General features: G+C 44.1%; 3 protein-coding genes and 1 non-coding gene across 10 annotated transcripts; 2 read left to right on the top strand and 2 right to left on the bottom strand.

The window, feature by feature from the left end:
• Positions 1-5,635: 5,635 nt before the first annotated feature.
• On the bottom strand, positions 5,636-53,418 carry SLC37A3 (solute carrier family 37 member 3). Of its 4 annotated transcripts, none has more exons than XM_036328553.1 (15): positions 53,301-53,418; positions 44,472-44,633; positions 42,688-42,793; positions 34,110-34,202; positions 30,505-30,588; positions 27,932-28,077; positions 23,845-23,941; positions 21,425-21,509; positions 20,567-20,745; positions 18,202-18,343; positions 16,308-16,409; positions 15,668-15,715; positions 14,269-14,420; positions 8,897-8,962; positions 5,636-6,969 (listed from the first exon to the last, which is right to left on the bottom strand). In XM_036328553.1, the coding sequence occupies exons 2-15, from the start codon at positions 44,558-44,560 to the stop codon at positions 6,877-6,879; spliced, it is 1,482 nt and encodes a 493-aa protein (XP_036184446.1). In that variant the 5' UTR covers positions 44,561-44,633; positions 53,301-53,418; the 3' UTR covers positions 5,636-6,876. The 4 variants fall into 4 exon arrangements, with proteins under 4 accessions (XP_036184446.1, XP_036184447.1, XP_036184448.1 ...); XM_036328554.1 differs by having other exon boundaries at positions 53,308-53,413; XM_036328555.1 differs by lacking the exon at positions 14,269-14,420.
• A 3,867-nt stretch (positions 53,419-57,285) lies between these two features.
• On the top strand, positions 57,286-73,184 carry RAB19 (RAB19, member RAS oncogene family). Of its 2 annotated transcripts, none has more exons than XM_036328551.1 (4): positions 57,286-57,479; positions 59,594-59,817; positions 63,402-63,585; positions 71,446-73,184. In XM_036328551.1, exons 2-4 carry the CDS (start codon positions 59,617-59,619, stop codon positions 71,712-71,714), a joined length of 654 nt encoding a protein of 217 aa, XP_036184444.1. In that variant the 5' UTR covers positions 57,286-57,479; positions 59,594-59,616; the 3' UTR covers positions 71,715-73,184. The 2 variants fall into 2 exon arrangements, with proteins under 2 accessions (XP_036184444.1, XP_036184445.1); XM_036328552.1 differs by lacking the exon at positions 57,286-57,479 and adding an exon at positions 57,495-58,152.
• LOC118666687 lies at positions 61,220-61,335 on the top strand. Its single transcript, XR_004971035.1, has one exon.
• An 8,440-nt stretch (positions 73,185-81,624) lies between the features above and the next one.
• On the bottom strand, positions 81,625-100,202 carry MKRN1 (makorin ring finger protein 1). 3 transcript variants are annotated; one of them, XM_036328548.1, is made up of 8 exons: positions 99,849-100,202; positions 93,192-93,320; positions 86,971-87,197; positions 86,314-86,540; positions 85,214-85,428; positions 84,355-84,465; positions 83,659-83,797; positions 81,625-83,300 (listed from the first exon to the last, which is right to left on the bottom strand). In XM_036328548.1, the coding sequence occupies exons 1-8, from the start codon at positions 100,022-100,024 to the stop codon at positions 83,085-83,087; spliced, it is 1,440 nt and encodes a 479-aa protein (XP_036184441.1). In that variant the 5' UTR covers positions 100,025-100,202; the 3' UTR covers positions 81,625-83,084. The 3 variants fall into 3 exon arrangements, with proteins under 3 accessions (XP_036184441.1, XP_036184443.1, XP_036184442.1); XM_036328550.1 differs by having other exon boundaries at positions 81,625-83,176; XM_036328549.1 differs by lacking the exon at positions 99,849-100,202 and adding an exon at positions 96,141-96,163.
• Positions 100,203-121,896: the final 21,694 nt, after the last annotated feature.

Genomic DNA, 121,896 nt, shown 5'->3' with positions numbered 1-121,896 from the left:
CTCTCCCTCCCAGCTCCCCCTCCGGGCTCCTCAGGGGTTGTTCTTTATTTTATAAGCCCTTGAACATCTTCATTCCACCAAACAAAGGCAAGTCATGTATGCTATTCATTAGGTACAATTTTTTAATGGAAATCAAGTGCAAAACTTTTTGATTCATGAAACTTCCTAGGGTGAGACTAGGAAAGCAAACAAAACACTAAATAAATCAGCAAATGCACACATGCACCTACAAAACCTAGACCTATGATATCCTGATGTCACTCTTTAGGGCATGATAATAACTATTAAATAAGGTGAAGGCCTTTGAAGTCCTCAGATGAAAGGTTTTACCTAAATACAATTATCCCATTAAAATCCACAACAACATTCCCATCAAACAGGGTGGCCCTTTTATAAGCATTTCACTGATGATGAAGTTATGAGATGACAACTTCCTTGTGATAAAGGGGGTTTAAAATAGTCTCAAGTGATTTTGCTACTTCTTATCTAATTTCTAAAAGGGCAAAGGGAAAAAAATTGTTTCTTTAATCAGCAGGCAACAGCAGGCAGTAAAAAGCTGACTAATGGCATCTTAGAGCCTCATTCAAAGCGAATGAAACATTCATTAGAAGGGAAGGGGAAGAGTGGGACCTTGGTAACGAGGAGCGAGTCCGACTGGGCAAAGGTGGGATCCGCCCTATCCAGGGGCCGGGGAGGAAGGAAGAGATTACACAATGCAATCCTCCTGAGCTTCAGACAGAAGGACCAGGAAAAAGAGGGAAGAAGTGTTTTTTAAAAAGCAAACCTGGAGCAGAAGGCACTGCAGAGACGCTAAGGTGTGGGTGCAGGGTGGCTCTGACGGGCTCTGGGGCACTCGGTCAAGCAGCAGGTGCAGGGCTGGGGGCAGCTGACCTGCAAATCCTCACAGGGTCAGATAGGCCTGATCATCCTCCAGGAAACTGGCCTTCGGAAAAGAGGAGAGGAGTTGCACAGTTGATAGCTTGGAAGTAAACCTAGGATAAGATGAAGTTAAATGAGACGAGGCCACATGGCATAAGGGAAAAAACACTGGCGTTAAATCAAAAGGCCTGGATTGTGACTTAGTCCTTGTTCTGTCACTTGTCAGATTGTGTGACCCTGGGCAGACCACTTAACCTCTCTGAGCCTGTTCTCACATCCAAGGAACAGAACCAGCTGCCCTGCCTACCTTACAAAGATGTGGTGGGATAGAGTAGTGAACGGAATGGCATTTTAAGAGAGGTGTGTGCATATGAAGTATTGCATCCAGTGCTCATGGGAAGACCACACCACTGGTGCTCAGGTACAGAATTCCTTCTCAAGTATTAGACTTGAGATATACGTACATACTTATGTATGTGTGTGAGCATATACTTATATGCTGAAGTTATACTTGTATACATAAAGTTACATAACATACGTATAACATACGTATAACATGTAGCCACATGAGTTACCTATACTAATACACAGGCATATAAAATCATGTAAGTGATTTGTATCATCGCATATATAAACAGCTGTTTTTCTCATTTAATTTGACTTACTCTGGATATAGGCTGAAACAAACTTCGTCACCAAAAACACTCAGGGCATTTCAGGAGAAGCACAGGAAGATGACCCTGAATCTAAAGGTCCAGAGGCCACATGAGGTCAGCCTGCTGCCTGGATGAAACAGCTACAGCGTCCTTGGACATGGAACTGACCCTTGGACGCTCACAACTTAATTGAGGAAATGACAACTTACCCAGAAACAACCCGAGAACAAAATAAGGCAGTAAAATCAGCCAGCCTGCGGCAGGCTGTGAGTTCTACCTGGAACAGCTCTGGACTGTGTGGTGGAAGTAAAGACGGCAGCCTGAACCACGGACAGTGGGATAACCGGGCCATTTGCTGCATCAGGAGGCTGTGTCCTGCGTTATGCAAGGCAAAGGGTCATTTGTAGAGTCAGGGAGTCACAGCCCACTTTGCCCACCCTCTCATTTTCTTTCCACCTTTTCTAGCATGATCAACATTTACTCAGGACCAACCACACGAGGAACTAGGGGCTGGAAAAAAAGAGCAACATGGTCCCTGGGGAATTAGATATAAAAATAGGTAAGACAGAAACAGCTAAGCACCAAAAAAGTAATATCGATACTGCTACCAAAGCAAGGTGAGGCAGTGGAGGCCCACGTGGGAAGGAAAACCTACCGTCTGGATGAAACAGCTAATAAGTGGAGGGCTACTAAGGCTGGCTGGGAAGGTTTCCTGGATTAGATGGGGCTTGGCCAAACCTTGAAGGAAAATTAAGATTCAGAAAGCTGAGCATTAAAAGGGGCATTATAGACAAGAAGTGTGAATTGAGACAAGAAGGTGTGCACCACAATGTGAATATAATTACACTATTCGACCATACACTTACAGCAGTTAAGATGGTAAATTTTATGTGTATTTTACCACAATTAAATTTTTTCAATTTTTTAAATAACAGGTGCTTCCTAAAAAAAAAAAAAAAAAAAAAAAATTTAAAGACAAGAAGATATGCCCAGCTGGTATGGCTCAATGGATTGAGTGTCGTCCCATCGACCAAGAGGTCCCGAGTTCCATTCCCGTTCAGGGCACATGCCCGGGTTACGGGCTCAATTCCCAGTAGGAAGCGTGCAGGAGGCAGCTGATTGATGTGTCTCTCTCATCCATGTTTCTCTCTCTCCCTCTCCCTTCCTCTCTGAAGTCAGTTTTTTTTAAATAAAAATAAAGACAAGATATGAAAACTAGCTGCCATTGGTAGCAAGTAATAAGCTGACCTGTCTGATTTTGTAGCGGGTTTGTGAAGCGGCAATGAGAAATTCAGTAAAGTAGATGGAAACTAGACGGAAAAACCTTATGCCAGGTGGTATTTAACAAGCGCATGCTATACCTCTCTTTAGTGGTTTCTTACTTTTTAGCAGAGCTAATGGCAGATTATGAGAACAGCTCAACAGAAAAGTTGGTGACACCTACTGTAGGAAGGAAACTAGCAGAGGGTGAGTGGAGAAGAGAACCCAGTAAAAGGGAGGAGGTAAGAAAGTTCAATAAATTAAAATGTCATGGAAGTCAAAGGGGGAAAGTCCAGTGTCAAGTACAAGAGCAGGATTAAGATAAGGAAATGTCTAAAAAAGACCTCTAGCCCAGTTACTGTAGCTCAGAGGTTGAGCATTGACCTATGAACCAGAAGGTCATGGGTTCGATTCCAGGTCAGGGCACAAACCCAGGTTGTGGGCTCAGTCCCCAGTGGAGGGTGTGCAGGACGCAGCCAATCAATGATTCTCTCTCATCATTGATGTTTCTATCTCTCTCTCCCACTCCCTTCCTCTCTGAAATCAATATATATATTCTTAAAAAAAAAAAAAAAGATCTCTAGCCCTAACTGGTTTGGCTCAGTAGGTAGAGTGTCGGCCTGGGGACTGAAAGGTCCCAGGTTCGATTCCAGTCAAGGGCATGTACCTTGGTTTCTGGCACATGCCCAGTGGGGGGTGTGCAAGAGGCAGCTGCTTGATGTTTCTCTCTCATTGATGTTTCTAACTCTCTGTCCCTCTCCCTTCCTCTCTGTAAAAATCAATAAAATATTTTTTTTAAAAAAAAAAAAGATCTCTAAATGCTATGACCTTCAGATGCACAGTTTCTGTCAGTCTCTGTGGGATGATGAAATAAGGCGTCAGAAGATAAGGTGTCCAAATTGAAGAGCAAAGAGAAGTACTGTCAGAACATCAGGCAGAAGCCAGGACGCCCTGGGCAAACAGATCTAGTTAGTTACCTAGTTAAGGAGGAAGGTGGTAGTACAGCCAGGAAGGCAGCAGACACCAACTCAAAGGATTTGGTCGTGAAAAGATAAACAGGATGTGAGTCAGAAGAACTAGTAGAGATAAGAGAAGGCTTTATCAGTTATTTATATGGGAGGCAAGGAGGACTTCTGGAGGTTTTACAGGAGAAGGGAAGGAGCAGATGGGAGCATCTTGCATCCTTCATCCCCCACATGGAGGGATGCAGGCATTTCTTGTGTGAATGTTCACTGTGGGGCTCTGGTCCTCCGAGTAGCAGGAAGGAACTGAATAGGCAGGAAGGGGGAGGGGCTTTTCTTCCTTTGAAACTATGTGGAAGGAGAAAATGTACAGCATGAGAAGGCAGGCCAGAGCATTTTACTTCAACCTCGTGAACATCAGAGGGCAAGCTGCCAGCGAAGAATGCATTTCCACTTCTGAATCAGCCTCACTATGGCCTTTTCTTCAGGCAAAAACAGTAAGAAAGTGAAGTTAACTCTTGGGAGTTCTGTAACACTAATCCCTATGTAGATGGTCAGAACTAGAACAGTAACGCAATATATCCGGAGTACAACAGAGAACGTCGTTCAGTGCTGAGCAGTTATTTGTAATTTCATTTCAGGTGCATCTAAGTTTAAACTGGTAAGAAAACAACAGTTGGTGTTGGGATAGAAAGGTGTGACCATACCAGGCAAGGCAGAGGGGACGCTCGGGGGGGGAGAGATGGAAGACCAGCAGGCTGCGGGAGAGAAGGCTTTTTTTGAGGAAGTGAGCAACATTATAAAAGAGGCTGCAGCAAGTGCCATCAGTGGCAACACCAAGCAGCACAGCGAAGTGAATTAGTGGACCACAAGTGCAGTAGAATAGACTTGAAGCCAACTCACCACACTGGGAAAACCATTTTAACACATTGCAACCGTGTAACTACAGAAGGGAGCAGGATTCCACACACAAGTTCCTGCTTCTGGGACAGCTCTGCTGCCGGAAGCCGCCCCGGGTGACGGCAGAACACGACGTGTGCTGCAACGCCAGTGCCCCTGGACTGCCCATCTGACCTCCTGGTCTGCCGGCTCTTCCTCTTCTTGTCTCCATATTTCTCATCCATCTTCTAACCACCTGCCGTGAATTCAGTGAACACCTTCCCCACTCTGTTTTTGGTGGCACTCAAAATGTAGAGGAAAAACCCAAATGACTGCACTGTTCTGATCAGCACACCCTCAGCCAGAGGAATCGTGCACCTGAGGCGGTCAGAGGCCTAGACTGCCACCTGTCTCCACTCTGAATAGCTCTAAAAACTCAAATCTGCCAGTGGGAAAGGTTGCTACTCTCTGAAGTGATTCAAACACACGAATTTTCCATACTCGCTCAAATTCCAGGAAGAGGGTAAAAAATCAGAATGGGGCCGAAACCGGTTTGGCTCAGTGGATAGAGCGTCGGCCTGGGGACTGAAAGGTCCCAGGTTCGGTTCCGGTCAAGGGCATGTACCAGGGTTGTGGGCACATCCCCAGTAGGAGATGTGCAGGAGGCGGCTGATCGATGTTTCTAACTCTCTATCTCTCTCCCTTCCTCTCTGTAAAAAAATCAATAAAATGTATTTTTTTTTAAAAAATCAGAATGGGGTTCATCTAGACAATATTCTTAAATTACAACCAGGCAAACTCATCCAAACACAGCAGCACCTCACACAAGGGGAAGAGCATGGAAATGGCTGGCTCTGCACCTACAGGGGAGAAACTGTACAATCTGCCGACACTGTAGGGCTGGTGTGTGGTCCCCAGGGAACACTCAATAGCAGGAAATCATAAGGCATGAGTCACATCCTAAAACATGGAGCTCAGAGTATAAATTTAAATAACCAGATGGACAGACATTTATTATAAAAGTCAGTTTATTTTCCCTTCCTGTGTTTCATATTTTCCCTTTTTGTCAGTAATGAGCAATTAACTGATTGGAAATCCGCTTGATTAAATAACATTAAGTTCACAAACATACCACATTTCGGAGTATAAAGCAGGAGGCTGAAAAATATTCCCTAACCCAAAGCAAATTAGGCAGGCCTCACAATTGCACATTTCCCCCCTAGTTTGCTTACATAATTTAGAATATTTATCCAGAATGGCCTCGAAATATTGATAATCAGTCTAGAATTCACAGCCCTGAAGACCGACACTCCACAAACCTCTAAAGAATAGATATGTAAACCCCCCCAGGCCCCAGTGGTCCCTTAGTGCGATTCCATGTCACACGCTACCGCTAACTAGGACGAAGTTCGCTCCTTCCTTCCTTTCTCTCTAATTCTAGGCTCCTGCCGAGGCTACTCAAGGCACCCGGCTGGGACAGAGGTCAGTCCTCTGAAAACAGGGCTGAGCAGATTCACTTCCTTGTGGATCCGACAGCAAACCTGGGCTTGAGTACTTGTGGGTGACACGTTGCAATGTTCACAACTGATACACCTTATGGTCCTTGAGGTGACTCCATCCTGCCAGGAGCCAGAGTTAGTTTTGAATGAAGGTGGAGAACAAGTTGACAGCAATTTGGAGCTAGTCTGCTTCTGCATGTAGCATGATTTTTCCCACCATGATTAACAAAGGCATTCTTGGTCCAAGGCAAGCTTATTCTGGATCCAGCTGGAGCACCTTCTCAGGATTTGATGCTTCGAAGATGAGCTACCCCCTGCAAACTCATTTCCAAAGCAAAAGGCAACGAGCCTTTCTATTCACGGAACCCGACTTTGATATAAACCATGCGCGGCTGCTTGTGGTCACTCAGCTTCCCAGGCTGGAGAACAAAGGTCCAAGTCCAATGGAGCCTTTAAGGTTAAAGGGATAAACCTCAACAGGCCCAACGAAGACACTGGCAGATTCACAGGCCATTTGTACGTTCATGAAACAACAATAAAACTCATCAGCGATCATTCCTGTAGTGTAGCAAAATAACCCACCTCGCTCTGGTCGGCATCGCAAGAGGCTGACACTGTTGAAAGAGGCTTGGCCATCTGAGGTTATTTTGGAGCTCTTAAGACAACTCCAAAATGGGACAAATTAAAAGAAATTATAGTCCTAATGTGTCTCCTATTATTCTTGTTCTTCTGGGGCACCAGTCATCCACTCAGTATGCGAGCTTGTCGTCTTTGCATAAGAGAACGCATTTCCCTCACTATTAATGGCGAAATAAATACAATTGTACAACTTGTCTGTGAAGAGAAGAAAAGCATTAAATGTGCGGTAACAATTTAATTAATTCTGTTGGAGCATCATGTTTTGAACATAATGACTTTGAACAATTACATTCATTCTGACTTCATACAAAGATAAATCTAATCTTCAATGAATTAACAAATAACTTTGAAAATTAGTTAATATTAAAAAATACTTAATGTTACATTATAGTGACCAAATAAAAAAACTAAGGTACACAAATTAAATAATTTGTGACAGGTGGAACAGAAAATCAATACTGGGGCTCAGATTTTTTTTTTTTAATATATTTTATTGATTTTTTACAGAGAGGAAGGGAGAGAGATAGAGAGTTAGAAACATCAATGAGAGAGAAGCATCAATCAGCTGCCTTCTGCACATCTCCTACTGGGGATGTGCCCGCAACCCAGGTACATGCCCTTGACCGGAATCGAACCTGGGACCCTTCAGTCCGCAGGCCGACGCTCTATCCACTGAGCCAGACCGGTTTTGGCTGGGGCTCAGATTTTAAAAAGTGTTTCTCGCCTGGCCTGGCCAAGCACCAATCTATGAACCAGGAGGTCACGATTCAATTCCCGGTCAGAGCATATGCCTGGGTTGCAGGTTCAATCCCCAGTATGGGGTGTGCAGGAGGCAACCGATCAATGATTCTCTTTCATCACTGATGTTTCTCTCTCTCTCTCCCTCTCCCTTCCTCTATGAAATCAATAAAAATATTTTAAAAATGTGTTTCTTATTATAGATTCTGGTGTTTTTTTTTCTATTAGAAGTTGTAGTGTGATCACAGCAGCAAGTTCATCAGGAGACACTGCCCTCTACTTAGCATGGGTGTCGGAAGTGGACAGAGTCCCATGCCCCCGTCTCCAGAAGCTAGAAGGCAGCTGGGCGGAAGGAAGCATCCTCTGTGACAGCAGAGAACGTAAGCCTGCAGGCGGCACCAGGGAACTCTGGTGCTGAACTGCCCCACGACTCCCTGGACAAGACGCAGTGTCTGGACTTAGGACGACTGAGGCTGCCTTCAATTAGGAAGCCCTAGATTTAGGGACAAACTGAATGCATCCCCTGGTGGACGAAGCTATCATAGACGCTCTCAAACAGACCTGTCTGGAGCACTGTCTCACCAATAATGGACAGACTCCATCACATGCCTATTCAGCAGAAAGCAGTATTTCAAAAGCACAAGGCCTTACTCTGTATTGGCTGTTTCCCAGACAGGATAAAACTCCAGCCAAGAAGGTCTAAGGCACAACAGGTATTTTCTCAAGAGACTCGGGTTCTTTTTAGAACCTACACGACACAGTGTTAATCACAGCTTCTTTTTTAACCCTATGTGGCTTGGTGCCCGCCCACTGTCATTTCCTTCAGAATTCCCCAATTATATTCAGCAGACACAGAGTACCCTGGAAGAGACCGATTAATGACTGGTGATACTTTAAGTCTCTTGTCATTTTTTCTGGTTTTATAAATGACAATACTCATTAGACTTGGGTCAAGGACAAACTAAGGGCTCTTTCCTTCCTTAAAAAAAGAATGTTTTTTAGACTGACAAAAATCTTATTTTTTACAAAGGGTTTTTATTTTATTTTATTTAAATATATTTTATTGATTTTTTACAGAGAGGAAGGGAGAGAGATAGAGAGTTAGAAACATCGATGAGAGAGATACATCGATCAGCTGCCTCCTGCACACCTCCTACTGGGGTTGTGCCCGCAACCAAGGTACATGCCCTTGACCGGAATTGAACCTGGGACCCTTGAGTCCGCAGGCCGACGCTCTATACACTGAGCCAAACCGGTTACGGCTACAAAGGGTTTTTAAAAGCAATCAGTAATTTTTCTGGTTTAAGAAATGATTTAAGTAAATGCTTTGAAGTAAATCAGTAAGAAAACTTACTAGTTCAAAAAAAGGGGGGCACACACTTACCATGAGAATGAAAAAGTAGAACACCCACATCCATCCAAGGTTGTCCTGGATCAAAGACACTAAATACTAAAACGGAGAAAAAGAAATTATTACGTAATCCTTCATGAATTAATAAAATCAAGTAGCTGTAAGCAGATTAAACATGGCTCTTCTAGAAAATAAGAAGGGAGTTAGATTTGCATAGTGTTTTACAGTTTACAAAGCCCTTTCACATACATGTTCCTATGTGAGCTGTATTAACGGCCTTCACTTTGTAAGCTGGCAGAGTCCCAAACTGCACAACAGAAGACATGAGTTCAGAAGGTTTCTCTCTATTCACTTTGCTATTGAGAGAGGAAGATGAACATCCTCAAGTCACTTCTGTTCTTTCTTCCAATGAAAGGTATCATAATTGGTGCTTTCAAAAATGCTTTGTCTTTTAAGGGTATCACTCACTTTACAATTATGCTGTTTGCTTATAAAATTACTGTATCTTTAACATTTTTCAACATATTCTTTTAATTTACTTTCAATTAATAAAAAGGATCTGATAGCATTTAACCCCTTTACTTTTTTTATTATGGTAAAATATGTAACATAAAATTTGCCATTTTCACCATTTTTTGGAGTACGACTCAGTGGCATCAAATACATTCACAATGTTGCATAACCATCACCACCATCTGTTTCCAAAATTTTTCAGCACCCAAACAGAACCCCTGTACCCATTAAGCAATAACTCCCCATCCTCCCTTTTCCCCAGTCCCTGGTAACCTCTAATGTGCTTTCTGCCTCTGAATTTCCTATTCTGGATATTTCTGGTTAAGTGGAATCACACAGTATTTACCCTTTGTGTCCGGTTTATTTCACTTAGAATACTGTTTTGAAGGTTCAACCATGTTGTACTACGTATCAGAACTTCATTCCTTTTCATGGCTGAGTAATATTCCATGAAGATACTAGAGGCCCGATGCATGAAATTTGTGCAAGGGGCTTGGCCCTTGCAGCCGAGGCTTCATCCAGAAGGTCATCCAGTTGTTCAGCTGTTTGGTCTAATTAGCATATTATGCTTTTATTATTCTAGATACCACATTTTGTTTCTCCAGTCACCTTGAGTTGTTTGGTCAACACTTGAGTTGTTTCCACCTTTTGGCTATTATAAATAGTGCTGCAATGGCTGAAACCAGTTTGGCTCAGTGGATAGAGTGTCGGCCTGCGGACTGAAAGGTCCCCGGTTCGATTCCAGTCGAGGGCATGTACCTGGGTTGCGGGCACATCCCCAGTAGGGGGTGTGCAGGAGGCAGCTGATCGATGTTTCTCTCTCATCGATGTTTCTGACTATCTCTCTCCCTTCCTCTCTGAAAAAAATCAATAAAATATATTTAAAAAAATAAAATAAAATAAAATGTTTAAAAAATAAATAAATAGAAAAAGGAAAATTATTGGAGAACCAAGATGGCGGCATAGGTTAACGCCGGAGTTTGCTGCTTTGAACAACTACTTCAAAAGTGAAACCAAGCCGAAACCGGTTTGGCTCAGTGGATAGAGCGTCGGCCTGCGGACTGAAGGGTCCCAGGTTCGATTCCAGTCGAGGGCATGTACCTGGGTTGCGGGCATATCCCCAGTGGGAGATGTGCAGGAGGCGGCTGATTGATGTTTCTCTCTCATCGATGTTTCTGACTCTCTATCTCTCTCCCTTTCTCTCTGTAAAAAATCAATAAAATATATTTATTAAAAAAAAAAAAAAAAAGTGAAACCAAAAAACGGAAGGGACAGCACCCAGAACCACAGGAACGCCGGCTGAGTGGAAGTCCTACAACTAGGAGGAAAGAGAAACGCATACGGACACTCAGAGGAGGCACAGTGCTGAAGTCAAATTCTGAGGTGCGGAGTGCGAGGAGCGGGCTGGTGGCGGAGGGCGCTGTTGGCGTTTTCAATCGGGAGGGAGTCGCAGACTCTGAGCTCCAGATCCGGGCGAGTCTTTAGGGACCCAGACTCAAACGGGAGAAACGGGACTGTCTGGCTTCGGTCAGAGCGAGTGCAGCTTTCTCTCCGAGCTTTGCAGCGGGTGCTGGGACTCAGAGAGGCAGAGCCCCTGGGGACAGGACTGAGAGCCGCCATAACTGCTCTCTCCGGCCCACCCTGTTGATCCTGTGCGACCTGCCCCGCCCAAGCCCTGCACACAGGCATTTGCCGGATAGCCTCAGGCAAAGGCTAGATTAGCACCTCCCTAGAGGACAGAAGTTCTCTCACTGCTGACACAGCTGATTCTCATAGCCACTTGGCCTGGAGGTCAAACCCTCCCTGGAATTAGCTACAACAATCAAGATTTAACTACAAGACTGCGAACAAAGACCACTAGGGGTTGCACCAAGGAAGCATAACAAAATGCGGAGACAAAGAAACAGGACAAAATTGTCAATGGAAGATATAGAGTTCAGAACCACACTTTTAAGGTCTCTCAAGAACTGTTTAGAAGCCGCCGATAAACTTAATGAGATCTACAAGAAAACTAATGAGACCCTCGATCTTATATTGGGGAACCAACTAGAAATTAAGCATACACGGACTGAAATAACGAATATTATACAGACTCCCGACAGCAGACCAGAGGAGCGCAAGAATCAAGTCAATGATTTGAAATGCGAGGAAGCAAAAAACACCCAACCAGAAAAGCAAAATGAAAAAAGAATCCAAAAATGCGAGGATAGTGTAAGGAGCCTCTGGGACAGCTTCAAGCGTACCAACATCAGAATTATAGGGGTGCCAGAAGATGAGAGAGAGCAAGATATTGAAAACCTATTTGAAGAAATAATGACAGAAAACTTCCCCCACCTGGTGAAAGAAATGGACTTACAGGTCCAAGAAGCGCAGAGAACCCCAAACAAAAGGAATCCAAAGAGGACCACACCAAGACACATCATCATTAAAATGCCAAGAGCAAAAGATAAAGAGAGAATCTTAAAAACAGCAAGAGAAAGAAACTCAGTTACCTACAAGGGAATACCCATACGACTGTCAGCTGATTTCTCAACAGAAACTTTGCAGGCCAGAAGGGAGTGGCAAGAAATATTCAAAGTGATGAATACCAAGAACCTACAACCAAGATTACTTTATCCAGCAAAGCTATCATTCAGAATTGAAGGTCAGATAAAGAGCTTCACAGATAAGGAAAAGCTAAAGGAGTTCATCACCACCAAACCAGGATTATATGAAATGCTGAAAGGTATCCTTTAAGAAGAGGAAGAGGAAGAAAAAGGTAAAGATACAAATTATGAACAACAAATATGCATCTATCAACAAGTGAATCTAAGAATCAAGTGAATAAATAATCTGATGAACAGAATGAACTGTTGATTATAATAGAATCAGGGACATAGAAAGGGAATGGACTGACTATTCCTGGGGGGGAAAGGGGTGTGGGAGATTCGGGAAGAGACTGGACAAAAATTGTGCACCTATGGATGAGGACAGTGGGTGGGGAGTGAGGGCGGAGGGTGGGGCGGGAACTAGGAGGAGGGGAATTATGGGGGGGAAAAAAAGAGGAACAAATGTAATAATCTGAACAATAAAGATTTAATTAAAAAATAAATAAATAAATAAATAAATAAATAAATAAATAAATAGTGCTGCAATGAACGTTGGCATACAAATATCTGAAACCCTGTTTTCAATTCATTGAAATTCCACTCCTAGGGATATATACCTCAGAGTGGAATTGCTGGACCACACGGCAATTCTAATGTTTAACTTACTTTAGAACACCAGTTTTCTATAACAGCTTTAACATTTTACATTTCCACCAGCAATGTATGAAAACTCCAACTTCTCCATGGCTTCATAAATACTTGTTATCTTGTGTGTGTGTGTTTAAATTATACCTATCCTAATTGGTATGAAGTGGTATTACACTCTGGTTTTTATTTATATTTCCCTAATGACTTAGAATGTTGTAGGAAGGAGGGAAAGTGAGTCAGAGCAGCTGCAGATCCCTGGCCACTTCTGGTGGGGACCCATGTAATGAGCACATGTACATGTGTGTTTGGTAGGGTTTACACGTCAGGTGGGGAATAATGAGAAGCATGTGTCTCATGGCCTCCTTGGGGTGCCAAGTTCAGGCTAGAAAGCAGGGGGTAGCAGGCTGGGACTGAAGGATCTATCTGATGAGGTGTGAACTTATTTCCAGAAAGGAAGAATCTAGAAGTAAAAGTGGAAAAAAGGAACTAAAAATGTAGAGGCACCTTCCAGATGGACTGCCGGGGTCCAACCCCAGCAGGTCCAGGGGTTCCCAAAGGCGTAGACGGAGTCGGCGAAGAAGGAATGACACGGAGACAGCGTTCAGTTGATCAGCAGCCTAGCCAGGATCTCTAGCCAGGATCTCCAGCCAAGTTCTGGTCTGGATCTCCAGCGAAGTTCTGGTTAGGATCTCCAGGTTCTCCAGCCAGGTTCTGTAGCCATGTTCCCTCACTAGGTTCTCCAGCCAGGTTCTGTCCAGGTTCTCCAGCCAGGTTCAGTCACCAGGTTCTAGTCAGGTTCTCTTCCCAATTTCTGTAGTCAGGTTCAGTCCAGGATCTTTTGCCATGTTCTCTCGCTAGGTTCTGTCTCTAGGTTCTGAGGCCAGTTTCTGTCCAGGATCTTTTGCCATGTTCTCTCCAGCGAAGTTCTTCTGTCTCCAGAGAATGTTCTGTGTAGGTTCTGTGCCTAGGTTCTGTCTCTCAGTTCTGTGTTCTAAGTTCTGTGTTCTAAGTTCTGTCTGTAGGTTCTGTCTTCCTTGGTTCCGTATTCTAAGTTCTGTCTCTTGCTGTCTTATTACATCTGTATTTATACTAGTTGACTCAATCCTATCAATCTCTATTACAAAGGTTAGGGCGTTTCTTATCTTCATTCCAGGGAGTAAAGATTATGTAGCTTAAGCATCATTGTTCGTAGTTAAAGTGATTAATTACCCACCTGGCACTTAGTTAAGAGGTTTTATTCCCTCCCTAACTTCAGGGGAAAATCCCTATCTGGGGAAACAACCTTTCTCAGAGACCTTGGTTAAAACACATAGTGCCAAGAAGGTGAGCAAACATATTAAGAACAGTATGCCATATATGCCAGGTCCCTTGAAACAGCAAGGATGGACCGGCTCCCAGCAATGGACCTCAGAAAGGACTCAACCCCAGAAAGGGCTTCCAGTACAGCTGGCCCTTAGAGAGGACTCAACCCCAGGCTCCCAGCACAACTGGCCCTTAGAGAGAACCAAACCTCCAGGTTCTCAAGCCCAGGCTCTCAGCACATCACACTACAGCACAAGAGTGCCACCTGCTGTGGCCCAGCGGGCAGTTATAAATTCTTCCACTAGATGAAGGACTACTTAACACTCAATTTCAAGCCCTCTCCCGCTCACTTACCTGGCCCACCGCAGCTCCAATGCTCCCAGTTCCGTCAACAATTCCTGTGACCGTCGCCAAAGCCTCACTGCTGCCTTGGATGAGCTCTTGGCGACCCAAGTCAGCAGAGATAGCAGAGCTAATCATATTAGAAGGTCCGCCAATAAAAAATCCTAGTCATACACAGAGAGGTTCTTATTAAAACACTATTCATAACCCCACTAGGAATCCAGTGAATAAGGCAAACACTTATCCCACAATTTTAGTCACTATGTCGGAGAGAAACAGAAAAAAAAGGGAAAAATAACCAGTAAAAATGAAAACTCTCCCAGGTAGTACCATCTTCAAATTAATTACCATACACTTTTCTGAAATCCCTTCTTGAATTACATGACACACTAGTATATTTTACAGAAACCAAACATATAGAAAATATAGTGAACACATAGTCTTTCTAATCCTGTGAAGTGTGCATTCATTAATAACTAGTTGCACTAGCTTGTCAAGTTATGTCATAGAGGTGGATCACAGAGCATCTGACTACCAAAGTCAACCAAACATAATGAAAAAAGGAGAGAGGCCCTGACCGGTTTGGCTCAGTGGATAGAGCGTCAGCCTGCGGACTGGGGGGTCCCAGGTTCGATTCCGGTCAAGGGCATGTTCCTTGGTTGCGGGCACATCCCAGTGGGGAGTGTGCAGGAGGCAGCTGATCGATGTTTCTCTCTCATCGATGTTTCTAACTCTCTATCCCTCTCCCTTCCTCTCTGTAAAAAATCAATAAAATATATTTAAAAAAAAAAAAAAAAAAAGGAGAGAGAAGAGAAAAAGCTATTTAAACGGTGCAGGTGGTTCTATCTGCACTGCTCCCAGGGAAGCCATCCAAGGACCGTGCAGGAGTTGGCCCGCATGAATCCCTTAACACGCTGCAATCAGTTCCATGAGCCTCGGGTGGCATGAGCAGCTCTCCCTATGCTGAGTACAATCTAAAGTTTAAAAATAAGGAATTTTTCTATAACATAGTGCCTATACACACTCAACTGTTTCATCTGGGGCTGAAGTGAAGAGATACTGACCAATTCCAACACAGGAGGAAAAACTAGCTATACTGGGCTTTTTGAAAGCTGCTGAATTGGTTTCCAAGGTGGCAGCTTCCTAGGCCACTTCCAGAAGTGATGTGAGAAGCTGAGGCAGCGATCAAAACAGTTAGGACACCTCTGTCCAAAGGTGATTCTGTAACTGAAGGACTGAGGAGGTCACGTAACAGCAGAGAAACAGAATCTGCTTTGTCTGTCTTTCCTTTCACCAACTGAATTCTCTGTAATTAAGGTTTTAGTGTAACTCAAACTGAGGGAAACCGTTTCCTTTTTCCCTTTTTGCTTATAGAGGAAATACAACAGTGAAATGGAGCCAGATGCCATACCTGTAACAGCCATCAGAAGTGCATTGATGGACTTGTTGTTTGGAGAACCTGTGAGGAAAGACATGCTGACTTTAGAAGCGCATCATGTGTGCCTCCACGGGACAGTCCACAAAGGCCTGGGTCTCTGTGACCTCGCAGATCACACCCAGACACAACAAAGGGATACAACTCTTTCACGGCCTCTTCCAACTTTTATTTGTAATGTCTGTCTCTTGCTGGTGCTCAAGCTAATGAGACTTCTAAAAGCTACGGAAAGACCCTACTCCAATCTCAGCAGCATCTTAAGGGACATACACCAAACTCACTAATGACCATCTTTCCTCTTTTGAAACCTTTTCCCTTTTATTGTTTTATTGGCTCTAATGCCGTTCCTCTGGAGCCGACCCTCAAACAAAGCATATACCCTCCCAAGCAACCTTTTAAACAAACCAACAAAGCAGAAGAGATGCCAGTTTCCTTCCCGACACAAATAAAACTATGTGATGATACTTCCACCAGGTAGTCACAGGACAATACAAAGGTCTCCAGCATGCCTTTGTAGCTAGCTGGGCTCCAGGATCACCCCCGGGCTGACCACTGACTCAAGGCAAATGCCTTAGTCCTAAGAGATCAGGACATTTAATTGCAAGGGAATACTCACGACTGTATCCAACCAGGGACCCAATTGCCAGAAACAGACTCAGAGCTAAAACGGGTGCTCTCTTCTGTAACACATCAGAGATGAAGCCTTGCAGAGTTCCACCTTTAGGCACAAAGAGTGCATCATAGTCAAAATCATTTGTAATTTAGCTCGGTTACCTGAAACGTGCTCTTCAGGCACCCTCCACCCGCTGTCCAGAGCCTAACACTGGTCTATCCAGAAAGATGGCAGGCTCTCCTACGTTTCCTCCAGAATTTCCCTTCAGGAAGATGACTCACGATGGCTGACGGGGACAGGGCACCACGAATCAGACACCAAAAAAGGAAAAAGGGAAAATCACCAAGGCCACCCACTGCCCCTTGTTTCTCTTCTCTAACCAGCTGTGAAGGTTTTTCGGATTTTTTTTGCTTTTTATTTAAAAGACGATTAAGGACCATGCCTCATAGGCTATTAGTAGCAGCCAATAAATATTCACTACAATTAAATGCAGAAATTATGGCTTAATAATAACTACCAGGTCCTGATGTTTAAAAAGAGGTGACATGTTGCCCTGGCCAGGTGGCTCAGTTGGTTGAAGCATCGTCCCAAAGGTTTGCAGGTTCGATTCCTGATTAGGGCACATACTTATATTGCACATACAGAAGGCAACTAATCAATGTGCTACATCAATGTTTCTCTTTCTCTCCTCTCCCGCCCCCATCTCTCTCTTTTTTCCACCCTTCCACATTCCCTCCCTCTCTCCCTTCCTCCCTCTCTGGGATCAGTAAGTGTATCCTCTGGCGAGGTTTAAAATAAATAAATAAAAATAAAAAGAGGCCCTAACCGGTTTGGCTCAGTGGATAGAGTGTCGGCCTGCGGACTGAAAGGTCCCAGGTTTGATTCCGGTCAAGGGCATGTACCTTGGTTGCAGGTACATCCCGTTTGGGTGTGCAGGAGGCAGCTGATCGATGTTTCTCTCTCATCGATGTTTCTAACTCTCTATACCTCTCCCTTCCTCTCTGTACAAAATCAATAACTATATTTTTTTTAAAAATCAATAAAATATATTAAAAAAATAAAAAGAGGTGATATGAACTCTTCAAGCAACACAGTTGCATTTAAATACAGTCCCATGTTAGTGCTAGGCGCTAGGGGACATCTGGTACATCTTCATCAGATAGTAAGACACAGAAGTATGGTCAGGTCTAAAGGTGGCAACCTCACCTTTGACTCTGGATCTAAGAAGAGGGCAAACAAGTTCAAATACAATGGTAGTATATCACCTAAGGCTACACCAGGTGGTTTCACGGGCTCAGGGTAGTTCAGTCTTACCACAATTCTACATGTAAACATTACAGAAAGGATGTTAAGGCTTTGTCATAGCCATTTAAGTCATACCCACTAAAATGCATTCTGAACGCCTATCTTAAAGTTTCTTACTTCCCTGTTTATACTTCCAGCTATAATTAAAAGTCATTACTAAAATCTGTGTACAAAGCAGCTACAAAATATTCACAAATATCAATCCCTGCTATTATTCTCACCTCCATGATCTTACAATCTATACACTAACTAATGTGCATAGCTAAGAGCTAAGATTTACCAAAAGTGTATGCAAGGGTTACATTAAAAGAGGTCACAGAGGGAAACATCCTAAGACGACAAGAGAACAGATCCATCAACAAAGGTCTGAGCATAAGGGCCCCATAAGTCACAGGCTGCCATAGGCTGGATCTTTTTTTTTTTTTCCCCCCGCCCACCCCTAGGCTGGATCTTTTATACAAACTTTTTTTTAAGAGTTTGGCTGTTTACTGGTAGGACAGTTTAGGGAAAATGGCTGTAGAATAAGTAATAAAACTTGAAATGATGTCAGACTTCATAACTACTATAGAAAAAGATGCATCACAGGCATTACCTATAATCCCTCCGACATCGTACCAAATGGACAGCTTGTCAGCTTCAGCCTCCTTCCACCCAAAGTTGTTGCTCAGGTAAAAGGGCAACCAGAAGAAGAAGGAGTAGTTCACTAACTTCAAGCAGGCATAGGCCAGTGAGTACTGCAAGAAACACATTCAACTATCAGTAAGGAACAAACTGCACAGCAGGGCCACAGTTTCTAATGTCACTAAACAGCAAAACAAAACGGAGAAGTTTGGGACGGATAGCCTTACTGTAAAATTAAACTTTTCTACAAATTCCTATTGGCCTGAGTTTACCTGGTCTCCCTCTTCTCTTTATCCCCATTAACTTCTAGAAAGGCATTTACAACAGGCCTTGGGAATAGAAAACACAGGTGACCATCTCCTAACGCTCCCTTTTTTTCTCCTTTCCGTTCTCTGGTAGAAGCAAACCAGTGTTTTGAACCTGTAAGGCAGGGCACATACTTGTATTTCTTAATTTAGACAAAGATTAAAGGTATTCATGCCACCAACTAGCATTAACCATAGCAAATAAACCCAGTAAACCTCACAGCTTCTATTGCAAGCAGCCAAACTATTTTGGTTCTTCTATTTCCTGCAAAGTTAATATTATGAACCATGGAGAATAACATAACTAAACTATAGTTCCAAGGTCTAAGAAAAGCATCAATATTACAACTACTTTCACATTATAGTTTCCAAAAGCTTTACATTCCCACATCTAGTGGAAAAGCAAAGAATATTTAAAAAAAAAAAAAAGAGTATCTTTAGTGAGTCAAAAAGAAAGGAACATGATTGTCTTGGGCCTTGTGGTTCTACTTTGAGGAATAAAAGGTGCCGCTGCCTTACGATGGCAGTGGCACTAAGACTCCTATATTCAACACATTATTACCAGGAAATCCTGACATTTAGCATCAAAGGAAAAAGGGGGAGGAACAGAGAGACTGACTTCAAAGGGTGTCTGGCTAGTATATTCTTTTCCCTGGAGCTGCCAGTTACTCCCTAGGTATCACTTGTTTAAAACAGCTTCCCTGGCCGGACCACAGCCACCCCCTAGAGAGCCAAGTCCCAGTCATGAGTGCATTCTGTCCAGACAGCCTGTTACAGAGACAAAGGAATTAAGTTAACTAGATTTCCTTTACATCCCTATCCATGTCAGGAAAAAACAGCTTGGGAAATACAAATGAATAGTGAAAAATTCCATATTTAATCACAACAAATTTTTAAGGTCTCAGAAATGAATCTATTACTAACTAGTAATCTGTTTAATAACTAATTAAAAATACTGATCTTTAGCAGAAGAACAGGACTAAAGGAACTTGCATGAACCTTATACATCATCTTTTTAAAAATCGTGGGAACTTAGATTTTAACGTATATTAACAATCCGTTTGCAAACGTCAGTTCTCTTACTGAGCTTGGGGCATAGGCAGAAGGGAATTGATGAGCATGAAATATGACAGCCTGCAGACTCCGTCGAGCTCAGGGGCTACCGCTGAGCAATTAAATAAGAGCCAGTGCGTGTTCACAGTGCCATAGCCCATTCTAGACCCAGGGAGGGGGTGTGCTCCACGGGAAGGGGACTGAGACACAAGCGTGGGCTGAGTGACTTACCCCAGGCCTCACAGACAGTTAGTGGGTAAGCTGGAAACATAACCTAGGCCTCTTAACTTCCACTCCCGTGCTAGAGCGCCCGAAACATCAAGACAGAAAAACTGCAGCAGAAGGGATTTAGTTTAGACGTTAGAAAATTCTCCTGGCTATAAAGGTTGTGGAAACACTGGAATGCATTACCAAGAAATACTGTGGAGTATTCTGCTCTGGGCCTTTTCATAAAAGGGCAAACAAGTGTTTCTTCCTAGAATAAGAATATCAGCAAATAGGGCAGATTTAACGACCCATGCAAAACCCCTCTTGGTTGACACATAATTTTCTAGTACTGTAACAGGACATAAAGTATATATTTAAAAATACCAACTTTGCCTTCTTACTCAAATGCTAGGTCAGGGTCAGCAAGCTAGGGCTCAGGGCCAGATCTGGCATGCCCATTCATTCATTCATTTTGCTCTGGAGTTAGGTCGTTGTAACAGAGACGGTGCAGTCCCCACAAAGCTAAACACGTTACTCTCTGGCTCTTCATAGAAAAGGTTTGCTGACCTCTGCTTAGATGTGAGAAAAAATTTCCAGTGTTGCTAATATAAAAATAAGTTGAGGGGCACTATCCACTATTCCTCTGAAAGTATTTCTAAAATAAAGTATCCAAGAGAATCTAAATACTTAATGATGCTTTGTCCCAGGTAGAGGTCATCTCCAGCTATAATAGCTCACTGGTTGTGGCAAGGAGATTTGAACGATCCTTACCGGTATAACTCCAGGAAGGCAACATGCCTGATAAAAGCTTATTGCCTTGACTTGGGTGATAGTGCTGCCTTCTTGGACTGAATAATTAGGCTCATATTCATCTTCATTTTCAGCACCATTGATTAATGGCTTGTGCGAGTCTTCTTCGACGTTTTCTTCTGCCTCAATACCTGGGAGACCTAAAACCACAGTAACAGCATCATTTACAGAGTGCCTTCTAGGTGCCTGGTGTTGTGCTAAGTGCTTTGCATGTATCATTACTTATGGGGTCAATATTATTTTATTTGCACTTCACAGAAGAAGCAACCAGGTTCACTGGCCAAGTTCAACTAAGGTCAATTAAGGTCAATATCACAACAAACCTGGGATTTTAATTTCACTTTATCTGGCTTCAAAGCAATGTGTTCTCAACTAAATCACTCTAGCTCTCTCATGTACAAAAAGGAGTCAATTACATACTATTAACCTGATGTACCTCTAATAATATTCAAAGGATAGAATCATACATGTATTTGCTTCTGTGGTTTTGCTTGTACAAATTCTGTATTTAACAAGAGATATCACACTAAATTATTTTTATGAAAGAAATCTGTCTCAAGAAGTGAAATTAGAAATACATCTCAATTATAAAACTCACTTGCAAATGAGTTTTCCCTATATCTGTAACAGGTGAGCCTCACTCCCCTCAAACACGTGCAGCTACGGTGGGCTTAGCTGGACCCAAGACACAACAGCAACACTGCTCCTTTAGCCCACTGCAAGGAGCTCACAGTTCTCCTAGGAGAAAAGAGACTAACTGTCCTGGCCTCAGACTTCTCTTCGCCCATAACAGTAACAGAAGCAACAGCTTGTCCTCACCAATTTCTTCAGGTGACACCAGGAGTCCAAAGAAGATGACGACCCCACCAGCAAACTGCACGGCCGCCGTCACCAGGAAGGCGTACTAGAGGGAAGAGGGCAGATGCTCCTTATGTGTTTGGGACACTCATCAGAGACACGTGTGCAAGGTGGGAGGCGGAGGGTGAGAAACGGGGAGGGAAGGATGGGACACTGGGAAGAAAATGAGTGTTGAGTGCTTAGCCTGTGCCAGGCAGGCACTGAGCTATGTTTCACTTGTGTTTTCTCTTAGACTTTCCCAATGACACTCTGAGGCTCAGAGAGGATAATTAAGGTCCCCTGAACACTGAGTGGTATGACTGTGAAATCAGGACTAACTCTAAAAATCTTATTCTTTGCATTGCACGGCCTCCCAAAAGAGACATATCTGCCATTGATGATATTCTACCCAGTTACGGGGGTCAAACAATAAACACAACAATAATATAAGGCAGCATGTAGCTAAATAAATGAGGAAGCCAAATCCTAATAAAAAACCATGTACAAGAATTTAGAAGAAGGAAACCGCTTAAGAGGCTGAAGTAGCTGCACAATGCGTTAAGGAAAAGCTGAAGATCAAAGCAATTGACCATCTTTCTGGGTACAACCGAAGCAAAGGCAGAGGGTGGGAGTGAGATGGAAAGCCATCCTCACAGTCAAGGAAGAGGGCTTCTGCTGAGACGTAACAGGAATATAAAACTGATTTGGGCCTGGCCGGCATGGCTCAGTGGTTGAGCAATGACCTATGAACCAGGAGGTTACAGTTCGATTCGCAGTCAAGGCACACGCCCAGGCTATGGGCTCCATCCCCAGTGTGATCCTCTCTCATCATTGATGTTTCTATCTCTCTCTCCCACTTCCTTTCTCTCTGAAACCAATAAAAAATATTTAAAAAAAAAAGAGCAACTTACCTACTTTTAATTATTTAGGTTTCTGAATAAGCAATACATTTACATGATTTAAGCAACAAAAAGATGTAAAAACTCTCCCCACACCCCTTCTCCCATCCACTCAATCCTCATTTTCCCAGCATATAACCATTATTACTGTATTTTTACTTTCCAGAGATTGCTTTAGAAACATACAAGCCAATACAAATATGTACTCTTGACTTCTTCCTCCATTTTATATATTGAATGGCGTCATTCAATACTCACTGTTTAGCATCCCTGCTTTTTTCACTTAATATACACCATTGAGATAGTTCCCTATCGGTACAGAGAGAGCTTTGCAATCCTATTTCACAGCTGCACAGCATCCCACTGAACAGGTGTATCCCAAGGTAACTATTTCCCTCTTGGCTGACATTCGTTACCAACGTTCTGCTGTGGCACACACTGAAATAAGTGACCTTGTCGCATATCACTGTGCCTCCCGAAGCATTTTCACCTGTGGGGTTCATTCCTGGGGGCGGAGAGCCCCTCCACGGGCAGAACAGCTGCAGTTTTGAGAGACTGTCCCATACTGACCCCGAGAGGAGTTATTCACTTTGCCAACTGCAATGCCGGTTTTTCCACATCCTCATAAACACAACGTATTATCACACTTTTGGGTTTTCACCAATCTAATAAACATTCAGTGCAGTTTCTTTAATTGCATTTCTCTGAGGACTACTACCTCGCTCCATAAAGGGCAAAGAGTTTTAGCCCCATGTGCACTCTCTACCGCCTAGAGGCCCTTAGAGGAGCTTAATGAATATTAATAGAATAAAGTTATAAGGGAAGTGGAATTTCTTTCCATGTGTTTGTAAGGTATTCCTAGTCCCTTTTTACCAACTAGACGTCCAAGTCCTTTACCTTCTTTCCTGTGTTGTTGGTCTTTTTCTCTTTTTTTTTTTTTATTATTATTAGTTAAGGTATTACAAATGTGTGTTGGTCTTTTTCTTATCAATCTGTGGGTGCTTGTTTATATTAGGAAGATCAGCTCTTTATCTCTAACGAGTTGCAAATATCTTTTCCTGATTATATGTCTTTAGACTTGGGTATTCTTCAGGAATAATGTTGCTATATGTTTCCATTTGTCAAGTTTTCTTTATTTTCTTTTTATAATTTTTAAAAATATATTTTTATTGGTTTCAGAGAGGAAGGGAGAGGGAGAAAGGGATAGAAACATCACTGATGAGAGAGAATCATTGATCAACTGCCTCCTGCACACCCCCTACTGGGGATTAAGCCCACAAACTGGGCATGTGCCCTGACCCGGAATCAAACCGTGACCTCCTGGTACATGTGGGTCAACATTCAACCACTGAGCCACTCTGGCTGCGCAAGTTTGTTCACTTTTATCACAAGCCTTGTCTTACCCAGACACAGCTCAATGCGATTTAAATGGCCACAGCATTATTTCCTAAAAAAACCAAAACATTTATGTGCTTGAGAAAATGCTAAGAAAGAAATACCTACCTCATAACCATACTGCAGAACAGAAGAGGCCAGGCACGCTCCCAAAATGTTGCCCACCGAAGCACAGGCACTCCAGAGACCAAAAACAACGCCTCGGCTAAGATGGAGACAGCAGAACACAGAAGACAACAGAATAAGAAGGGATTTGATTCAGGGTTCAAATACAAAATTGCCAAAACAAAAAGGTTCACAACACAGAGAATTAACGTTCTATTTTTAAGATTTAAGTACACCCACATGACAAAACATCACGTCTCTTCCAACTCTATGACTATTATACTAAAGTTTAATTTGGGGCTCATCAAAAGAAACTATTCAGAGAATTTAAAAAGACAAGCCACAGACTAGAAGAGAAAATATTACATATCACATATCTGATAAGATTTGTATCTGACATATAAAGAGCTCTCAAAATTCAATAATATGAGAACAGACAATGCAACAAAATGTTAGAGTATGAATCTTCAATCATCTCAAAATAAAAATTTTTTTTAGAAGGGACAAAAGATTGTAATAGATACTTCACATATAAAAAATATGATGTAAATAGCACATAAAAAGATGCTCAACAGCCCTAGCTGGTTTGGCTCAGTGGATAGAGTGTAGACCTGCGGACTGAAGCGTCCCGGGTTGGATCCCAGTCAAGGGCACATGCCCAGGTTGCAGGCTCAATTTCCAGTAGGGGGCGTGCAGGAGGCAGCCGATCGACAATTCTCTCTCATCACTGATGTTTCCATCTCTCCCTCTCCGGTCCTCTCCTGGTGGATATAGATAAAGATGCTCAACGTCACACATTAGGGAAACGCAAACTAAAGCCACAATGAGGTATCATGATTCAGCTACAGAATAGCTAAAATAAAAAAGACTGAGCAGTGTCTGGCAAAGATATACAAGTGTTGGCAAAGATATACAGGAACTAGAGCACTTTACACTCTGCTGGTAGGAATGTAAAATGGTACAACCACATGGAAGAGACTACCAATTTCTTAAAAAGGTATAAGAATACCTATCATATGATCCCGCCAATCTATTCAAGGTATTTATCCAAAGGAAATGAAAGCATTTGTCCATACAAGAATTTGAAATGAAAGCGTTTGTCCACAGTGGCTTTATTTATGACAGCCAAAAACTGAAAACACCCCAAATGTTCATCAGCACGTAGACAGATCACCAAACTGTGGTACAATGAATTATCATTCAGCTATGAAAAGGAATGGACTATCAATATATGCAACATGAGTGGATCTGAATCTCAAATTATCGTGAGTGGAAGAAGACAAACAAGAAAGAGTACAGCCCTAGCTGGTTTGGCTCAGCATCGGCCTGCGGACTCAAGGGTCCCAGGTTCGATTCCGGTCGAGGGCATGTACCTTGGTTGTGGGCACATCCCCAGTGGGGAGTGTGCAGGAGGCAGCTGATCGATGTTTCTAACTCTTTATCCCTCTCCCTTCCTCTCTGTAAAAATCAATAAAATATATTTTAAAAAATAAATAAAAAGAAAGAGTACATAGTGTGTGACTCCATTTATACACAAGTTTAGACAATCCTAATTAACCTAGAGTGACAGAAAGCAGATCAGTAGTTGCCTGGAGATGGCAGTGGGGGTGTGTGTTGGGAGGAGGACTTGCCAAGGAGCACAAAGAAACTTGTGGGGAGGGGGTGGATTGTCCAATATTTTAACTGTGATGATGGTTTTACGGGTGTATTCTTGCCAAAACTCATCAAATAATACATTTTAAACACATGCAACTTATTGTACAACTCAATAAAGCCATTTTAAAAGATGGATGGGGAGAGGAAGAGTCTGGTGGAAGGGAAACTAGCTTTTACACACGTCTTGGAGAAAAATGAATTAGCTCTGAACATAGCCACTGGCAGTGAGGCTGGTGAAAGAAAAAGGGATTAAAAAGTTAATTTTTGAAAAGTTCACATTTGTATTTTATCTATTTGATACATATTAATAACACACAGTGCTAGATTATCTAACTCCTTAAACATTTTTATTGTCTCATCGAGACAGAAGGAATCTTAGAAATGAACGGGGAAGCCACACTGAAAAATACAGGTTGTTCACAAGTATGAGGCTGCTACCTCCAGCTGTTAATTTCAAGTAAGTTACAGCGAAGGCTCAGTGTTCTCAACTGGGAGAGCCTGTGACAGCTCTGCAAGGACTGAGTGCAGTGATGTACAGGAAAGGCTCCGTGCTGCACACCAATGTGTGTGACTAACTCTGACCCTGACAACCCGAAGGGGCCTGACTCTCCCAAAGTAACAGCTCTGTGGGCAATGGCCTCAATAGATCACTGCATTCCGCTGAGCCCCAACTTTTTTCACTTGGAAACAAATGACTTGAACCAGATGATCTCTATGCTCCTCCCTGGTGCTAAAATGCCCAATCCTCTTAAATATTAAGATCTGTCAAGAGTGTTCTGGAGGAAAGAGTCAGAAGGCCAGACTGAACCTGCTGGCCGAAGACATGCGTTTACAAAAAGCTGGCTGAAAATAACTGACTTTAAGTTGTCATAGTCTTATTAGCACTTTGTGGTTTCTTGTTATGTTTCATAGGAAAAGTCACTGTGTCCCAAGCAGTGCACTGTCAACTTCACTCACTAATGTTACTTGTTTAAAAACAAATGTTCTTACTTTCAAACAGAAACTGTGACAACTTTCTTGAATATTTGTTTCTTTGTAACTGATCCAAAGAAATAAGGAAACGATCAGCCTGCCCAGTCACTGCTATCAAACACTCAGTGTCATCCAATTTATAAAAACTCAGATAAAAATTATCTCAAACTGATACATGTCAAAGTAATTATCTTTAGTTGATAGGATTTCAGGTGGTTTTATCTTTATTTCTCTTTGCTCATTTATATTATCCAGAGTGTCTACAATAAACAAGTAGCATCTGTATAATTTTAAAAAATCGTATATGGAAAAATATTACCTTAAAAGTCTTCATAACAATAAATAGCACATGAGCAGACAGCATCATCCACTCCAAAAGAAAACTAAAGTATGATAGAGGGAACAAGAGCCTCTCAAAATCAATTCTGTTAAACCAGTGATGCTAGCGTAAGAAACAGAATTACTAGCACACTGAAATATCATCAGAGCATTCTCATTAAGTGGTGCTTATTCTGACCACAGACATTTTATAGGTGAACTTTCACAACGTTACAGCCAGCAAGCCTCCCCCATTGTGAAACCAGGGAAGCTGGAAACCGAGAGGCTAGATCAGAGCACGCGCAGATCACTGAGCTGGTGGACAATGTCTGGTGCACAACTGTCCCCGACGTAAAAGTGTAAACAAACAGAAAAGACAGAGCCATCGATAAGATAAATGTGTATCTCACAACACAAATATTTATCTACAAAAATTATAGGAATTCAAATTAATAATATTCCTGAAATTGAGTGTCACATATAATGGCATACAACAAAGCCAAGTCTTTGGGTGTCTGAACTTATCTCCATCCTGTAAATTAAGCGTGGCTCTTCTTCCTGGTGGCCTAGAAGATACTTTAGCGGGTGCCTATCCTCACGCATATCCTTGGCCCACACCACACACACAAACTCAAATACAATCTAATAATTAAAGGTGTAGGGGAAAATGCCCCAGTTTGGCATTCTCCATTGCATCTTATTAGAGCCTTTGCTTACGTGACTTTAGGCAAGTCCCATGGATCTCGTTGGCCTCGGTTTTCTTATATTTAATGGAAGAAGGCTAAAGAAGATCACTAAGTCTCAAAAAAGGGAAAGGAAGGCAAAACCCCCAGGAAGAACCTGATGGGACTGCACCTGAGATAGTTATGCTCTCTCAAGGGAAGATTAAAGAAAAAACGAGACACTCAAAATCTGACTATGGCCAGAGAGTGTTGTGGACGTGATGGGCAGGGGTGGATCATCACTACGGTCGACACTATTTCCAATACACTTTCGCGTGAAACCTCTCCCTGAACGATTCTAACTTTCTAAATGAAGGGAGAACGTGGGTCGTGTTGAAGGGACCGAGTTAACTGACAAGTCTGAATAGTCCGGCATTAAAACCACTTAAAAAGAAAAATTACAGAGGAAGGAGGCGGCATACCCAGCTTTCCCAAACCAGTTGCCCATGACAGCAACCACACAGGGCCACCCAGTGGACTGCAGCAGGCCGTTCACAATCCACAGGCAGCAGTACAGCCCCTTGTTGCAGAAATGCAGCCATTCTGTGACAGTGCCAAAGATAAACACCTTGGGGAAGAGGGGAGAAAGAGGGACATGTAACATCCATGTGGGCACCTGGAGTACACTCAACTGCCAAGCACACTGGTTCTGCGTGAAGAGGCTAAGGAAGGGGACATTCAATGTCTCGACCTACGAGACATGTGGCCGACTCTTGGGATGCTCCTGCTCAAAGCAGCACTGAGTGCGTGAGACAACCGCCAAACCACTGCCAACCAAAGAGGCAAAGAAGGCAAACGGCATAAAACTCATTAGTGATCATCCCTCCAACTGCTGTCTTCAACTCTAAAAAGTCAAGTCCTCATTGTCTGACTTCCTTTTATATGTAGATCACTGTGTTTCAAAAAAGGGAAAGGAAGGCAAAACCCACAGCAGGGTACCTGATGGGAGGGCACAGGAGAGTGGACCTTGAACAACATGGAGGCCAGGGCTGCTGACCCCCAAGCAGTCACAGTCCATGTTTAACTTTTCACTCCCCCAAAACTTAACTTCTAATAGCTTACTGTTGACAGGAAGCCTTACCAATATATTGAACATATTTTGTGTGTTTATGTATTATAGGCTGTATTCTTATAATAAGCTAAAGAAAAGAAAATGGTATTAAGAAAATCATAAGGAGAGCCTGCAGGCGTGGCTTGGTGGTTGAGCATCAATCTATGAACCAGGAGGTCACGGTTCAATTCCTGGTTGGGGCACATGCCCAAGTTGCAGGCTCAATTCCCAGTGTGGGGCGTGCTGGAGGCAGCCGATCAATGATTCTCTCTTATCATTGATGTTTCTATCTCTCTCTTCTTCTCCCTTCCTCTCTGAATATATAAAAATACATAAAAACATATTGGGGGGAAAAAGAAAATCGCAAGGAGAGAAAATACATGTACAGTATCTATTGAAAAAAATTCCCATACAAGTGGACCCACGCAGTTCAAACCCATGTTGTTCAAGGGTCACCTGCGTTTCCGTTTCCACTTCCTCAGGCCTGTGTTTGTGCAAGACTGTCGTGGGGACTGGGAAGCGCCAGCTGTCACTACTAGTGTCACTACTAGTGAATCTGAGTAACCCTTGAGAGGCTCAGTCATTTAGCAGCACTCATGTCTCTTCTGTTCTTCCCAGGCATTTTGCTCAAGTGGACATTTTATTTGCGGTTGAAGTCTCTTTTGGGAATACCTGGCATGGGTACATAGAATACTGTGTAATGCCAGTTACATGGCATTCTGAAATGAGCAAAACTCTAAGGACAGGAAAATGGTCAGTGATGGTCAGAGACTAGGGGAAGGAGGAGAGATGGCAGTTACACACTATACTCGCTGGTCAAACTTCAGGACTATACACTAAAAAGGGTGAGTTTATGTACATACTTCAGTTTTTTTCAAAAAAAAATTGTTTTCATATGTTTTAAAACAGGTTTTGAAATAGTATGTACATATGTGTGGTGAGCAGCTTGTGAATAAATAAAATGGTTCAATCTCTAAAATTTCTAAGGAAAATACATTTTTCCCTGTACACAAATGGCAGACAGTGAAAAACAACAATAAAATAGAGTCTAACTAAACTCCATGCCTTTATTCAATCAACAAAAATTTCTCACCAGACCCTCGTAAGCAAACCAAGGTGACTCACAGGGATCTTGCCCATGTACTGCGCCAGGCACTGTTCCAAATGCCTTACACACAGCAACTCGTCTAACCCTCACTGCGGCCCTAGGCAGAGGGACTCAAGCGAGGAAGCTGAAGCCCACAGAGATCACAGCTAGGAAATGGCAGGGGAGGGACTGAAAACAGGCAGTGCCCTCTCAGGAAGTCTGTGATCTAACCACTGGGCTCCACCCTCCCAGGAAAGCAGGACTGACACAGACCAAGTAGGCTACACCATAGACAACATTCATGCCTTCAAAGGAAGAAATGCAGGCAGGGAGCTCCAAAGAGGAATGGCGACTTCTGGGAGGACAGGGGGGCGGCGGGGGGGGGGGGGGGAGGAGTTAGTAAAGTAAGGCATTATGAAGGAAGTATCACTTAGCCCAGGGACTTGCAGGAGACGCTGAGTGAGACTGGAGAGCTGAACAGAGGGCCATCCGGGCAAGGCAGATCAGCAGGAACAGGAGTGAGGCAGAAAGCAGCCGGACATGTCAGGGCCACGGAAAGCAGTCTGACCAAGCAGAGCAGTGAAGCACCGTGACAGATGTGACGGCAGGCGGCTGGGACCAGGCTCTGGGCAGCACTGAACGGCATGCCATTTATGCACTGACTTTGGTGGATGAGAGTCAAGGAAGGGGCACGACCCAAATCATACTTATAAGACTCCCCAAACTGAAAGGGCAGGCAAGGGATTCAACAACTGAAGATTAATTTATTCTCTTCTTCATACAGAAATAGGGGGACTGCTTGGATCCTAAAAACCTGACAATCATCATCATCATTTTTTAAAAACATTCAAACTTACCACTAATGCAGAAGAGCACATGCCAAAAGATAGAACATATCGTAAATTAAGCCGATCCCCAACAATACCGCTGATGAAAAGGCCCTAAGAAAACAAAGCATTTTATTTTTCAGCCTTGAATTACAACACAACCTGAAAAAAAAGAGGCACTGCAAAGCAAATGAGGCAAGCAATACACTGAGATTACTTCAAATTAAATCTCATTCTCATGCCCAGGCGAGCTGTCTATAACAGTTTCACAAATGTTTCATGAAATGACACGGCTTCTGCACACCCTGGGACATTGCAATTCAGTGCAAAACTTACGTTCTACTTGATCCCATCCCCTAACTGCCTAAAAGGAGAGTGGGAAAAACAAACAAAGATTCTTCCAATAACACAAGCGGACAATTCCATTTCCTTTTCCAGGAGAGAATAACTCCTAACCATCCATAATCTGCCTTCCCAAAGGCATTCCTCTTGCCATTTGCATTCTGAATGAAGATCTGGAGCACAGGTGCTGCCTCTTTAATCTGACCCTTGGGTTTCATGACACCACAAGGCAAGGAGCTAGGGAGGCAGAGGCAATAATTAGCTGATCAGACGTACAAATGTTCTGCCTTCTGCTCTCCTGCCATGGAGTAGCAGAAATTAAAATGCTCAGATCATAGCAGCAAGCAGACTAAAGAGCTTTAGGTTTCTTCCATAAATATGTAAAATGAATAAAAGTCCCTAATAAAAACCTAGATTTTGATACAAGTATTTCTGATAAATTGACAATCTGTATTAGAGAAAATGTAGATGACAAATATCATAATAAATGTTTCTCCCTCATTATGGACAAGCTTTCACTAACTTGAAAGAGGCACCCGCAAACACTGGAGAAGATTCTATGTTCTATAGCTGCCACCTATCCATGGTCTTATGCTACAGAGAATAATGAGGATGAAGAAAATTTCTATTATGTTTCAGATTAGAGAATCAATTTATTCTGTGCTGCTCCAACTGCCTGCACAATACCTGGAAGTTATAGAAGAAAACACAGCTCAATAGAAGAACCACAATCACCAATTTTCCATGGCATTTACCTTTTACCTCTGAAATCTATTTTATCCTATAGACAAGTACTATCACAACCTTATAGACGAGGAAACTGCATATCAAAAAAAGGTTAACCCCAGCCGGGTGGCTCAGTTACTTGGAGCATCATCCCATATACCGAAAGGTTACAAGTTCAATTCCCGGTCAGGATTTGTACAGGAGGTAACCGGTTGATATTTCTCTCTCAAATCGATGTTTCTCTCACTCTCGCTCTCCCCCTTCCCTTCTCTCTTTAAAATCAATAAACAAACATATCCTCAGTGAGGATTTAAAAACAGGTTAAACGCCACTGTGAAGCCAAGTTTAACACAGCTAGTTGATAGTGGTAGAACTGGTTTTTCCACTAGACTCCATTGATTCTTAAAGTACTTCATAAAAGGCCTTAGCCAGTGTGGGTGTGGTTGGGTGTCCTCTTGTGCACTCAGGGTTACTGGTTCCCTGAGAGGATGGTGCACATGCCTGGGGTGGGGGACCTCGATTCCGGTCCAGGATGCAGCTGATCAACAGATGTTTTGCTCTCACATGGATGCTTCTCTCTCTCTCCCTCTCCTTTCCCTCTAAAAATCAATTTTAAAATCTTTAATTAAAAAACACTTCATAAAAGGCTCATAGAGAAGCCTCACTCAGAATGACCATATATGTCCAGGGTGAGGAGCTAGGCTACATGATCTAATTTCTGTTCCAATTTTCTAACTGTCCTCTTTAAAGGTATTCTAATAACTACCCAAATAAACCTTTAGGAATTACTTTGGGACTTTCACCCAGTATTTCACATCACTGGACAATTTCCAAGACAGGAAAAAAGATGCTGGGAGAAAAGGTCAGACTGCTCCCACAGTGCCCAGTGCCAGCTGTTGCCACCCCTGGCCCCACAGCTCTAACTTGGCAGCCACCACTGACATTCCCTACGACCAGACCCTGGCTGCCCAATCCGAGGACGACCTCAGACAGAGTCAGCCCCTGCCACCCTGGGATGGCTCCCAGGACTCCACCCTCTCTCGGTACTCTTGCTCCCCGCAGCTCCATCTCAGCCTCCCTGCCCGTTCCTCATCTTCCCTACCTCACTTCTGGGGTGGGGAACCTTCTTTCTGCCAAGGATATTTACAACATTATTCAGGGGCCATAAATTATCAACTTAAAAATTAGCCTGCTAGCCCTGGTGGGGTTGGCTCAGTGGATAGAGCAACAGCCTGGGGACTGACCGGTCTGGGGTTCGATTCTGGTCAAGGGCACATTGCTCAGGTTGTGGGCTCGATCCCCAGTGTGGGACACGCAGGAGGCAGCCGATCAATGGTTCTCTCTCATCAGTAATGTTTCTATCTCTCTCTCCCTCTGCCTTACTCTCTGAAATCAATAAAAATGTATTTTTTTAAAAATATTGTCAGAATTTTTTTTTTAATTAGCCCACTATATTTGGTCAAACATTTAATTAACTCACCCCTAATGCCTTGGCAAGGCTTATATGGCCCAAGATCTGGACGTTCCCCACCTCTGTTCTAAATGCTGGAAACCCATGGCTCAGTCTTCAAACTTCTTCTCTATCTTCACCAACTCTCTCTCTTTTTTTCTTTTTTATTTTTACAGAGAGGAGGGGAGAGGGATAGAGAGTTAGAAACATCGATGAGAGAGAAGCATCGATCAGCTGCCTCCTGCACACACCCTACTGGGGATGTGCCTGCAACCAAGGTACATGCCCTTGACCAGAATTGAACCTGAGACCTTTCAGTCCGCAGGCCAACGTTCTATCCACTGAGCCAAACAGGTTAGGGCTTTTTTTTTTTTTTTTAGATTTTTTAAATTGATTTTGAGGGAGAAGGGAAGGGAGGGAGAGAAACATCGATCAGCTGAACTCCTGCACACCCCCTACTAGAAACTGAGCCCACAACCCTGGGCATGTGCCCTGACCAGGAATTGACCCGGCAACCTTCAGTGCATGGGACGATGCCCAACAGCTGAGCCACACAGGCCAGGGTCTCACCAATTCTCTTGATGATTTCAGTCTCATAATTTTAAAAATCAGGTACACGCAAAGGAGTCTGAAATGGGTGCCTCCAGCCTACGTCTGACTCATTTACCCACTTCAGGTCTCTGTTCAAATAACCCCTTCTTTGTGAGGTTTTCCCCAGCCACCCTACTCAAATTACACCCCCACCTGAGCTATCTGTTCCCCTTTCCATGCTTTATTTTCCTTCACAGCACTTACCACCTTTAAATATACTTCATAATTTACTTATTTGTAGCATTTTGTGACTGTTTGTCTCTCTTAGCTCCCACTCCAAGATAGAAGCTTTATAAAGGTAGGGTTTTTCCTATGTTGTCCGCTGATGAATTCTCATTGACTGCAACAGTCCCTGGCACATGCTATGTGCTCAATTTGTCAATGAATGGATGGATGAGAAGGACACAAAATATAAACTTCTGAACACTCCTCAGTCAGTAAATTCAAAATGTCTTATGAACTTCATAAAACTTGGAGCCATTTCCTTCTACATCTTTCTTTAAAACCCTGGAATTCTAAAACTTACCACGGCATAGGAGAAGAGAAAAATAGTATCCAGTGTTCCGAGGAAAAGAGTGGCTTCCTCCGCACTGGGGAACAAATGGTTGCTGCTCCAGATCTACAGGAACACACAAGAGCAGGTCAGTCCCACTGGTATCCGCCAGTGCTTTATATTCCTCCAGGCACCTTCACGTACAACCTCCCCCACTCTCAGAGACCTGGTGATGCTGAAAAGAGCACACAAAGTCCAACTACTTCATATTCAGTGGCCCGCACCCCTTACCCTCAGTCAAAACTATTCACTTAATACAGGAGCCCCCCTTATCCAAGGTTTTGCTTTCCACAGTTTCAGTTACCTAAGATCAACTGAGCTCCAAAATATTTCAGTATATTGGGGGGGGGGGGGGGGATTATGCACATTCAAGAACAGGAGAGTGGAAGGAAGGGAAAAAAAAGAGAGACTACATTCACATAACTTTTATTACAATACTAGAGACCCAGTGCACAAAATTCATGCACAGGTGCGGTCCCTAGGCCTGGCCAGCGATCAGAGCTCAAGCGTCTGACGTGGAAGGACAGGTCCCAGCTGACCTCTGGGCCCTGGGCAGCACCTGGGCCCCTGGGCCCCCACATGCCCCCCTTCGCTTGAATCACTGCGCCCAAGTCCCCACCCAGAGATGCGGTAAGCACGGCCGGACGCCGAGGGCCAGGGCGCAGTGTGGGCCTCTGGACCACCAAGTGGCACTGCACAGAAGTTGGCAGGCAGCACGTTTCTCCTGGCCAGCCTCACAGACCGACTCCTGCGCAAACTCACAGGGAGCCCGACTGGCCTCTGCAGTCCCAGCAGCTGTGGCCCGGCTCACCCAAAAGAGGCCATGCAGGTGCGGGGCAGGCTCCTCGTGGGCACCCAGTACTTGAGTACGGAGGCTTTCCCAGCGCGTGAGCCCTGGCATCCCAGGGGAGGTTAGCAGGGGGAGTGAGAGCGAGCTCAGCAGACACCCCACATTCTCACTGCAGCTCCGTCCCCATCACCTCTGCCCCCAGGTAGCCGGTGAGAGGTCACAGTCCCCTGCCCAGGCACCACATCACCGACACCCGCCATGTTCCACACCGCCCCCGGTGGTCAGCGCATGTCATAGCGAGCAGTCAAACTCCCGGTCTCCCAGTTGAACGACTACCTGAAGGGGCAATTTGCATATTAGGGTTTTATTATATAGGGTATTGTTATAATTGTTCTATTTTATAATTAGTTATTATTGTTAATTTGTTACTGTGCCTAATTTATAATTAATCTTTATTAGAGGTATGTATATATAGGAAAAAGGATAGAACATACAGGGTTTGGTACTATCCAGAGTTTCAGGCATCTGCCAGGGTCTTAGAATGTATCCCCTAAGATACGGGAAGACTATCTATATATACAAAAGCCTAAGTGACCACTCGACTGGTAGCTATGACATGCACTGACCACCAGGGGCAGACGCTCAACGTACAGGCATGGAAACATGGAATAGACTGATGAATCTGGAAGGGAAGGGGTGGGGAGAGGGCAGGAAGAGATCACAAAGATCTTATATGTATACTAGAAGCCCGGTGCACGGATTCACACACTGATGGAGTCCCTCGGCCTGACCTGCGGGGATCGGGCCAAAACCAGCAGTACAACATCCCCTGAGGGATCCCGGATTGCGAGAGGGCTCAGTCCAGGCTGAGGGACCCCACTGGTGCACGAACCTATGCACCGGGCCTTTAGTCCTACTGTAGTTATTTTCTTTTTCCCCTTCAACTTTAACATTGATGAAGCAAAAGCTGTGGTGGGTAAAACTGCTGTGCTTTGGCATGAATCGAGCAGTTACACCAAACTGTGCTATATTAATTACTGTATTCTTTATTGCCACACTGACAGTAAAGAAAAAAAAGGTCAATTTCCCTTGAGAATGTTCTTAATGAAGTAGTAAAAATTATTAATTGTATTAAATCTGGCCCCTGAGTATACTTACTTTTACTATTCTGTGTGATGAGGTGGAAAATACACATACAGACTCTGCATACCAGAGTGAGATGGCTGTCCTGGAGGAAAGCACTGTGCAGCTGTGTGAGCGGCAAGCTGGTATGTCATTTTTACTTGAAAGAATGACTGACATAAACCGGTTTGGCTCAGTGGATAGAGCATCGGCCTGTGGACTGAAAGGTCCCAGGTTCGATTCCGGTCGGGGGCATGTACCTTGGTTGCGGACACATCCCCAGTGGGAGGTGTGCAGGAGGCCGCTGATCGATGTTTCTAACTCTCTATCTCTCTCCCTTCCTCTCTGTAAAAAAAAATAATAATAATAAAAAAAGAATGACTGACAGACATAGGGCCCAGTTTTGAGTATTTGAGTACTGTATTTGGCAGATTTGAGTATCTGGCAGATATTTCCTCAAAAAAGAATGAAACAAGCCTGTCACTTCAAGATTCATTTAAAGTACAAGATAGACAAATGGATGTTAATGTAAGGTTATAAAAAGTTAATTAATACAGTTTCAGATTCCACATTGCAACTACCCTTCAAGAAATTGCTACTTGTCAAATTCTGGTGTAATATCAGACAAATACCCACAATTAACTGAAAAGGCTGTTAAAATACTTCCCCCCTTTCCACCATGTATGTGTGGAAGACAAACTCTTCAAAGACTTGAAATTCAGAAGCAGACATGAAGACCCATTGTATTCTATTCAGCCAGACAGGAAGAGATTTGCAAGGATGTGTCAATCAATGCCATTCTCCTCACTAAGTGATTTTTTTTGTCTTGAAAAAGTCATTTTTCATAAAATGTCATTCATGTTGCCCAGCCAGCATGGCTCAGTGGCTGAGCATCGACCTATGAACCAAGAGGTCACAATTCAATTCCTGGTCAGGGCACATGCCCACCCGGGCTGCAGGATCAGTCCCCAGTCAGGAGTGTGCAGGAGGTAGCCAATCAATGACTCTCTCTCATCATTGATATTTCTATCTTTCTCTCCTTCTCCATTCCCCTCTGAAATCAATGAAAATATTTTTTTTAAATGTCATTCATGTTAACATGTTGTAGGTTAATTCACTTGAAAATAACTTAATCATGTATTTTTTAATTTGTTTTAATTTCTAAAACAGTATATATATACGTGTGTATGTGTGTGTGTATGTGTGTGTGTGTGTGTGTGTGTGTGTAAATATATGTATATATATATATATATATATATATATATATATATAAATCCACATAACCACAAAGTTCAAGAACTGCTGGACTAAATGATTTCTGAGATGGGTTATTAAAGAAGGGAAAAAAAAATTTTAATCCTCACCCAAGGATATGTTTACTGATTTTAGAGAGAGGAAGGAGGTAAGGGGAAAGGAGAGAGGGAGGGAGGGAGGGAAGAAGGGAGAGATAGAGAAACACCAATCGGTTGCCTCTATTACATGCCCTGACCAGTGATCAAACTTGAAACCTAGTCATGTGCCCTGGGTGGGAATCAAACCCACAACCTTTTGGTGTACAGGAGGATGCTCCGACCCACTGAGCCACAATGGCCAGGGCAAGAAGAGAAATTCTGACTTAGAATAGTAAAAAGAAAAATCACAATGAACAACTAAAAAACATGTATCTTCAACAGGAAGTAAAATCTGAAATTATAAGAAAATATGTAAAATGTGATTCTAAAGTACTGGGACTCGTTTCTGGGTGGCTTATGGCACCAGTCTTTTACTTTAACAACAGGCACTGCTTTCATGATCGATAAGAAACCAGCTCACATCTAGATCAATCAGTATTTCAGCGTGCCAATTGGGGCCCTAAATATCTCCAATTAGTTATTTTGCCACATTTCCCCTCTAACCACAATCTTTGATCCCTAATGTCATGTGGGCTCAATAGGACCCAGGATTAAGCCCTTTTGGGCACACACCCAGGTAACCTAGAGACCCAGGCCTCAAGGAGCTGCTGCAAGTTTCAGGATTTTCTTTACTCTTGGGGGAAGCCACCGAACTCCCGAGCACATGGTTTTCCCAGGAACTGACAGACTGCAAACAGCTTTTTTCTGTTTCACTGCCAGAATTCAGCTGAAATATACTTCTGCTTGCCTACTTAACAAGTGTAAAAAAAACAGAACCAAAAACTAAAACAACAAGGTAGGACTAACAAAAAGAGTCAGAAAACAGGTTAACAGAAAAAGCCTAATGAAGAAAGTTTAGGTCCATAGTATAGCTCTGATCAAGATGACTATACCAGTAGGTGAGAAATGGTCCAAGTGCACTTAGTGAATCGTCCAATGTTTAATGAAAGTCATGGACAAAATGGCTTCAAATGTTCCGGTGATTCAAGCTGTCCTGCAAGCATGTACAATTACCACGTGGATGTACCAGCCTGCATGTATGTAAGGTTTCCTTGTGTTGTGGGGGAGGCACCGTGCTAAGTCACTACAATTGCTACATATTGGGACACTTCCTGGAAGCATGACATTGTGGGCACATTCAAAAGGTCACGGTGAGAATGTTTGTCACAGAGTAAGGGCTGTGCACAGAGGTGGGGGAACCACGGACGTGAAAGAGCTTCCTGGTGCACAGAAGGGAGCTCAAGCGACCTGAGTTAGGGTTTGCTCTCCGTCTCAGGTGAGAATCTCAGGGACAGGAGCTGTGATGTGGTTGAGATGGAATGTTGAGGACACCCTGAACCCTGCATCCTTCTCCTGAAGAGAACTCTAGAATCTCTTACGCTATTCTCTCTCTCTCTCTTTTTTTTTTAAAACATGTTTTTATTGATTTTACAGAGAGAGGAAGGGAGAGAGAAACATCAATTGGCTGCCTCCTGCACGCCCCCTACTGGGGACTGAGCTACAAACCCGGGCATGTGCCCTGACCAGAAATCGAACCAGCGACCTTTCAGTGCACAGGATGATGCCCAACCAACTGAGCCACACTGGCCAGGGCTCTTACACCATTCTCAAAGAAGGACTGTACTGTCTAGAGAGGTAAGACTTTTTAATTTAATAGAACAAATTTTTGTTAACAATTTTCAGTCAAGTTGTCCTCAAATATTAGAGTTAGCCATTACCTCTTTATTATCTAGAAACAGAGATTTCATGCTAGTTTCACTTAGTATTTCCAATGTTTGTCCATGTCAGTGGGATCCATTATAAATTCTCAAGGTATAGAGACTGGGCCTGCTTAATTCGCCATAAAGTACCTAAGATAGCTATGCATAAAAACAAAAGCACACTGGTTGGTATGGTCAGAAGTTAGAGTGTCAGCCCTCGCACCAAAGGATCTCCAGTTCGATTCCAGATCAAGGGCATGTAACTGGGTTGCAGGTTCAATCCCTGGCCCTGGTCAGGTCACATGCAGAAGGCAACCAACCAATGTGTCTCTCTCACATCCATGTTTCTCTCTCTTTCTTTCTCTCTCTCTCTCTCTCTCTCTCTCTCTCTCTCTCTCTCTCTCTCTCTCTCTCCCCCTGCCCCTCCCTCCCTTCCACTCCCTCTTAAAAAAATCAATGGGGAAAAAAATAAAAACAAAAGCTGTAATAAATACTTTTTGATGATGCTATTTAAGGCATTTAAGAAATGTTTAACAATATATGTAAACAAAATATTTTTTAGAGTGCATACTCATTTACATATACTTCTGCCACTAAGTTCCTTTCCACTTCAGACAAGAAGGAGTCTCAAAGGGAAGCTGGAGTAAAGGTGTAATAGACCCCAGCACAGGAGGAGTGAGGGTACATGCCACCTCTGCACTCCCAGCAGTAGTCTTCAGGAAACAACCCTGGGTTTGAAAGTCTAAAGAAAGAATGGAAAGTCAGAACTGCTCTCCACGAGGCAGGTCACATACACACAGTTCTCCTCGATGAGTCAGCATCTGACTTCTGCAAAACCAACCCATCCAAACTATTTCATCCACAGTTCTAAAACAGCGCCACAGTGAAACCTATCTTAGCAGCAGAGTAAGTAAATAAATAGCTAAGCAGAAAAGTTAATGCCAGTTCAAAACAAGCTAATAATGTAACATGGTCCCTGGCAGGAAAGAGTTAACACAACAGGCCTGAGACTGCTATCCTTAAAAAGACCTTCTTGCAAGGCTGGCCCTTGCCTGGCATCTGGAAACGGATTCCCCAGAGGGTTCCCATAATTCCCTGCTAAGACTGGCTTACTGTGTCTGAACTGTTCAAACAATGTGGTTTATGAGTAACACCTGCTTTCCTTCTGGGAGTGTGGGATTTTCGTAGGTGCCAGGCAGAGTGCCTCCACGACCAGCTCCAGTAAAAACCGTGGGCACCTTGTCCCTATCGGGCTTCCCTAGTAGACAGCTTCTCACCTGTGTTGTCACAACTTGTGCTGGAAGAATTAAGCACACCCTGTGTGACTCCTGGAAAAGGGTTCCCGGAGGCCTGTGCCAGTTTCCTCCAGGCCTCAACCTATGTGCTTTTTTTCCCCTTTGCTGACTTGGCTCTGTATCCCCTGACCTGTAATGAACCGCAGCTTTGAATACAACTATATGCTAAGTCCTATCAATCTTCCTAGCGAATCGTCAAACCTGGGGGTGGTCTTGGGGACTCTCGACCCAGTTATCTAAACACGAAGGCAGCCTTAGGCAGTACAACCAGAAATGTAGTGCCTAAACCAAACCCTATTGTTCTGTATTTATACAGACGGTACCTGAAATACCACATTTAGTGTTCAGTGTCACTAAACTACAGTTGAAGGAGCCGGGGGTGTTTTACCTAAACAAGAAGAACTTGGGGAGACAGGCTTTTGTCAGATATACAACAGGCGTCGTGCAGTGGGAACAGACTTCGTGTACATGGCTCAAAATTAAACAGCAGAACATGTTTATGTCAGTAGAAGAACTTCCTAATAATAAGAGTTGGTGAAAAATATAATTGTGCATCTCAGAAAAATAGGGAGCTTCTTCTCCCTACAGGTTTTAAAACAGAAGCTAGGTGGTCATCTTCAATAACCACAAAGAAAGACACCATGCTGGTGGGAGGTTAGGGTGCATGACCTCTCTGAGGCCAGGCCATCCTGAAGGTTTGTGATGAGTCAGTCAATGATCATTTAGAGGGATTCGCTGTGCACACAGCACAAGTCAAGCATCCGTCAGAAATCCAGCTCTCTAGTCTTAACACCTTTCCTTTTAGAAGTCCCTATCAGGCCCTAGCCAGTTTAGCTCAGTGGATAGAGCGTCAGCCTGAAGACTGAAGGATCCCAAGTTTGATTCTGGTCAAGGGCACATGCCTGGGTTGCAGGCCTGATCCCCAGTGGGGGGCATGCAGGAGGCAGCCGATCAATGATTCTCTCTCATCATTGATCTTTCTCTTTCTCTCTTCCTCTCTGAAATCAATAAAAATGTATTTAAAAGAATAATAATAAAAGTTCCTATCAGGAACTTATCAAGTTAAATTCAGGAAAACTGTTTGGGAGCCTCCCCACTAGAACATCAGCTCCATGTACAGGCTCTTTTTTTTTTTTTTTTTGTCCTCTAGGCTTTTTCTCTCTGTGTCCTCAGTGCCTAGAACAGGGTTATGCAAGATAGACCCCCAATAAGCAATTGCCTGAATAACACATTTACATTTTGGGGGCAGTATATAACCTTTAGATCTCTGTCAACTTTAAATTGGTCCAAATCAAGGAAATAATTCTTGAGAAATAAAACATGCTACAAATATAAATAAACAGCTATAATTCCACATAAGCAGAATTCAAATAACGTGGTAAAGATTGAGTGGAATGGATTTGTGTATTGAGGTAGGTGCTATAAAGGACAGCATCTCTGTCCCAGTCATCAAAGAATGTTCTTTTTTTTTTTTTTTTAATATATTTTATTGATTCTTTACAGAGAGAAAGGGAGAGAGATAGAGAGTTAGAAACATCGATGAGAGAGAAACATCGATCAGCCGCCTCCTGCACATCTCCTACTGGGGATGTGCGCACAACCCAGGTACATGCCCTTGACCGGAATCGAACCCGGGACCCTTCAGTCCGCAGGCCGACGCTCTATCCACTAAGCCAAACCGGTTTCGGCATCAAAGAATGTTCTTGGCCCATATGAGTACAAGGGACTAGGCTGCATACTCTCTGAACTTAAGCAAGATACAAATGAACAAATGAATCAATCAGAGAGTATGCAAATACTGAGACATTAAACTATGTAATACACAGTGTGTACAGTTTAGGAAATAAAACACAGCAGAAGCAAGAAAAAAACTCTACTTTTTAAAAAGTGACATTTTATCTTGACACAAAGAGAAAAGCACAATTTTGATAAGTGGAAAGAAGGTAAATGAGCTTACAAAAGAACATGAGCAAAATCTCAAAGACAGAAATAAGCACAGTACTTGTGAAACTCAATGAAAAAATGGCCTAGCCAGAATTGTGTGATTTCAAAACAGTGAGAAATAAGCTGATTGGAGTGGTATTGAATCAGGGCAAGCTAAGGAATCAAACAGAAGAGTCTGGACTGTATGCCACAGGAAATAGTAAGCCATTTCAGAGTCCTAAGCAAATGAAACAAAATAGAAGACCTTGGGAAGAATTCAGAAGTAGGCACGGTTCCCTTAAATCCATCCCAGCACTTTGTTCTACTTACCTCTACAGGTTCAATCGATCTGTTAAAAGCACTCGGGGTCCACTGCTTAGAGATGCTGACTTTGACATTGCTAAACGTTTTTCTTGATGCATGGAGCAACGAGTAACTACAAAAGAGAAGAAATACAGCTGAACGAATAGCAAAGAAAACAGCCTTTAATGAAATCACAGACATATTCCTATTTGTTCTTTCAGTTTTAGAAAAAGAGAAATACTGCTTTATAAGGACTATCAACTGAATTAGTCTCTGCTAAGCAAAAGAAATAATTAACTAATCTTCAACATCAGCCCCCATGTTCCACTCATAACTTATCCCTGGATCTAGAAGATGAAAATGCAACTGATCCCAACCCACTTTAAATTATGGTTCAGTTCTGGCCCAGCCAGTATGGCTCAGTGGTTGAGCATCAACCTATGATCCAGGAGGTCATGGTTCGATTCCCAGTCAAGGCACATGCCTGGGTTGTGGGCCCCATCCCAAGTAGGAGGCTTACAGGAGGCAGTCGATCAGTGATTCTCTCTCATCATTGATGTTTCTATCTATCTCTCCCTCCCTCTCTGAAATCAATAAAAATATATTTTAAAATAAATAGATAAAAATAATAAATTATGGTTGCAGTTCTGTAAAAAATTTTAAGTCTTTAACAAACACTGACTGCTCATTGCACTAGCCATTCAGTAGCTTTTTGTTTTTTTATTTTTTATTTGTTAATCCTCACAAGAAGATATTTTTCCATTGCTTTTCAGAAAGAGTGGAAGGGAGGAGAGGCAAGGGAGAGAAACATCAATGTGAGAGAGACACATCGATTGGTTGCCTCCCACATGTCACGGCCAGGGATGGAGAGGGAATCCAAAATCCAGGTACTGTGTCCTTGACTGGGAATCGAACCCACAACCCTTAGGGAGAAGAACTGACGCTCCAACCACTGACCAACACTGGCCAGGGCAGTAGCTTTTTCTTTGGCTCCTGCATTTCCTCATACTACTGCTTCCTCCCACCCCTCACAAATGGATATCCTCTAAACTAAGCATCTAAAACTACCTATCAACTCTTACATAATTAGAGAACCATTTTCCTAGTTTCTACTTGAAAATAAAACAAACAAAAAAGCCATCATCCTCATTTGTGGTACCTTTAATAAAGAAGAAAATCTATTCAGAAAAAATAATCAAAATAGTTGAGTCACAGGGTTATGAATAACATGCCCCTAACATCAAAAGGCCAACTTTGTGTCATCAACAGACCACTAAAGAGGGCCACTGAGGGCCACAGAATTGACTAACAAACATGGATGATTCTTTAATCACGCTGACTGGGCAGGGACCTCACATGAGTTACCAGAGTTCCTCACAACTGTCTCATATCATTTTTACTACTCAAGGAGGCACAGAGTGGTCCCTGAACATGCACACCCTTTGTTCTCAAGCTCCTCATTTTAACAAATATAGGGCTTTATATTCTCAACCACAGCACCACTGATATTTTAGGTCCCCAAATCCTCTATTTGTGGGGGGTTGTCTTGTGCACTGTAGGATGTTTAGCAGCATCCCTAGTCTCTACCCACTAAATGCAAATAGCATGGCAACCAAAAATGTCTCCAGACATTGCCAAATACAGGCAAAAGAGCCCCTAAGAACTACTTTATTAGAACTATCAAGAAGTACAAGAGGAGTAACTAGTCTATTTCATGATAAGTCCATACAAGTTCCTGCATGAGAAACTTGCCATGAATAAGTATTTCCCTCAAAAGGAAAAAACAGCAACAGTTGCAGCAATCCACTTACCTGAAGAAGGTGAGCAGGAACACGACAACATGATGATGGCTGAACTGGGACAGCAGAGTTCCTCTCTGAAAAACACTTGGCCAGGCCATGTTCTTCCTGATCTTTCTTCCAGTCTTTGACCTTAAAATTTGGATAGTGGATGGCTTACACCATTTCTTCTTCCTGGAAAGGCAAAACACATTATTAACATTACTCAGTTTATCCCAACACTGAATTACTTAGGCTTATAGCCAGTCAGCATATAACCAGGCCTTGAAAGAAAAAAAATGTGTGCTAGCTGACACCAGAAAACCAGGTGGGTAATTACATTTTACAGCAGTTCGCTAGTCCTAAAAAAAAAGGAATCCGCCGAAACCGGTTTGGCTCAGTGGATAGAGCGTCGGCCTGCGGACTGAAAGGTCCCAGGTTCGATTCCGGTCAAGGGCATGTACCTGGGTTGCGGGCACATCCCCAGTAGGTGTGCAGGAGGCAGCTGATCAATGTTTCTCTCTCATCGATGTTTCTAACTCTCTGTCTCTCTCCCTTCCTCTCTGTAAAAAATCAATAAAATATATTTAAAAAAAAAAAAAGAAAACTTCTATCTTTAAAAAAAAAAAAGGAATCCTTGACCAAAGGTTACACCCTAATAGGAAGAACTCTCATGCAAACTGATAAGAAAATCACTCACTTTAACAGAAAAAAATGAGCAAAGAAAATGAATAGACAATTCAGAAGAAATGAAATGGCTATTAAACTTACCAAATAATATCTCACTAGGAATATAAAAAATGCTAATAAAGGCAAGAAAATGTTTGCATAGTTAAAACAGACTGTGGCCTGTAGGACATCTGTAATACTCTCAACGATAAAGATAAGTAAATTTAAAAAAACACAACAGATTGTGGCCAATACAGCTCAAAGTCCAATGATTTCTGAACTCTCATATGATGTTGATGGAAGTGAAAATTAGTACAGTATTACAGGAAGACAATCTGGCCAAGTTCATCAAGAGTCTTTGACACAGTCCGGCTGGCGTGGCTCAGTGGTTGAGTGTCCACCTATGAACCCGGAGGTCGCGATTCGATTCCTGGTCAGGGCACATGCCTGGGTTGTGGGCCTGGTCCCCAGTAGGGGGTGTGCAGGAGGTAGCCAATCAATGATTCTCTCTCATCACTGATGTTCCCCCTCTCCCTTCCTCTATGAAATAAAAATACATATATTTAACATGATGAATTAACTTTTTTAATAACATGAGAAAATGTCAAATGAAAAAGTATAAATATAATGAACTCCATATTTACATACTATTTTTTAATAATTCTTTCTTGTTGAAAGTATTACAAATGTCCCCCTTTTATCCCCCATTCATATTTACATACTATTTACAAATAAGTAGGGAATATACTAGTTCTTCTTAAGTAGTGGGATTAGGATTAATTTTAATTTTCTATATACTTCCCTAAAAATTCTACAATAAATGTATATATCACTTTTTTTATTTTATATTTTATTAATTTTTTACAGAGAGAAAGGGATAGGGATAGAGAGTTAGAAACATCAATGAGAGAGAAACATCGATCAGCTGCCTCCTGCACACCCCCTACTGGGGATGTGCCCGCAACCAAGGTACATGCCCTTGACCGGAATCGAATCTGGGACCCTTCAGTCCGCAGGCTGACGCTCTATCCACTGAGCCAAACCGGTTAGGGCTGTATATATCACTTTTATAATCAAGAGGGAAACATTCAACAGCATTGAACAAGTCCTATAATTGATCTGCATATTAGGAAAAATTAAATTAACAAAATGACTTGTATGAGAAATGCATTATAATAGTCAAGGTAGGAGACAAACTCAAAAGCTCCCAATACTTAAATTAGCAAATCATAGGGCATTGCTTTCAAGGCTGTGCTCCCTATAACTGCTATTATACTCCCATTTTCACTAGTCACAGCTTGGTGATGTATCCAAACTTTAAATGATGCAAGACCCAGGTGAAAGGCCTTTCTTTATTTTTTTTTAATCCTCACCTGAGTATATGTTTTTGATTTTTTAGACAGAGGAAGGGAGAGAGAAAGATCAATCAGTTGTCTCCCATACGCTCCCGACTGGGGATCAAACCCACAACTTAGGTATGTGCCCTGACCGGGAATTGAACCTGAAACCTTTTGGAGCACAGGCTGACGCTCCAACCAACTGAGCCACCTGGCTAAGAGACCATTCTTGATAAACATTATAACTGCTTCACTTACTGGCTGTGAGTCCTTGGACCAGTTAATCTCTATAAATTGCAGATGGCCTATCTCTAATAGTTATGAAACTAAAATAAACAATTTATGCAAAGGCTTAAGATAATTATTTTAGTCACTGATCTGCCCAGGATTAATCCCACATCAACAAAATATAACTAACTTCATTTAACCATTGTCCTGAAATTTTTTAACAAAATTATGAGTTGAGTAAGACTGTAAAATTCCATTTACAAAATGTAACAAATAAACCTGCTGTCTGTAATTCCAGAAAGTTACCAAACTGAGAGCTATTAGCGTTACTGCTAAATTTATCTCCACTCCCAAAGTTAAACATGCGACCCAAGTGGGACATCTGGAAACTTCAGACATTCTTTATAAAGACTAGCTCTTTGAACACATTCACACCTCAAAACACTGGGCTGAGTATTTCAGGAAAGGTTATGGGTTATGAAATTCAATAATTTGTCAGGGAAAATAATTCCAAAAATTTATACTCCAACAAGTTAGGATTACATCGCTTCGGCAATAATGGTTGTGTATTTCAGGGCTGTACAGTTACATTAATAGCTTTAATGACTAACAAGCTGTTTTGGACCATCTGGATTTACTTTCTAAATAAACCACCTTTTCCTTGGCTACAGTGATGGGGGAGAAAAGGCTTAATAAGTACATGGAGAAAGTGGTTTTAAATATTCACCTGCTACTGGCAGAATGACTTTTAAAATGAATACTACTATAACACCTGGTCCTATGTAATTATAATAATACCTTGCACTTCTATACCCGACATCACAGAAGTGATTTCTAATAATCTATGAGCTCTGGGGAAGCACACAGAGTTTTTGCCAAATCTGAATCCATCAAGCACAGCCTACTTTCTGAAAACTATTTTCTTTCCTGCTCTAAATATAAACAGATGTCTAAATTTTTCAAGTGTATATAAATGCTGTTATAATTAATACAATCAAAATTCATTTCAGTGTTTCTGAATTCACAGTAGGTTGTCATTTAGTATTTTCTCAATGGATACTGAATAGATAGATACTCAATTGATACAACCAACTATCATGTCAGAACAAGAATTATCTTTAAAAAAAAAAACACAAACCTTATTAAAAATAAGATCCTTCCCATCATAGAGGATCCACAATCACTGAACATGTTTTACTTTTCAAAGCAAGTTCATATCACTAACATCTGATTTATAATGAAGCTTGTTTTGGGTTCTAGCATATCACTCATACAAGGTATTTTCCATACAAGGCAATCTTTCCCTTATGAACATTGCCTTGGAATATAAAAGCTTCTAAAATTTTCACTTTCTATTGATGTTTAGAGTCCATTCCAACCCAAACAACACAATTTAAAGTTGTCTTGTATTAATAAGATTGTGGGATTACAGAGTGGAAAGGGGAAAGACTGGCAGGAAAGGCGATAACATACCTGAAGCATCTAGCATACATCTCCTGTGGCTCAGCCTTCACCCAACCCCAACTGCTGCCATGCTCTCTAGGAATCTAGATAAGCGGTTAATAAACTCTTATATCACAGCAAACTACCACCTGCCCTGGATAACCCTGCTTCCTCTGAGGTCTCTCAAGGAGAAGCAATCTTTTTCTCACACCCACTTTTCCTCCTTGTGAAACCCCAGCTTCTTTGAAACTCACGCCCCGGGCTTTACTGCCCGCTGTGCTGACAGCTGTCACTGTCTGATCTCCCACCAGGGCCCTGTCCCTACAGACAGCTCCTGCCTTGCGCTTCCTGTCAACATCCAGGAGGTATTCGATCACATCCCTGTCCTCTTCACCACCAACTTCTGCCTCTACCCAATGAAAACGTACCCCATGATCAAACCTGGTCCCTGCCATGGCCAGTAACTGAATCACCTCCCCAACTGGATTTCAAACATCCTTTCCTTCCAGAAAACTGCTTTCTTTCATACTGCCCCCTCCGACAGCCGTCTTACCTCAGCAAGGCTCCCAATTCGGTCACCTCATCATTCTTTCCATTACCCAATACCTTCCTCTTGTCCTCATCTCCTTCTTCACCATCTTAGAATCGGAACTATCTCCCTACGGGACTCTCTTTTTCTTGCTTGCCCCTGTCCTCCTTCCCTGCGCTCAAGCAGCTGAGTTCTGCCAGAGGAAAATCACACATTCCGGCTGGTTTCGCTTTTTAGATTCAAAACCACAAACCTCAAAGGACATGCAATACTGCCCAGCAAGCCTACACTTCCCTAATCATTTTGCTTTCTCAACCTCGAAGACAGATTTCACACTTCTCTCTTTAAACTTCCAACACTCTCTCTCTCCTCCTCCATTGAGTACCAGGGCTTTCGGTCAATGACTCCCAGATCTATAGCTCACACACTCCAGGGTTCCTGAAGGTACAGCAACCAACCACGTGATACCCCTCCCTGCATCTGAAACAGATTTTTCTTCATCCTCCCTCCAAACCGATTCCTCCCCCAGTATGCCCCACTTCAGCAAACGGTGTCACCATTGCTCCATTTCCCAAGGTAACTAGGCCTTATCCTTCATTTCTCCTTTTCGCTCAGCTTCCACATATAACCCACTACTAAGCTCAGTCCCTATGACCTCCAAAATACACCCCGTCCAACCTTTTCTCTCCATCCCCACTGTCATCGGTAAGATAAACCACCATATCCCCCACCAAGCCAACCACACAGCCTCCTGCGTGGGTTTCACTGTTTCTACATCTACCCGGCCCCCACTGTCATTTTCCACACATGGGCCAGAAATATATCTTTAAGCACACGTTAGCCGACATTCCTCTGCTTAACACACTTTGATGGCTTCCCAAGACTCAGATAAAAACACAAACCTCTTTGCCATGGCCTTCAAGCCTGTATAGTAGGGAGGTTAAGGGGTGGAGGGCAGTAGAGTTGACAGCTGGAGTTGGCAGAAAGAACCCAAGGATAAAGGAGGGGGCTGCCGAAGCAATGACTGAGAAATTGGGCTTTTTTTTATATATATATATATTATTGATTTTTTACAGAGAGGAAGGGAGAGAGATAGAGAGTTAGAAACATCGATGAGAGAGAAACATCGATCAGCTGCCTCCTGCACATCTCCTACTGGGGATATGCCCGCAACCCAGGTACATGCCCTTGACCGGAATCGAACCTGGGACCCTTCAGTCCGCAGGCCGACGCTCTATCCACTGAGCCAAACCGGTTTCGGCTGGGCTTTTTTTAAATTAGTTTTCAATAGGTTCTATATGCCAATAGGTTCTATATGCATAGAACCTATAGGTGGAAAGTTCACAAGATAGCAACGGATAAAAAAAAAAGTTTAAAAAGTTAAAAAAAAAAAAAGAAAGACAGCAAAGGGTCTAACAGTGACATCTCACTCCCTGTTCTCATCACCCTTGCTTCTGCATCCTATACATTCCAGCATAGGCCTTCACATTCACACATACAGAGATGGCATGTGACACACACTATTCTGCACCATTTTTTCCTTCACTTATCAGAGGTTGGGGGGGGTCTATCCACATCTTCATCTGCAAAGTTGCCACATTCCAGTCTACAGGACATTTCAATCCGTGGCCAGTGTATAGTAAGGTGCTGCCCACTGCCCTCCTACTCCTTGCCCACCTGGCTCTGCACCCTCACCAGTACCTTAACTCCTTAACTCCACACTCACTCCCATCTCCCCACACTAATCCCTTTCTTGGCCCTAAACCCACCAAGCTCCCTTCTTGCTTTGGGTCTTTGCATTTGCTGTTTCATAGCCTAAAATGTTTTTCTCCTGGTTCTTTGCAAATGGCTTGCTCTTTCCTTTTCTTGGCTTGTCCTCAAAAGTAATCTTCTAGAGTGACCTATCCTGGTCACTCTATTTTAGATGGCCTCCCTCACCCTGGCCAATGTGGCTCAGTGGGCTGGGCGATTCCCATTCACCAAAAGGTTGCCAGTTCAATTCCAGGACGAGGCATATGCCCAGGTTGTGGGCTCCATTCCCCCCACCCCCAAGGGGGCATGCAGGAAGCAGCAGATTGATGTTTCCCTCTCATATCAATGTTTCTCTCTCTCTCTCCCTTCCCCTTCCGCTCTCTCTAAAAAATCAATTTTCAAAATAGTTGAACTTTCATCAAAAAAGAAAAAAAATGGCCCTGACCGGTTTGGCTCAGTGGATAGAGCATTGACCTGTGGACTGAAGGGTCCCAGGTTTGATTCCGGTCAAGGGCATGTGTCAGCTGATCGATGTTTCTCTCTCATGCATGTTTCTAACTCTCTATCCCTCTCCCTTCCTCTCTGTAAAAAATCAATAAAATATTTTTTAAAAAATGGTTTCCCTCAGTTACTACTACCTGTCTCATCTCACTGTTTCTTCCCTTCATAACATTTCTCCCAATCTAATTACCTAGTTTAATTGTTTACCCCTTTATTGTTCATCTGTAAGTTCTATAAAAGCAGTGGCCTTATCTGTCTTAAGCCGGAGGCTATATCCCCAGCACCTAGCAGAACATTTAGAACGATCAGTAAAGATGTTTTTGCATGAATGATTCTTTGACTGAGGGCCAACACTGAGGCTTTCAAAGTGCCAGGCACTGTCCTAGGTACTTGCCATGCATTCATGCATTTAGTTCTCATAACATCTCACAGACGAGGAAACAGTTTAGAAAGTAATCTTCCTCTCAAAAGATGATGCGAATAATCAAACCCAGACCTGACCCTAGCCCCTAGGTTATACTGTATACGAGGAAAACGTTAAAATATAACATATCTCACCTTAAACTTAAAACATATAAATCCAGGATGGGGGGAAAAATACACCTTATTAGTAACAGTGGTTCTCTTACACACTACTTTTAAATGAGGACACTAGATGAGCAATTAGTTCCCTTTCTAGACTTCGGTTTTTACATGTGCAAAGTACAAATATTTTAAGTACTCAAAGTATAGAGAGGTGGGTGAAAAACTATTACATGGATAGGTGAGTTCACCTATTTTGACAGTATTGCATATGCTGTAATTTAGCAGCCCAATGATCAACATTTATACAAGTGTCTCTTTATCCCACATGATCTCATTTGAAGCCGTTTACCTGTAACACATAAATCCTTTTATTCAAAACTCAAGTCTTCCTGTAATTGTTCTCTCTCCTCAAATTGTTTCATTACCACAAATGGAAAATACCTAGCAGTTATCTGTAAATTTTCTCATCTTATTCTAGGTTCCCCAAACCACATTCTTCCCACCTATTTTGAACACATTCCAAAGACAAGATTTCCCTCTCCTAGAGTCTAGTTAATGGTCGTTGCTGTGGCATTTCATTATCACACATGAATAGAGACAAAGTAAAGCCTTCAGTGATACACTTGATCCTAACAGCTAGAGAGCAACAAATATTGCCCTGACTTTACTTTTAAAGTGCTGCTTCTGGGTCTTCTGATGGAAATCAAAAAGTAACAGGAGAATGATGTCACCCGAAGCCACGTGTGGCCCACAAAAAAGCATATAAAGTTCGAGTTGGAATCCAAGACCCTCCACCTAGTTAAATTCTTTGAGCCTCAAATTTCTCATTTAAAGATCACATGAAAGCCCTGACCAGTCTGGCTCAGTGGATAGAGAGTCGGCCTGCGGACTCAAGGGTCCCGGGTTAGATTCCGGTCAAGGGCATGTACCTTGGTTGTGGGCACATCCCCAGTGGGAACTGTGCAGGAGGCAGCTGATCGATGTTTCTCTCTCATCGATGTTTCTAACTCTCTATCCCTCTCCCTTCCTCTCTGTAAAAAAATCAATAAAATATATTAAAAATAAAAATAAAGATCACATGGAAAAAAAAAAAAAGAAAAAAAGACCACATGAGATAATTATAGAGAGTCCCTAGTACAGAGACCGACAGAGTCGGACACACAGCAATCAGCCAACGAATGGGAAAGAAATAATTCAAGTACCAAGACATGGAAGAAAGAAGGTTGGAATTAAGAATGAGATTCTGCTCATCCCAGGAACATATTCTCCCCCCTACAAACGTTTCAGTAAAAGCTGCCGTGACATCACCCACAATCTCCTATTTCAGAAAGCCCAGAAAGCCTCGTGGACACATTCCCATTGTCCTCTTGTCAAAAGTGAGAATAAACAGACCACATCTGCAAATAAGAGCACCGAGGGAATGGTGAATGCGTAACTCGACCCAATTCCTGGACTGAGACCATGTCACCGAGAAACAAAACCCGGGTCCCCACTAACACCCCCCTCCCTCTTCGGCCTCTGCACACCCTTCCCAAACGCTTCCCCTTCCCGCCTGGAAAGGACACCTTCACCCGGCAAAGTGCGAGGCGCACGGGAGCCCCGCCGCGCGGCCCTCGGGCCTCCCGGACCTCCAGCTGCCGCCCTCGCCCGCCCCGCCAGGCCCGCAGCACGGGGGAGGAGGGGGCCCGAGGAGCCAGGCACCGGGTGGAAGGAGTGCGCGGCCGCCCCGCGGCGCCACACCCACCGGCCGCCACCCTCGGCATCTCCGCCTCGCCCTCCCGACTCCTGGAAACCCCGGGGACCTGCCCTCCCGTGCGGCGCCCCCACCCCGCCGTCGGCCCCTTCTAGGACTGCGCCCCGCGGCCGCGGCTCGCGCACCCGAGACCTGCAGTAATCGCTGCTCTCGGACCAGCTGCTGCGCTCACTCCGCTTGGTCCCGTTGCCCGCTGCCCGCCTCCGCCGCCACCTCACCCCCAGCGCTGCGGCCAGGGTTTCCGGGCGCCCACGTGACCCGCGCGGTCCCCGTGGCATGTTGGGAGTTGTAGTCTGACCGCGAAGGCCGGGGGGACTGGGTTGGCGGGGGCTGTTCCTAGCAGCGGCGGAGGTCTCTGTGGACCCCGCTGCTGGGCGGAGCTGGGACAGGGGGTTGGGGCGGGGCGCAGCGGGGGCGGCGGTCGGGGGAGCAGTATATGGTCCAGGAATGTTAGGGGAAAAAGCAGTGAAGGAGAGAGAACATATAATTTGTTTGTTTGTTTGTTTGTTTGTTTGTTTTTTTATTAGTTAAGGTATTACAAATGTGTCCTCATCCCCCCCATTAACCCCCAACCTCCCCCCCCACACACAAACTCATGCTCCCATCCCCCTGTTGTCCATGTCCATTGGTTTGGCTTATATACATGTATACAAGTCCTTCGGTTGATCTCTTCCCCTTACCCCCGCCCTCCCCATATAATTTGATATGATGTATACATCACCTTTTTTTCAAAAAGCTTTATCGCTCTTTCTTTTTATAGAAAGCAACGTGTTGCTAAGTGTGCTACTAACCTGCCACGAAGGCATAAGCTTTAGATTGTTTAAATACAGTTGCCCATAGTCTACCAGTATCATTCACTGTTCTATGTCGCACCCCACCTACTCAAATAAATCAATGTTCTGGTCCTGGAGGCCTCAAGCAAAAATTAAAGGTCTTACAACACTTAACTTTGAACAAGGAGCTCTGTCCTCCTGGGCTGCTTTCAAACTATTGGGGAAATATAATTAGGAGGAAAAAACAAAAAACTCCCAACCCAGAAGTCTTTCCACAAAAGTAATAGACTAGGAAACCGTTGTATTATTAAATAAACTTTAATCCAGAATGTGATGCACTTTACAAGCAATGCACTGAGATTGCAAAGATGGAAGGAATCTCCCCTTTATATAGCCAAGCCAAGACAACCCACTAAAAAGCATGCTCTCAAATGAGAGGATGTGACAAGGTCACACATCCTAACTTTATCAGGGAAACTGGGGAGACAAAACCTGTGTTGGCTTAACCAGAGGAGAAACAAATGTCCATACCTTTAGGACAGGAGATAGTCTTGCAGATTGGAGCAAGGTGCCCACAAAAGTTAGGCTGTTAAGCTGATGCCATTTTGGGCAGCCCATCTGGTTTGCAGATGATTTAATAAAATTATAATCCCTTAAAAAAAAGGTAGGCTCCTACCCTTACACAGGAACTGGGTATTAGGGACACTATCTTCCCGGTTGTTTGCATTTCAAAGATGGTTGCCAGGTCCTGGAGGAAACATTCCTAAACTGTGAGACTAGCCACAGGTTATTTAGCCATTATAAATATATACTGTACATGTATTTTAAACATACGCAGAAAGAAATTTTGAAAGAAAAGGGAGGAAGGGAATGTGTGCAATGCAGTAGTAGTTTTGTTTCTAGTCACCTAAGGGTGTATCTGGGGGAAATGTGGTATCAGCGTGAGCAACAATAAACCAGCCGAAGGTTTCACTTTTATTTTTAAAAAATACATAGTAGAATATTACTCACACACTTAAAAATGAATAAAATTCTGATACATGCTACAACATGGGTGAACTTTGAAAACATTATGCTAAGTGAAATAAGCCACACACAAAAACAAATATTGTTTGAGTCCATTTATGTGCGGTACCTAGAGTAATCAAATTCATAGGAACAAAAAGTAGAATAGTGGTTACCAGGGGCTGGGAGGAAGGGAAAATGGGATTACTGTTTAATGGATATAGAGTTTCTTTGGGGGGTAATGAAAAAGTTCTGGAGATGGATGGTGATGGTGATTGCACAAAAATGTGAATGTATGTCTTACTATTGAAAGGTACAGTTAATTAATTAATTTGTTGTTGTCAATCCTCACCCGAGGATATTTTTCCATTGATTTTTAGAGAGAGTGGGAGGGGGACAGACAGAGAGAGAGAAACATCGATGTGAGAGAGAAACATCAACTGGTTGCCTCCTGCCGGCACCCTGACCAGGGTCCAGATCGAGTCTGCCACTGAGGTACGTGCCCTTGACCGGAATCGAACCCGGGACCCTTCAGTCTGCGGGCTGATGCTCTATCCACTGAACCATACTGGCTAGGGCAGAATGATACCCTTAAAATGGTTAAAATGGTAAAATGTATAAATTGTGAAATACATGTGTATATACGTATATGTGTGTATATAAAGTAAGTATATAACCTGGCGGCCGCCACCATCCAGAAAGCCTTTTCCCCGTGGCCCAAGCTATGGTCTTTGCACTGATAGTCATACTGAGGGAGAAGGTCGGAGTAGGGAGAGGCCGAATCTCTCCTTGGCTTCCATAACCATCTGGACATTTTACCACCATTTGATGTTACTCTAGATGTTCTCCAAGTAGTCGGTCTGAGTCCGCTGACTTTTTTTTTTCTTTAACAGTAAGCATTACCGGGAGAAGAAAACATTTGATGGCTAATCTCATTGACATTGACATTTAATGGGCTTTCTTTCCTGCCCCCTGCCCATACATTTGTGGTGGGTCTTGACTAGGAACATTTCATTTCCTAGTCACATACCTATGACCATGGCTCTCAGCAGTCAGCTGCAGCAGCCTGTGGCAGGGTCTTTTGTTTTCTTGCTCTGCCTGCCAGCATTGGGGTTATTTTATTCAAAGGAGCAGTTCCCCACAATTTATCTGTAAGTGGAATCCGGAGCAAAATAAATCATATTTTAAAGATCATCTGAAGGAATCATGGGGGAAAGGCGCTGTTCGATATTGAATAAATTGTCCTCTGTTGCAGGGCTTCTCAATCTCTCTAGACCTCAGCCACAGAAGAAATGCATTTTCCCTCACCCCCTCCCCCGCCCCCCTATACACAGGCAGGTCTGCAACTGACCCGAACATTTCACAGAACAATCCTGAGCCTGATTACGTGAGATACATTCTGGAATTTTTTTTGCGAACTTCTTCTGTAAAAATGCTGGTTGCAACCCACTAAAGCTGATTTCAGGACTCGGGACTAGGTCTCAGCCCATGGTTTGAAAACACTATACCAATTTAAATATTTTATAAACAGGATGCCTCTGTTTTGCATATTGTACCTACACGGCTTAACTGCCAAATGTTACCTTCTCCACAGGGGAGAAAATCTAATCCTATGGTCTGAGAACCAGCGACCCTCCCAGGCTCCGCAGGGGGGAAACTAAGGAAAATTCACCCCGGCTTTGTCTCTTGTGCCAGCATCCGGGCCTGGTAAACCCTGTTTCCTCAGACCTAGAAATTACCTCTGTTCTGTGGTTGAGTATTTGAGGGAAAGAAACAAATGCTTTTTCAGCTCTTTCTTCCGTACAAATGCAAAGTTATTTTCGTTTTTTAATCTTCTCTTTGGAACACCTCCTTTCTCTTAGTGCAGCGGTAAGCCCATCCTGCATATCAGATACTTACATGACGATTCATAACAGTAGCAACATGACAGTGATGAAGTAGCAACGAAAATAATTTTATGGTTGGGTCAGAACATGAGGAACTGTATTTAAAGGGCCAGAAGGTTGAGAACCACTGTCTTAGAGGCTCCTCAAGAACAGTAATTCGAATCCACAAAACAATGCAAAGACTCAAGCCCCAGCTCTGTATCCTTTACATTGTATTCTCGCCACTGGAGCCCCCACCCCAGCCAAAGAAGGGACATCAGGAAAAACGGGGCGGGGGGTGGGGGGGTGGGGGTGGGGGCTGCATAAGAGGAAGTGAGTAGAAAGAAGGACCCGGGTGGTTTATAGGTATTGGCTCAGTTAACTGGCTTTGCAAGATGACGAGTGTTCGGACTCTGGGCGGCCAGTGCTGGCCAGCGCCTCACCTGTGCTTTGTGCCCAACGGCAGCTGCGGGCTCAGGGGCAGTGGGAGGGCTTCCACTTCCTTTCACTTTCTCGGGCAGCCAAACCTGGCACCTGGGGACAGAACTACAGTTCCCACCGCGCAGCGAGGCAGCAGGAAGAAGGGGCCCTGAGGGCTGAAAAGGAAAACAAGGAGAAAAAGAAAACCTTTCCCGCTTCCAGAAGTGAGAGAGCGCGACAGGTAGGCGACCGGTGACCCGGGAGGGTGGAGGCTACCGGATGCAGGATGGAGGGCGTCCCGGGCGGACACTGCGTTCTCCTAGCAGGACGTGCAGGTTGAGTAAAGGGGCTTTCGTGGAAATTCTGAGGACTTCCTGGGATGGGGTGGGGTGAGGCACAGAAGGAAGATTTCAGCTCAAGTTACGGTGATAAGACACGGAAGTGGAATGGCTTTCTTTATTTGAAAGGTCAGAGGGGAAACAAAGGGCTGCAGGTGTCCACCGTCTGCTGGATCATTGAGCCACAGGTGTTTTGGAGGCGAGAGAAGCATGGGGTTTCTATAGGCTGGATATCTGTGTGCATTTTAATTTGTGTAATGATATAAATTTGTCCTTTTCCATGACTTTAAAGAAAACCAAAAAGTACAGCTGGGGGGAAGTGAAGAAGGGAGCAACTTGCAGTGCAGCACATCAACTTTAATCATCCAATGGGGGTAGGTTTCATGTATTTTTATGAGGAAACCCAAGACGATAGTCTTTGAGGAACCGTTGAGGGCCTGAGGATATTTGCCTGCAGGGGATATGGTTGGCGCTCCAAATATCTGATGGGCTGGCATGTGGAATCGGAATCTGCCCAGTCCTGGCATAGCACGAGGGTCAACAGATGGAACCCTGGGAGATAGATTTCAACCCCAGGTAAGTTAGAGCTGTGCACACAGAATGGATTTTTGCAGGGGGTAGCGAGTTCCTCATGCTCAGTGATATTGAAGCGTAGGTGAGTCGTTGGGCAGACACGCGGAAGGTGAGAATAAAATGTCAGGCGCGTGATTGTGTGGATCAGTGTTTTCCAAGCCTGGCTGGGCAGGCATCAGAATCACCTGGCGGGTGCGTGCATGTATGTGTACACTGGGTTTTTTTTGTTTTGTTTTGTTTTTTTAAATATATTTTATTGATTTTTTACAGAGAGGAAGGGAGAAGGATTGAGAGTTAGAAACATCGATGAGAGAGAAACATTGATCAGCTGCCTCCTGCACACCCCCCACTGGGGATATACCCGCAACCAAGGTACATGCCCATGACCAGAATCAAACCTGGGACCCTTCAGTCCACAGGTCGATGCTCTATCCACTGAGCCAAACCGGTTAGGGCTGTACACGGGTTTTTAAATATCTTTAGCAGATCTGGGATGGGCTTGGGGAATATGTATTTTTAATTATCTCCCCAAATAATTTTGATATAATTAGTTAGTGTGGGAAACACTGTCATTTAGAAACTTTATTTTCCAGCTTATGGTGAAGTATGCCATAAACATCCCCACTACAGTTTTCTTTTTGGATTTTCTCAAAATCCTAATTTCCTCGTCAAGAAAAAGTAGGTGCGAGCCGGAAGAAGAGACCATGTCACTCTTCCCTAAACTGACTTCTCGGTCCGATCTTGTCAGTCCTTTGTAGCTGGTTGCCTGGACATTTGGAGTCCTTCCCACCACGTGAAAAGCTAGGCATGTCTATGAACTGAAGAATGGCAGGAAAACACTCCTGTGGGCATCTCCTCTGCCATCATCCTGCTGAGTGGGCACTCCATGGGGCACGGAGCCCCTGGTCTCAATGACCAGGATTTCCACCAATGCTGTCATCTGACTGTGATGACGGTGTAGCCCAGCAGAGAATGGCAGTAGGACCTCTTCATCCTGAGGGTACCCCTAAAGTAATGTCCACCCACCTAAGGCAGGTGTGAGCTTAGGGGGGCAGCTCTCTTGTACCTGATCGGTAATTAGTGTCCTTCAACCAATATTTTTATTGATTTCAGAGAGGAAGGGAGAGGGGAGAGAGAAACATCAATAATGAGAGAGAATCATTGATTGGCTGCCTCCTGCACGCCCCCTACTGGGGATCGAGCCTGCAACCCCAGCATGTGCCCTTGACCGGAATTGAACCCGGGACCCTTCAGTCCACAGGCCAACGCTCTATCCACTGAGCCAAACCAACCAGGGCCCAAGAGGATGTTAGTGCAATGAAAGCAACGATCTCCCCTGCCTTGTCTTGTCCTGGACCCCAAGTGCCTTGAACAGCGCCTGCGCCTGCGCTTGCGCCTGGTTGTGCTCACTAAAGAGACGCTGAACCCCTCCTTTTCTGCCCAGTTCCACTCTAGGGAGGCAGCGCCATGCAGTTCTCCAGCTCAGCCAGGGCAGCAGATGAGAACTTCGACTATTTGTTCAAGATCATCCTCATCGGGGACTCCAACGTGGGGAAGACCTGTGTGGTGCAGCATTTCAAATCCGGGGTCTACACGGAGACACAGCAGAACACGATCGGGGTGGACTTCACTGTGCGCTCCCTGGAGATCGACGGCAAGAAAGTGAAGGTCAGAGGGGCCTGGGGTTCGCTCCCCCTAGTTTAGCCAGAGTTCCTAACCCCGAAACACATGCCTGAGGAATAAAAGATTTGAATGTAAAACATGAAATCATAAACCTACCAGGAAAAAACATAGGTGTATTCAGTTTTATCGCTGTGGAATGAGGAAATTGGGCTTTGCAGTAAGACGAGAAACCCAGGATGTCTGTAACAGTGTCAACAATAAAAATAAAAAATAAATAATGTGAAAAAGACAAGAAGCCCAGAAGCCATAAGGGAAAATACTGCTCAATCTAACTATCTCAAGGTCAAATGTATATATTTCTATGTAACTATATAAAGGTAACATTTCTACATATTCAGAAACACTCTGAACCAAGTCAAAAGATGAATGACACTTGGAAAGAAATATTTGCATATATGGGACTTGACAAATGGCTAATTGCTTTAGCGTGAAAAGAGCCCTGATAAATAGCTAAGAAAAAAAGCTAAATAGCCAAGCACACACAAAAAAGTAGGCTATTCACAGACTGAACAAAACTGCTGTTTCACAAATTGTATAAGAATGAGCTCATACATTTATGTAAAGGTGCCCATCCGCATTCATAATTAAATAAACAATAAGCTAATGGTGAGATTCTGTCTTTTACCCATTTGATTAGAAAAGATTGAAAAGTGTGGGTAAAAATGTAATAAATGGATCTTGTTTGGGATCCTGATTTTGTAAAAATACATTTTGGAGACAATTAGGAAAATGTTCATATGGACTGGGCATTAAATAATATCAAGGAGTTATCAAAAAGTTTATTAGTGGCCGGAACTGGTTTGGCTCAGTGGATAGAGCGTCAGCCTGCGGACTGAAGGGTCCCAGGTTCGATTCCGGTCAGGGGCATGTGCCTGGGTTTCGGGCACATCCCCAGTGGGAGATGTGCAGGAGGCAGCTGATCGATGTTTCTCTCTCATCGATGTTTCTAACTCTCTATATCTCTCCCTTCCTCTCTGTAAAAAATCAATAAAATATATTTTAAAAAAAAAAGTTTATTAGTGATAATGGCATTGTGTTTATGAAAGAAAATGTCCGTTTTTATAGGGATGTACATCAATGTGTAAGTAGGGATGAAATGACATGAAGTCTGGGATTTGCTTTAAAATAATACCTCAGTGCCCTAACTGGTTTGGCTCAGTGGATAGAGCGTCAGCCTGCAGACTGAAGGGTCCCAGGTTTGAGTCCGGTCAAGGCCATGTACCTTGGTTGCAGGCACATCCCCAGTAGGTGGTGTGCAGGAGGCAGCTGATCGATGTTTCTCTCTCGTGGATGTTTCTAACTCTCTATCTCTCTCCCTTCCTCTCTGTAAAAAATCAATAAAAAATATTTTTAAAATAATTATAAAATAATAATAATAATAATAATAATAATACCTCACTGACCTAAATCCTAGGAGTAGTTCTTCCTGGGCTTTGAATTGCAGTAACAGGTGTGAACATTCTAGAGGCAGTTAGATGATTATGTATGATACTGCAGACAAGAAAAATAAATAAAATAATACCTCAAAGAGCCCTGGCCGGGAGCTCAGTGGTTAGAGGGTTCAATTCCGGGTCAAGGGCATATACCTCGGTTGCAGATACAATCCCTGGCCCTGGTTGGGGCACATGTGGAAGTGCAGGAGGCAACCAGTCAATGTATCTCTCTCACATAGATGTTTCTCTCTCTCTTTCCCGCCCTCTTCCTTCCCTCCTCTTCACTCTTCTAAAAATCAATGAAAAAAATATCCTCAGATGAGAATTTAAAAACATTAAAGAATAAGGACAAAGAAATCAACAGAACAGGCTAGATGTAGCAAAAGTGGCAAAATCTTGATAATTATTGAATAACTAGAGGCCCGGTGCATGAAATTCATGCATGGGTAGGGTCCCTAGACCTGGCCTGCGATCAGGGCTGATCAGAGCCTTCTGGCTGCTAGCTGGGGCCTTCCTTCATTCCATGCTGCCCCCTGGTGGTCAGCGCACATTATAGTGAGCGAGTGATGTGTTTCCCGGTCGAACTCCCCTGTGGTCAATTTGCATATTAGGCTTTTATATATAGACTAGTGGCCCATTGCATGAAGAGATTCGTGCAATAGGCCTTCCCTTCCCCTGGCTGCCGGCACTGGTTTTCCTCCAGCACCCAGCACCCAGGCCTTCACTCTGGACAGAGCCTTCCGTCTTCGCGGCTCTGGAGCCTTCAGTCTTCACTCCGCCACTTCACCCCTATGTATGGAAATTAACCGCCATCTTTGTTGGGTTAATTTGCATACTCCTGATTGGCTAGTGAGCATAGCGGAGGGATGGTTAATTTACATGTTTGTCTATTATTAGGTAAGATTATGGAATCTGGAATGATAGGTATATGAGGGTTCATTGCTCTATTCTCTCTAGTCTTGTATGTTTGCAAACTTTATTTAAAAAATAAATTTTGTGCCTGGCTGGCATGGCTCAATGGTTAGGTGTCAACCTATGAACCAGGAGGTCACGGTTTAATTCCGGTCAGGGGACACGCCAGGTTGCAGGCTCAATCCCTAGTAGGGAATGTGCAGGAGGCAGCCAATCAATGATTCTCTTTCATCATTGATGTTTCTATCTCTCCTTCCTTCCCCTCTGAAATATTTTATTTATTTATTTTATTGATTTTTTAAAAAATATATTTTATTGATTTTTTACAGAGAGGAAGGGAAAGAGATAGAGAGTTAGAAACATCGATGAGAGAGAAACATCGATCAACTGCCTCCTGCACATCTTCCACTGGGGATGTGCCCGCAACCCAGGTACATGCCCTTGACCAGAATCAAACCTGGGACCTTTCAGTCTGCAGGCTATACATTTTATTGATTTTTTACAGAGAGGAAGGGAGAGAGAGAGTTAGAAACATCGATGAGAGAGAAACATCGATCAGCTGCCTCCTGCACATCTCCTACTGTGGATGTGCCCACAACCCAGGTACATGCCCTTGACCGGAATCAAACCTGGGACCTTTCAGTTCGCAGGCCGATGCTCTACCCACTGAGCCAAACCGGTTTCGGCTATTTTTAAATAAATAAATAATTTTGTAAATAATGTAAGTATATGAAGAAACAGGTACCCAAGACATTGGTATGTGTATAAATTGGCGCCATTGCTCAGGATGGTGGTTTAGGAGGTGATATTATGAGGATACTCCTGAACATAAACAGTGGAGTGGTCCTTGAAAATCAAAACAGTTCAGCCAACATTACTTCCTTTTCCAGTGTTAATAGCAATGGGCAGGGTCAAGAGATAAGGCCCCAAATCTGGAGGAAGGGATGATTGTGATGCAAAGGGGAAAGAACACCAGACCCCAGGACACTGGGTCCCACTCTCCGACTAAGCCTCCCGGAGGTGGTGGCTCCCAAGCCTGCGAGCCCGCCCAAATTACCCTGGGGCGCAACTGGAACAACAGACTCCTGCGCCCCAGCCCAGACCTCCTGAATTTGGATATCTCCAGGTAAAACCCAGGAAACTGCATTTTGCAGACAATCAGGGAGCAAGTCCCCATCGGCTGTGGGAGCTCCTGATGCCATCCCCTTTCCCGCCCGTCTCCAGATGCAGGTGTGGGACACCGCAGGCCAGGAGCGCTTCCGGACCATCACCCAGAGCTACTACCGCAGCGCCCACGCGGCCATCATCGCCTACGACCTGACCCGGCGGTCCACCTTTGAGTCCGTTCCTCACTGGATTCACGAGATAGAAAAATACGGAGCTGCGAACTTGGTCATTATGCTGATCGGTATGGAGTTTTCAAAGGGTTTAACTTTGTTTCATTAGCCCCCCTCTGCTGACACTCAGCTTTTTGCGTGTTTCCGGTGGCAGAGAAGCATGAAATCATAGAGTGCAAATGGTAAGAGGGCCTGGCCCAGAAATTCCATCAGGTTCACTTGGAAATGAGAGGGGGTGGTGTGAACTTGTTAAGAAAACAGATCCCAAGGCCCCACCCTAGAGTTTCTCATTCTGGAGACTTGCTCAGGATGGTGGTTTAGGAGGTGATATTATGAGGATACTCCTGAACATAAACAGTGGAGTGGTCCTTTAAAATCAAAACAGTTCAGACCTCTCCATGCAGGAGCCCCAGCTGGTTTGCTGCACAGTCTGTGCAGACCACACAGAAAGTACTCTGTAGGCTGAGGTTCCCAGGCAGTGGCCCCAAACCCCTGAGGGAGCCATTCAGATGAATGTAACTGACTCACCCAACACACACTTGAATGACTTCTTTTAAAAAAAAAAAAAAAAAGTTTTTATTGATTTTTGAGAGAGAGAGGAAGAGAGAAGCATCAATGGGCTGCCTCCTGCACGCCCCCTACTGGGGGTCGAGCCTGTAACCTGGGCATGTACCTTGACTAGGAATCAAAATGGTGACCTCTTAGCAGACTGGATGATGCCCAACCAACTGAGTCCCACCAGGGCTTGAATGACTTCTTATACCTGTTAAGACCCTAAGTGAATCTCAACACATCAACATCAAAACTAACAGGAACTTCAACTACACAAAGTGAACTTGCAGCTGGAAATGTGAGCCAGTCCTATTGTACATTCAGAGAGAAGTGTGAATGTTTCTGTTATTTCTCTAGTAGTGTTTTCGTTTTGCAGCCTTTTGGTGCACAGAATGATGCCCAACCAACTGAGCCACACTGCCCCAGTTCTTAATTGATTCTAGAAATGCCCCTAAAGATGACCTGGACATGTCCCCATCACCCCAGGGCTAATACAAGGGGGCTTTCTGTTTTCTGTCATTGGCCTCCGTGCCTTAATCTAGGAAAGTCAAATGTCTTGTTCCCTTATGGAAGTGTTCCTGTCCCTTTTACTATTTTTCCATTCTGTCTACCCCAGCCCCTGGCAGCCACTTCCCACCACACAAATGGCAAAGAGATGACTGTGCGTTGATTCCTACTGTTCCTCCCCCTCCAGCCACTCACAGGAAGCTCAGCTCCTTGGTGATGTGATGCCCCTTTGTTTAAAATCCTCACTGGTCCCCCATGGTCCCCCAGATAACACACAAATTCCTGAACCCGACTGACAAGGTTCCTGCTTTCTTCCGGAGATGGCTGACTGGCCTCGTATCTTTTTCTTGTCCCCCTCAGCTCTGTTCCTGACCTAACTCTTCAGACCTTCTATCAGAGTGAGGGGTCAAGAAGCCAACTTTCTTCTGTAGGTTATACTGGCTGCTCTGTCTCATAACTTTCTTCAGCATCTGCTATTTATCCCCTTAGGATCTTGGGCAAACCTTTCACTGAAATTCTTTTAATATATATAATTGATTTCAGAGAGGAAGGGAGAGAGAGAGTGCCAGAGTCCAACCCCAGCAGGTCCAGGGGTCCCCAAAGGTGTGGATGGAGTCGGCGAAGAAGGAATGATACAGAGACAGCGTTCAGCTGATCAGCAGCCTAGCCAGGCTCTCCAGCCAGGATCTCCAGCCAAGTTCTGGTCTGGATCTCCAGAGAGGTTCTGCCTAGGATCTCCAGCCAGGTTCTGTGTCCATGTTGTCTTGCTAGGTTCTCCAGGTTCTCCAGCCAGGTTCTGTAGCCATGTTCCCTCGCTAGGTTCTCCAGCCAGGTTCAGTCCAGGTTCTCCAGCCAGGTTCAGTCACCAGGTTCTAGTTAGGTTCTCTTGCCAATTTCTGTAGTCAGGTTCAGTCCAGGATCTTTTGCCATGTTCTCTCCAGCGAAGTTCTTCTGTCTCTAGAGAACGTTCTGTGTAGGTTCTGTGCCTAGGTTCTGTCTCTCCTGGTTCTGTATTCTAAGTTCTGTGTTCTAAGTTCTGTGTTCTAAGTTCTGGGTCTTGCTGTCTTGTTGCATCTGTATTTATACCAGTTGATTCAATCCTATCAATCTCTATTACAAAGGTTAGGGCGTTTCTTATCTTCATTCCAGGGAGTAAAGATTATGTAGCTTAAGCACGATTGTTCGTAGTTAAAGTGATTAATTACCCGCCTGGCACTTAGTTGAGGGGTTTTATTCCCTCCCTAACTTCAGGGGAAAATCCTTACCTGGGGAAACAACCTTTCTCAGAGACCTTGGTTAAAACACATAGTGCCAAGAAGGTGAGCAAACATATTAAGAACAGTATGCCATATATGCCAGGTCCCTTGAAACAGCAACGATGGACCGGCTCCCGGCAAGAGAGAGAGAGAGAGAGAAACATCAATGATGAGAATCATTGATCAGCTGCCTCCTGCACAACCCCTATGGGGAATTGAGCTCGAAACCTGAGCATGTGCCCTTGACCAGAATTGAACCTGGGACCCTTCAGTCCGCAGGCCGAAACTCTATCCACTGAGCCAAACCAGCTAGAGCCACTGAAATTCTTTTTTTTTTTTTTTTATTTTATTTTTTTTTTAAATTAAATCTTTATTGTTCAGATTATTACATTTGTTCCTCTTTTCCCCCCCCCATAACTCCCCTCCTCCCAGTTCCCGCCCCACCCTCCGCCCTCACTCCCCACCCACTGTCCTCATCCATAGGTGCACGATTTTTGTCCAGTCTCTTCCCGCATCTCCCACACCCCTTTCCCCCCCAGGAATAGTCAGTCCATTCCCTTTCTATGTCCCTGATTCTATTATAATCACCAGTTCATTCTGTTCATCAGATTATTTATTCACTTGATTCTTAGATTCACTTGTTGATAGATGCATATTTGTTGTTCATAATTTGTATCTTTACCTTTTTCTTCCTCTTCCTCTTCTTAAAGGATACCTTTCAGCATTTCATATAATCCTGGTTTGGTGGTGATGAACTCCTTTAGCTTTTCCTTATCTGTGAAGCTCTTTATCTGACCTTCAATTCTGAATGATAGCTTTGTTGGATAAAGTAATCTTGGTTGTAGGTTCTTGGTATTCATCACTTTGAATATTTCTTGCCACTCCCTTCTGGCCTGCAAAGTTTCTGTTGAGAAATCAGCTGACAGTCGTATGGGTATTCCCTTGTAGGTAACTGAGTTTCTTTCTCTTGCTGTTTTTAAGATTCTCTCTTTGTCTTTTGCTCTTGGCATTTTAATTATGATGTGTCTTGGTGTGATCCTCTTTGGATTCCTTTTGTTTGGGGTTCTCCGCGCTTCTTGGACCTGTAAGTCCATTTCTTTCACCAGGTGGGGGAAGTTTTCTGTCATTATTTCTTCAAATAGGTTTTCAATATCTTGCTCTCTCTCATCTTCTGGCACCCCTATAATTCTGATGTTGGTACGCTTGAAGCTGTCCCAGAGGCTCCTTACACTATCCTCACATTTTTGGATTCTTTTTTCATTTTGCTTTTCCGGTTGGGTGTTTTTTGCTTCCTCGCATTTCAAATCATTGACTTGATTCTTGCGCTCCTCTGGTCTGCTGTCGGGAGTCTGTATAATATTCTTTATTTCAGTCTGTGTATGCTTAATTTCTAGTTGGTCCCCCAATATAAGATCGAGGGTCTCATTAGTTTTCTTGTAGATCTCATTAAGTTTATCGGCGGCTTCTAAACAGTTCTTGAGAGACCTTAAAAGTGTGGTTCTGAACTCTATATCTTCCATTGACAATTTTGTCCTGTTTCTTTGTCTCCGCATTTTGTTATGCTTCCTTGGTGCACCCCCTAGTGGTCTTTGTTCGCAGTCTTGTAGTTAAATCTTGATTGTTGTAGCTAATTCCAGGGAGGGTTTGACCTCCAGGCCAAGTGGCTATGAGAATCAGCTGTGTCAGCAGTGAGAGAACTTCTGTCCTCTAGGGAGGTGCTAATCTAGCCTTTGCCTGAGGCTATCCGGCAAATGCCTGTGTGCAGGGCTTGGGCGGGGCGGGTCGCACAGGATCAACAGGGTGGGCCGGAGAGAGCAGTTATGGCGGCTCTCAGTCCTGTCCCCAGGGGCTCTGCCTCTCTGAGTCCCAGCACCCGCTGCAAAGCTCGGAGAGAAAGCTGCACTCGCTCTGACCGAAGCCAGACAGTCCCGCTTCTCCCGTTTGAGTCTGGGTCCCTAAAGACTCGCCCGGATCTGGAGCTCAGATTCTGCGACTCCCTCCCGATTGAAAACACCAACCGCGCCCTCCGCCGCCAGCCCGCTCCGCCCACTCCGCACCTCAGAACTTGACTTCAGCACTGCGCCTCCTCTGAGTGTCCGTATGCGTTTCTCTTTCCTCCTAGTTGTAGGACTTCCACTCAGCCAGCGTTCCTATGGTTCTGGGTGATGTCCGTTCCGTTTTTTGGTTTCACTTTTGAAGTAGTTGTTCAAAGCAGCAAACTCCGGCGTTAACCTATGCCGCCATCTTGGTTCTCCCCTGAAATTCTTTTACAGTTACACGTCTACAGTCTCTCAGTGAAAACCCTGAAGGCCAAAGATTTCAGAGTCCAGAATTTATTTATTTTTATATTTTTTATTGATTTTTTACAGGGAGGAAGGGAGAGGGATAGAGAGTTAGAATCATCGATGAGAGAGAAACATCGATCAGCTGCCTCCTGCACATCTCCTACTGGGGATGTGTCCGCAACCCAGGTACATGCCCTTGACCGGAATCAAACCTGGGACCTTTCAGTCCGCAGGCCGACGCTCTATCCACTGAGCCAAACCGGTTTCGGCAAGAGTCCAGAATTTATTGAATCTTAGGTGGGTGCATGCTATGTTACCTAACACCCTCAGGAGTTTCTGGGCCAACATCCCATGATCAAATGCATTAATATATATGCAGTGAAATATATGGTCATACAAAGAAGGTTGACTAAAAACTTCAAATGGCCAGTGCAGGGCAGATTTTACTGTCAGATAAATTACCAAAAAATGTAGGGGTTTCAGAGTTTTTTGGATTTGGGAAATGTGGATAAGGGATGGTACACCTGTAAGGTTAACAACGTGTACCATTCACCTGGTCCTTAGGATGTGTTGTTTCATGGCCTGTCTTAGATGGGCAAATTCTTATATAACTATTTTTTATTTTTTAAATGTTTTTTGTTGATTTTAGAGAGAGAGGGAGAGGGAAAGAGAGAGATCAATAGCAGCCTCCTGCACACACCCTACCAGGGACAAGCCCGCAACCTGGGCCTGTACCCTCACCTGGAATCTAACTGGCAAGCCCTCAGTGCATGGGACAATGCTCAACCAACTGAGCCACACTGGCCAGGGTATTTGGCTCGTTTTTATTTTATTTTATTTATTTTTACATATTTTTATTGCTCTCAGAGAGGAAGGGAGAGGAGAGACAGAAACGTCAATGATGACAGAGAATCATTGATCAGCTGCCTTTTGCACGCCCCACACTGGAGATCAAGCCCACAACCCAGGCATGTGCCCTTGCCCGGAATCGAACCTGGGACCCTTCAGTCCTCAGGTCGATGCTTTAGCCACTTGAGCCAATCCAGCTAGGGCCATTTGGCTCTTAAATTGTCCAAGTGTCTCTCTTGCCTCCCTAACAAGATGAAGAACCCCTTTCTCGGGGGCAGGGCCCATGCAACTCTGGTGTCCACACAGAACACTTAGCGAGCAAAGTCTCAAACTGCTGGAGCAAGCACATGTTTCTTTCCCTCCCACCAGGTGTCCTGGCTTGTCCTGAGGTGTGCAACCACCAGCTGTTGGGAGGCAGAACAGGGGACGGTCAGTTAACCAGGGGTGGCCCTGGGGCAGGTGGGAGGAGCAGTCAGAACCAGTGCAAGCAGCCCAGAAGCCACAGGTCAGGGTGAGGGGTGGCCGAGACTCCTGGCTCAGGATTCCTACTCTGGAAGCATCCCTGTCCCAACCAAGGGACTCTCACACCTTTCCTCTAGAAGCAGGGCTATGCCCTGAACTTAAACCTCACACGCTATAAAAACGCGTAGTTTTCTTGAAGCTACATACCTGAGTTAGTTTCCTGTAGCTGCGAATTACCATCAACTGAGTACCTCCTTGTGAAAACAACAGAAGCGTGGTCTCACTCCGTTCTGGAGGCCAGAAATCTGGGATCGGAATCCCTGGGCAGAAATCACGGTGTCGGCAGGACCATGCTCCTCTGGAGGCTCTCAGGGGGAATCCGTTCCTTGTCTCCTCCATGGCTGTCAGTGTTCTGGGCTCGAGGCTCCCTCTGATTTCTCATCACCTCCTGTGTGTGTGTACTCAAGTCTCCCTCTATCTCCTTCATGCAAGACTACACATGATTGCACTTAGGGCCCACCCAGCTAATCCAGAATTATCTCTAGGGCTCAAGATTCTTAACTTAATCATATCTGCAAATATTTTTGCAGATAAAGTAACATTTACAACTCCCAGGGGGTAGAACCATGTGTCTTAGGGACCATTTGCCGGCCTACCACAGTCCCAGGAAGGGTAATAGCCCTTGGATTTAACCTTATTTGGGGAGAATTATGATAAAAATCTAGCTTTGTCAATGACCAGGCTGGTGCCTATGATGCCGAGTATTTTTTCTTTATCTTTTCTTTTTTCCCCATCACCATTTATTCCCCTTATACCTTCTTCCACCTCCCCCGTCCTCCCTCACAATCACCACACTGTTGTCCATGTCCACGAGTTCCCTTTTTTTCCTTTTTGCTCAATCCATCCACCTCACTGAACACCGCCCTCCCACCACAACAGATCTGTCTGCCGACTCTCTAGGAGAAAGTATTTTTTCAATCTTTTTTATTGGGAAATAATGCATAGAGAGAAAAGTATGCAAACACTGATATATCACAAGGGGAACGCTTGTGTAAACACCACCTGGGTCAAGAAAGAATGCACCCTGCCCCCCAGCTCCCCTTCCTGTCCCTCCCAATTGCCTCATCTTCTCCCCCAAAGTAACCCCATCATGGCTTTTATGACATCGCCCCATTTTCTTTATCAGCCGTTCTACTTTGCTATTGTTTTTGAACCTTCTATAAATGTCATTGTACTGAGCGTTGTTTTGTCTAAGCTTCTTTCCCTCAACATTACTTTCATTTCTCCCTTCTGTTGGTGATGGACATTCGAGTTGTTTTCAGTTGGGACAATTAGGAAAATTGCTGCTCTGAAGGCTCTTGTATGTGTATGGATGCACATGGGCTCCTACTTCCCTTGGGTACATACCTGAGAGCAGAACTGCATGGTCTTGCAATGGTCTCACTCTAGTGGACAATCTCAAACCACTTGCATACTTGGTACACATTCATCAAGACCCACTGAGTGTGCAGTCTGTGCATTTTGTTGTATGCAAGTTACAACTAACAAAATAAGTCCTTCATTATACATTCCACAGCTTCAACCCAAGAAATCCTGACAAGTTCCAGCTCGACCAGGTTCTATCTCGGTGTCCAACACTTTGTAGTTAGGGAGAAAGAGGAACGAGATCTGAAGGGAGAAGAGAGAAGCAAGAGGGAATCGCTCTGGCACCTTCTTACCTTGTCACACGTAGGAGAGACGGCCCCTCCCAAGAATACGGAGGCTCCACCTGTCCCAGCCAATAACGTGCACCTCTGGTCCATTCCTCACAGCTCTTAAAGATCTTAAGAACAGTGAATTAAGACAGTGGCTCTGTTTCCATTCATCTGTGGTTTCATTTTCATTAAATTTGGCCTCAATTACTATTTGGAAAGAAGTGCATGCATGCATATTGCTGAACTAAGATGTTCTTTCTAAAGCTCATTTTTAAAAAATCAGATTAAGTTACTCAATGCAATATTTGCTTCTCTCTCACTCCCAGGGAACAAATGTGACCTGTGGGAGAAACGGCATGTTCTGTTCGAGGATGCCTGCACGCTGGCTGAGAAATACGGCCTCCTTGCTGTTTTGGAGACATCAGCTAAGGAGTCCAAGAACATAGACGAAGTCTTCGTGCTCATGGCCAGGGAGCTGATCGCCCGCAACAGCCTGCAGCTGTATGGGGACGGCGCCCTGAACCACCTGCCCCTGGACACCAGTCCAGTCCTTATGGCCCAGGTGCCAAGTGAAAAGACCCACTGCACTTGCTGAGTGTGGTCATCCAGCCAATAGCACCCGCCAGAGGGCATCGCTAAACCAAAGGTGGTGGGTCTTCTAGTGTCTGCTGAGTAGCATTTCAGACCCAAGTGTAGACTTGCCACTAGTTCTCAATCCTGGGTTCAGACCAGAGGCCACAACAGCTGACTCTGAGGCCAGGGGATACCACTGTCCTTTCCGATTTTGCTTTGGACCTAAAGGCACAGGGTTAGGAGGACAAGGTTTGCTCTTTTTCATCTCTTTTCTGTCTCCCCAACCCTTCAACTATGTTTCCACTGACTTTTGCTTCTCACTTGAAGAAGAGGGTAGTGAGGAAAGATCAAAGAGGGGCGAGGATGCTTGGAACACTCCGGAACAGTTTAAAACAGCTTGGTCATGGGCGGATGAGAAAAAAGCTTGCAGTGATAAGCCAGAATGCCGTTAACATTTGCTTCCTGACAGTCACACCTCAGGGTTTTAGTTTGGGGAGCAAAGCCTTTTGATATAAAGACCATAAATACCTCTTGCCAAATGGTCAGGAGCCATGTGATGGAGACAGAACTGGATTTCACTTCATTCTATTTGGGCTGATGTGGGAGACATCTACAGTTCCTTTCCAAAATACCACATTGGCTGCTGGATCAGAAGGCATTTCTGAATAGTAATTAATTTAGCTCACAGATGAATAGCAAACCAATATTGACCTCACAGTATGGCCCTGGGCACACCATGTACCTGTAACACACTGTGGTTTTTCCAAGTTCCCCCGATGGTTGTTGCTGAACTGCATCTTACAGTCACAGTAAGAACCACAAAGGCCTGTCCAGCCACATCAGCTCCAAAAAGGGCAATGTCTCTGGGAGCTCTCCCCGGGGCCAGGTGAGTGCCCACAGGCATTTCTCATCGATAGCAGCACAATCGATAGGCTGAGCCCTACCTTCACGTGTGGCTACTGAGTGCTTGAAGAGAGGCTGAGCAGGACACGCCATTAATGGCTCACACCAATTTCCCTTCATTTCTCTGCACATCGGTCTCAACCAACACTGAAAACCTCATCAGCATCTAGGGTAATGCACTCAGGATTACCTGGAATTGAAATGTTCCTACCAACAGGTTAGACATGTGAAAACGGGGTCGCCTGAATGCCAGGAGCCTGTGATTAGCCACCTGGGCTTCTGTTGAAATGATGGGGCTGTGACAGAAACCCTCGAGGACACGGAAAGGGCCCGGTGTGGAGCAGCTTCACTGGATTCGGGCGCCCGAAGGTCGGCTCCAAAGAGGCAAGGCTTTTCCCGAAGCTGAGCGGTCTGGTTACCTGGCCTGGGAACCAGCTCAGGCAGGCTCCTCTCTGTAGCTGTGGTCTCAGAAAGCTACATGTTAGCTCAGTTCTGGCATCTTTCTCACACTCCCAAAGCTGTGTCGTTGGTAACAAGTTATGTGAAATTAAGTTACAAAAGAGACATTTCAGAAGAATAAAAAGATTGTGTCTCCATATTTTGTTCGCCAGTGTCAAGTACATTTCCATGTATGCAAAAATCTGTTATTTCATTGTTCACAGACTGTTCCTGAACCTCTTCCCCACTCTATTACTAGTAGTAATAGGAATCTATTTCTATATATATAAGAAGCTAATATTTAAAGTGTTCCAATGGGAGTTTGACTTGGAGTTCTATTGCTCACTATGATATGCGCTGACCACCAGAGGGCAGCGCAGAACAAAGGAAGGCCCTGGCCTGCAGCCAGCAGCCAGGAAAGGGAGGCCCCAGTGAGCAGCCAGAAGGCCCCAATCGGCCCTGATCGCTGGCCAGGCCTAGGGACCCTACCCGTGCATGAATTTCATGCACCGGGTCTCTAGTACAGTATATAAAAGGCTAAGTGACTGGTAGTTATGACGCGCACTGACCACCAGGGGGCAGACGCTCAATGCAGGAGCTGTTGAGTGACAGCAACTTTGCAGAGTGCCCTCTTGCACTCCGGGACCCCTTGGGGGATGTCAGACTGCCCGGTTTCAGCCTGATCCCCATAGGCCAGGCCGAGGGACCCCACCAGTGCACAAAAACATGCACCAGGCCTCTAGTATTACTATAATGGTATTAATAAAGACAAACAATTACTATATATGCCCAGCACTGAACCAAACACATTTATACTAACTCAATGAATCTTGTCAACTATCTTTGAAGTGGGAGATATTTTTAATTCCTAATTTTAAAATGAAGATACAAGTCCTGGCCAGTGTGACTCAGTTGGTTGAGCATTGTCCTGTGCACCAAAAGGTCCCGGCTTGATTCCTGGTCAAAGCACTTGCCAAGATTGTAGGTTTGGTCCCCAGTTGGGGTACTGATGTCTCTCTCTCTCCCACTCCCTTCTTCTAAAATCAATAAAAACATATCCACTGACTGGTTTGGCTCAGTGGATAGAGCATCGGCCTGTGGACTGAAAGGTCCCAAGTTCGATTCTGGTCAAGGGCATGTACCTTGGTTGCAGGCACATCCCCAGTAGGGAGTATGCAGGAGGCAGCTGATCAATGTTTCTCTCTCATCGATGTTTCTAACTCTCTATCCCTCTCCCTTCCTCTCTGCAAAAAAATCAATAAAAATATTAAAAAACAAAACATATGATACAGAGAGAGTAAGGTCAGTCACACAACTAGGAGGTGGCAGAGCCAGGATCCAAACCCAAGCAACTTGGTTCCAGAGCTCACTTTTTTAAAATTTGAATTTATTGAGGAAAACATCAGTTAATACAGAGCCCATTTTTTTTGTTGTTGTTAGTCCGCACCGGAGGATATTTTTTCCATTTTTTTTTTTTTAAGAAGGTGTGGAAGGGGGGGAGGTGAGAAAAACATCAATGTAAGAGATACATCGATTGGTTGCCTCCTGCATGAACCCTGAGTGGGGCCAGGATGGAACCTGCAACGCAGGTGTGACATTGATTGGAAATCGAACCCGTGACCCCTTGGTGTGAGGGCTGACACTAACCACTAAACATACCAGCCAGGGCCAGGGCCCAGGCCCACTCTTATTATGCTACACTCCCTCTCAGATCAGATTTGGGTTCTATCATGTTAACCCCTCATCCTCCTCCACACACAAATGCACACAAAGAGAGAAACATATTCATTACAAGATATGCTCACACATACATTTCAGCATCATAAACGCTGAAGGGCAGCCCTGGCTGGTTTGGCTCAGTGGATAGAGCATCAGCCTGCGGACTGAAGGATCCCAGATTCGATTCCAGTCAAGGGTACATGTGTGGGTTGTGGGCTCAATCCCCAATAGGGGTCATGCAGGAGGCAGCCGCTCAATGATTCTCATCACTGATGTTTCTCTCTCCCTTCCTCTCTGAAATCAATAAAAATATATTTTTTTAAAAAAAGCTGAAGGGCATAAGACACAGTAGGAGGTGGTAATATTAGGCTAGACCTATCAAATATAGAGCAGGGTCTGAAATATGCCAAGCCCAGCCTGAGTTCACTTCTGTTTAACATGGATGTGGAGTCGCCAGCTCACTCATGTGCACGGTTGCATGGGTGACCCGAGGCAAACCAGGCTGGGTTCTATCAGCCACTCCAGCACAAGGCTCAGATGGAAAGGATGGGGAAGAACTCAGCAAAGCAAGCACACATCAGTGCTCCCTGCAGGCAGTGTGCAAGCCTCCAGGGATGGAGCATTTCAGAGGATTCACATCAAAGGCGTAATAGTGCCTGCTTCAATTTTTCATTTTCAAATATGTCATCTATTCAAGAGCCTGTGCTCAATTACTGAGTAACGCTGGCAAGATACACCTAGTTGGTTTGCCATTCAGTAGAAAATTGCCAGCTACTAAGGTGGTTTTGACCTCAGATAGCTTCTTTTGTGTTTATTTTTAATACATTGTTTAATTTATAGCCAGAAATAATTGCTAAAGACTGGAAGCACCAGGAATGCTGAAATGAAAGTGAAAGCACAGAAGAGATATAATTCTGCAAAATCATCCAAAGATCGCTCTTCACCTGGCATATAATCTGCACTTACTTATTATCACCTGCATTTACTTATTCTTATATACAGTGTATCAAGATGGCTCTAGAACTTGAAAGACCAACATTTGACCTGTGTAGCTTGGTTGGGCTCGTCCCATGTACTGAAAGGGTTGCTGTTCACCTAGGGTGCCAATCGCTCTCACATTGATGTTTCTTGCTCCAAAAATCAACTTAAGAAACCTTTTTTTAAAAAAAGAGAGACCATAGAGTGATGATTTTATATTTAATTAGTTTTTCTCACTGGGAATAAAGGCTACCCACTCATAATGTGTTCATGTTTATTTTACTTTATTGGGGTGACATTGGTTAATAACATATATAGGTTTCAGGTGTACATTTCTATAATACATCACCAGTATAATGTATTGTGTGTCACCACCCAGTCAATAATGTGTTAATTCTTAGAAAGTTGATTGAAAATAGCAGCCTGCAGCCTTCTCAACTAATATAGAAACAAAATTCTAATTTCAAGAATAAAGTTTATTAATTTGGAAAAACACCAAAACATTTTTTAAGCACAGAATACAGGCATTCGCTGTATCAGAGCACGTTTTGTGTTGTGGTTGCCTACCTCTATTTTATTGTCTATTGCCAAACCCAAACATGGGTTATTTTAAAATCCAGCAATACTCTAAAATAAATAAAAACAACTTAGGCAGTGGGCCTCACTGTGGTAAATACAAATATAAAGAATTGCACTTTCTGAATTTACCACAATTTAAAAAAATTTAAGTGGGCAAATTGTAGGCTATGTGCATTGTGTCTCACTAAAACTGTTCAGCTGTATTTCTTTTTAACGTTAACCATTATACACCATGTCAAACACTGAAACTATTTTTGAACCTCTAAGGCAGTGGTTCTCAACCCGCCTAATGCCGTGACCCTTTACTACAGTTCCTCATGTTGTGGTGACCCCCAACCATAAAATTACTTTCGTTGCTACTTCATAACTGTAATTTTGCTACTGTTATGAATCGTAGTGTAAATATCTGATATGCAGGATGTATTTTCAGGGGTCGCAACCCACAGGTTGAGAACCGCTGCAAGGGAATTACTAAGATTACCGGTCCTGGCACAGTGTCTGGAAGGCAAATACTTTAAAAACAGATAGTTACTTTCTTTTTTTTTTTTTTTAATATATTTTATTGATTTTTTACAGAGAGGAAGGGAGAGAGATAGAGAGCTAGAAACATCGATGAGAGAGAAACATCGATCAGCCGCCTCCTGCACATCTCCCACTGGGGATACGCCCGCAACCCAGGTACATGCCCTTGACCGGAATCGAACCTGGGACCCTTCAGTCCACAGGCCGATGCTCTATCCACTGAGCCAAACCGGTTTCGGCAAGTTACTTTCATCTTATTAAAATGTTATTCAGCCCTGGACAGTGTGGCTCAGTTGGTTGAGTGTCATCCTGTACACAAAAAGGTTGCCAGTTCAATTCCCAGTCAGCGCTCATGCCCAGATTGCTGGGGCTCATCCCCTGGTAGGGGGTGTGCAGGAGGCAGCTGATCCATGTTTTGCTCTTACTTACACATTTCTCTTTCTCTCCCCCTTCCTTCCTCTCTCTAAAACCAATTTAAAAAAATTTTTTTTAATGTTAACAGTTTTAACACAAGAAGGGCAGGGGAAGAGTGAGTTAGTGCATCTGCATCTACATAGAAGGAAAATAAGCCCCCTTTAAAAGGGCAAATTTGCCCTAGCGGGTTTGGCTCAGTGAGTAGAGGGTACTGGGTATGATTCCAGGCAAGGGCACATACCTTGGTTGCAGGCTCCTCCCTGACCTGGGCCCTGGTCAGGGCTCATGCTGGAGGCAACCAATCGATGTTTCTCTCACAATGTTTCTCTGTCTTTCCCTCTCTCTTCCGCTCGCCCCCCCCAAAAAAAAGAAAAAGAAAAAGAAAGGAAAAATATCGAGTAAGGATTAAAAAAGAAAGGGGGGTGGGGGGGTGGGGACAAATTTCTCATCAGAATTGGGTCTTCCTTAAATTCTTGTCTTACTAATTCAGTTTTACATTTTAGATTACTTCTCCAGTTAACAAAGACAGGAGTTGATACAGCCTTGTAGAAGTCAATGTCTAAGTATTTACTAAGGGGAATAAGCTTCTGATTAAAAGAAAATTAAGTGCATCAGTTGAACCTAAAAATATTTATTTGTTCAGGCACCACACGGTATGTATCTCTTCTATGCACTGCAAGGAAGCAGCAACAGAGAGACCTGGTAAGACCTCAGGTATTTTCTATTATCAGCATGAGATCTCCTCCTGTCACACAATACAAAGAAATACTAGTAAGCACCTTGCCAAAATCTAAAAAGTAAGGCTGTTTAAATAAGTCCTAGACACTGTGGAAGTAATAAAGCCACCACCTTTGGAGACAGTAATACTGTGTTAATCACTTCAGATATAAATCACAAAGGATTTACTGTTTAAATATTTTTAAAATCCTTTTCCCACTTAGAGGTAAATCCCTTTGCTGCTGAAGGCCTGGAAACCCTCACACTGCCTCTAAGAGATTTATTTTGAGGACCATTTAGAAACAGCCTCTAGCCCAGTGATGGCGAACCTATGACACGCGAACTCATTTTTTGGTTGATTTTTCTTTGTTAAATGGCATTTAAATATATAAAATAAATATCAAAAATACAAGTCTTTGTTTTACTATGGCTGCAAATATAAAAAAATTTCTGGCCGAAACCGGTTTGGCTCAGTGGATAGAGCGTCGGCCTGCGGACTGAGAGGTCCCAGGTTCGATTCCGGTCAAGGGCATGTACCTGGGTTGCGGGCACATCCCCAGTAGGAGATGTGCAGGAGGCAGCTGATCGATGTTTCTCTCTCATCGATGTTTCTAACTCTCTATCTCTCTCCCTTCCTCTCTGTAAAAGATCAATAAAATATATTTAAAAAAAAAAAAAATTTCTGTGACACGACACCAGAGTTAAGTTAGGGTTCTTCAAAATGCTGACACGCCGAGCTCAAAAGGTTCGCCATCACTGCTCTAGCCCTAGCTGGTTTGGTTCAGTGGATAGAGCATAAGCCCATGGACTGAAGGGTCCTGGGTTCGATTCCAGTCAAGGGCTCGTACCTCGGTTGCAGGTTCCCTGGCACTGATTGGGATGTATGCAGGAGGCAACCAATCAGATGTGTCTTTCTCACATCGATGTTTCTCTGTCTTTCCCTCTCCCTTCCACTCCCTAAAAAAATCAATGGAAAAATATCTTCCGGTGAGGATTAACCAAAAAAAAAAAAAAAAAAAAAAAAAAGACTTAACCTCTAGCTTCCTTATTTACAACAATTTAAATAAGTGCTACTGACTTACTTAACTACTGCACAAAGTTTCCTTCTAAAAAAATATACATTTTCAGTAGTAATAATTAATGCCTAAGAGTAGGCCAAAAAGCAAATAAATTTGTAATGTTTTTCCTACTAACATCTATATACCACGAAGTGATTTCAAACTAGGTTAATGATTCACTCAAACACCTTACAAATTACTTATCTGAGAGGCGCCTAAAAACATTAAAATGAGTATTTCGAATATTATTTAGATTTCCTTATAAAAAAAAAAAAAAGTCTTTCAGCAGGTGGTTTCAACACGGGATAGGATGTTAGACTGTGACAACAAAGATTCCAAATCTCAGCGGCCTTTCACCCCAGGGTTTATTTCATGCTCAGGTCCTATGTCGCTCTGGTCAGCTGAGTGTCCTGCTCTACCCCTCACCCCACTGCACCCAGGCCACCTTCTCAGAAATGGTCGATTGCCAGGGAAATGGGGAGAGTGAGGGAAAGTCACTAAAATTTGCATTAATTCTGTTCACATTTCACCAGCCTAAGGAAGTTCGATGGGCTCTGCAACTACCCAGGGGTGGGCAAACTTTTTGACTCGAGGGCCACAGTGGGTTCTTAAACTGGACCGGAGGGCGGAACAAAAGCATGGGTGGAGTGTTTGTGTGAACTAATATAAATTCAAAGTAAACATCATTACATAAAAGGGTACGGTCTTTTTTTTTTTTTAGTTTTATTCATTTCAAACGGGCTGGATCTGGCCCGCGGGCCGTGGTTTGCCCACGGCTGGACTACACAGTGCCCTCCGAAAGCAGATTTGGAAATCCGGTGAACGGCACTAAGCGATGTTACAGACACCTTTACCAGCATCAGACTGACAGGCCAGTGAGCCAGGGCAGGTGGAACAGGGAAGCTGAGACAGAGAGGGAACAAACTGACAGCAATTTACAGCAGACATGGGTCACCTCCCTAGAAATACTATCTAGGCCTCAGTTGTATTTCAGCTCCAGATCCAGAAAAGCAGCAAAACCAGGTGTGCAACACCAGGACTAGCGTCAATGACTGAGGACCCCCTGCCCTGACACTGACCAATCAGTGAAGACCTGGCCCTGGAGGACCACACCCAGAAAACTGATTATTCTGCTGAAAGCCTCCCTTGGGCCCTTCCCCAGCCAGGGAGAGAAAAAGCCCCCAAAGCCTCAGGACAAAGGATCCAGCACGTGCTCTCCTTCTGGGAAGCAGCACTCACCATTCCCCTTCCTACTTCCCCCAAAGGCATGCAGCTCCTAAACCCTAGACCCCACAAGGCTTGCAACTAGGGGAGCCACGGGTAGGGCAGCGGCAGCTTGTCCCAGGCCAACTCCTGAATCTGATCTCAAGGCCCCCTTTTCTCTGACTTCCCAGAGAGCTGGGGCAGCCCAGCCTAGGCTCTCCTGTTGCTTCTTCTATGCTAAGCCCTTCCTTGTTTTATGACCCCAGCTTTAATAAATGTTCCCCCATTAGTCACCTGGACTTATGCTGTGAAATTTTTCCTGCACAAAGTCAAGAACCCACACACTGCCAGCTGGCTCTAGGCAGACCTTCAAAGGGCCAGGTCCCCTTTCTGGCATTAATACCTTCCTCCCCCAAATCTTCAGCAAGGATTTGCTTTTACCTTTTCCTCCAGCCTTCTAAATAAGAATGTGTCCACAGAAGTTAGTCACAGAGGTAAGCATAACTTATCTTGTGGTGGCAGGAAAGAGGTTGAGATTGTTAATTTGTGCAAATGAGAAAGTTTGACGTTCCACCCATCACTGTTGGTCCCCCAACCCTTTTTGCAATTGGCAACCACACTGAAGTCAGTGACAGCCATTATGAATTCGCTAAAACATGAGCTTCGACTGCCTCTTCTAAGACACAAAGGAGCTGCTCCAAACATAAACCTATGGAAAGGCCAGAAGCTCTCATCACGCCTATACCCTTCTCCCCAGACTCAGGTATGCTCACAGGGTGGCTCCTGCGGAATCTCTCCCTTGCTTTCTGGACACCATAAAGCAGAAGTCTCTCCCCCTCCACTCATGCCTCAGGCTCGCAGCATCCCTGGGGGCATGTGGTCCCCAGCCTGGCAGCAGCAGCTTAGGGTGGATGCCTGGCATTTCTGGGTGGGAGCAGCTGGTCTGTGAGCTCACAAAGGCTACTTGGGGGGTCCACAAGCTGTTACTATGGCTACAATAAGCCAATATACACAACTCCTACATGTGGGAACATTTTCAATAGCATAAATTCTTAAATAGACATCAAAACTAGAAATGCCAAAAAGGTATTTTATTAATAAAATTTCATAATAGAATTAGGCAGAGCACGGGACCTACCTGTTCTTTGCAGGTATGAGGCAGGTTCACGTATGGCAGCGCCTGTGGTGGCCTAATAGCTAATCTTACAAATTCTAAAATACAGACTAGTTTGATGATCCTGTTGGCAAGCTTCCCCTCTCACACATTTCTCAGCGGGCTAGATGTCTTAGGAAAGATGTCACTGTATCCACAGAAATTTGACTCACTGATGAACTGATCAAAGAGTCAGTGAAAGAAAAACAGTATTTCAACCAGCTCATTACATAAGACAGAAAGACAACTTAGGGTTTTTTATTGTTTTATTTGGGAAAGTGCTTCTTACAAAAGGGCAGCTGTAAAATACAGAGACCTCTGTAACAATGACTTGTTTTTCTTAAAGTGAAAGAATGGGTGGGATCCAAGGAATCAAAAGCAGTCGATGGGACAACTCAGGAGCATCTCCAAGTTATTTTCAGGAAACAGCAACAAAATTCAAGCTAAAATTTTCAATCAAGGAATTCTAACAATTTAGCTTGTCTTGTGAATTACCAACCCAACCCCACCCCCCTTGAGTGGGAAAGAATAACTTATTATTGCAAACCAATGACTCCACTACAAGAAACACCTTAGAACACAGTTTTGAATCACATCTGTCTACCTGCAAAGTACAGGGATGGAATGAGGCACATACCCACAAAAACACAAAAACCTCACAACAAAACCCCTCAAACGAGGACAAAGGTTTGCCAAAAGGTGCCTGAACTGGAGAGGGTAAGAGATCATTAAGCATTAAATACAACTGTGTGTCCACAACCCCGTTTTGTGTTAAGATATGGGATAACCAGATAGTTTTACCCTCTATGGCTAAGCCCATTTATTCATATAGACAGACAAAGCTAGCACTGCTCTAGTAACGGCTACCAACATACTGCTTTGTCCTGTAAGATCTAGTTACCACACGAGGCTGAACCACTAAGCCAAGGTTTTCCACTAAGGCTAAGAACACTGCACCTAGGCAGGGATGCGAGGCTTACCACACACTCGCACTCACACACGCCAAGTCTACCAGCTCTTGGGAGTCAACCTCAATTCTGCATTTCTTTTATGCCAGTAAATCATTCTTTTAGAATCTTCCTGTCATACTGAACAGTAAAAATTTCCACACATTCGCACCTGCTTATTGTTATCCAGTAGTCATTACTTGTGTGCAATTATCAAGAGACCAAAACCACAGAACAAGTGCACAGGGTAGGGATTGTGGGGTAGGGAACATATAAAAACACAGATGTGCAGATTTTAGCAGAAACCTCAAGTATCCGCCTCTAGGTCTGTAGCACAGGCTACTTGCCACAGTTCAGATCCTTCACCCATCACCTCTTCTTGGACCCCCCGAGAAGGGCCAAGGCTGTGGCTTTTGAACCTGGGTCCTTAGAATGAGTGCAGCACGTCCATGAACACCCTCCAACTGTGTGAATCTGGTTGAAAACAGATGACGCAACAAACCTACACTAACTGTCTGACAGTTAAGTTCGTGTTACAAAAAACTAACTTTAAGGTTTATTTTTGTAACTTTTTAACCAGAGGAAACAACATACTCCTTGGGGAAAGGTGAGGGAGTAAGAAGACAGGCCCTGGGTACGAAGTATTACGACAGCACCTGGAGTTGCTAGGCCTGCCTAGGAGACACGGGCACTGCCACACCACCACAGGGGACAGCCACTGTCTGGGCTCAGCAGACCAGTTCACACGTCACGCAAAGCTGCTATAGGTCCAAGTCATAAAAGTCTTCCAGCTCATCGTGAAACAAGTCCCACTCGTCTTCAGAGTCTGTCAGCTCGTCGTCGTCGTCCCCACCTGCAGCCAAAAGCATAAGCAACATCTCGCCCAGCTCAAAGGTGACAACCTCTTCTTCATCGTCAAAGGGGTTGCTGTTCTCTCTTTCCTCAATGAGCTCCCAGAAGTGGTTCCTTCGTTGGGCCTGTAAAAAACAAGGCCATGATAGGGGTGGCACTGTCGAGTGGTATCTTCTATTCTCTCCTTTCTAAGGCAAAACGTCCAGCACACCAGGGGGCATGGCGAACCCGACTTCTCATTTAGGGTTCCATTTTACCAATTCCTCCCCTCTGGCTACATGATGCACAGGTTTAGACTAGAGTTTTAAGTGTTCTAGCTCTTCCTCTCATGCCCCTCCCAGTCTCCTGAGGTTGGTTTCCTGCTTTAATACTCTAGTTTCGCTCCCAGACCTGAGTGTTAACTTTCTCCTTCCCCTACCCCAATCTGTGCAGGACTCACTGAGATGGTGGGATTTTCCCTTCTTTAAAAAAAGTGAGAATTACCCGGTATCTGCTTGATGTTCCCACTTTCTGTCTCTGTGGCTCCTCTCTACGGCCATCAGGGTACGCATGCTTGTAAAAACAGTTCCCTCCAAATGGGCAGCTCCCACGTCCTTCATCAAAATACCTGCACGCCTTGTTGCTGGAAAGGAAAATATCGCAACCCTTATTCACGGTGGATTTCAGGTCTGTATGCAAGTAGCATCCAGGATTTCTCTAAACAGCTAGGGATAGAACCAGTATGTCAGTTTACGGCCCTCCCCAAGGTGCGCTCTTAAAGGTGTGTGTGCTAATGCATGAAACACTAGCTAGAAACAGATACTCTGTCAAAGTCTAACTAGAATCTAACAGCTCTACCATGGCAGATCCAGCAGAGAGAAAACCTTCTAGAAAGCACCCCACCACCCTAAGAGCATAGGACAAGTATAACATGGATTGAGAAAGATGGGTCCCTAGTCATGGGGCTTTAGTTACAAAAGCACAGACTTCACTGTAACACGTTCCCTTGGCACACACCCCAAGGACTGCGCTATGGCAAGACACGTAATGGGTGTTACCGGGGATGACAGAATAAACTGTCCTGGGAAGTAAAAGGAAGGGTAGTAAGGAGGTAGGAGTATATAACGCAGCCTGTTCTTTTCAAAATGAACCCAAGCTCCGCTGGGATCTTGACTGAAGAAAAGGCTGCAGTGCTCATACCTCATTGCCTCCTTGTATTTCTGAATGAGTTTCTGCTTCTCTTCTTTCTCCTCCACCCAGTACTCACTTGGAATGACAAAGTTAGATGTGATTCGGCATTCTGGGCAGGACCTGGGAAACAATGAACAGGCTGCAGTGCAAATTCCCCTTCACAGGCCCACTCTTCAAGGACACACCCTGGTGCGTCACCTCCAGATTTACAGACTTAAACTCCAAGTCAGTGGGCATCTCCTGAAAGTGCTCCCAACATTGTCACACAACTGACCATTTCCTTTGATGCAAGACAAGCTCCTTTATAAATTCAGCTTACTGGCTAGCCAGTTGATTAAAAAAAAAAAAAAATAGAACTTAGGTTAAAATAAGCAACAAAAGAAGACATTTCACACAGACTCCTTTTTCTTTCGTTTAAATAAATTTATTTCTTGTAACTTTGCTCTGTTTAAGTTATGTTGTTTTTGTTCAGTTATGAGAACAATCTTTAAAGGATGGTGGATTATTGGCTAGCTTAATGGATGAAATAGGAAAGTGGCAAATGTAAAACGTCAGGAAACATACATTCAGAGCTAGGTAAGCTTGTTCACTGAGCCTAACGGGGCTAATCCGTTAAACAATCTCCTCAGAAAAAGCTTCTACTAACTGTTACATAGGGTTCCCTCATTCAAACAAAAGTAAATATACCAACTAACCTAACCTATAAGCTAGCTGAAATACAAACAAGAAACCCCAATTCAAAGAATAGCCCCGTTTCAAGATAAAATGCATGCATTTAAATGCGGTCCATCTGCTTGAAAGTTGGCACAAGACACTAAATTCTTCCCCAAAATAGAAAGCACAAACGAAGATTGGGGAGGAGTCTCACTTTATGATCTTGCTCTCAAATTGCTTAGCACTCCTCCACTTGCGAATACACTTGAGACAGTAGGTGTGGTTGCAGTTGGAGAGGATCCCGAAGCGGCGCTCACTAGGGTTGGCTTTCTCGTAGACCACCTCCATGCAGATCCCACACACTTTGTCCTTACTGCGCTGGATGGCAAACGAGAGCTCCATGTCCTTCTCATGGGCCTCAATGCAAGACTGGAAAAAGTGGAGAGAGAAGTGTAATCAAGTCACTGGACAATGTGAGACTTCACCGGACAGTTAATGACTCGTGTTCAGAGACCCATAGTCAGCTGAAGAGTCAGTGTCCCCAATCTGACAGCAGCTTTGTTCGTTCACAAGTACAGGTACACTGACATTTTGGGACTTGACATTACCACAAAAGTCACACAATAAGGACTTAACTTCAGGAACTGAAAAATTATACAATTTTCTCAATCCTGCAGGCCAACCCCTGTTATCTTCATTAAAGACTGTTTGCATGCTAAGTTTGTTGACTTTCTCATTTCTAGCTGGAAAATGCAATTGGGATTAAGGCCCTAATTTATAATCTGTCAGAAAACAGGGTGAATGAAACTAGCATTTATTAGGTGGCAATTATGTGCCAGGCACATGATTTGCACATAAAAAAACAGCTTTACTGAGATGTAATTCACATACCAGGTAATTCACTCATTTAAAGTGTACAATTAGCCCTGGCCAGTGTGGCTCAGTTGGATGGACTGTCAGGTCACCAGTTTGATACCCAGTCAGGGCACACACCCAGGTTGCCATCTCCATCCCCAGTTTCCCAGTTTGAGGGGGTGGGGGGGCATGCAGGAGGCAGCCTGATGTTCCCTTTCACATCAGTGGTTCGTATTCTCTCTCCCTCGCCTTTCTCTCTCTAGAGAAAAAAATCTCTTAGTGTGAGGGCCCTATTTCTTGATAAAGCATTCAAAAAGCCCAAGAAGGAAAATATCCCTACTGACCAGTATTTCAATTCACCAAAAGTTTCTCTGAAATGAACCAAACAAACGGGCAATGCTGTGAAAAGAAAAATATAGTCCCCATACCTATTAACATTATGTCATCCTAAAAACTTACTTTTATGTGCTGTGATCTCTGGGCTGCGTCCACTGGGTGTAGGACCTGCAGCCCGCACATGTCACAGGAGTCTCCGTGGAGATACACGCAGTTCTCCCCGTAGCGGCACTCTCCCACCGCTGCATAGGGACAGAGCTGCTTCTTCGTGTCCACGGCCGCTGGCTCCTTCTCTGGCTCTTCCTTGGTCCCTGAGCCCTGCAGGGGTGCTTCAGTGCAAGAAGGGGCAGCTGAAATGTTTAGGAGAGTGGTAAAGGTCCAACATGGATCAGGCAGATAAACCGAGAGCCTAACTGAAAAGAACTTTCATTGAACTCCAGAACAGTTTACTGAACTAATTTTCTTACTCTTGGAAGAAATGAATTTTTTCCTAATGCTGGTATTTCCGAGATTAGGCTGGTAAAAAGGGGGTGGGGAGCTCTTTATGTATCTCTTGTGCAACTGTACTGATAAAGGGAGGCTTCAGTTTTTCAACATTCTAAATTCAATACTATGGGGATTCACTTACTTTCACTCCATCTGTCAGTTTCAGGTAACTCATTTAGACTATTACAATTAGGCTGCATGTGAAGACTGGCAACCAGAAGGTTGTGAAAACTCAGTTAATTGATGCACTACTATCTAGCCCTCTGACTTGTTTTTATTCTTCAAAATACTCACTACGGCCACAGTAGGGCTGCCCAGGAACAAACTCAATGGCATTCACCCAGTCTTCTGAACCTGCTCCTACAGTTGCAAAGTTTGAATTTGACTCAGCCTCGCCTGTACTCATTTCAACAATCGGTCCAACTACTGGTGAGAGACTTGAGGAAGCAGCAAGGGATGGTTTTGCAGTTAGATCTGTAGCAGTTGCTTCTTCCTGTTTCAATGGTTTGCTATGTTCGTATCTAAAAAAAAAAAAAATTAAAAGTCAGTAGTCGCAGTCTAAGCAGAACCCTCTAGATAGGATATCTATTCCCTGATCTGTCCTTGGGTTCTTTGTAAACTGCTGTGCACATGAATCATCTGGGAAATTGTTCGAAGGCAGATACCTATTCTGAACCCACGTGATGCTCACATTGCTGGCCCAGGGACCACACTTGCGGAACAAGGTCACAGACAAGGGACAGACAACGTTGGACTGTGTGGCCAAAACAGACTGATTCAAAGCAAGGCTGACACTCAAATTCAACAAGTGGAAATATGGAACACATTTTACCAAAAAATAAATTTAAATGTTCCCATTACTAAAATCCAAACTGTTACCTTCATATTCCTACTTTGCTTTGTAGTACAAATCATTTTGAGTTTCCTGCTATCAGCTACAAAAGCCAATGCATTTTATTCCATAGCCTGCAATCATGCAAACTGAGCACTGAGAGGAAGGAGCTATCATGAATATGCTTTTATCATCTTACTGCCTCCTCAAAAAGCATGAAGGAAGTATTCTTTCATCATTTTAGAGGTGACATAGACGATGAAATGGTCAAATAAGTGGTATGCTAGGTCTCATGTAAATCGTAAGCTACTTTTCACAAAATGGCAACCATTGGCCAAATCTAGCTACTTATCCCCCCCCCCCTTTTTTTTAGTATTTATTTTATTTTATTTTTGGTAATCCTCACCTGAGGATATTTTCCCATTGATTTTTAGAGAGTGGAAGAGAGAGGGAGAGACAGAGAGAAACATCGATGGGTTGCCTCCTGCATGTGCCCCAACCAGGGCCCCAGTCAGGGAGGAACCTGCAACCGAGGTATGTGGCCTTAACCGGAATCGAACTCACGACCCTTTGGTCTGCAGGCCGACGCTCTCCACGGAGCCAAACCGGCCTGGACTAGCTACTTATTCTTTTCTTTTTTTAAAAAAATATATTTTATCGACTTTTTTAGAGAGGAAAGGAGAGGGATAGAGAGTTAGAAACATCGGTTAGCTGCCTCCTGCACACCCCCTACTGGGGATGTGCCTGCAACCAAGGTACATGCCCTTGACCGGAATCGAGCCTGGGACCCTTAGGTCCGCAGGCCGATGCTCTATCCACTGAGCCAAACCAGTTAGGGCTAGCTACTTATTCTTAAATGAAATTTAGAACTCAGTTCCTTGGCCTGTGCAGTAGCTACTTTTTCAAGTGTTCCAGAGCTATACATAGCACATTTTCACTATCAGAAGCACTGCTCTGGTTTAGTTTTAAAACCACAGGAAACCTCGGAAATCTAGCCCCAAATCCTCACTTTTCAGATTAATTCCCTGACTTGAAAGGGGATAGCAGAAAAACATTTTATTTATTTTCACAGCCTTCAAGTTAGAAGAGGACCTGGGCTTTGTAAAGAAGATAGGCTTTAATTTAAAATGCCCCCTCCAGAGAGAAAGGCTTCAGGGCTTTAGGAATTAAATGTCAAGATCCAGAAATAGCCCTGGCCAGGTAGCTCAGTTGGTTAGAGTGCCATCCCGATACACCAAGGTTGTGGGTTCAATCTCCAGTCAGGACACATACAAGAATCTACCAATAAAGGCACAAATACATAAAACATCAAATCAGCTTCTCTCTCTCTAAAATCAAATTTGAAATTTTTAATAAAAAAAGATGCATAGCCCAACCAGTTTTGCTCAGTGATTGAGCATCACCCTATGAACCACAAGATCATAGTTCGATTCCTGGTCAGGGCACTGCCCAGGTTGCAGGCTTGATCCCCAGTAAGGGGCGTGCAGGAGGCAGCCGATCAATGATTCTCTGACTCTGATCACTGATGTTTCTATCTCTCTCCCTTCTTCTCTGAAATCAATACACACACACACACACACACACACACACACACACACACATATATATATATATATATATATATGACACCCATATTTTAGTTCTTTCTCCTTTAACATATTCATTTTAAGGATTTCAGGGTAAATGACTTCAAAAGTCATTAGACACTTAATAGCTTATCAAATTGCAAATATAACTTTTGAAAGAAGTGCATTTTGGTTTTAAGGCAAATTTATCAATGAATCAAACAAAGTATGGTAAGTTTTTCAAAGCACAGAATATTTCCTAGAAAGTTCACATCTGTACATAAATTTTCTTGCTTTCAAATATTCTACAATTTTCTATGGGTATAGAGAAGAATGTTTTAAGAACAGACTAAAAAGGAAAAAAACCAGATTAAAAATTTGAGAAATACACTGGGTTACTTTTTTTTTTTTTTATCAACACCTGGTTATAGCCATGCACCATACGTCAAGATCAGTAAAAAAAAAGAACAGTACCGTCTACTGAGGAGTCAAATGTGAATAAAACGAGGTCCCTACTATTAAATGAAAATTTATTTTGAACATTAACCTTTTAAATTAAAAGTTCCTCAGGAAAAGAAATGTATAACAAACAAAAACAACTTTATTCTAAGGGATTACATTGAGGAGAAAATACAGTATTTAAATTTAGACTAAGACATTAAAAAACATATGTTCTAAACAACAACAACAACAAAAAAAATATGTTCTCAAGTCTACCTATTTAGGCAAAGTTATTCCCTTAGTGCAGTGTAGATCTATATAAAATGTGTTTCCAAGTAAAGATTTGTAAAGACAAACCAAGAAAAAAAGGGTAAAAGCCAAGACTTACAATTCTGAAAGATGTTTACCAAAAAGTTTCAAGGGTCAAATATAAGGTGATGGAGGAGACCAGACTGGTATTGAGCACACAGTATAATTTACAGAGGATGTATTATAAGAGTGTACCCCTGAAACTTGTTATTAACCAATGTCACCACAATAAATGTAATTTAAAAAGTGGTTTGTGAACCATGGACCTCCTTAAGAGCAGAGATGGCCAACTAGGCCCTCAGGCCAAATCCAACCAGCGCTAACAATGGTCAAAACATCTCTAAGTGGTTGAAAAAAATACCATTTGATGGCACACAAGATTATATGAAATTCAAATTCAGTATCTCAAACTAAAGTTTCACTCTACTCCTATCTAATATAACAGCTTATATGTACTATCCATGGCTGCTTTTGTGCTACAAAAGACCCTTATGGCCTGCAGAGCCAGAAATATTTCTTCTCTCGCCCCGTGGAGCGAGTCTGCCAACCCCTGCTTAAGAGGATTCTCACGCCGAAACCGGTTTGGCTCAGTGGATAGAGCATCGGCCTGTGGACTGAAGGGTCCCAGGTTCGATTCCGGTCAAGGGCACGTACCTGGGTTGCAGGCACGTCCCCAGTGGGAGATGTGCAGGAGGCAGCTGATTGATGTTTCTCTCTCATTGACGTTTCTAACTCTCTATCTCTCTCCCTTCCTCTCTGTAAAAAAATCAATAAAATATATTTAAAAAAAAAAAAAAGAGGATTCTCACATCTATTAGATTCACAGTCTGTGAGAGTAGTTTTGTTATAGTTATTATTTCATGGATTATCACAGAACCACTGATCTTTTTAGTCACAGTGTTAAGTGATGAATTACAGCTAAGCTAACACTGAAACAAGTATGAACTTTTCTTTCACCTTCTGCAAAAACTCTGATACATACAATCAATTTCTACCTAAGGACATTTTATCAACGTTTCCCCTCGTTCTAAGCAAGAGAGACTTTTCTCTAGATTGGCTTGCGACCCGCTACTCCCAATCACTCCACGGTCTGATGTCTGCCTGTAAAAATTTTAATGTATGAGATTTAATAGGTCCAGAGGGCAAAACCCTTCCAAAGCAGTTGTCAACCAAGGCAATACTGCCTCTTTCTCCAGGGGGTGTGTTCAGGAACAATGATGACGTGGCCTCACTAGATAACAGCACCACCACTATGAAACACTGATGTGGTACCACTTCTGAACTGCTGGAACTAGAATACTATCTTTCACTATAAACTATCCCCTGGATGAGGAGTTAAATTATTTTAAATCGCTGGGCATTGGTGAAGTTGTATAAAAAGATCCCTAGAGAGTAAAAGTAAAAGTAGATTTAAGTCCCTAAGCATCATTTTAACAAAAAAACAAGCAATCATGGAACCAGACCCTCCCCAGGATTCCCTCCTTGCCTGTCTATAATCCAGCTTGTAATAATCACCCTCATCAGCCTGTCCCAAGGATATCACCCAACTCCCCTTTCAGGCAGAACCCTAGTACATAGGTTTCCCTAACTCCTTTCACTTTATAAGTGCTCTACATCCAGTTCAAAACAGCATCATTCCCCAAAGAGGGAGTTGTAGCCTTATTATAAAGAAAACTTAAGGACATACTGGGATTTTCTGAAGAGAGTATCACTGTGCCACTTTTTCCTTTCCAGTAATATTGCAATGAAAAAAATTAAAGCAAATTATTGACTGCTACTCTCAGACATCAGGAGTTCTACTTCTAAGCTCCTACAGTCACATGAAAAGGACCTTTTTTTCTCTATTCTTGCTAGATTTCCTAATAAAACATATGTGATGACCTAACATTAATGTCTCACCCGTCAATAACGTCTTAGTCTTTTGAACTCTAAGCATTTGAACCCAACAGTTGACACAATTCTTATCTAATAGGGACACTCAAATTAGCTATGACATTGCCAATCTGTCTTACCATACTCTGCCCTTCAAAAGGTGGAGCCCAACCTCCTCCTGAACACGGGCTGGACTTAGTGACTTGCTTGTAATAAACAGAACATAGTGGAAGCAACAGTGAGGGCTTCTGAGACGAGGTCATAAAGCCATTGTGGCTGTGTCCTGCGCTCTCTTGCACCACTGCTCTGGGAAAGCCAGCCACCAAGAGGGAGGGCACCACAGGAGCCCCAAGAAAAGGTTCCTGTGGTGAGAACTAGTCTCCCCTTAGTAGTCATCTGAAAGGTGATCCTCCAGCCCCCCAAGACTTCAGATTATGACAGCCCTGCACCAAATCTTGACTATAAATCTGAGAGTCTGGGCTAGAACCACCCAGGGAAACCACCTTCACATTCCAGACCCCCAGAAACTGATAATTGTTTTTAATCTGCTAAATTCTGGGATAATTTGTGTAGCATCAATAAATAACATATTCATACACCTAGATATTTTCTGAAATGGGAATATAAAGAAAGCTCTACTCAATTCTGAAGCAGAACCCACCATTATTGAATTGCAACTTAACAGGATTACGGTGCCAATTCAACAAACAGAAATTACTTAATTAACTAATCCCTCTTGGTTCCCTAACATTCTGAATTAGATACTAGAGATATTCTTGAAGCACTTTCCCTAAATCTTAGCTTATAATTATTCCTGGGAGCTGGGATGGGGACAGGTTTAGGGAAGTTTGGTTGGAATGACAAACCCTCGTAACTAGCAACCTAATACACTCACTTTTCCAATGCCTGAGACTGAAACCAGTTCTCACCATAGAGAATTGAAAGCAGTCCCGCTTGGTCCAATATGCATCTCATTCTTGGTTTAAAAAGGAAATGTCATACACAAACATACCTTCACCACTCCCTATCCCTAGGTTTGCAGAAGTTGCTCCTTGGGCATTAATTAAACTTAGAATTGTATTACAAATTCATTTTTTTAAAAATATATTTTATTGATTTTTTACAGAGAGGAAAGGAGAGAGATAGTGAGTTAGAAACATCATCGATGAGAGAGAAACATCGATCAGCTGCCTCCTGCACATCTCCCACTGGGGATATGCCCGCAACCAAGGTACATGCCCTTGACCGGAATCGAACCCAGGACCCTTCAGTCCGCAGGCCAACGCTCTATCCACTGAGTCAAACCGGTTTCGGCACAAATTCATTTTTTAAAATGTATTAATATTCCTTCCAAGTGAGATTTCTGTCACTGCACTAACATTCCTAAGAAGTCCTTTATTTTAACCCTAGAAATTATAAAGCTATTGGGATTATGAATTTTATTAATTTTTCCAAATCCACCACTGAACACAACTGATTGGTGAACAAATTCTTACCTGCAGCGGTCTCCGTAAATACAGTACCCTCGCTGAAAATACTTGCACAGCACACCGTATGGACTGTCAGAGAGGTCATGCGAGTAGCGACAGTTATCTCCTTCCTTACAAACCCCGTGCATGAAATACCTGTGAGACAAGGAACCACACAGCTGGATTAAACGAGATGGAGCCAATACTCAAAGAATTCATGACCAATATATTCCACCAGCAATACACTAGTACTGTATACTAATCCTATACCCATGATTATATTCTACACAAAACATGTAAAATGCACAAAGAAAGTAGAACTAGACTATGACCATAAAGTTATCCACTAAGGCACCACAGGAGGCTGCCTATAGACACAAAGTTTAAATTTAAACTTCGATGTTGTCAATCTTATCTTTCCAGGTTAAGTCTGACAACTGTTCTCTAGTTATAATCCTAATGGGTACATTCTTGTTTTTCACTAACTTAAGCCATAGTGGCAGTTTTATCTGCTAAAAATAAATAAATAAAAACCTAAGATTAAAAGCAAGAAACAGTGTGGTGATTGGGGCGGGGGGATGGGTGGAGGTGGAAGAGGGTACAGAGGAATAAATGGTGATGGAGGAAAAAATAAAAAAGCAAGAAACAATCGCCGAAACCGGTTTGGCTCAGTGGATAGAGCGTCGGCCTGCGGACTGAAGGGTCCCAGGTTCGATTCCGGTTAAGGGCATGTACCTGGGTTGCGGGCGCATCCCCAGTGGGGGATGTGCAGGAGGCGGCTGATCGATGTTTCTCTCTCATCGATGTTTCTGACTATCTCTCTCCCTTCCTCTCTCTGTAAAAAAATCAATAAAATATATTTTAAAAAAAGAAACAATGAAGACTGGACCAGGTCAGACTACTGCTTGTTTCACTTCAAGAAACTATTTTAATTATTTAAAAGCCACATGTAACCATACAAGCAAAATTTGCTGCAAAAGTAGGGAAGAAGGCAAACCATTGTATGTCCTCGATTAGCAGAATGATCTCCCTGTGCCTTAGCGGAGTGCCCGTGTACTGAACTAGCAGTTTCCCTCTCAGTGTCAGAGCAGGACTCAGCGGCCGCTAAGTGGATCAGGACCAGCATCGCCAACAGCACGTGGGGATTTGCTAGAAATGCACATTTTGAGACTTTATCCCAGACCTTCTAATCTATAACTGGGGTAAGAGGGGGCTAAGGCAAGCAGCAACCTGCATTTCTCTAAATGACTGTGGATCAGGGAAGCAATAAGGGTTTCATTTTAATCCTGAAAAGTGAGTAGAACCAAAAAACACACCAACCCCATCATTCCATCACTGACTTATTAGGATTAGTTTTTCTTCTTTTAGTCTTTCTCTTGAACAGGGTTATGAAGATTTAGTTTTGGCAGGCTACACCTCCCCAAATATGCCCCTTGCACCACTGGTACAGAGTAAAGGGAAAAGTGCCTATTTCCTGGGTGTAGGTAGAATATCAGTAAGCACATTCCACTTTGCCCACTAATTTGGAATGATACACAGAAAATAAATTCACATTTACCTAAGGCTGTCCCCATTAAAATGTGGAAGGTTATTCACCACAATTTCCTGCAAGTAGATCTTCACAGCAGATAACATGGAAAGAAAGAATACCACTCTGGTGGGAAGTTAAGATCCTTAAATGCCCTAGGACTGCAAATCCATCTATATAAAAGCCTAAGCGACCATTATGGTGGAACGCCAGACCAATCTGTCGATATGATGTGCACTGACCACCAAGGGGCAGACGCTCAATGCAGGAGCTGCCTCCTGGTGGTCAGTGCGCTCCCACAGGGAGACCGCTGCTCAGCCAGAAGCCGGGCTCACAGGCTGGCCAGTGCAGTGGTGGTGGTAGAAGCAGTGAGGGCTCACGGGCTGCGAGAGGGCACAGGCCATGCTGAGGACCACCACCACCCGACCCCACCTCAGTGCACGAATTTCGTGCACCGGGCCTCCAGTAACAAAACACACGGTAGGTCAAACTATACTTAACCTACCCCAGCGAAAAACAAAACAAAAATTATACTTAACCTAATCAAACTTGGGTTTGAACTTTCTCTCAGCTACAGGGCTACTTTGTGTAAGCTTTAAAGCTGTTTGTGAGCCGTATCACCCAAATTTGAGCTACATTGTAGCAACAGATAATTTTTTAAAATATATGTTTACTGATTTCAGACAGGAAGGGAGAGGGAGAGACAGGAGCATCAGTGATGAGTCATTGATCAGCTGCTCCTGCACACCACACTGGGGATCGAGCCTGCAACCTGGGGATGTGCCCTCAACGGGAATCAAACCGTGACCTTCTGGTTCATAGGCTGACATTCAACCACTGAGCAATACTGGCTGGGTCCAATAGATAACTTTTGACTGCATTAAGTGAAGTGATTAGAACTTAACAAAACTACTATGCAAGTAAATAACTACATTGTAATCACTACTATGGAGTAGTCATGCTTTTGAGTTTCTATAAAAGTATCCACAGTTGAAAATAGGTTATTCTTTAGAAACAGTGTCACTGTTTGAATACAATTGCTTTCTGTCCCATCCCCAGTGGGAACACTTGCTCTTACATTCTAAGTAAGACAAGAGTGCCTATACCCTCACTATTTATTTGGGGTCAATTTGATGCCAGAGATGCCTGTGTTTTTAAGGCTTGATAAAACATCTACCTAGAGATAAAGCTGGGCAGAGTAGCTCCTAAATCTCAGGCACAGTACTTGGAATTTCAGGTTTGTTCTTAAACCCTATTCTGCCATGGTCTTGTTCAGTGCATTGTTGCACTTAGGTTTATGATGCTCTTCTTTACGTCAAATTAAGTCATCCAGGAATCACTACCTGACAGCTGCTGACCTTACTTATTAACCTTGTTTCCTCAATCAGTTGCTTCAAGGACCTCAACTCCCTAATACCTGCATCTTAATGTTCAGCATGACACCTTACCTTCACACTTTTGCAACACCTACACCAATATTACTTTTTAATATCCATAATGGATGGAAATTTTCCTAGAATTCAAAATAAAAGAGTAAAAAATAAGTCAACAAATAGATTGGATTGAGAAATAGAACCGCCGGCAATAGAAGTTCCTGAGGTCCATAATGAGCATCACTGGAGGAATTCAAGCAGGCACCAAGTCACCTGATACTGCAGAATCAACAGAAACACTAGAATACAAGCCCTAGTTAGTCAGGGCCAAATACGTACTAAGCATTATTTCACATTTACTTGGTATGTGTGGTCTGGGTTTTAGGTTCTTGCCTTTTGCCTTGCCGTGGTACTAACACTGTTGGTATACCCAGAATTATCGACATTTCTCACAGTGAAATCCCTTCTTGCCAACCTATCTCTGTGTAAGTCTAAGCAACTGGCACGATAGTGTAAGTTATAACAGATAACAAAAGGCAACCCACTCCCAAGAATTTCTCACCAAAACCAAACCAATAAAAATGACACCATTAAAATCCACCTTATGCCCCTGCCCAGGCTGAGCTTGCCCATCCCTGAGGTGAAGACTTCTGAGCCATAGATTTCTGCAGTTCCTTCCACCTGGAAGATTCTGTGACTCCAAGCAGACATTGTCAGGTAATAAAGACATACCACTGACGAGAATCCCCTGACCTACCTCTTGGAAGCCTAAGCATGACCAAGATGTATTAGCCTGCTCACAGTTCCTCTAGCATTGTAACAATCTAACAATCTCTTTGGGAATTTATAGAAAATTACAGATCATTAATTAATTTAAGATTTAATCACTTAATCTGCTATTACATTTCTCACTTTGATATTTTAATGTGCCCTATTTCTCAAACTGGCTTGTAAATTCCTGGTGGTTAAGAACCATGCTTTATTCTGCTTTTACCTCCTCGGTACCCATACACATAATAGGTTTGTTTCCTAAAAGACACCATTCAAATTCGGCTGGTGCCCCTGTAGAAGAGAGCTGGGGGCCGTGGTGAATCACAGTGACAGTAGCAAATTAAATCTCCCTAGGCTGGAGGACTTCAAATACAGTCCCTTCAAACCCAGAGTTGTAAGCAATGAATTTCACCTACTGATATCAGAGCACTTAAAGACCTTCTGAAATTTTTCCTTCATTTTTAAGCTATACTAACCACACTTACGGCCTGGTGGGGGCAGCATAATACAGTTTCTTGAGAAAGAGATACCTAGGATTTTCTTAAGCTGCAGAAATAAAACACAAGATAGAATTTGGAGAGATTCTGAGCAATTAAAAACAAATATCCATCCTCCAAACAAGTACTAACTTCTAAGAGTATTATACTCTAAGAGGTGAAGAAAGCCAAAATCCTAGGAATGAGAGGGAAATGGACACAAACACTAGAACACATCTTGGACTCAAAGAAGTTTTAGCTAACAAATACACTGAAACTATTTATAATACAGTGTTATCACTTCTTGGGCTTTTGGCTAAGATCAAGTGTATTCATAATACAGTGCATTTCTGCATTCCCTTTAACATCTAGCACACTCTCGTGTAAGCGCTAATGCTTATTCACTGAATAACTGAATGAGGTAGTCCCAGAAAGACATATACATATGTTCCATTTAAGTCCTTTGTCTTTGCTAATTCACAAATGGTGTTTTCTTGTTGTTTTGTTTTTTAATGAAAGCAGAGGAACATTACTAGTCTATACTGAAGTGGATAATTGTAGGTGTGGATTTATCAACATCAATTCAAGTAGTTACTGAATATGCCAGGTACCTACAAATAGGATGAAGAAATAGCCCTGCTTTCAGAGCTCAAGTCTAGAATAAATGAAGATATCATGATACTCCTCTGTTCAATAAAGTGTTTGTTTTTTTAAATAGGTCATGTTGGTACCTAAAATAACTGAAAACAATGTCAACCAAGACATATCAACTAATCTGCACATTTTTTCAGATAACTGTCTAGCAAGCTATTGACAGGTTTATGTAAAAATAAAAAACAAAACCCTGCACGTCTAAGCCTGTGTAGTGTTTTCTCCCCCCAAATACTAGATTACTCAGGTATGTAAATTTCTTTAATACATAAATCAATTGGTTCATGGGCAAAGAACCACCGCTGGTCTGGGAACAATCAGGCTATTTCATTAACTCAAAGATCCTAAATGCAGGCAAAGAAGAACAATCAGTTGGTAAGCTGTGTTCTGAATTCTGATGTTACTGGTGAGGAACTAGAAAAAGAGAACCAGAAAAGGAAAAAGCACCTAACAGCGGGGAAAGTGAAGCACAGGAAGTGGCAGTGAATTCTGTGCAGAGATGTCAAGTTGGGCTCACGCTACAGACACAGCAGGATCACCTGGAGGCTAAGTATGTCAGGCTGGTGAGAGGTTTCAGAGCCTATTTAGATTGGAGATGGCGAGGGAAATGGAGGCACTGGATGAAGTCCTTAAAGAGGTCACATCTTCAAGGGAGATTAAGTTCATTGTATGAATGTCGAGTGGGGCTGCAAGGCGAATGACTGGGAAATTCAGGAATATAAAGTTACACTAGCACTTTAATTTTTTTCAAGACTCAACCAGAACATATCAAGCAACTGCAGCACGTAGTTACATGGATGGGAATTCTTAAATTACCATTTGGGGGATACCGCACTCAATTCCTTTCCTAGGATCTACCTAAAACAGCCTCTATGCTTCCCCCATCCTGGTACTCAAAGTAAAGGCAATTAAGCTTATCATCTATGCGTTAACTGCATTATGTTAAAGACTGGCAGGGCCTCAAACTCGCTGTTAATGCTACAACAGTGAGTTCTGTATATTAGGAATATCTTTGCGTCTTAATTATCTCACCCAGATGAAACCGGCATTTCGGATGGATTTTTGCAAATGAAAGCTTCTGCTCCTACTGATCACATTTTTAAAACCCAAGCATAACATCCAACTAAATGCTCTAACCTTATTTTATATATAGACATGTTATATATGACAGCTTGCCAGTTTTTAACATGCGTATACACGTTCCTATAAGAGCCATCCACTAACCACTCAGAAGGGAAAAAAAAGACTTTTTCCTCTGACATACCAAGCCAAAACAAACCCTCTCCTCCGGGCTGCAGGTCTCTGACTCCCTGCAACGGAGAGAGGCGTGGATTTCAAAAAGAGAAACATTTCGCCCCGGGAGGGGAACGGCAGCTCGTAAAACTCAGGGGGCGGAGGATGCCGACCCAGCCCGGCCCGGTCCGGCACACGGTTCCCAGACAAAGCTCAGAACCGCCAGCCTCGATAAACATACAAAGAAATAACAAAAGCTACTTCTCCGGGCGGGGCGGGGCGGGGACGCGAGCAGACGTTACAATCCGATGACACGGCGGCGGCGGCCCCCGGCAGCCAGGCCACCTCGCCGGCACCCGCGGCGGCGCTCCCGGGTCCGCAGCTCTCCCTCCCCGCACCTGCGGAGCCCGCGGCAGCGGGTGGGGACCGGCGACAATGAAAGGAGGGAGGAGTCACCCCACCTCTCCCTCCGCGCGCCGCGCCGCACGGCCGGGCGCAGGGAGGGCGGCGGGCGGGGGTTGACGCCGCGCGGACGGGGAGGCGGCGGCGACCGCGGGGACGGCGAGACGCCGGCCGCCCCGCTCCTCCGCCCGCCCTTCCTCCGCGGCCCCGGCCCCCTCCCTGCACCAGCGCCGGCCGCGCAACGTCTCACCTGCAGGTGACCTGTTTCGTCCAGCCGCCGCCGCCGCCGCCTCCCCCGCCCCCCGCCCCCGCGGACGGGGAGGTGGCTGTGGGGATGGGGGTGGGGGAGGCCGCTGCCACCGCCGCCGCTGCCGCTCCTGCTCCTGATGGTTTGGCTGTTGTTCCGGGAGCTGCAGCCTCCGCCATTACTGTTTATCCCACACAGCAATGGCACCGGAACTTCCGGATCACATAGTTCCGGTCCGGCTGCGGGGAGGAGAAGGCGGCGAGGCGACGGGAAGGGAGAGGAAGGAGATTGAGGCGCTGGCTCGCTCCCCTGGGCACCGCGTCGCGTCTCCGAGCGCTCTCGCCGCTCCAACTGCGGGCGCGAGCCGGAGCGCCCGCGGCCCGCCCCCCGCGCCCTCTGATTGGTGGACCGGGCCGCCCCGCCCAGAGGGGCGGGGCCCGGGCTCCGCCAGGTGGGCCCCACCCCCTACTGCCCCCAGGCTCCACTTCGGGAACCGAAGTCCAAATTTCCAGGGGCTGGCCCCGGGGAGTACTTCCTAGCAGAGGCCGGTTCCGTGGAGTGGCGATGAAGGAGCGGGGATTTGAGATCTGCTTAAATTCCCTTTCCCACTTACTGGCTCTTCCAATTACTAGCTGTAGGAATCTGGGCTAGAAAGATACCCGTTTTCTCTGAGCCTCAGTTGTCCCATCTCTCGAAGGGGATGGTAATAGGCGCTACCTCATAAGGTTGCTGTGAGGATTATAAAACAAGCGTGGGGACCACTGAGCTTAGTGCCTGGAGCCTAGTAATAAACACAATAACTCCTATTCCTAGCAATTTGTCTCTGAGCAGGTTAACTTACCTCTTAGTGCTCCTGCCTGATCTCTAAAAATAAGCTTAAACAAATATTTTTACAATACCCACCCCAAAGATGGTTGCGAAAATTAAATGAGTCCCTGTAAAACCTTGATCACTGGGCTTCACGACGCAGTTGATACTTAATAGATAATGAACAAAAGGTGTCCAAAATATCCCAGCTTCTAATTTATATTTAAAACGATGCTGCATATTAAGTCCTGAGCTTCTTAAGAACTGATGAACTGAATGGATCCAAAGACATGGAAGCATGGAACAGAGTTTGGAATCTCAGAGGGAAGGCAGGGCAGGGTGGGGTAATCAACCAAAGACCTTGTATGCATATATGCATGGCCCAGGGACACAGACAATAGGGTGGTGAGGGCCTGGGGCGGAGGACGGGGGATGGGTGGGCTGGAGGGAGCCAATGGGGGGGAAAAGGGGGACGTATGTAATACTTTCAACAATAAAGATTTAAAAAAGAAAAATAATAGTCCTAAAAAAGTAAATAAAAATAAGTCCTGAGCTTTCACAGACAGGTTTCCATAAGCCCTTAAATTTGCTTTTCTCTAGTCTCTACCTTGAGAGTGAAAATCCTCCACCCCACTGATAATCAGACCACGATGTACCCAACTGAAACCAGGACAGTAACAAAGTGGACAGAAAACAATGTTTCTCTCAAGGCCACACCAACGGCTGCAGGACTCAGTCCCTTTGAGTAATTGCAGCTTTTTTATGAGTGACTTCCCCAGACCCACTTCATTCCTCCCTCCCACCTCCCAAAGATTGTCCAGACGCCCAGTTCCTAAACTGCCCCATCTCAGGACAGCACCCAACGCAGAGCTGGCCTGCTCTTCCCTCAGAATCACCCAGCATGAGCTTCCACCCTGTAAGCAATGCCCCCAACGCCCCTTTCCACGAGGCACCCCCTTCCCTCTCCTGCATGGCCTCCCCTGCCTCTGCAAGTTCGTAAATTTAACTTTGTTGGACTACTGGTCTATTTCTGGTAGTCTATCTGTGAGGTATTACCAGTCAAGTCATAAATTTGTTTTTTTTTTAATGGGGAAGGGGAAAGCAAGCGCCTTAAAGTTTCTCTTATGTTAAGCAAAAGGGTCACTTACACCTAAAACAATTCTATCCTAGGGAAATCTTCTTGAAGATTCTGGGTTCTTTTTGTCTCTTTACTGTTGCCCTCATCAGGAACAGTGGCACCCAGCTCAGAGCCCTCGTGCGAGGACATGAGACCACAAAAGATCCGATTCCCAAAGATACACCTGGGCCTGAACTTGGGAAATAATCCAGCGTGGTGCGAAAATGGAGGGAGGACAGCACCCAAAGCCGTCCCCAAGCTCCAAGGTAAATCCGGGGGCTGAGAGACCAAAGAGGCCGGCAACGCCAAGGATACCAGCTTGTTAAGGGAGCTTACCTGCAAGGCTGGTCTTGGAAGGAGGCCAGGCGAAACGGGTATCCTCCGCGCCACGTGGAAGGTACTGAAGGATTCTAGGCCGGAGCGGGAAGGCTGGGGTAGTGGGTGGTGACCTGCCCCTTATAAGGGGACAAAGCCTCATTTACATGCTTGCCTGGGGCGGGAATGGGCTGTTCCTGGGCCCAGCGTGCCTGGGGCATAGGAGAGGGTGGGGCAGTCTCTGTGGAGATTTGGGGAAGCAGACTCTGTTCTGCCCTGAATCTAGCTGGAGGGTCCAGCAGCAGCCACACCACTGAACAAGCCCACACAGGCCCAGCTGAGCTGAGCTCTGAATTTTAGATCTTCTAGTTCAACCCTGCAGCCTGTCCTCCGCTCGAGGTCCTGCAGGGGGAGTTTCCATCATGGTTAGTCCCCATTAGGTCCCGCGTGGTGCGGCTTCTCCCCTTCTCAGACCCCATTGCTGTTCTGCCCCTTTTGGGCTTCTCTCCAACAACTCTGGCCTCATGCTGACCCCACAGTTCAGTCATGGGGTCTTTACCTCAGTCATTCCCTCTGCTGGGAGCCTCAACACCCAGGTAGTTCCTTGGCTAGCTCTTCCAAGCTTTTGCCAAATCTCAAATCTTTTTTTTTTTTTAATATTTTTATGTATTGATTTATTTTAACAAGAGGGAGGGAGAGAGAAACGTTAATTTGTTGTTCCACTCATTGATGCATTCATTGGTTGATTCTTGTATGTGCCCTGACCGGGCATCAAACCCACAACTTTGGTGTCTAGGGACGATGCTCTAACCAACTGAGCTACCAGGACAGAGCCGAAGGCCCCTTTAGTCCGTGGGCCGACACTCTCACCACTGAGTCAAACCGGCCAGGCCAGAAATTCTCAAATCTTAATTTCTCCTCTGCCTGCCTTTGAGAATATTGCAACCTGTTTTCTCACTCTCAATCTCCTAAGTCTGCTCTACTTTTTTATTTCATAGTATTTGCTTTCTATATCACGATAGAATTAGCTCATTATGTGTATTTTTGTCTGGCTCTCCTAGCCAGAATAGAAGCTTTCTGAGGGCAGTTATCTGTGCCTGTTTTGTTCAGATTGTGGACTAAAAAGTCAATTCTATGGAAAGTAACCTCAAAGGGTGATCTATCTGGGCAGAGCATGGTGGGTAGTCATGCCCTAGGCTTCTAACTACATTAGTGAAAGGTGTTCAGCCGGCCCTGTCCATTGTTCTTGTGCATCTGGTTTATCACACCTTTGAAATGCCAGAAATAATACCCTGGAAGGTGTAACCACCCTCAAGAGAGCACACAATCTTGTTAAATCTGTAATCCAATCCCCACTCACTTTCTCCCACCTTCCTTATGTTCCCTCCTGAATTTCAAATTCATAAACTGCAAAACCTTTATTCTCTAGAGCATTTGAGATCTTGCTTCCTGGCGATTGTTGTCAGATTACCCCCAATAAAATCTTACAAAAATTCTCTACAGGTTTGAATGTTTTTTTGGATCCACAAGACGTATCCCAAGCCCCTAGAACAGTGTCTGGCATGTAGTACGTGCTCAATAATAATTGGGCGACGAATGAAAGACTTCTATGATGTTTTGAATTTTTACTTTGCCTTGGCTCACCATCCATGCCAACAGAAATAATGATGTTTTGTATTATAGGGAAACAAACTAAACAAAGACTCATCTCTGCTTTAGGTTTCTGGGAGAAAAGTTCAGCATCAGAGCAACCCATGCATGTTTTTCATTCATGAAATATTTATTAGTGATTCTGGTGAACCAGTTGTACCCACACAGCTAGATTCTTAATTGTGCTTGGAGTAGCGGCCACCTGCATGGTGTGATGTGAGGGTGCTGAGAACCTTCTCCGATTACTAATGCCTTCTCGGATGCCCACGTGCAGAGGAGTCGCTCATTTGCTGGGGGGGGGGGGGTGGGGGGTGGGGGGGGGGACTCCCAGGGGAGCATTTCCTTTCTCCACCTCTGCTGACTTAGGGTCAGACTAGCTTTGAAACACTTAGCAGAGACAAGGGAAAGAGAGAAAGGAGGCTTAACAAGAAAGGGGGTGGTGGGTATCGCCTTCAAAGTTTTGAAGAGAACTAGCTTCAAATAGTGATCCTATTTGTTAAAACAAAAATGTGTCACTTGACAAGGAAGATGCAGTGAACCAGTCAGGAGAACAGGAAGCTGAAAGTCAGGCCTGAGCAGAAAATCTAGGTAAACTGGGAATCCTGAGCATAGGAGCTGTGTGACATGTCACTGCCTCGGTTTCCTCATTGGTGGGAGAAGGCTACTGAGCACACCTTCCTTATAAGTATTTAATGAGTTCATACCAGTGACACTCAAAGGACCGTCGCTGGACTTGGTAACCGCTGGGTTAGTATTTGCTATTGTTTCCACTGATGTTACTATATGGTATTAAAATAGGGTTGCCAGATTTAGCAAATAAAAATATAGAATGCCCAGTTATATTGAAACTTCAGATAAATAACATTGGTTTTCAGTATATACTTATACTTGCAAACTTTTCATTGTGGGTCTGAACTGCTAATACAGCAAGGCATCCTATACTTTATCTGACAACCCTCCATTAGAGCCATACTTGACAGGGGGGAATCTCAGCTTCTTGTCTAGTGCTCCTTGCCTGGAGGATGTTGGAAGTCAGGCTCTGCCCTAAGGCAGCATTTATTTATTTATTTATTTATTAAATATATATTTTTTTATTGATTCCAGAGAGAGGAAGGGAGAGGAAGAGAGATAGAAACATCATTGATGAGAATCATCGATCAGCTGCCTCCTGTACACCCCCTACTGGGGACTGAGCTCAGTATCCTGGGCATGTGCCCAGACTGGGAATCAAACCCCGACCTCCTGGTTCTTGGGCCACACCGGCCGGGCAGGGAGTTTTTAATTTAAAAGGAAATACTACAAGACAGGACATAGTCATGCTCAGCTGGTGTGCTGAGGGCTGCAAAACTCAAGGAAGTGTAAGAGGCCTAGCATCTAGAGATATTGACTGCATATTCAAACAGAGATGTTTGTATCTTTTCTCCTCCTTTCAATTAAACAAGTAGCATACTATACACCTTGTCCCGGTCCCCACCAAACAACCAACATATTTTGGAGCTTTTCCCATGTCAGAACCTAAAGGAAATCTTCGTTCCTTTTTTAGGGTTGCATAGTTCTTCATCGTGTGGGTGTGGATATATTATGATGTACAGTATATGACAATTGGTTCGTTTTCAGTCTTTTATTCTAATAAAAAGTGCTTCATTTAATAACATTTTATAATGATATTTTCCACATGAGAGATTATGTCTGTGGGATAAACTCCTAGAACTGGAATTGTTGGGCCAGGGAGCATGGGCATTAGTCATGTGAACAGATTTTATAAAAATGTCCTCCATACAGGTCATTCCAATACAGTCCCACCAGCAATGTGTTACCATTTTTCTAATTCCTCACCAGGTTACGAGATACCTCATTTTCTTTTCTACTTACTCATATCATAGCCTTTATCCGTTTTCCTATTATGTTGTTGGTCTTTTTCTTATCAGTTTGTAGGAGCACTTTGTTTGTTTTTATAAGAATTTATTTGAACTAAACTGATGACATATGCAAGGGAGTAAGATCTCTAACGCCCTCTGCAGCAGCAGGTTAAAAATGGTTTGGGGCCCTAGCTGGTTTGGCTCAGTGAATAGAGCATCCGCCTGCGGACTGAAGGGTCCCAGATTCGATTCTAGTCAAGGGCACATGCCCAGATTGCAGGTTCGATCCCCAGTAGGGGGCATGCAGGAGGCAGCCAATCAATGATTCTCTCTCATCATTAAATTTTCTATCTCTCTGAAATCAATAAAAATATATTACAAAAAAAATGTTTAGATGGGCTTAGGGAAATTACTATTTTGTTTCTCATAAAGTGCAAATATGTTTCTCACTTTGTTGTTGCTGTTTTGATTTTGTATGTGTATGTGTTTTGTTTTTTCATTTTATGGAATTTATTGGAGAGACACTAGTTAACAAAGTTATACAGGTTCCAGGTGCACAATTCCACAATGTACACTATATTGTGTGTTTACCAGCCCGAGTCAAGTCTCCTTCCATCACCATTTAACCCCCTGTATACCTTTCTCCACCTCGCCGGACCCTACTTCCCTGTATGTGGTATTTTTTTTTTTTTTAATATATTTTATTGATTTTTTACAGAGAGGAAGGGAGAGAGATAGAGAGTTAGAAACATCGATGAGAGAGAATCATCGATCAGCTGCCTCCTGCACATCTCCCACTGGGGATGTGCCCGCAACCCAGGTACATGCCCTTGACCGGAATCGAACCTGGGACCTCTCAGTCAGCAGGCCGACGCTCTATCCACTGAGCCAAACCGGTTTCGGCCCTGTATGTGGTATTTTAAGGCAGTCTAATTCCGTGGTTTCTGGATTTTGTATTGATAACCAGAACGGTGAGCCAAGTTGTTTTCCCAGGGTCATATCTCAAGACGCCGGAGACGCCTGGTTCCCCAGGCTAGAAGATTTAAGCAAAAGTGTGGAAAATGTATTACAAGCAGATTCAGACTCCCTGCACGGGGAAGGAGACCCAATAATGGGCTGCCCGTTAAGCCTTGTAGTCCAGGGGTATATGTTTGCTACAAGCCTGCTCTATGTCTACCTGTGTCATCACCTGATTGATTCCCTCATTGTTCTTGCCCAGCAATGGACCTGAACTTTCTCTGTTTCTATGTGTACACACACCTTGTTACTGCAGGCCGTCTCGTGGTTTCCCATGCCTCCCGCTCTGTATCCAAAAACATTGTCTTTTTTTCAGCATGGTTGGTTTCTCGTATTAGGCTTGCTCCGACTGCCATGTCTGCCCTTGCCTATGTTCCACCTGCCTTTGTCTTCCCACTGGACTCCTGCCCTATCTGCCTGCATTTAAAGTTAACCCTCTCAGTATCTTAATTGTAAGTGTCTTCTCCACTTTGTCGTTACACTTACTTATGTGCTCATTGGTTGATTCTTTTCCCCCCATGAGTTTATTTGAGCCAAACTGATGACATAGTCTGGGAAGCAAGATCTCAAATTCTCCATTGGTTGATTCTTGTACGTGCTCTAACCAGAGATCAAACTCAGGGTTTGTATCAGGATGCTCCAACCAATTGAGCTATCAGCAAGGGCTTTTTCCTAGTAATTTTATGGTTTGAGTTATTAAATTTAAATTTGTGATCCTTTTGTAACTTGTCCAGATATAACGTGTGTCGACATAAGAAGTGTCTAAACCTGTAGATACTTTTTCTGAGTTTATTTGAGCCAAATTGATGACAGTTGCCAGGAAGCAAAATCTCAACAGATTAAGAGAATGCTGCAGAAAATGGCAGTTTTATCACTTATTTTACAAATCAGGATCAAAAGGGAAGACTTAAGGGGGGATTACATGAAATCCCTGGGTGAGCGATTGGGGAGGCAGGAGAAAACAAAGTGGGGAAATCTCTGGGATTGGATTAAAAAGTAAAACAGAGACTCAAACACTTTTACATTGGTGGGTACAGGACAGTTAACACTTAGAGGTGGTATGTGGAGAACAAGATAACAACAAGGGGCTCTATGGTTGTGCCCTGAGGAGTCTAGAAAAAAGGGGGATTACTCTGACCTTCCAAAGGTATGTTATCTTAGATGCAAAAAGACAATGGACAGACGCCGAGAAGGTAAAGATTGGCCTTTGCCAAGGAAGATACAGGCCTAGGACATGACTGCCTGCCATGACTCACCTTTTGTTAGAAAGTTTCAATTTCAGACCATCCTTTGTGGTTACCTTCTGTCTCTGAGTTAGTAAGGCCACCATGCAGGCCTCCCTGAGCTTTTTTGTCCACACATGTTAAACAGAAAACCATGAGCCCAAAAAGCCTTCATTTATGCTGAAAGGCCATGATACCAAACCTAGATTTAATATGTTAACATAAAAACATTCAAACCTGTAAAGAATTTTTGTGAGTTTATTTGAGCCAAATTGTCGACAATTGCCGGGAAGCGGTATCTCAATGGATTAGGATAATACTCCAGAGAATGGCAGCTTTTCATCTGTTTTTATACGTTACAATCAAAGGAGGGGATGAAGGTGGGTTACATGAAATCCATTGGTGATAGACTGGAGAGGCGGGAGAAAGCGGGCGGGGTGTGTGTGGGGGGGACCTCTGGGATTGGATAAAAAGTAAAATGATAGACACATACTTAGGTGGGTGCAGGATAGCCAAGAGTCAACAATTAACATGATAACAGTGAAGGAATTTGTGGTATCTGTCCTGGCGCCCAGGCACATTAGGTTGTGCCCCAAGGGGTCCGGAAAAAGGGAAGTTACAAGTTACCCAGACATTTCAAGGGTAGGTTATCATAGATGCAAAAAGACAATAGGCTCAGTTAAGGTAAAAATTGACCTCCTCAGGGAAAATACCAGCCTAGGACCTGACTACCCAGCATAACTGCTTTTACTTAAAGTTTCGATATCAGACCTTCCTTTGTGGTTACTTTAGGTCTTTAAGTTTGCAAGACCGCCATGCAGGCCTTCCCTGAGCTTGGCAGGTTAGCATGTGGCCTTTTTTGGGGGTCCACAAATACCTGCTCTAATTGTGGTTCCAACTTCTCCGAGGAACTTAATCAATCAGTCTGGAGCTTCCTGATCCACACTAGCGAGGTGATCTGCCTGATAGACCCCTGCCTTCTGCTAAGCCTTGGAAAGGTGTCCTGCCCTGAAATAATCCACTCTTAACTCCTTAGTGCCATGCTCTTTCTGCCTATGAAAAACTTCCATTGGGTACAACCTGAGTGTCCTAAATCGCTAGATGGGATGCATTCATGAATGACTGAATGCCAATTACATCTTCAAATGTACTCGGTTGAATTTTGTTTTTTAACAGGTAGGACTATTTTGATTTTCCCAGATGGTTACCCAGTTGTCCCAGCACCATTTGTTGAAGAGCCTTATCTTTCTTGAGGTGCCACTTTATGGCAGGTTACACTCTTAGACTTTAGTCTGTTTACAAACATCCTATTTTGTTCTCTTTACTGAAATCCTAGATAACCACACTATTGTTGAAGGTGTGGACGAAAGGGGCCACATGCTGACCTGACAAGCTCAGGAGAGGCCTGCATGGCAGTCTTGCAGACTCAGAGACCTAAAGTAACCACAAAGGATGGTCTGAAATTAAACTTTAAAAGCAGTTATGGTGGGCAGTTACATCCTAGGCCAGTATCTTCACTGACAAGGTCAACCTTTACCTTAACTGAGCCTATCTGTCTTTTTGCATCTAAGATAACATACCCTTGAAATGTCTGGGTAACTTGTAACTTCCCTTTTTCTGGAGCCTCTGGGGCAAAACCAAATGTGCCTGGGCGCCAGGACAGATCCACAAATTCCTTCATTAACATGCTAATTGTCCTGCACCCACCTAAGGATGTGTCCATCATTTTACTTTTTATCCAATCCCAGGGGTTTCCCCTGCTTTGCTTTATCCCTCCTCCTTAATCTATCACCAATGAATTTAATGTAACCCACCTACGTCCCTCCTTTGATTGCAATGTATAAATACAAATGTAACCCGCCATTATCTCAATTTTGTTGAGGTCCTGCTTCCAGGCATATGTCGACAGTTTGGCTCAAATAAACTCACAAAAATTCTTTACAGGTTTCAACGGGGGTTTTTTTACGTTAACAAAGGTATCTAATATGTTAGGGCTATATTATTTTCTTTTTCAGGAGTGTTCTCATTTATTTATTTTTACATATGAACTTTAGAATCTAATGATCTACTTTTTAAATTTTGTTTTTGTTGTAGACAGCATTACAGATGTCCTCCATTTTTCCCCCCTTTGCCCCCCTCTACCCAAGTCCCTGGCCCACCCCAGGCCTTCACCATCCAATTGTCTGTATCCATGGGCTAGCATATATGTATATAAATTCTTTGGTTAATCTCTTCCGGTCGTCCCCACAGCCCTCCCTTCTGACATCTGGCAGTCTTGATTGTCTATTTTTAAATATATATATTTTTTATTGATTTCAGAGAGGAAGGGAGAGGGAGAGCCTGCAACCCCGGCATGTGCCCTTGACCAGAATTGAACCTGGTATCCTTCAGTCTATCCACTGAGCCAAACCAACTGGGGCTGGATTGTCTATTTTTGACGAGAAACATTTTGAAGGAGCCCCACCCTCCCCCACACCAGTCTAATGCAAAGTTTGGAGCTCTTCCTCTTCTGTATTTAGCTCAGTCCCAGCTCAGAGTAGAGGATTAAAGTAATGTATCAAGCAAACAAATGAGTAGATAAACCAATGGACAGACACAGGAATGACAGACAAATAACCCAATGGGGCCTCGCCCTAGTCCCAGCTCCCCCACCCACTCAGAAGGATTAGGTAAACTTGGAGCAAGCTCAGTGCCTCCGGCCCAAACGGCAATCTCAGCCTTTCCACCCCCAGAAGCCTCGTGCTGACCAAAGACCAGCTGCTGCTTGAAGGCATTCTTTGAGGGAGGGGCCAAGAATGCTAATGCAGTGGCCCCTGCTCTGGCTGTGAGCTGAAAGCAACAGATAATCTCCAAAAGTACAGAACGAGCCTGGGGCAAAGGGCTGCTCGTAATCATTTAAAATACCAAGAATCCAGAGAAAAAAAGTATCTGTTTTAACCTTTACTTGGTTTTTTGTTTTTTTGTTTTTGTTTTTTTTTAAATATATTTTATTGATTTTTCACAGAGAGAAAGGGAGAGAGATAGAGAGTCAGAAACATCGATGAGAGAGAAACATCGACCAGCTGCCTCCTGCACACCCCCTACTGGGGACGTGCCCGAAACCCAGGCACATGCCCTTGACCGGAATCGAACCCGGGACCCTTCAGTCCGCAGGCCGACGCTCCATCCACTGAGCCAAACCGGTCTCGGCCTTTACTTGGTTTTTGTCTGTGTGTGGCTACCTGTGTGCCTGCACTGTGATTTGATAGAAAGCTTGACTGCAGTGTGTGGTGAGGGGTGTGTGTGTGTGTTGGCCATTAGAGCAAATAATGTTATAGTGAAATCCTGCTTTCCAGGAAAGGGGGGGAGGGAGACTGGAGAGAGCAGCCTAATCTCCATAGCAATGGTCCATTTCTAGAGAGCTCTTGAGCGCTAAGAAATGAATGGAGAGAACAGATCAAGAATCCCCCAGCCTTCTTTGGTTAAAATACAGAGTTTTGTTGTCTTTTTTTTTAAAATTGATATCTTTATTATGTTGAGCTTTCCGATCCATGAGCATAGTTTCCCTCTCCATTTATTTAGAGCTTCTTTATTTCTTTCAACATGATTTTGTAGTTTTGTTTGTTTTGTTAACCCTCACCCTAGGATATTTTTCCATAGATTTTTAGAGAGAGTGGAAGAGAGGAAGAGAGACAGAGTGAGAGAAACATCGACGTGAGAAAGACACATCAATTGATTGCCTCCCGCATGCACCCTGACCAGGGCTGGGATCGAATCTGCAACCAGGTACATCCCTTGACCGAAACTGAACCTGAGATCCTTCAGTCCACGGGCCAACTGAGTTCTATCCACTGAGCCAAACCAGCTAGCCCTATTGTTTGTCTTTTTAGGAAAAAGCCTCTTCCAGGTACAGTCTCAGGGGATGATGGCATTAGTGAATGCATTCATTTATTCATTTATTTAGATAGGACTTTCAGGGGAGGCCTTCCTAAGATATTTGAACTGAGACCTCAAGGATTCAGAAGAATAAGCTGTCAAGTAAGTAATCCTATATAATAAAAGCGTAGTATGCACATTGTCCCCCTCGACCAGGAGTTCAACCTGGAGTTTGACCAGGGGGTGGGGCCGGCTGGGGGAAGGGAGGGAGTATGGCGGCAGCTGCTAGGGACCCTACCAGTGCACGAATTTCATGCACTGGGCCTCTAGTGTTAACATAAAAACATTCAACCTGTAAAGAATTTTTTTAAATGGAGGGTTTGAGTTTAGGGGTATGTTCTATATGACAACTGGAAATGTCCAAATGCCCCAATTTAGGGGATTGTTGATTAATTATGAAGTGTCTAATTTTGGCATTATTTTTTATTTTAATCCTCTTCCCAGGATATGTTTTTATTGATAGAGAGAGAGAGAGAGAGAGAGAGAGAGAGAAACATTGATGTGAGAGAGAAACATGGATCAGTTGCCTCCCATACACACACTCTGACTATGGATAGAACTCACAGCCTGGGTATGTGTGCTGACTGGGAACTGAACCCATGACCCTTCGATGCACAAAATGACACTCTAACCAACTGAGCCACAACTGACAAGGCAAAAAAAATTTTTTTCATGTTTTTATTAATTTAGAAAGGGGAAGGAGAGGGAGAGAGATATATATAGAAACATCAATCAGCTGCCTCCTGCACGCCCCCTACCAGGGATTGAGTCCACAACCCGAGCATGTGCCCTGACTAGGAATTGAGCCTGTGACCACTTGGTGCATGGGGTGATGCTCAATCAACTGAGTTACACCGGCTGCTGGGCAGGGCAAATTTTTTTAATCGATTTTAGGGAGAGAAAGGAAATGGACTGGGGGTGGCGGGGGGGAGGGGAGAGAAACATAGATGTGAGAGAGAAACTCAAACCTGCAACCTAGATATGTGACCTGACCAGAAGTCAAACCCACAGCCTTCTGGTGAACTGGGTGATGTTCCAACCATCTGAGCCACCTGGCCAGGCCACCTCCATACTTCTTCTTTTGTAAAAAATAAACACAATTGCTTTAAGCCATCAGCAATCAGATGTCCTGTTTCTTGGAGCCAAAAGCCTTTTGACCCATATATGACTCAAGGCTTTGCACATGCTGTCCCCTCTTTCTAAAATGCTATTCCCCCCTCTTCTTAACCTTCAGATCTCAGCTCAGTGCCACTTAAAAAAGAATTGATTGATTTTGAGAGAGAGAGATGAAGAATGAGAGAGGGAAACATCGATTTGTTGTTCCATTTATTTATGCACTCACTGTTTGATTCTTGCATGTGCCCCGACCAGGGATGGAACCCACACCGTTGGTGAATTGAGACAGTGCGCTAACAGCTGAGCTACTCAGCCAGCACCTCAAGTGCCACTTTCTTGGGGAAGTGCTCTTCAGGCTCCTGACCAAGTCCAACCCCCTTTGACCCATTCTCACTCTCCAGTTCCCCTTCCTTAGTAACACCTGCCATGATGGCAACATTACATTTCTTCATGTGAGATTATGTGACTGTCTTTTCCCCACCATAAGGTCTTGAGAGCAGGGACCGTATTTCTACTTGCTTAGTGTTGTACCTTCAGAATCTATCACTGTCAATATGAGTAGAATGAATGAATGAATGAATGAATGAATGAATGTCAAAAAGGCCCATTTCTGAGGCATGTGTCCATTCAGATTAGGACAGAATAGAGTCTGGCACATCATTGCAGTTCAACAAATAGAGGCCTAATGAGTGAATGTGTGGATGGCGGGCAATACAAGATGAAAAAAAGCAGCCCCTTTGAGCATGCAGCTTCGAACCTGAGAGAAGAGGCAGATCCCAGAGCCTTTTATTGGGGCATGTACATTGGTCAAGGCACCTGCAAGGTGTGAAGGGAGCTCAGGGAAGCAGCCGTTAAGCCAGACTGGTTGGCAGTAAGGGCAGCTGTTTCAGGGAAGCTGAGCTAGCGGCTGCCCTTGCCACAGATTGCAGAACGCAGGTGCGACACGGAGAGCCAGGATGGTGTGGGAGGGAAGCTGGCAGCAGTTCTTTTTTAAAATATTTTTTAAAAAATTTTTTTATTTTGGAGAGGAAGGGGAGGGAGAGAGTGATAGAAACATCAATGATGAGAGAGAATCATTGATCGGCTGCCTCCTGCATGCCCTCCACTGGGGATTGAGCCTGCAAACCAGGCACATGCCCTTGACTGGAATCGAACCTGCGACCCTTCAGTCTGCAGGCTGACGCTCTATTCCAGTGGTTCTCAACCTTCTGGCCCTTTGAATACAGTTCCTCATGCTGTGACCCAACCATAAAATTATTTTCGTTGCTACTTCATAACTGTAATGTTGCTACTGTTATGAATCGTAATGTAAATATCTGATATGCAGGATGGTCTTAGGCGACCCCTGTGAAAGGGTCGTTTGACCGCCAAAGGGGTTGCGACCCACAAGTTGAGAACCGCTGCTCTATTCACTGAGCCAAGCCGGCCAGGGCAAGATGGAAAGTTTTATGCTCTGTGTATTATAACACAACCAAACACAATGGATTCAGCAGCATTTGGAAGAGGTAGGACACCCAGGGCTGAGTGCTGGCTGTGGGCAGCCCTGGGCAGCCAACGCTGCACCCAGAGCCGGACAGCACCTCAGGAAGGCAGAGGACGCCCGAAGAGAAGACCCAACACCCAGCAGTGCATTCAGCTGCCAAATAAGGAGGCGTGTGCATTATAAATAGCTGCTAAGACTAGCCCAGGCTCGCCCGGACTTTAAGAGCAGCTCAGCTGTTAGCTGCCTGGGAGACTAGGCGTGGGGGCAATTGCTCACTGTCTGCTCCCTCCTCATGAGCCACCTGTCGTGCCCAGGCTCCAGCCCCCCTCCCTGTCACATCTGCCCAATGGCACCTGCAGCTGAAAGCCCTGGGACCTGACCCAGCCAGACTTCTAGGCCACACTTCTTGGTGCTCCAGGAGTCAGTCAAGTCTGGGGTCAGAAGTGACCTCCCCTATTCTACAGATGGGATGACAGAAGGGCAGGAGGTGAGGAGATGTGCCCCAGGTCCCACAGTGACCTGCAGGCAGAGCTGTGTGAGGGTGCTCTGTGCCTCTCTCTCTCCCATACCCATTGCCTCCTGGGTGCCAGGGCCTCCGTGGGGACAGGTAAGAGTCTGGAGTGGTGACTGAAATAAATCTCTTCCCCCAGCTGAGGCTGGGACATTGTCAATGTGCCATTGCGATGACAATCTGCTGGGCGTGGCACATACTATGCAGAGGGGATGCTGACTTTTTTCTTTTTTTGGTGTGTGTGTATAAACATAAACACGACTGTGTGCCCTGGCTGGGTGGCTCAGTTGGTTGGGTGTCATCCCTTACACCAAAAGGTCCTGGGTTGGATTCTCAATCAAGGCACATACTCAGGTTGTGGGTTCGATCCCCAGCTGGGGTGCATACTGGAGGCAACCAATTGATGTTTCTCTCTCACATAGATGTCTACCCCTCTCTGTCTCTCTTCCCCTCTCTCTAAAATCAATAAGCATGTCCTCAGGTGAGGATGAAAACAAACAAACAAACCAGAAGAGAGTGCAGAACCAATGTGCACAGTCTAAATCAGCAGTTCTCAACCTGTGGGTCGCGACCCCTTTGGGGGTCGAAGGACCCTTTCACAGGGGTCGCCTAAGACCATCGGAAAACACATATATAATTACATTACGATTCATAACAGTAGCAAAATTACAGTTATGAAGTAGCAACGAAAATAATTTTATGGTTGGGGGTCACCACAACATGAGGAACTGTATTAAAGGGTCGCGGCATTAGGAAGGTTGAGAACCACTGGTCTAAATGGAAGGGGGTCAGGATATGCCACTCTAAAATATGCCACTTAAACATAAAGATTTTCGCCGAAACCAGTTTGGCTCAGTGGATAGAGCGTCGGCCTGCGGACTGAAAGGTCCCAGGTTCGATTCCGATCAAGGGCATGTACCTGGGTTGCGGGCATATCCCCAGTGGGAGATGTGCAGGAGGCAGCTGATCGATGTTTCTCTCTCATCGATGTTTCTAACTATCTCTCTCCCTTCCTCTCTGTGAAAAATCAATAAAATATATTTTGAAAAGAAAAAAACAAAACAAAACAAAAAAAAACCATAAAGATTTTGAGCTGAAGGCACCTAAGAATCAGCCGGGGCAGCAAACGCTCTCTGTCCCCTCTCCTCCCTCCCCCTTTTCTTTGTTAAATGAAAGCAGGGCACCCCTTTCCCTTATGAAGGTGCCCCTTCCTCCCACATGAGGAGGAGGAGAAGAGCAACTTGTCCCTGAGGAGGGAGTGTCCACACCAAGATGAGTCTGCACAACCGATTCCCACTGACATGGCCCTATCTTTCAGTAGCTCCCCTCATATATTTCCTAGTCATTTCCCCACACTTCTATTGTTCCCACTTTTCTTTGTTAAAATCATATATAAGTCCTTGTACTTTAAATGACATTTTAAAATTTGAGATATTGTTTACACACAATAATATGCACAGAGCTTAAGCAGTGTTCAATGGATTTTGACAATCATAAACAACCATGCGACCACACCCAAACCAAGATCTAGAAGACTCCCATTACCCCCATGTGTCCCTTCCTGCTCCCTCTGGTCAGTTCTCTCATTCTAGTACCATAGTCACTATTGTTAATGTAAAAACATTCAAACCTGTAAAGAATTTTTGTCAGATTATTTGAGCCAAACTGCCGACAATTGCCGGGAAGCTGTATCCTAATGGATTAGGATAATACTCCAGAGAATGGCGTTTTTTTCATCTGGTTTTTTTTTTTTTTTTTTTTTAATATATATTTTATTGATTTTTTACAGAGAGGAAGGGAGAGAGATAGAGAGTTAGAAACATCGATGAGAGAGAAACATCTGCCTCCTGCACACTCCCCACTGGGGATGTGCCCACAACCAAGGTACATGCCCTTGAGCGGAATCAAACCCGGGACCCTTGAGTCCGCAGGCTGATGCTCTATCCACTGAGCCAAACCGGTTAGGGCTTTTCATCTGGTTTTATACATTGCAATCAAAGGAGGGGACGTAGGTGGGTTACATGAAATCCATTGGTGATAGATTAGAGAGGTGGGAGAAACCTCTGGCATTTGATAAAAAGTAAAATAATAGCCCTGACCAGTTTGGCTCAGTGGATAGAGCATCGGCCTGCGGACTGGAGGGTCCCAGGTTCGATTCCGGTCAGGGGCATGTACCTTGGTTGCGGGCACATCCCTAGTGGGGGTGTGCAGGAGGCAGCTGATCGATGTTTCTCTCTCATTGATGTTTCTGGCTCTCTATCCATCTCCCTTCCTCTCTGGAAAAAATCAATAAAATATATTTAAAAAAAAGTAAAATAATAGACACATACTTAGGTGGGTATAAAATGGCCAACAGTCAACAATTAACATAATAACAATGAAGGAATTTGTGGTATCTGTCCTAGTGCCAGGCACATTAGGTTGTGCCCTAAGGGGTTTGGAAAAAGGGAAACTACAAGTTACCTAGACATTTCAAGGATATCCTATATAATAAAGAGGTAATATGCAAATTGACCCTCACTCCATCACTCCATCACAAGATGGCTGCGCCCACAGTGGAGGTGGGGTTCCCGTAATGAGCTGTAACAAGCGATTAGCAGGTACCTGAGGCTGTGTGGCACTGGGCCAGGCCGGGGGACCTGAGACTGCGCCCCCCACCCAACGGGGCTTGACAGGGGACCTGAGGCTGCGCCCCCCCCCCCCCCAAGCCAGGCTTGATGGGGGACCTGCAGCTGCGCCTCCCGCCCAGCGGGGCTTGACGGGGTTGGGGCCGGCCGGGTCTGGATCTCGCCCAATGGGGGTGGGGCCAGTCAGGTCTGGGTCTCGCGCAAATAGCAATATTAAAATATTTCCTCGCCAAAACCGGTTTGGCTCAGTGGATAGAGCGTCGGTCTGCAGACTGAAGGGTCCCAGGTTCGATTCCGGTCAAGGGCATGTACTGGGTTGCGGGCATATCCCCAGTGGGAGATGTGCAGGAGGCGGCTGATCGATGTTTCTCTCTCATCGATGTTTCTGACTCTGTCTCTCTCCCTTCCTCTCTGTAAAAAATCAATAAAATATATTTTAAAAATAAATAAATAAATAAAATAAAATATTTCCTCTAATTAATTCCCCTTTAATGTGCATGAATTTCGTGCACTGGGCCACTAGTGTTATCATAGAGGCAAAAAGACAGGCTCAGTTAAGGTAAAGGTTGACCTTGTCAGTGAAGATACCGGCCTAGGACGTAACTGCCCACCATAACTGCTTTTAGTTAAAGTTTAATTTCAGACCATCCTTTGCGGTTACTTTAGGTCTCTGAGTTTGCAAGACTGCCATGCAGGCCTTCCCTTAGCTTGTCAGGTTAGCATGTGGCCCCTTTCATCCACACTATGAAAACTGTTACCATACATTAATTTTGTCTCCTCGCGCAACCCCCCCCCCCCCCTTTTTGGATTTTTGCATGAAAGGAATGGTGCGGTGCGTATTGTTTTGTGTCTGTATTGTTCTCTGTCTGGCTTCTTTCACTCAGTGTTGTGAGTGAGGTTCTTCCCAGTCGTGGCCTGTGTCAGTGGTCCATTCCTTTCACTTGGTAAGTATTCCGCTGTGTGAATATGCCAGTCTGTTTACCTGTTTTTCTCCCTGATCCTCACATGTGTGAGTCATGTTCTTATTTTTACTATATTCCAATGTATCAAGCTTTTGCTTTATAGTTTGCGCGCCCCCCCCCCCTTTTTTAAGGTAAGATTTCCTTCTTTTTTAAAAAATATTTTTTTAAAAATTGATTTCAGAGAGAGGAAGGGAGAGAGAGAGATAGAAACATTGATGAGGGAGAGACATTGATCGGCTGCCTCCTGCAAGACCCCTATTGGGGATGGAGCCTGCCACCAGGCTTGTGCCCTGACTGGGAATTGAAGTGGTGACACTCAACCACTGAGCCATGCCGGCTGGGCTATTTATTTTTATTTTAAATTAAAATTTTCTTTTTTTTTTTTTCATTTCCCCCTTTATTTTTTTTTTCTGTATGTTTGTTGGTTGGTTTGAATTTTTATGAGTTTATCTGAGCCAAATTGATGACAGATGCAGGGAGCAAGATTTCAAATGCTCCCTAAAGTGTTGAATTTAGCTTTTTACATTTTTAAAAATATTTTTTAATTGATTTTAGAGAGGAAGGGAGAGAGAGAGAGATAGAAACATCAATGATGAGAATCATTGATCAGCTGTCTCCTGCACGCCCCCTCCTGGGAATCAAGCCCGCAACCCAGGCATGTGCCGTTGGCCGGAATCGAGCCCAGGACCCTTCAGTGCACAGGCCAATGCTCTATCCACTCAACCAAACTGGCTAGGGCAAGCTTTTTACATTTTGACTTATTTAACAAGCAGTTAAATGAGTACTTGCCAAGTTCTAACCACTTAAAAATATTAACTAATTTAAACCTCATAAAAACTCTACTCATTATTTCAATTTTACAGATGAGGAACCGGAGGCAGAGACGGTCAGGAACTAATGAGAGCCCCAAGCTGGTGAGGGTTCAGACCCAGCCAGGCTCCAGGCTAACAGCTGACACGCTCTGTGAGATACGTGGGATTAATCTGTATGCAAGGTCTGCAGCAGGGGCCCATTCTCTTCTTCTCCATATGCAACGTCCCATTCCCCAGTGCCAGGGACTGTGGTTCGGGACAAGTCATTGTTCCTTTGGCATTAAAAACACAACCAGACCAGACCCTTAAGAGCACAGAATCTTCTAATCCAATCCTTGCCTTCCTTTCTCCCACCCTCTTATTATCTTCCTTAGGTTCTCTCCTTAATCTCAAATGCTTAAAGAAGCTTCGAAACTTATTCTCCGGAGTTTTATATCTTGCTCCCTGCCCTATACCATCAATTTGGCTCAACTAAATCTTACAAAAATTCTCTACATTGACAAAGACATACTTTGGGGGTCGAAGCTGAAGAGTCAGGAGTTGACACAGAAATGCCTTGCAGTGGTGAAGCTAGCCTGTACCACGGTAGCCACATTCTCTGAGGAAGTGAGCTCAGGAGCCCAGAGGGAAGGGAGGATGGAGATCTGGGGCAGGGGGAGGATAAGAGGGGGATGGCTGGCCTGCCTGGACTGAGAGAAAGGAGAGGAGAGAGAGGGAAGACCAGGTTTTAGCAAAATCCTGTCTGGCCTAAGCCTCCATTTGTCGTTTCTGAATCTCGGAGGAAGGGCATTAAAGAATTCCTTCACAAATTTCTGGACCAGTTAATGCTCTTGTAACTGCAGCTTGTTGACTTAGTAGGAAGTACTTGTAGGATCCATACATGTGGCATGGAAGAAGTTGGCGTTTATCCTATAGAGATACATGTCATAAATTATATAAATGTCTCACACTATGCTGTACACCTGAAACTAATATAAACTAATATTAAATATCAACTATAATTGGGGGGGAAAAACTCTGAAAAAAAGCCACATGTCAACAGTATTTAAAAGACCACTTTAGTTTTTAATACTTAATATAAAGTCATATTAAACTGTTAAAACTTAAAACATGTGTGAATGATACACGTGCAATGTTAAAATTATTGCACTAGAATATAAAAGCATTGCAACATTATTGCTGAGGGGTGTGTATGTGATAACAGGTACATAACAAAAGGTGTATCACTTAAACCATTTCTTAAGGATGCGGTTCATTTCAGTGGTGTTAAGAACATTCACACTCTTGTGCAACCAGCACTGTTTTTGTTTTTTGTCTTTCATCTTTCTTTTTGGTGGGGAAGAGAGCAATAGTTTGACATGGCTAAAAAGTGCAGGATGGTGACAGTCTGGCAAGGTGCAGCAGGGGCCTTCCCCTACCTGTCCCCAGGGGTGAACGTTCCCATCTTGAGATAGGGGGCAGCTCTTGGCTTCACTCTGCTTCCTCAGCCAGGTCTCCTCACAGAGCGGGGCTCTACTAGTCTCAGGGGCCACCTGGTGTCAGAGCCAAGGGCATGGGGCCATTGGACCCCACGCTGCTGGGAGGGACACTGACCCCCCTCACTCTGTGAGCCACCCTAATGGCTGACCCTGGCTTGGACACAGGGCTGGAGAAAAGCAGCTTCTGCCAGAGAACCAAGCTAAACTTTGGGCACCAGGGCTCCCAGCTCCATCTGCGGGCCAGGCCCTGCCAGCTGGTCCCCTGGCCTCCTGCCTCGGGGCTTGTCCCGTCCTGCCACCACTGGAGCCCCACTGGAGGAGCCCTTTCACACCTGCCCAGGGGCCTGGTGAGACAGTGAAGGGTGGGTCTGTGTGAATCTGGAGCTGTCTGCCAGAAAAACCACCCAGTCCACATTCCGCCCATGTGGGTAAGGCAATTAGCTCTGTTGTGGAAAGGACACGTGCTGTGAGGTTTGGTGGCAGGATTTAACTGCGTGCTCTTAGAATTATGGTTGGGCTGGGGAGGGGTGCGGCTCTCAGCAGAGGAGGGTAAAAGGGGCAGGGAAGGAGTCCAGGGCTGATCAAAGGTGAACCTGTTAGCTCTCTGGCCTGGTGCCGGGGAAGCTGGCGCCAGGCCTCTGGGATTGTAGCCAAAAAGAAGTTAGAGGTTGGCAGCTGAACCCCACCAAGAGCTGGGTGAGGACGAGGTGTGGTCTCTGGACAAGCCAGGGAGTGGAGTTAATTGGCCTTGACAGGTGCCAGCAGTTAAATGGCCCATCTCACCTGCCTTTTGCTTTTCTTACCAACCTTGGCTCCGCCCAGAGGCTCCCCTTCCTCCTCTGCCTGTTTCAGCCCCTCCTTTTCGCCCAAGGCTGCTCTGAACTCCGCTCACATCAACTCGCCGGCCTGTGAGCCGCCTGGGAGTCGGAGCTGAGCCGCAAGCCAGACTTGCCCTTTGAGTTCACCCCCATAGTGACCTCTCCTCAGGATTTTTTTGGGCCTAACCAACTACTTTGGTACTATGTAAGGCAACTAACTAGAGTAATGGGATCTTAAACAAACAAAACAAAAGAACAACTGAGTGTGGCCTCTCTGTGTCTCCTTGCACGCTTATATCCATTTCACTGTTTGTATTTAGGTAGTGCTGAATTCAGGACAT

Source organism: Myotis myotis, unplaced genomic scaffold (genome assembly GCF_014108235.1).
Source record: "Myotis myotis isolate mMyoMyo1 unplaced genomic scaffold, mMyoMyo1.p scaffold_m19_p_11, whole genome shotgun sequence".
Taxonomy (NCBI): Eukaryota; Metazoa; Chordata; class Mammalia; order Chiroptera; family Vespertilionidae; genus Myotis; species Myotis myotis.
Note: the sequence above shows the minus strand (reverse complement) of the source record. Positions and strands in the feature narration are given on the sequence as shown.

Excerpts from the sequence above, each read along its gene's own strand:
- SLC37A3 (XM_036328553.1), bottom strand. The coding sequence starts at position 44,560 with ATGGCCTGGCCAAGTGTTTTTCAGAGAGGAACTCTGCTGTCCCAGTTC. Across the intron at positions 21,510-23,844 it reads TTCTGCAGTATGGTTATGAG|TACGCCTTCCTGGTGACGGC; the intron begins GTAGGTATTTCT and ends TCTTCCCTCTAG. Across the intron at positions 18,344-20,566 it reads GCCTTCCTGGAGTTATACCG|TACTCACTGGCCTATGCCTG; the intron begins GTAAGGATCGTT and ends TGTTTCTTGCAG.
- RAB19 (XM_036328551.1), top strand. The coding sequence starts at position 59,617 with ATGCAGTTCTCCAGCTCAGCCAGGGCAGCAGATGAGAACTTCGACTAT. Across the intron at positions 59,818-63,401 it reads TCGACGGCAAGAAAGTGAAG|ATGCAGGTGTGGGACACCGC; the intron begins GTCAGAGGGGCC and ends GCCCGTCTCCAG. Across the intron at positions 63,586-71,445 it reads CTTGGTCATTATGCTGATCG|GGAACAAATGTGACCTGTGG; the intron begins GTATGGAGTTTT and ends TCTCACTCCCAG.
- MKRN1 (XM_036328548.1), bottom strand. The coding sequence starts at position 100,024 with ATGGCGGAGGCTGCAGCTCCCGGAACAACAGCCAAACCATCAGGAGCA. Across the intron at positions 84,466-85,213 it reads TTTGAGAGCAAGATCATAAA|GTCCTGCCCAGAATGCCGAA; the intron begins GTGAGACTCCTC and ends ATTGTTTCCCAG. Across the intron at positions 83,301-83,658 it reads GAACATCAAGCAGATACCGG|GCCCAACGAAGGAACCACTT; the intron begins GTAATTCTCACT and ends TGTTTTTTACAG.